We start from the raw sequence: 131,242 nt of genomic DNA on the forward strand, positions 1-131,242 counted from the left end.
AAGAACACAGGCAAGTATGTCATGCATCCGGATACAAAAGCAGTAGCAGATGCACTTGTAAGCAACCTAAGCTACTTTTGCTATTATTACACCCTTATTATTAAATATTTTCATATAAACTACTTCTTACTTGGAATTTGTAACTTCTTGTTTTGTTACAGCTTGATCATATATCGGAAGTAATTGATGGCAAGCTGACTCCAAGCATCGAGAATGATCCTTTTACCTTGGCTTTGGGAAAACCATACCACCCTGGGCGAGTTATTGGTTCAGGAGGGAAACAACTAGGGTGGGAAAAGGTGATGGGTTCAGAATACACTAGATCGGGAAGAAGTAGATCAAGTGTTAATTCACCATATCATTTGGATGACAAGGAAAAGGAATCACTTAAGGCGGAGATACGCGCGGAGATGCAAGAACAAATGCAAAGTCAATTCAATGCCATTTTGAAGCACATGAACTTGCCAAACTTGCCGTTACCCTCGATTACCCCGGTGGACTCATGTAGTACTCACCCAGACCACGTCGTGGACGATCTAGTTGTTGAGAGCGAGGTAATTTCATTACAATCAAAATTTAAAATATGAACTTAATTGGTCTCTTTAAGAACTTGGTGTAACTATTACCATTGCAGATTCATAGTCCTCCGCATGCAGAGTTAATGAAGATTGCAAATCCAACACCAGAACCTTTCCCTGATCTTAAGGTAAACTTCAGTAGCTAATCATATGTGCTTCTATTAAACTTTCGTCGGTTAGTTCATAACTAATGTCCTTATCAACTGTGTAGGAAGAGACGCCTTGTGAGCTTCTTCACCCCGGGGAAAACAAGGATGGAGAGTTGCCTTTGGTGGGGTATGGTAGCGCACAACCGTTTGACAAGGTCCATTTCAAGTCTAATACTAGTACCCACTATATCTCGGTCGGGATCAATTCTATAGTAGTCGGGTTTGAGGACTTACCACTACCGGTGCCTAGAGAGGAATATGATTTCATTAACCTGATTGATGCGAAAGGTAGCTTTGTGCAATGGCCACGTGATCGGGTGAGGTTGTTAGGAGTAGTAAGTATACACTACTTGTTTTTAATTAAATCATGTCTACATAAACAATAACTTCTAATATGACCATGTGTTTTTATGTTACTAGGTTACAAAGGAAAATCAGCCCGCTAAAAGGAAGAAGGTGGAGAAGCCAAAATCCAAGGATGTCCAACCTCCAAAGATCATGGAACAAGGACAAGGGTCAAAGGGTGAACACTTGTCGAATAAGAGTTCGAGAGCTCCTTCGACTCCACTCGTAGAAGCCGATGTCCTTAAGTCGTTCTCAAAAGCTTGTTATTTTCTTCACAACCGTGTTAGTGAATTACCCATGGACAAACAAATTCAAGTGTTTTTACCTAAGGCATTGTTCCACTATGATGAGGATGCGATCGCATTTATTTCAAGAGTCGATGTGAAGGAATTTCTCACCGGTTCAGAGCTTAACATTTCCATTATTCAAGCGTTCATGAGGTAATGCAATGCTACCATTCCTAATGATATTGTTTTCTTGATATTTCTGAATGAAAAAAATGCAAATACTAATAATTTTCCCACATTACTCTTATGAAGGTCACTACAGGTGCTCATTCTTAGTAAACCCAATTCTCAGGCTGCAGTTGGGTGGTTATGCCCCGAGCAGACCTCCGAAACCAGATGCTTACATAACCCTCGTGAGGTGGTAGATTACCTTGCGCGGAGTTTGAAAGAATCAACGCATGCGGGAGACAAGTTCATATTAGCCCCATGCTTTGAGGAGTACGTTTAAATATGTCATACTTTAGTTCTTTGTTAAGTATATATGTTGACGTCTAACACTGATGGATTGTTATTTGGTGAAAATATATATGCAGTCATCATTGGAGCCTTATGGTGGTATGTGTTGCTAATAACACAATCTACTACTTTGATTCAGCTAGTACTTGGCCACCACGGAAGTTGCTAGTGCAGAGCCTACTGAATGGGTAAATATTGATTCCTGTTGTTGAATATCCTCACCTAAGTTATTGAGTATTTATGTTTCTTACTTTGAACTTATTTTCCTAAAGTGTGATGAAGAAGCTAAATTGTCGTTCTGTTGCCGGTCCAACGTGGAAATATGCAAAGGTAATGCTTTGAACAGTGCTTTGTTTAGTAAACTTGGCTTTGATTATGGCTATGCATGACTAGAATACCTTTAATTTGTGTCATGTAAGTGTGCGCAACAAGACAACGGAGTTGATTGTGCCCTATACGTGATGAGGTTTATGTTTGCCATAGTCAATTGTTGCACGGAAGTTCAACACGTTGAGGAGGTATGTGTTTTTTTTTTTTTTTTTTTATTCTCCAGATCAATAATTGCTTCTCATGGCAGCTGCAGCAGCCACGGTAGCAGCAGCAGCAGCCCAGGCAGCTGCTGCAGCCACGGCAGCAGCAGACCAGGCAGCTGCAGCAGCCACGGTAGCAGCAGCAGCAGCCCAGGCAGGTGCCCAGGCAGCTGCAGCAGCCACGGCAGCAGCCCAGGCAGGTGCCCAGGCCGCTGCAGCAGCCACGCCGGCAGCCCAGGCAGCTGCAGCAGCCACGGCAGCAGCCCAGCTAGCTGCAGCAGCCACGGCAGCAGCCCAGATAGCTGCAGCAGCCACGGCAGCAGCCCAGCTAGCTGCAGCAGCCATATGGCAGCAGCGTTGGTAGCAGCCCGGGGAATGTGGTAGTATTTTATGAACTTGGTGCGTAAATGAAAGTGAATTTGGCCATTGTGGTAAAATTTTTTGAACTTGTTGCATAATTGATAGTGAATTTGGTAATGAAGTCATACATTTCATATTTGGGCCATTTTGGGTAAATTGCGTCCTAAAACTAAGTAAATTGTTATTTTGATGTGATTTCAAACCTTATACACCTAAGACTAGGTAATAGTGACATGTTATGAGAAAGAAATAGTCCATTTGATAAAAAATGTAGAAATTGGGCAAAGTAGTAGTCACATATGCCTTATTTGGGCCATTTTGGATGAAATCCGTCCTAAAACTTGGTAAAATGCATTTTGATGGGATTTCAAGCCTTAAACTCCTAAGACTAGGACATATTGACATGTTATGAGAAAGAATTAATTCATTTTATAAGAAATGTAGAAAATGGGCAAAGTGGAAGTCATATAGGCCTTATTTGGGGCATCCATGTATAAAATGTGTCCTAAAACTTAGTAAAATGTTTTTTTGATGTGATTTCAAGTCTTAGACACCAAATCCTAGGTAATATTGACATGTTATGATAAAGAATTAGTGAATTTGATAAAAAATGTAGAAAATGGACAAAGTATAAGTCATATGGTCCTTTTTTGGGGCATCTTGTATAAATTGCGTCCTAAAACTTAGTAAAATGTTCTTTTGATGTGATTTCAAGCCTTAGACACCTAAGACTAGGTAATATTGACTTGTTTTGATAGAGAATTAGTGCATTTGACTAGAATAGTAGAAAATGGGCAAAGTAGAAGTACAATAGGCCTTATTTGGGGCATCCTTGGATAAAATAGGCCCTAAAACTTAGTAAAATGTTTTTTTGATGTGATTTCAAGTCTTAGACACCAAATCCTAGGTAATATTGACATGTTATGATAAAGAATTAGTGCATTTGATAAAAAATGTAGAAAATGGACAAAGTATAAGTCATATAGACCTTTTTTGGGGCATCTTGTATAAATTGCGTCCTAAAACTTAGTAAAATTTTCTTTTGATGTGATTTGAAGCCTTAGACACCTAAGATTAGGGAATATTGACTTGTTTTGATAGAGAATTAGTGCATATGATATGAAATGTAGAAAATGGGAAAAGTACAAGTCATATAGGACTTATAATGGGGCATCAATGGGTAAAATGCGTAATGCTCTTTTGATGTGATTTGTAAATGGCATAATGCTCTTTTGATGTGATTTGTAAATGGCATCAATTAGTCCTAGCTAGCTAATTATTTTAATTTTTTTATAATAGTCAAGTGTTATATATATAATAATGTTTGTTTTTTTTTTCCTAAAGGTTTGCGCGATTCAAAGGGAAGGCCCGTTAACAAGCAAAGAAATCGATGAAATTCGCGACATGTGGGCTTATTTCGTGACATTTGATGGCATCTATTAGTATTGTCGTAGTGGGTGCACACACACCAACTTAATTAGTGAGCTTGAGTTTATTAGTTATTAGTATGATGAACATTATTTTAGTTAGTATATGTTTTTTTTTATATTAACATTCATTATGATTAGTACGTAGCTATTGATGGTGTTATATATCTTTACACATTTTGTTGTACTTACATATTATTGTTAATTCAATATTACAATGATGTTACTTTTGATATGATATATATATATATATATGTAATTTTTATTTCATGTTATATATTATATTGTATTATTATTATTAATAATATTAATATTAATAATAATAATAATATTATTATTATTAATAATATTAATATTATTGTGACAGGTCCCTATTATAATTAAGACATGACTATTTATATTAAAACAGGTCAATAATTATATTATATATTTACAAATTAATAATAATTTAGGAAAAAATTAAAAAAAAAAAGAGAATGGCAAGCGGTTTAGGTAAAGAACCGCTTCCCATTTGAAGAAAATGGCAAGCGGTTTGGCGCCAAAACCGCTTGCCATTACAATTGACATAAGAATATGTCATGTGTAATGGCAAGCGGTTTTGGCGCCAAACCGCTTGCCATTCTCATCAAAAGGCAAGCGGTTCTGAACCGCTTGCCATTTAAATGGTCATTGGCAAGCCCCCCATTAGGGAGCGGTTCAAAACCGCTTGCCATTGGGGGGTTTGAACCGCTTCCCAATTAGTTTTTTCTACTAGTGAAAAGATGATTCAAAAGAGGATGTGAAAGATGATAAGAAAAAGGTTCTAAATTATTTGTTGATGTTCTAAATTATATGCTAATGTTATAAATTGCATGTTTATATTCTATATTCATACTTATGTTCTAAAGTAAATAATATGTAACTTTATTTTTGTAAGTTACATTCTTTCATTTCCAAGTTTATGTTTTAAAGTATATACATGTGTTCTAAACAATCAACTTATGTTCTAAAGTTCATTTTCTAATTTAAATTTTTTTTCTCCTAATTTGAATTATGTTCTAAACTATGTGATTATGTTCTAAAGTATATGCTTTTAACAAGTACTTGTATTCTAAATTATATGCTAATGTTCTATACTTTATGCTAATGTTCTAAAGTTCATGTTTTTATTATGTTAAAATTCTTTCTAATGTTCTACTTTATTCAGGTGGTTCAGAAAAAAAATGTGAAAAGAAAGATTGAAAAAGAAAATGATGGTGAGGATGTCAAAGTAATCAAAGAGGAAAAAAATAAGCAAACAGCTTATCAAAGAGTTACAACTAAGGAATTGATGAAACAAGTGTTGGTAAATCTTTCTAAAAAGCATAAGCAAGCAATTAAGAACATTGGATTTGGAGCTTTTTTGAAATTGAATGCACCACATCATGCCGATTCTTGGTAAGCACTAGCACTAAGTTTTATTTTTATGATTTTAAGATCGACTCTTATGTTCTAAAATTAAATTATATTGTTTATTTTTATTTTTATTTCTATTCTAATTTATATGTATTTTGTATTCTAAACCTTTAATTTGAATCTAGGTTGACAAAACAACTTCTTACGAATTTTGATCCCAAAAGATGTTGCTTGATGCTACCGGGGAGAGAAGAAGAAATATTCTTTGATGAAATTGATGTTCACATGACATATGGATTGCCAATGGGAGATATTCCAATTGTTGATACCTTGGAAAATAAGGAGAATGTGGAATGTGCAAATTTTATGCAAAAATGGAGAAAAAACTTTGACCTTAAAGTGGTATGAATATTTTTATTTGTGCTTGTATCCTAAACTTGTATGTTCTAAATTATATTTATGTTCTAAATTACTTGTGTATGTTCTAAAGTAATTCCGAATATGTTCTAAAAGTAATTATTATTATGTTTTAAGTTCTAAAGTATTTCTAATGATGTTCTAATGTATATATTTATGTTCTAAATTACATGTCAATGTTCTAAAGTATTTCTAATCATGTTCTAAAGTATATAAGTTCATGTTCTAAAGTATTTCTGATTATGTTCTAAAGTATATAAGTTCATGTTCTAAAGTACTTGTCCATGTTCTAAATTACTTGTCCATGTTCTAAATTACTTACAGGGTGCTCCAACAAATGGACAATTGATTAGTAGGATCGAAAAGGTGAAAGCGATAGATAAAGAAAGAGATCAAGTTTCTGATGAATTCATTTACAACTTCATTGTTTGTGTAGTTAATAGTTGTATTCGTTCAACGAATAGCAACCAACTATACGTAAAGTATTTGTATAGTTGCAAGGATATAAAGAATATAGAGAAGTTGGATTGGTGTAAATTTGTGAAGGAGCACTTGATGGAAACTTGTAAAAAATGGCAAGATGGAGAATCATATTTCGTGGGGCCTTTAATCTTTCTTATGGTAATTTTTAATTTTTTTAACATTCATTATATATGTTACTAAAATTTTAATTATGTTGTAATGTACATATCTATGTTCTAAATTACTTGTCTATGTTCTAAAGTAATTCTGATTATGTTCTAAGTTACATGTCTATGTTCTAAAGTATTTCTAATGATGTTCTAAATTATATATCTATGTTCTAATTTATATATCAATGTTCTAAAGTACTTCTAATGATGTTCTTGAAGGTATCCTATTTTGATCGGGTACAAAGAAAGGGGTTAGAGATACCACGTGGTGTTCCACTACTTTCATTCTGGAACCAAGAAAGGTTTTATACAAGATTGAAGTTTGAGAAAGACCTAGGATTTGGAAAGGGAAAAATACTAGAAAGAATGAAATTGAATGTGGTATGATTTTTGTATATACTTATGTTTTAAAGTTTGTACTATATGTTCTAAACTTTATAATATATGTTCTAAAGTTTATTGTACATGTGTTTTTAAGAGTATTATGCATGTTTATTTTATGTTCTAAAGTTTATTATAGATGTTCTAAAGTTTATTACAGATGTTCTAAAGTTTGTAATCTATTCATATTATGATTTGTAGGGTCGAATCAAGAAGAAACAATCAGAGGATAAGGAAAAGAAAGAAAGTGAAGGTCCATCAATGGTAATTACCGTTTTATATTTATCTATCATTATGTTTATGCATGTATTCTAAAATTTGCAAGTTATATTTAAAAAGGAATTGGAAAAAAGGCAAGGGAAAGACAAAGGCAAGAAGAAAGTGCAACCCTTGACAATTGAAGAAAAGCAAGGGAAAGACAAAGGCGACAAGAAAGAGCAACCCTTGACAATTAGAGAAAATCAAGGGGAGAAGAAAGTAATGAACAAAAAACTCATGCCATTGTCAAAGAAGCAAGGAAAAGACAAAGGAAAGGAGAAAGTTATGGAAAAACACTCCATGTCTTGTAATTCTATCACATCTCCAAATGACATGATGGTATAATGTTTTAATATTTTTTTCATATTTATTTAATTACTTATTTCTATAATGTTTTAAATACTCATTACTTAATGTTTTAAATTGTTAGGGCTTTTTAAGCAAATTTGGAGATTTGGCAAAGAGTCTTGCATCGAATGTGAAAGAGATGTATAGCATGTTGGACCAAGCAAAAGATTTCTTTGTTGAGGAAGAAACAAGTGGGAAAATGCATCATCTTATAGACAACATTTGGGGCAAGTATACCACAAAGGTATTATAATCATGTTCTAAATTACTTATGATCTAAATTACTTATGTTCTAAACTATTTTCAGCCTATGTTCTAAAGTGTAATTTTTATATATAAATGCCATATTGGACTCTAACTTATGTATTCTTATATATATAGCCATTGGAAAATCAAGAAGAAAAAAACCAACTGAAGAAAAGTCCTTCTATACTTAGTCAAGATCAACATTTCTTCGATGAGCCGGCATTCATAGAAGAATTGGATATGTTGATGAACATAGCATGGAAGAAATTCAATGATGAAAAGACATTGAGACATGGTAATTATATGCTTAATTTCTAAATTATACGTATGTTCTAAATGATGCTCTTAAATCAAGTGTTTATGTTCCAAATCAAATCTATATTATGTAGTTATGTTCTAAAATTGTGTCTTATAATTATAATGAAGATTTGACATCAAATGAAGGAGAAATAGAAAAGAACAACAATGAAAGGAAAAACAATGACAAGAAAGATGATAGTATCTCCTCACCTATTGTTGGTAATTTCACATTATTTTCAAGCTCATTTCTTATTAATGTTCTTTGAATATATTGATTTGGATAAGAAAAAGTACTAAAAAGAATGAAATAGAATATTCGTATATGATTATGTTCTAAAGTTTAAGCTATATGTTCTAAAGTTTACGTTATATGTTCTAAAGTTTATGCTATATGTTCTAAAGTTTATACTATATGTTCTAAAGTTTATGTTTATATTCCAAATTAAATCCTTATGATATTATCATGTTCTAATATTGTGTTTTATAATTATTTTGAAGACTTAACATCAAATGAAGAAGAAAAAGAAGAGAACAACAAAGAAGAAAAAAGCAAGGAGAATGAAGAGAATAGCTTGCTGCCCTCTCCACAAATTGGTAACTTGTCATTTATTTAAATTACATGTCTTAGTTATAAAGTATTTTATACTTATTTTTCAAAGTTCTTATGTTCCATGTATTTCTTATATTCTTTTTCATTCACAGTTGCTCTAGATGATCAAATGGTTGAAGATGTTCTTAATTGTGATTTTCTAAACCCTGAAAGTGATCACAAAGAGAAGCAACAAGAAGAGAAGGAGAAAAACCAAGAAGAACAAGAAGAGAAGAAAGAAGAAGAAAAAGAAGAGAAGAAAGAAGAAGAAAAAGAAGAGAAGAAAGAAGAAGAAAAAGAAGAGAAGAAAGAAGAAGAACAAGATGAGAAGCAAGATGAACCCAAAGAAAAAGAAAAGGAGGAAAAAATGATGAACAAGAAAGTTGAAGCAAAAGAAGGGTAATCAATGTAACTTAGTAATAGGAATATTTAAACAATGGTTTTGGTTTAGAACATATGTTGGATAATTTAGTAAAACTTTAATATAGAATTAATGGTTTGTGTGTTCTAGTTATTTATATTTGTTTGTTTGGTGTGGTTTGATGTGTTTTTTACAACTTTGGTTAAGAACTAGGAATAGAATAACAAATACATAATTATTTGGTTATGAAGGTTTTGATGTTTGACTTAGATTAATTATTTTTTTTTATAATGTTTTAAAATATTTTTGATTATGTTCTAAACTATTTAAGCTTATGTTCTAAAGTATTTCTGATTATGTTCTAAATTACTTGTCCATGTTCTAAAGTAATTTTGATTATGTTTAGACAAAAGAAGAAAGAGAAAAGGAATGAGGACACACCAAAGACACCAATTCCTCCAAAAAAGACATGCAAAGATATTTCTCCTCCAAGCTTCAATTTGTTGTCGCCCTCACCAATAGTTGGTAATTTCAACTTATTTAAATTTTATTTTTCTTATATATATATTGGATATTTATAATATTTAATTTGTATATTTGTAATTTTTTATAATGTCAAAAATTGTTTTAATGTTCTAAATTTTTTTTTTGTTATGTTCTAAATTAAATATGTGAATTTGTTAATTGTGATGTTTTTTTGAATTAAGCTCTTCCACCTACATTGAATGAAGAAAAAGAGGACAAAACAACCAAAAAAGAAAAGAAGAAGCATGATGAAGAAAAGAACAACAAAGAAAATAAGCAACTGTAATCATTATGAAAACATTAGAAATTAGGTTTAAACTATGACGGCTGTTTGATTATTATTTGATTATAGTTGTTGATTGTTTTTTTTTTTGTTGTTTTTTTTTTAAATTCAATTATATAGGAAGCAAGAAGAAAAACAAGAAGAAGAAGAAGAAGAAGAAGACGAAGCAAGAAAAAAAAGAGGAAAGGATAAGCTACCAGTGTTCTTGCGTTCACCTTTTATGGTTAATCATGAAAAACTTTTCAACAATGTAGATCATAAAATGATAGCTGAGTATGCTTTTGCTCAAGGAGATAACGCGTAAGATTTCATCAATTTATATTTATATGCTTATAATAATTATATACACTTATGTTCTAAACATTGTACTTATATTATAAGGTAGATGCTTATGTTCTAAAGTACATGTTTCTCTAAATTTAAATGCGGTTTTGATTTAATATATTTTTTGTTCTCATTTTAGGGAGCTTTTGTATGCTGACAAAGCGGCAATTGTGATTAGGAGAGATGAGATGGATAGTCTTTCAGCATGTAGTCACATGTTCAACAACATTGCAGATGCTTTTGTTTCCATATTAAATTGTGAAAACAAAAGGCGGGGTGTAGACAAGAAGAGTAGATTTTTTTTCTCAACTGAATGCTATGTATGTTCTAATTATGTCTATTTTCTAAAGTAATTCTGATTATGTTCTAATTTTCATATCAATGTTCTAAAGTATTTCTAATAATGTTCTAAAGTAGTTCTAATTGAGTTCTAAATTACATGTCAATGTTCTAAAGTATTTTTAATTATGTTCTAAATTAAATGCCTATGTTCTAAATCTAATTATGTTCTAATTACATGTCAAAGTTTTAAAGTATTTTTAATTTTTTTTTTCAGCTCATTCTTTGCACTGAAAAATACATCAAAAATACAGAAAGTTTGGAAGATAGAAAGAAAGCTTTGTTTCATCAAATGAGAAAAGAAATGACAAATGTCGAAGTAACAACATTTAACAACTTCCAATTGGTAACAAATTTTTTTTTAATTTTTATTGTATTCTATTTATTTTTATTTATGTTCTAAAGTATCTAATTATGTTTTAACACATGTTTGATTATGTTATAAACATATGTTTGTTTATGTTCTAAAGTATCTGATTATGTTCTAAACACATGTTTGTTTATGTTCTAAAGTATCTGATTATGTTCTAAACGTAGGTTTTCTTTCCGGCTGTTTTACCGGATCACTATTATTTGTTGTGCTTCAACTTTTTGGAAGGAACTCTCGATGTCATTGATAATAGATTTCTTCCACCGAATGTTTCTATCGAGGATAAATATGGAGATGATTTTACAAAGATGGTAAGGTCTAGAGTTTTGACTTGGTTAATTATTATTTTCTTATTATGCTATATAAAAATTTTGGAACATTAACGCGTTTTGGAACATTAACCTAATTTAAGTTATTCTGATTATGTTCTAATGTACATATCTATGTTCTAAATTACTTGTATATGTTCTAAAGTAAATTCTGATTATATTCTAAAGTACATATCATTAATTTTGAAGTTGAAGGCATTTGGTGAATTTTATGAAGAAATTGATAACAAGAGTGCCGTTTTCTCCACTTTCGAAACAAGAAATATCGAGATGAAATGGAAGAGCAATGCAAACAATCATGATTGTGGAGTATTTTTGTTGAAGCACATGGAAACCTATGAAGGACATTGTCAAAAACAATGGAATTCAGGGCTAGAGAAGGATAATGTAAGTGTCAAGACAGATGATTAGGTTCTAATTACATCTCCATATTCTGATTATGTTCTAAAGTAATTCTGATTATGTTCTAAGCTAAATGTCTATATTCCAAAGTTAATCTGATTATGTTCTAAAGTGTTCTAAGCTAAATGTCTATGTTCCAAAGTTAATCTGATTATGTTCTAAAGTAATTCTGATTATGTTCTAAGTTTAATGTCTATGTTCTAAATTACTTGATTATGTTCTAAAGTAATTCTGATTATGTTCTAAAGTAATTCTGATTATGTTCTAAGTTAGATGTCTATGTTCTAAAGTTAATCTGATAATGTTCTAAAGTAATTATAATTATGTTCTAAGTAAGATAGATTATGTTCTAAAGTAAATCTGATTATGTTCTAAAGTAATTGTGATTATGTTCTAAGTTTAATGTCTATGTTCTAAAGATTACTTGATAATGTTCTATAGTAATTCTGATTATGTTCTAAGTTAGATAGATTATGTTCTAAAGTAAATCTGATTATGTTCTAAAGTAATTATAATTATGTTCTAAGTTTAATGTCTATGTTCTAAATTACTTGATTATGTTCTAAAGTAATTCTGATTATGTTATAAGTTAGATGTCTATGTTCTAAACTTAATCTGATTATGTTCTAAATTACATGGAAATGTTCTAAAGTATTTTTTATTATGTTCTGAATTACATGTGTATTTTAAGTTTAATGCCTTTGTATTTTTTTTGTTTGCAGTTTGAGCAAATGAAAAGGTTACGAGTGGAGTATTGTGGGAAGATTATAACATCAGAAGTAAATGAAGAACGGAAAAGAGTGATGAAGATGGCTAGAAAGTGGTCAAAGTTGAACAAAAATTGATATATGATTGTGTAAATCTTAAGTTTATATCTTTAGACATATATTTAAAACAATATATAGTACATTTTTTGTACAAATATGGAGATGACTATTTTGAACATGGGTATCATTTGGAATATTAATCTCATTTGAAACATTAACCTAATTTGAAACATTATTTTTATAATGTTCTAAAGTATTTCTAATTTGGAATAAGTTGAAGTTTTTCTTTTGTACAATGAAGAAGGAAAAGAAAGAAATGAGGTCACACTAAAGACACAAACTCCTCCAAAAACGACACAAAGATATTTCCATTCTAAGCTTCAATTAGTTGTCGCTCTCACCATCTTTTTTTTGATATATATATATATATATATATATATATATATATATATATATATATATATATATATATATATATATATATATAAATACATTATACTACCTCCGGTCCACTTTAGTTGCAACTATTTCTTTTTTGGGCTGGTCCACATTACTTGCAACTTTCCCATTTCTTTCCTTTTTTAGTAACTTTTTAGTGATAAAATTACCATTTTAACCTTACTTTTTTTTTAAACACCCTAATTACAAAACTGATGGGTTTCAAATCGGTGGGTTTCGGGGTTGGTGTTTCAGTTTTGGTGGTTCCGGTGTGTTGGGTTGGTGGTTTTGGTGTTGGTGGTTTCGAGGTTAATTGGGTTTCTAGGGTCATTGGGTTCGAGGGTCGGTGGGTTTCTGGTGGTCGTGGCTGGTGGAATCAGTGGGTTGGGGGTCGTTGGGTTTCTGGGGTCGGTGGTTTGGTGGTCGTTACTGGGTTGGTGGTGGTGGGTTGGTAGTCATGGCTGGATTGGTGGTGGTTGATTAATTGGGTTGAATTTGTTTTTTTTTTATTCCTTGATTAATACTTAATTTTATACCCTTATCTTTCATTAATTGGGTTGAATGTTAATTCGTCATGATTTTAGGTTGTAGCCTCGTAGGTGATATGTTCACATCGCGGGGTTCGTCAATGGTAGGTTGGTGGGTTGAAATCGGTGGGTTCAAATTGGTGGTTTGTGGATCAATCTATGGGTTGCATACAATTTTTAAAGAATAATTGGACAAAAAAATAATATGATATTATGTTAATAAATTGAAAAGAATACAAAATAAATATATAAAAAAATTACACAAAATTTTTTTCATGTGCAAGTAAATGTGATTATTTCTATATATAAAATGTCTGAGGTGGTTGTACTTATAGCATATCCATCAACCTGTAAAAAAATTTTTAAAAAAATTAGAACATAAACACATTAAAATATATGAAAAATGTTAGAACATATTTGATGAATTTTAGAACGTATAATAATTTTAATTTATCACTAATTAGAACATAAGAAAATTAAAAAATGTTTACTTACATATCACTTGACTTTCCCTGGACAATTACGACTATCATATGACCAAGCTCTCTACATGCTCTACATAATCTTTTCTTCTTTTGACTTTGTTCAACAGCTTTTTCTCTGTCACTCTTCATTCTCTTGTCACTATTTGGAACATGGGTATCATTTGGAACATGGGTATCATTTGGAACATTGGTATCATTTGGAACATGGGTATCATTTGGAACATTGGTATCATTTGGAACATGGGTATCATTTGGAACATTGATATCATTTGGAACATTAACTTGATTTGGAACATGAACCCCCGTACCTTTGTTTTTTGAAATTTTAGGAGGTTTGATCAAAACTTCAGAAGGTAAACTAGCTCCAATAAGCATTTCAATGTCTTTAACTTTGCTAGAAAGATTGTTGCTTCCATTTGTTGTTTTCTTATGTTCCAAATCTATTCTCATGGCTCGAAGTTTTTTGACAAGATCACTTAGTTCATCTTCATTGTTTTGCACTAAACTCACACAAGCATGAATTTCAGTCCACAAGACATTCCTCCAACACATTACCCTCTAAATCAAAAATGGACTTCTTATAAGCCATTGTACACCATCTATTTAGAACATAGGTCTTGGGAATTTTCTCTAACATCCTTGTCTTCCACACCCAAATCATATGCCTACAAGGAACACCATCACGTTCAAATTTTTTACAAAAACACTTGGTATCTAAGGTAGTTGGATCAAAAACAACATCAAAAGTCCTCCTCCTAGATCCTTCCCTTAATTTGAAAATGTAAATCTCATTGTCCTTCTTCATCTCCTCAACACCACAATTAAAACATCCAATTTCAAGCTCATATTGAAAATCATAGAAAATTGTTGTTGTAAACAACTCGGAAGCATCTTTTTCTAAAGGAATTGGCGTCTTACACTCTGGACGCTTATTCTTCGAATCATTATCCATTTTATTTTGAGTGTGCCTTTGAGCATCCAATGCACATTCAAACCTATAAGAAAATATAAATTAACTTTAGAACATAGAAGATAACTTTAGAACATAAAGTGAATTACATTAGAACATATTAAAATAATACACATAAATAATTATTATGATCTAAATACTATTAGAAAAACTTTTGAACATAAAGATTAACTTTAGAACATATTTAGACATTTACATATTACCTCATGTAGAACTCAATCAAAGTGAGATGGGGATTTGTGAACATAGTGAAAAAATTATTTTTACTTTCTGATCTAGATGTGGTCCTCATGATGCCACCTAAAAATAAATCTCTGAAATACGCTGGAATCCACATATCTCGTATGTCGTACATGTTTGCCAACCATCCATGATTGTTCAAATTGAATTCTGAAATAACTTTGTTCCACTTTTCTTCAAATTCTGCCGGCTCAATCTCTAAATGCCAAACACATGCACAAAGTTTTTTCAAAAAATCAGTTTCTTGGGTAATTGCCCGACCTACTTTTTCAGGCACCTTTTTCATAATATGCCACATACAAAACCTATGTTCTGTAGTTTGAAAAACATTACGAACAGCAACTTTCATTGCAGGATCTTGATCGGTAATCAAACACACAGGCTCATTATTTCCCATTGCTTTAAGAAAAGTTTTGAAAACCCATTCAAAAGATGATATATCTTCATGAGCTACAAAAGAAGCCGCAAAAGTAACACATTTCTTATGATGATCAACTCCAGTAAATGGACCAAAGATCATATTATATCTGTTACATACACAAATTATATATGCAGAAAATATTAGAACATAAGGGTAAATTTTAGAACATAAAGGTAAATTGTGGAACATTAAGGTATACTTTAGAACATTAAAAAATAAACATAGAGCACAGTAATTTATTTTAATTATTAGACTTGTCAATATTATACTTGTTTAAAAACATAATGAATTATCTAAAACTTAAACAATAAACTATAGACATAATGTTTAGAACATTAGAACATGATGGATATTAGTTTAGAAAACAAGGCATAAAGTGTAAAACACAAAAGCATAATGTTTATTACATAAAAACATGATATATATATATTGTAGAACATAAGGCATATATGTTCAGAACATCAATATATTTAGAACATAAGGCATATATATATATGTTCAGAACATCAGTATATTTAGAACATAAGGAATATATGTTTAGAACATCAAAACATGATAGATAGTAATATAAGAACATAAAAAAATTCTACATTTAGAACATCACTTGTTTGTTTGGAATGTGGTATCAAAGGAAACCATATCCCCAAAAAGTGCATAATTTTTTCGACAAATAGGATCAGCCCATAAAGCTCTACAAAGTCTATCTTCTTCATCAACGTCATAGTAAAAAAAAAATGCACTCCAAAGCAATTTCTTATTTTGAAAGTTATCCACAAACATTTGGGCATCTGATCCAGCAATATAAGCCTTCAAATCACTATAAAAGTTTTTAAAATCTTGTTTAGATGCACCAACATTATCATGTGATCCAGCTAATTCTTTCATCATAGTATAAGACCTTACGGGACCAACATTTACCTGTGTACAAAAAAAAAAAAAAAAAAAAAAAATTACTATGATTAAGGATCAACTTTAGAACATAATAAATCATAACAATTAAAACAATATTTGACACATAAAAATAAATTACCTTTGAATTATCAACAATCAATTTTTTATGCATAATATGCATATTCCTATTATCCTTTTGAAATTTTGCACAACTTGGAGTATATAAACAATGATTATGTTCTTCTTTGAAATGACTAACAACATACTTTCCAGCATCATATCTCATACATATGTGAGCATTGCATCCTACACGAGTGACTAAACGTTTTCTAGTAATACGAACTTTTCCTTCCTCATCAACGGTTTGTTGAGCAATAGATTTTTTTGTTGCCCTGAAACCTTCCTTATTGCAAACTCCATATTGAAAAGCAATTTTATCTTTGTTATTCTTCTTCCTTGTAGTCGTAGATTTCCTAGAAGTAAACCCAGCGGCATTTGCATATGCTTTGTAAAAACTAAGACCTTCTTCAGGATCTTTGAATATCATCCCCAAACGAGGTTTTAACTCCTCGGGAACACTTGGAATCCATTCCTTAGTGGTACCACCAGGGCTAAATGATCCAACAACCTCAGGAGTACGATAAATAACACCAACTGCAATAGAACATAAAAGATAAAATTTAAAACTAGAAGGTAAACTTTAGAACATAAAATAAAAGTCATACAATATGAAGAAAATATTATAACATAATAATAAACTTTAAAACATAAAGAGAAAGATACGTAGAAAACTTTAGAACATACAAAATAATTTAGAACATTAAGGATAAACTTTAGAACATAGTAAATTACTTTATAACATACATAATAAAATTTAGAACATAATAAAGTGAAAAAATTTAGAACATAATGAATTAGTTTAGAACATAACCAGGAAAAATTTAGAACATTAAAACAACTTTTGAACATAATCAACATATTCACAAAATGACTTTAGAACATGTAAGCAAGTAAAGTTTAGAACATGTAAGAAAAGTTTAGGACATGTACGTAAATTGAAATTAAAGCATTAAAACAATTAAACTTAGCTGAATACTTTAGAACATAACAAATCACAGACATAGAGTGGAAAAATTTGGAACATAATAGATTACTTTAGAACATAACCAGAAATAATTTAGAACATTAAAACAACTTTTGAACATAATCAATAAATTCGCAAAATTACTTTAGAACATGCAAGTAAGAAAAATTTAGAACATATAAGTAAATTAAAATTAAAGTATTAAAACAATTAAAATTACCTGAATGAGTAACAGAGGAGGGAGAATTATGTTGAACATCATCAAAATCCATGAATATGCAAAAACCTAATCATCAAAAACACAAATTGAAGCAAAAAAAACACAATCTGAAATTAAAATCCAATAAAATTCAAGCAAATAGAACAACTCAAGCAAAAAAAAATCGAAAAATAAAAAAATTGAAAATAAAAACAATAATAAAAAAAAAAAACTGGAAAAAGATGATTAGGAAAAATAAATAAATAAAAAAAAAACTGGAAATAATCTGGAAAAATAAAAAAATCGAAAAATCGAAAAACTGGAAAAATCGAAAAATAAAAAAACTGGAAAAATCGAAAAATAAAAAAACTGGAAAAATCGGAAAATAAAATCGAAAAACAAAAAAACTGGAAAAAATCGAAAAATCGAAAAATAAAAAAACTGGAAAAATGAAAAATAAAAAACTGGAAAAATCGAAAAACAAAAAAACTGGAAAAAATCGAAAAAAAAAATCGAAAAATCGAAAAATAAAAAAACTGGAAAAATCGAAAAATAAAAAACTGAAAAATCGAAAAACAAAAAAACTGGAAAAAATCGAAAAAAAAAATCGAAAAAATAAAAAACAAATCTAAAAACTCAAAATAAAAAAAAAATCTAAAAACACGAAAAATAAAATCGAAAAAAAAATCGAAAAAAAAATTTGGAAATCGAAAAGAAAAACAGAAAAAAATCGAAAAAAATTTTGGAAAAAAAAAAGAAAATTTAAACAAACAAATGTAAACAAACAAAATCACAAAAAAAAACAATGAAATCGGTAAAAAAAAAAATCTTTAACAAGTAATAAACTTACCCAATTTTGAGAGAGAAAGTGCTGAGGAGAGAGAAAGTGCTGAGGAGTGAGAGAGAAAGTGCTGAGGAGAGAGAAAGTGCTATGTTAAGGAGAGAGAAAATGAAAAGAATAACCTTAAGATTTAGGGTATTTTCTTAAAAGTGTAAAAAGAGAAAAGGTAAAGAATTACATAAATGCCATTACTAAAGGAGTGTTTTAGATGGTTAGATCAAATCTAATGAATGGCTAGGATGGGTTCTTATATAAGATTGAGTTCTTATATAGAGGAGGGTTCTTACATGAGCCTTCCTATATATATATATATATATATATATATATATATATATATATATATATATATATATATTTCACAAACAATAACAATAACCCTTTTATTGCAAATAATAAGAAACAAAATTAGTAAAAACTTTCATTAAATCTAATACCACATAAACCCCAGAACAATCAAATATCATCAACCTTATCAAATAATACACCATAAAAACTGATCAACCAAAAAATTGCAGCAGCTCGGCATTATAATCGAACACACAGTAATTTTTTAAGTCCGTCAACACTCACGAGGATAGTGGTTGTTGTGGATTTTTCGTCATACAAACAAGGGGAGAGCTAGAGAAAATTAGAGGAAACAAGTTGGGGTTTCTTTCATTCATACGCCAAACAAATTGAGGAAGGTGGAGGTTTCGTGATGATATATATATATATATATATATATATATATATATATATATATATATATATATATATATATATATATATATATATATATATATATATATATATATATATATATATATATATATATTCTCAGTGCGAACTGACTAGTTTAGAACGTCGGTCAAGAAGTCCACCGACGTGGTTACGGTGGAGCAATTGTCTAAGAATGAGAAAGAAATAATTCTGATTAAGGAACCATCATTTATGCATGACAATGAATTAATTATGATATGCACTTCGTAATGCATAAAGAATTGATATAAAGAATTTGGTAAGGACCTAAGTTTATATATATATATATATATATATATATATATATATATATATATATATATATATATATATATATATATATATATATATATATATATATAATTAAAGAATTTAGTAAGGACTTAAGTTTTTATTTATTTATTTTTATTAAATATTTTGCTCTGATGAGTTAAAGTTGAGTTAAGTTGCCGAAAAGTTAACCACAAGTTCTCAAAGGTGAAAAAAAAATGGGAGGTCCTTAAAGGTGAAAAAATCAAAAAGTGAAGTCCTCTCTTATGCTTAACTCTGGAATAGGTGGAAGAATAAAAAACGATAAAAGCAAAAGTTGTAGAGAAAATTAGAGGAGAGATAATATGAAATTAATAAAATATGATCATGGTGGGTCAACTAGGTGAGAGAAATTAATTAAATATTGTAAAAGCTTTCCAAATAAAAAAATAAAACAAGTATTTAAAAATTGCCGAAAATGAAAAGTTGAGCAAGTATTTATAAAAAGAGGGAGTTACATTACTTCTAATCATCCTCCTCGCATGGGTTATTCAATCAATTTCTTCGCTGCTGTCAACCTTTTGTGATTACTTATTAGTGATTCCCAGTTAATCACCTTTGTTCCCCCTTAATTATTTATTTTCTTACTTGTATAAACCATTTTTTATTTTTTTCTGTTAGTTTAGTTTCCTTAAACTTTTTTAATTTTAAAAATAAAATTCTTTTTAATTTTTGACACACGCTTTTGCTTAACCCATGTGAGCTGCCTCTTTTTGGACTCAAATATTTCCCAAACTTCTGTCCTAAACCATTCTCTCTCTCCTAAATTTAAAAAGTTGAATTTTACTCCAAACATGCACTGTTTTTGTAGGCTTTTAAGGTAAGAAAAGATTTTTACTCCTCTTAAACAAAATTCCCATATTATTCCAAAATTCCCAAATTCTTTATTTCCTTAAACCAAAAATACCTTCTCGCTGCTCACCCGCCTACAATAAGCAATGGGAATCTTTCATTAGCTGAAAGGAAAAGCTCTTCTCTTTTTTTTTTTTTTTTTTTTTTTTTTTTTTTTTTCTTTTTTTTTTCATAGAGGCATTTCATCGAACAGTTGGTGAATATGACAATCTGAAAGATATAGGCTTTCGGTTCACTTTTTTTTCCTGGGAAAGAAATTAAAAGCTTGATTCTTTGTACTAAAGATGTGATCTTTACACAAAAACAAAGAAAACCCAGTTGCCAATTCAATCAATTCTTCCATATTTCTAAGGTGGTGTTGATTTTTTGGAGAGAGAAACACAAAGATGACAATTTTGAGTGGTTTAGGGATAGTGTTAAGTATAGTATTTGGTTGTTTATTATTAGCACTTGTTGCAGAGCTTTACTATCTACTATGGTGGAAGAAACAGAGAATTACGAGCAACACAAACAACAACAGCAGCAACAACAGAATTCAGCAGGATTACAGTAATCATGCAAAAGAGATGTTCTACCTCTTTTGTTGGGATAAACCCACAACAATCAACAACACAGTTGTAAACCCAAATTCAAGCAACAACAACGTTGCTGGAAACACTGAAGGAGACATTGAAATGGGTTTAGAAACCCGAAAAGATCTCCTACTAAAGGCTCTAGGAGAAGAAGGTGTGGACTCAGACATCGTTCGGTTAGCAGGGCATCCAAGATTCTTGTTCACAATTAAGGAAGAAACAAAGGAAGATTTAGAATCTGAAGATGGGAAATCAAAGGCTAGTAGAAAAGGATCAAGAACAAGAAGTTTAGTGATTTAATCATGGCCATTGAAACTCATACACCTTATAATAATCTAAGTCCAATGTCATCTTCTTCTCCAAAATCGAAGTTGCTGTTGTCAACCAATAATAATAACTACAACAACCCGTTGTTTGAAACTTCAGCAACTGTTGTTGAAGCTGAAATTAATAGTTTGAGATCTTCTCCACCTCCTAAGTTTAAGTTTTTGAGAGATGCTGAGGAGAAATTGTATAGAAGGTTGGTTGAAGAAGCTCAAAAAAGTGGGATTTTTCAGGAGGTTATTTTGGAGAATTCACTTCCTTCAAATTACCACTCAGATGAAGAAGAAGAGAAGGAGATTCATTGCACTTCTCAGGTACTTCAAAAATAACATTCTGTTTGAATTATTAGATCTTGTTAAGAAGAAATTAGTGATAGTGTGAATTACTTAATTAATTAATTAAGCCTTTTTTTTTTTTTTTTTTTGGAAATTCTGTTTCTTAATTTATTAGGAGAAAAAAAAAAAAGGATTCCTGTAAGATAACCTCCTTGTTATCCAATCAATATGGAAGAGTTTGGGATTTCCTGAAACAGAGATATCTGATACTACTGCTATTTCAGTGTGTTTTTGTGCAAAAAGTTGACACAATGTTTTATTTTCCTGCATGTTAATTGGGAAAATTGTTCTGTTATAGCAAAATTGGTTGTATTAGATGTACAATTTCTTGTGTAAATAAGTAAATACGAAGTACTATATATATGCTTTTAATTTATATTCTTGACACTGCTTTAATTGTCCATGGTTCGAGATTTTCTGTAATGTTCCATCCTTTAATTTGTCAAACTCTTGTACAATCCCAAGTGCAACTAGAACCAGAATGCACGGAGTTGTAATGACATTATCTATGAGAGTAAGTACTTCTAACATCGAGGTATGATCGACAACTCTTCAAAATCAGTTTATAGTTAATATACAAGTCTATAGTGGCAAAAATTTTGGTATTTGGGCGTTTGAAAGAGATATGTTGGTGTTTTCTTGGCTAATAGGAGACAATTTTTGAAATCAAATGAGTTCACGAAAAGAATGGGCAAGATTTACTCGGAGTTGTACAATGTTAAACTAGATATGTTTTCATTTTCGACCCCTCTTTGATATTGGTCTGGCAAATTTTTGGATATTTGGGCGTTATCCAAGAAAATTTTGGTGCTTTCATAACGAAATAGGAGGCAAGTTTGAAATCAAAAGATTAATGGAAGAGTGGGCAAAATTTTTCGGAGTTGTACAATGTTTTGAAGTTTTATAAGCAAGAGTTTGATCATAATTGATATGATTGTCATAATGTTTGAATTTAAAATTTGTTAAGAAGCTTCTTCCTAATGACACTAACTATAATATGCTTAGATTTATACTCTAATTCTTGATACTAGTGATTGATTAGTGTTGGTAGATGTAGCCAAATTGTGTATAGTGTAATATATTGGTATGAATGAAACAGTCCAAACAAAGCATGTGCATAATGATCGATTTGACACGCAATTATTGTAGGAAAATACACCAAGAATTGTTCTCTTGATGTACAATTTCCTCTTGTTAAAGCAGCTGTTTTTGTATAAAATTTAGGGCAAACAAAAAAGTAATAAGATAGAAATATTCTGAATAAAACCCTTCTTCTACAAGTTTGTAAGGTATAGATTAAACCTTATAAAAACAGAAAAAGAAAGCTTTTGTACAAAATATCCGCCTTTTTAGCACCCACGTTTAAATTGTTCATTGTTGGGAAGAATCTTTGTTTTAGGTCAACTGAAAAGCTGCCATACATTCTATCTTTGTAGATAAGAAGATTTTTGGCAGTAGATATATGCTGTTGTCATAGTTTCGAAGTTGTTTACCTTATTTCTAGAGTTGTTGAAATCATACTTAACTTATGCTCATTTTCTCGTTAAATAGCTGTGGATACACTAGCTTAGTAGTCTAGTACTGGTACACAAGAAAAGTTGGCTTAGTAGTCTAGTACTGGTACAAAATAGTGTGTATCTCTATGGTTTTGTTTAGATAATGCGGCAACTAATCAAAAGAATTTTATGTATTGCCATGTCCTTTATGGATTATAGATATGTTTCTTGTGAGACACTTATATGTGTTAAGCCATGTAGCACACATATATTTTGAACTTAATTACTTGACGAGTTAATGGATGAGTGATTTTTTTTGTTGTTTTTGAAAGAAGTCATCATCTTGATGTTGGAGCCTAATAAGTATGAACTGTTTACTTAAATTATTTGTAGTTTTTTTTTTTTTTTTTTGTTTTAAATTGTCTTGAAAGTGAATTTGTAATAATGCTTGGGTCAAAAGTTGTAGAACAATGTGGGAGTGAATTTAGAACTAAGTTAACTATTGGTAAGAACGGTCACTACTTTAAAAAGATAAAAGAGAGTTTAAGAAGTGGCGCTGAATATTTATTTTTGATTTTATGGGTAATGAAAAATAAATTTATAATTAAATAAAAGTTGGCGTCTTTGTCACCTTAATTAAGATTGAAAAGAAATAAAAAATGACAAAGTAGGAAGTTGATTGTTAGAGCTTTTGCAGCGGAAATGTGACTTCTATTAGATAATATGAAACCAATACCTCACAAAGATAAATAATATTTTGGGATAGACAAATAACCACTATGAAGAAAATAATAATTGTAAAAAAATAAAGTTTTCTTAACTTTTGATGTGAATTAACAATGAATGAATTACTTAATAACTGCATTACAACCTAAACAATTTATAAGGTCTTACATGCTCTAAATAGATTCTATTACTAAAGAAAATAATGAAACATTTGCTTTCATCCTACCATTCTGCATGCCATCATTTTCTCTCCTCTTAAATTAATCCTTCTTAAATTAGCCATAATTAATTTAGGAATTAATTATGTCCACATATATTCCCACAATTCTCCACCTCGTTCATAATTTGAAAAACATTCAAATTTTGGACGAACAAATTGCGTAATATGTATCCGGTTGCACCATTTTTACGATGACTGCCTACGTACCCTTAACCGGGATCAAACCAATCGTAGTTCCATTTATTTCTCCATGTAATGTCTAACATGGGACAATGTTAAGCAATTCCAAACAGTATTGGAACTTGCTTCCTGACACAACTTTGGTTAACATGTCTGCAGGGTTCTCATTTGTATGCACCTTCATAAGAGAAATACTACCTTCCTCTATGATACCCCGTACAAAATGATACCTGACATCTATATGTTTGGTACGAGCATGATGAACCTGGTTCTTGGCCAAGTGAATAGCACTTTGGCTGTCACAATTTAGATTCACATTATCTAGCTTTAACCCCAAATCATCTAGAAGTCCCCGCAACCACAATGCTTCCTTAACTCCTTCTGCCATAGCCATATACTCGGCTTCTGTCGTAGATAGAGCCACCGTAGCTTGTAACATTGATCGCCAACTAACTGGAGCACCATGTATTTTAAACACATAACCAGTAGTAGATCGTCTTCTATCTAGATCACCAGCATAATCTGAGTCAACAAAGCCACTTATTTGACATGTATCTCCACCAAAGCATAAACCTGTGTCAATGGTACCTTTTAAATACCGTAATATCCATTTCACTGCTTCCCAATGTGCTTTACCTGGGTTCGCCATGAACCTACTAACAACACTGACTGCTTGTGAAATATCTGGACGTGTACACACCATGGCGTACATCAAACTACCAACTGCACTAGCATAAGGTACATTATCCATGTATGCCTTATCTTCCGCTGTAGTAGGAGATTGTTTAACAGAGAGCCTAAAATATGGAGCCAATGGAGTCACCACTGACTTAGCACCTTTCATTCCAAACCTTTCTATAACCCGCTCAATGTAGCCTTTTTGGCTCAAGAACAATTTCCGGCTTGATCTCTCTCTTCTAATCTCCATACCCAGTATTTTATTTGCAGCGCCCAAGTCTTTAGTCTCGAACTCTTCACCGAGTTGAGTTTTTAACCTATCTATCTCCACCTTGCTTTTTGAAGCAATAAGCATGTCGTCTACATACAATAGGAGATAAATATAATCACCTCCATTAAGTTTGCGAATGTATACACAACAATCGTAAATACTTCTAGAAAATCCTTGTTTTAACATAAAAGAATCGAATCGCTTGTACCATTGTCGAGGAGATTGCTTTAATCCATAAAGTGATTTCCTCAAGCGACATACCTGATTCTCTTTACCCTCAACCTTAAATCCCTCAGGTTGATACATATAAATTTCCTCATCCAAGTCACCGTGTAAGAAGGTTGTCTTCACATCGAGTTGTTCCAGCTCAAGATCTCCATGAGCTACAAGACTCAGTAGCACCCGAATAGAAGTATGCTTTACCACTGGAGAAAATATCTCATTGTAATCAACACCTTCTTTCTGTGCAAATCCCTTAGCCACTAACCTAGCCTTATACCTTATTCTATCTAACTTGGAAGGATCCTCTTTTCTTTTATACACCCACTTACAACCTATAGCAGTCTTTCCCACGGGCAATGGGACTACTTCCCATGTCTTGTTTTTATGAAGAGATTGCATCTCTTCTTCCATAGCAACCAACCAACTATCGCTATCCTTGTCTTTGACAGTTTTTTTGAAGGTGACCGGCTCATCATCCTCCACTGAGAGTGCATATTCTACCAAGTTTACCTGCCCGTAATGTCTCAGAGGTTCGTCTGACCCAAACTTCTGAACTAATTTATAATTTCTCTTTGGCTTAGTGGATGCCAAAGAATCCTGCTGCTGCTGTTGTAGTACATGTGCATTTTCCTGCTGAATCTCCTTATGATCCAGATCATCCTCCTCGTCATCTTGAGAAACACCAGGATGCTCCACCTGAACATGACTAGAATCTTGTTGGTTTCTAGATTCTATCTCCACCACTTGAGTATTTGTATTCATACCAACATCACCATCATTAGACACCATAGCTTTCGATAAAGCTACCATAGATCTTTCATCAAAGGTCACATCCCTGCTAATTACAAATTTAGAATCTTCTACACTCCAAAGACGATAGCCTTGAACCCCTTTTGGATACCCCAAAAAGATTGCTTTCTTGGCTCTTTCATCAAGCTTATTATTCTTAACATGATAATAAGCCGTGCACCCAAAGACTCTAAGTCTCGTGTAATCTGCATTTTCCCCTGACCACACCCTATAAGGCGTGTCACCATCTAAATAAGAATGTGGGGATCGATTTACTATATAACAAGCTGTAGCAACCGACTCCGCCCACCATTCTTTGCCTAATCCAGAATTAGAGCGCATACACCTTGCCTTCTCAAGTAGTGTACGATTCAGTCTTTCCGCGACTCCGTTCTGTTGTGGTGTGTCTCTGACCGTCCAGTGTCTCACAATGCCTTCCTGATCACAAAACTCCTTGAAAGCTCCTTCTGTGTATTCGGTACCATTATCAGACCGTACAGTTTTTAGCTTTCGACCTGTTCTGTTCTCAACCATTGCTCTCCATCGCTTGAAAATGTCGAATACCTCATTCTTATGCTTAAGAAAATAAATCCAAGAATATCTAGAATGATCATCAACAAATGTAACAAAATACTTGGAACCACCTTTGGAAGCAACTTTAGCCGGACCCCAAATATCCGTATGCACATAGTCTAACAATCCTCTGCTCTTGTGCTTGCTTGTAGAGAACTTCACCCTGTGTGCTTTTCCATACACACAATGCTCACAAAATTCCATTTGTGGCTTCTTCATGTTCTTCAACAAACCTTGTCCACTAAGCAATGATAGACCCTTTTCCGACATATGCCCAAGGCGCATGTGCCATATCCTCGTGCATTCTGTTTGGTCTTTACTTCCACTAATTCCAACGGCTAAATCACCTGTTACAGTTGTCCCCAAAAGAGGATAGAGATTACCGTGACGAATTCCCTTCATCACTACCAAGGAACCACGAACAACTTTTAAAACTCCACTCTCCAAGACTATTTTGCAACCATTTTTCTCTAATAACCCAAGAGAAATAAGGTTCTTCCGCAAATCTGGGATATGTCTCACATCCTTCAAGGTTATTATTGTTCCATCATGCATCTTGACTCGTATAGTACCTAACCCAATAGTCTTACAAGCATGATCGTTTCCCATCAAAACAGTACCACCATCCAAACTCTGGTAAGTTGTAAACCACTTCCTGTTTGGGCACATATGGTGTGATGCACCTGAATCAAGCATCCATTTACCGGATATCTCATTGCATTGTTCTGAAACTGAGTAACAATAATCATCCTCGTCATTTGAGACAAAACTAGCTTCTTGTTTTTCATGTTGTTTTCCTTTGGAGTTGTCGTTGTTGTTCTTCTTGAATATTACCTTCTTATTTGGGCAATTAGCTTTAAAATGACCAAGCTCACCACATTTGAAACATGGCCTTTCCGCAAGAGGTCTAGATTTTGATCTAAACTTTCCTCCCTTGCCTCGCCCTCTTTCATTAGTCCTTCCTCTGTTTGCAAACAATCCCTGAGTTTGTTCGTTGTGTTCTCTTCCATTACTAGACATCATTCCGCTTGTAGCAACCTTTCGAAGGTCATCTGCCAAAAGCGATGTTCTAGTCTCATCCATGGTTAGAGTATCCCCCACAAGCATCAATGTTTGAACCAGATTTTCATAGGATTTCGGTAATGAAAGCAATAACATGAGTGCTTGGTCTTCCTCATCTACCTTCACATCAATATCCTTCAAGTCTGATATAATCCTATCAAACTTATTAATATACTCCCGGATTGAGGTGCCTTCTTCCATCTTGCATGTATACAATTTGGATTTTAAGTAGATCCTATTTGTTAGAGTTTTCGTCATGAAATTAGTCTCTAACTTTGTCCATACGCCAGCAGCTGTTGCTTCTTCATTTACCAAGAACGCAACGTCCCTCTCAAGGCATAAGATTATAGCCGCTCGTGCTTCAAGATCTAATTCTTCCCAATCCTCATCCTTCATGTTCTCGGGTTTTTGTTCTTTTCCCGCCAATGCCTTATGCAACTTTTGTGATACAAGCAAATTTTTCATTTGCATCCTCCAATAGGAAAAATCATTTTTACCATTGAATTTTTCAATTTCATATTTTCCAACTTTAACCGTTCCACTAGTAGATGCCATTATAATTAATTTCAAAATAAAAAATTGTACCACTTAAGATTTTGACGGCGGCTCTGATACCAATTGTTAGAGCTTTTGCAGCGGAAATGTGACTTCTACTAGATAATATGAAACCGATACCTCAAAAGATAAATAATATTTTGGGATAGACAAATAACCACTATGAAGAGAATAATAATTGTAAGAAAATAAACTTTTCTAAACTTTTAATGTGAATTACAATGAATGAATTACTTAATAACTGCATTACAACCTAAACAATTTATAAGGTTTTACATGCTCTAAATAGATTCTATTACTAAAGAAAACAACGAAACATTTGCTTTCATCCTACCATTTGGCATGCCATCATTTTCTCTTCTCTTAAATTAATCTTTCTTAAATTAGCCATAATTAATTTAGGAATTAATTATGTCCACACATATTCCCACAATGTTTATGGGTGGCAAATAAAATTAGAGGGATTTCACCTAAATCCGAAGACATGTCACTGGTTTCACGCGACTTTTGAAGTTATCTTCCCCAATTTAAAGGGTTTTGCCCCACCTTCAACTTCAACCATCCTCTTCTGCCTTTTCTTGTTTATTTTCAAATTTAAATGACTTTGGACCATTCACAATAAACTGTATCATACATTCATTCATTCATATGCTGTCCTTTTATGCATACTCCTTAGAGAAGTAAAATGAAGAGCGGGTCTAGGACTTTACAAACTTTATCCATTGTTGGTACTCTATGTCTTATGAAAGACCTTCCCTACGCGTCTTTACTACGACGAAACAATATAACGTCTTTACCACGAAAGTTATTTCTCATATTTCAGATAAAACAACACATCAATACAAATTACGTTGTTATGTGCAACACATGAGTCGTGAAGTAAACAAAATGTTGTGTTACGACCATTAGAATTATTATCTTCAAATGACAGGATCGTTAATTAATGCATACTAGCATTAGATATATCTACAAATTACGTTGTTATGTGCAACACATGAGTCGTGAAGTAAACGAAATGTTGTGTTACGACCATGAGAATTATTATCTTCAAATAGCAGGATCGTTAATTAATGCATACTATGTATAGTGCATTAGATATATCTATACCTTACATATATGCATATATAAATTAAGCAAGTATTAAAAACATAATAATATGATTAGGGGACTAATGTAAGTATGGGTAGGGTGAGAACATGAGTGCATGTGAGTGTGGAAGACAGAGAATAGAACAAAGAGAGTTACAGAGTGGTCCAACACTTTACACTTGGGAAGTAATGTAGGGTCAATCTATTTTGTGTTCTATTCTTATAAAATTTAACTACCTAAGTACCTAGAGTAGATAACCCTTTGTTTGGCTAACTGTATGTAGGGACTATATTGTTTTAGGGGTACTTTCTCTTAATTATTTTTATCACCTTTTTTTTTTAATGCAATTTCAAACAAAACTAAAATTTAATTTAAATCAGCCAATTTCATTTTGTCCTTTTGGTTGGAAATACTTGCTATTTTCTGCTATTAAAATTCAAATTAAATGTATGTGGGGGGGGGGGGGGGGGGGGGGGGGGAACTTTATTTTGTGGCCTACAACGAATAACGAAAACTTTAAAATGGCTGCATGCACTTTGCTGCAATACAATTTATTCAAGAGGTTCTGAGTTTATTGGGAATGGGTTGAACCATGGAATTCACAAATTATTCATCCAAATTAATTGTGCTCATAAATCATTCAATCACTTTCAATTATTATACACCTTTGTGTAAATAGGGGAGTAGGGATAATTAGAGCTGACAATAATTTCTGATACGACGATCAAAACCGGCAGATACGAACACAAAGTTACTAAGAGAAAACACAAAGTTGACACAAAATCAACACAAACTTGAGCCATTTTGATAAAGTGGTTAAATTATGCTATTATCTTATATTTTACATAGTTTTTAATAAATTTTAAGAACGATACAAAATTGACACGAAATCAAACACGAACACAACACTACACGACTTTTTGCCAGCTCTAAGGATAATGAGTTCCAACACTTTCAACTTTATGAAAGAGATGACACATAATTAAATATTTAGAATTTAAGTTCGAACCGGGAGCTAAAGTTGGTGTACAACTCAAAATAACTTAAATTCAATCCTTTGTTTTCTTTATTTAGGCAATGACTTGAGGACCTAGAATTTTGCATAAGTTTAACTAAGTTTAGTGATAGGAACAATACGTGTTGTAGATGTATTTGAGTCTCAAGTTACTTGCACAGTTTGTATGCATCTAAGAGACAAATTAAAGGAGGTTTGAACAAATAATACCTAATAAGAATTGTCTTAATTATCGCAACCTTCTGTAGATCAACCTAGCTAGAATAAAAGCAAGGTTAGGTGCTTTGAAAGTGGAGGCGTGGGAGGGGGGAGGAAGAGGATAGCAGGGTAAGTGGATCCCTATCCTCAAAGTCTGTCTAGTTGGGATATTGTCAATTTTAAAGTTCTTACCACTAGGCCAACATTTGATTAGTTAATTTAATCTTTTCCTAATATAGTTCTAAATTTAAACTTATGCATTGTATACTTGGATATAAAGCTATTAGTGTCTCTTTATCTTTGCATGAATTATGAATTATGATTTGTGAGTTGTGATTGTTGTGAGTATCCTCAAAATTATACAGACAATCCTATTTGAGGGGACATATAAAATTAATGTTATTATAGTTTGCGTACAGATTTATATAGCTACATGAACTAAAAACATTATCGTTGAGATATTGATTGTTTTACTGATAATAAAATTTCTTATTTTCTTTTCCTAGATAATTTAGGACATAGGAATTTAGTAAATGAGATTGCCGAAATAGGATGAACTCAATCCTTATAGAGTCTTGTACTTATATATTATTATTTGTACTCTATGTAATGTTAGAGCTAGTAAAGCTCTTCTAAGTAGCATAGCGAACTTATTCCATTGTTTGTAATCCTTACCTTTGATTATTAAGCTTATGTCAAAAAAATTAAGCAAAAAAAAAAATAAATAAAATAAAAAAATCATCCTTAAAGAGTCATAGTTTAGAAGTGGCATGTTGTCAGTTTGATAATGCTTGTTTGTATATTTGTAATGCTAAATACTAGAGGTTTTGGATTATTAGAGTCAAATACGAATATACAATTATATTAAACATGCTAACATAACCAAGTTTGTCAAGTGTTACACTGTCAATCCCAATCTCAAATTAGTAGTGTAGTAGGTAGAAGAAAATCATAAATTAATATTACTGATTACAAGTCAACATCAATTCATGACTGGGTGACAGCCGAACTAACTAGGATTAGCAATATGAAATGTCGAATTGTCCAAAGGTGGATTATACAAAGTACGAAGTAGTTAATTAACTGCTTAAATTTGTCAGGTAATTAAGGGGAGGCATATATATGTACTATAGATTGAGGTATCCACCAATTAGAGAATTATACTTACAAATCGTACTTTGTACATTGACTTAATTAAGACTGGTACAACTAACTACTGTATTCGACAAAAATGATTTACTATGAAGCATAGCATGGTATTAATAGAGTATGAAGTAATATCATTCGTAAGCTAGACTTGATAAATTCTCACCTAAATTTTAGATGTGACTATGATTTGCCCGTAAATCTGTAAGCCTTATTATATTTTTATTTTAAAATTACTAGTACATTGATATGCATATTATCTTGTATCTAATGAAATAATTATTACTCTGCAACATTCATACATAATATTTTCCAAATATATTGGATGAATTACAATAGGATATTATAGTAGTTGACTAATATTACAGTTTTTAACTACAAGAGGCCAAAGGTCGAATCTTACAATACTCACTTTGACGGGATATATCCACTTCATTCTCCAATCCTCCTATTAAGTTGGTAACACTAAGTCACTAATAACAGTTATAACACTAGTTGAGTGAGAAAATTTTTCTCCATAATGTTGAACAAACTAATCAATTTACTAATTGCTAAAGTCTTACCCCCAAAATGTGTTTAAGGCCAGCTGGGTTGGGTGGAAATATGGTACTTTTGGTAGGAATTTTCGCATGCAATGCTGGCCCTCTAATTATGAAGCAAAAAGTTTTTTCGAAAATTTAGCTAAACACATGATTTAAGTCATCAATCTCTTATTGATGTACAATATTCTCTGCATTGAGTGTATGATGTGCACTTTGGTTGATATATCGGTGACTACTAAGTTACAACTAACAATACGGAATCACGGAGCAGTAGCTGTCCAATATATCTAATAATAATATTGACTACTTCGTACTCAATTACTCATACGCATTGTCTATACCAAGCAAGACTTGATGTACTTGATTGAAGACATCTAATTCGCGTCTACACTCGACGAATAAAGATGAAATTTAACTATACTAGACTGGCTAATTACTGATTAAGGGATTAGTTCAAAGTTCTATGATCTGCCCATGATTACTAAGCTTAAACTCAATAAAGATAATGTTACAGAACAAAATCAACATTGGGCTGTTCGCAATCAATTACCAAGGTGGACCCAAATCAAAAAAGTATGGCAGGCTGTTAAATTAATGATGATCAATAATTTCTGTACAAAAAATACTTCATTACGCCGTTAATCGCGCTAATCTTATTGGGCCCAACGGTATCAAACTGCTCAGCCCAATAACAATAAGGCCCATTTTTTCAGGTAAACAAAAGCCCAAAACAACTCAATTTGAGCCCAAAGACTTTTCCCCTTTCTTCTAACATTCTTCTATTTTCCAGAAAATTGCAGACGAAGCTCCGCCCAACTGTGTGCCGCTACCACCTCGCTTCACTATCGCCGGGAATCAGGTTTTTTTTTTCTCTCCTCTTTCTTTACTTTCATTTTTTGATGTAGTAAATCGAGAAAAAATGATGCTTGTTTTATTTTCTTTCATGATTTATGATCTAAGAATTTAAAGGTACAAGATTTATAGGGTTTATGAATTTCTGAGTCAATTATAACAGATTTCTGCGCAGAAATGTTTTAATTTTTATTTCTGGGAATTGAATGTATTTTTTTGGTTCCATTTTGTGAAATTATTGAAATGCGTAGAAATTGATTCAGTTGATCTTCTGATGTGTTTGGATTTTCTAGTTGTTTTATTATTTTTGAAGCTGTATTTTAGTTTGAATCATTTCGTTTGTTGATTGTATGTTTTCGTGGGCATCAGTAGTGAACCTAGTGAGGAATGCACGCCATGTGTTTGATAAAAGTACTCCGATGAAGGGTGTAATTTCTTCATGGTTTTAAATTTTGGGAGATAGTTTTGGTTTATTTTGTGGAAATTGGAAGTATTTTTGTATGATGTTAATATGATGTTCGAATCGTGTTAGCTTCTTGAGCTGGGATGAATCATGAATGTGATAATATTGGAGGGAAGCAGGATGTTCTTAAGGAGAGATTCACTGGATTAACATTGTAACAGTCTTTTACTCCCATATCTTATTAAGGGAGAGATTCATAGTCCATTGTTCTTGATTTGGGATGAATCATGAATGTGATAACATTGGAGAGAAGCAGAAAGTTGTGTTTTTGTTGAGTTATGAAATTCATGGATGGATGCTCTTAAGGAGCCTAGTTAGGTTTAGTTATTATTCTTATTAATTTTGCTGGGCTTCATTAAGCTACTTACTTGAGGAGCCTAGTTAGGTGTAAGGTTAACATTGCAACAGTATATTTCTTAGAGGGTGAGATTCATGGAAGACTTTTCAATGGCTACAATAAAAATGTAGTCATTGTAACTGTTTTCAATCTTGACCCTTTAAATTTAATGAATCAATCTAGTCCGTTCATATAGTTGTTTTTGACATAAAATATAACTGAAAAAAAAAAAAAAAAGAAAAAAAAAAGAACTAAACTGTTTGTCTTTCATACTAAAAATAAATTGGGTTGTCACCATTTATGATTTCTCAACCTACAAATTAAAGGACATCTTCATCAAATATACATATAAGCTGATAGACATAATGTAAACACAGATGATTATACAATTAAGATTTAATAACTTGGATTGTTTCCCACCCAAATTAAACATTCATCATCATCATCATGTATGCCTTTAAAAAAATTAAAATCATCCAACTCCCATCATCCCATGTACTACGTATGAGGAATTGTAATCTATTTTCATTATAAAAATAAAAAAAAAAAATAAAAAAAAAAGTAATTGCAAATATAAATCCTTGATCAATAAGGTGGGATTGCTAAGGAGAACGGAGCAAAACAAAGTACAGAGTATGATTGAAGGATAAAAACTGTAAATAAAAACGTGTAGTTTGCTTTTTTTTTTTTTTTTTTTTATTTTGTAAAAAAGTCATCCCAATTAAAGGTTTAGATTAGTCAAATTTTAATTAATGGTTGAGATTTAATCTAGTATAATGACTACAATTTTATTGTAGCCATTTGAAAACTATCCGAGATTCATAGTCTGTTGTTCTTGTTCATGTTGTGTGCTTGCTAATTTGTTGTTAGCTCTGATGCATTCCCTCTCAAACTATTCACAATTTAGTGATAATGCTGTAGGTATATAGTATTCGATCAATTAATTTGTGTTCAAATTTGATCAACTACTAGCACATTGTTGGTGGTTGATTTTGGGGCGGTGGGAGGAGGGGGGGGGGGGGTGTGGTAATCTCTGTATTCATTTTGTATGTATTGTGCTGGCTTTGAAATGGCATGTTGCATTTGTCGGTCAGTGTGGTTATGTACTTAAACAGAAGGGGTTTTTAACTTAAACTTATACTCGCTTCAAAGGAAATTATAGTCATGTCTCCTAAACAGTGGCGGATCCAGAAATTTGAAAATGGGGGTCCAAAATTTTTTAAAGTTATGTAACCAAAAAAATTGGAGATGTTGATATTATTAATGTTTCAATATTGTGTCAAAAAAAAAAATGTTTCAATATTGTATAATATTTTTACTTTCTAATTTATATTTAGCCTATAAGTTTACATACATCCTTCGTTCCTTTAACATTGCAACATGGAGTAATCACTCTTTTCAATACACAATTTAAACCTTTAAAAAACTTTAATTATGTAACAGTTTCAATAACAATAACCCTAAGTGATTATTTTTCCTTACGTATAAGCCATATTAGAATTAGTGTCAAAAACGCAAACGATGCAATATTTAAAACCCGAAGATAATATATTATTTGCAATTTTATATGGAGAAATGTAAATTTATCTTATAAGAAATCAACTTTTTAGAATAGGAGAGCAAAAACTAAAATATAAAATAGATTTTTTTAACAAACCTTAAATTTCATAATTCTAATGCAAAAATAAAGGGGATGCAAGTGCTCCCCTTGGTGGCCATATAGATCCGCCAATGCTCCTAAATTAGCAGTTGATGTTATGAATGGTTTTTACACGATAATTTAATGTGACCCTGTTGAATTCCTAATTATAAAATTATGATGAGTTTGGACACGGTTATTATTTTCATTGCCATTTCATTTAATAGCTACTCTACTTTTTGGTTCCTTTTGTGATGAATTCACCTTTTTTTTTTTTTTTTTTTTTTAAATTTTTTTTTCCAAGTTTTGATTAGCTTTTCCTTCAATTCTTTCGATGTGATACTAGACTGTCAAGTATTTTGACTAATTTAGCTGTTTATTACCTGCAGTACAAGCTAGGAAAGCAGAATGGGGAGAAAGGTTGGTATATTACGCATCAATCCAAAGAAATTTGGCTCTCTGCAGAAACCTTGCATGAAGGAAATGATATCATTACTTAATTGCTTAGGTCTCTGCCACAACAACGATGAAAAATGTGTTCGTCAAAAGCAACTTCTGGGCACGTGCATGGAAGCTCAGGTTATTGTGAAACCTTTGCTTTGATATAATTTTTTTCAAGCTTTTTCTAGTTTTGTGTTGCTACAATCATGTTTATGCTGATGTATGATGACAAATATGCTTCATATTACAGGCGGGTAAGAATAAAAAGCCTTGGGGAAGCATCAATTATCACTTGCAGAGGCTTAATAGGGGAAGGAAGTAGTATTATTTTGGCAGAATGGATTTATTTCCCTGTAATTCCGGATGGATCACACTATACTGATGCAGCTTTACATCAGCACGTTGTGGAAGATGAACCAATATGCATTATGTAAGCTTTATTGCAGAAAGATTGTCCAAATTCTCCGGCATGCTATCATTTTTGTTTGACATTCATCAATCCAGATGATTTCTGGACTAATCAGACCGCCTTTATTATTTTAGAGTGTACAAGATAGCATATATTATGTAGAATGATAATATGCCAATTTCACCAGCTGATCCTTATTATTGGAAATAAATGCTTCAACTCATGTATCATCCATCTTCCCAAATGCAATATTGCAATACTCTAGTTCTTGCATAATCCCATTGTTGACTCTAATAGGCTAACAGACCAGGGGATAGTGAGTTTGTGGCGAGGTGATAATTTATCGCTGGTCTTCGTAGAGATGACATTGTGTCTACTGTAATTGAGATAAGTCTGGAAAAAAGATTACGAGGTCAAAGTACTTTGGAGTATAACTTAGGAGCCTTACTATATAGGCAGGAGCAAAGTCGAAACAGGGTACATCACATTGTGGATAATCTTTTGAAGGACCTTCATGGTAACTGGGGCTTAGGACTTCTTCATGCATGACATATACTCGTTACCGAGGAAGTGTGGTAATGTAATTTCAGTCTTGTGGTAGTGTTTACCGAGTTAACATGATACAAGTAGGTCCTATTAATTTGAGCTGTTGTGGTATGCTCTGCTTTGCAGAGTATTAATAATCTGCTTTGCCCGACATCTTCTCTACTCTGTTGAAATCTACTCTGCTCAAAAGCTCAGAAAAATAGGGCCATAGTACATATCTGACACTACTGTAAATTCAATAGCCATATGTTACCACTTACCATTTGAGTAATAGGGAGTCCAAGAATTTAAATTCTTCATTATAGTACGAAATACCTCGGGACAGGAATTATGTTCAGCGAGGAGAATTTGACACCTCGAATGGTTTAATAACAATTTACAGTTGTAGGCTCTGACTACAATTAGCATTCTAGCAGTGCTTAATGGGCTAACTTTAGGCCCTATTTTATGGTTAAGGTTGAAGAACTTAGAACTAGTTAAGAAGGGTTCATTTAGACAAACAAGGCCCTAAAATCTGTCTAAAGTTCCAATATTCTCAAAAGCATTCATATATACTTGGCTATTTACGAATTACATTATCCTCCTGCAATTAGATCAATAATTTCATAATTATTTTTTCCAGCCAATACTCAAGTTAAATGATATGGTTATAACAATAATAAGATGTTATCATAGTCCATTAGTCTCACTATGAAAATCGAGGCTTCACTTCGGGATTTTCATACCCTTCTCAACACTTGCTTCAATAGAAACAACGAGAAGTTAATAGTCTAATTAGGTAGTTAATGTACCAAACAAGACTTGATCTTGTCAAATGGTTTACACCACATAATTAAGAGGTTGTGGAATCAAATCCCACTAAAAACACTTTTATATTATTTTCTTATTACCTTTTTACTCGCTTCAAACATATTTCATCATAGTGATATAAATTTTGAAACTTTATGTAAGTACGCAGTAGGGCTTCGAATTAAATGAAGCTAGCAAAGAGATCATTTTCTTACTTTAAACATAGTGACATAGGATCCCATCAAAAAGTTGCTTGGCAAGGCTAACTGCTCAAATTACATCAGTTGAAACTTGAAATATGCTCTAACTTCAATGTGGTCCATGGTCCTAACACCATAAAAATTTGAGTAGATTTCATATTATGTGAAAGTAATTTATTGAGGTATTATATAGAATTAATAGTTGCCTATTTTTGTCATTCTTAAAATCATTTCGTGATAAATCAAACTATGTGCTACACCTTATATATTGCATATTGTGGCATTATTTGTAGTGGTAAAACTATCTACAGCATTTTTGAGTCAAAACTTACAAATTTATAGCTTTAAATTCTTGATCTCTATTTCCACTATATATTTTTATACTTCTTACATAGTAGTAATCAATTAATTAATTAGTGTTACTATCCCTATTGCAATATATAGCCCATCATGACACATTATGCACCTTTATGTGGCTACCTTAAAGATGCACCTGATCTGGAACCACAAAGCCTAGTGTTCCTAAGGCATCATATGAATATTGAGCAAATTGCTTGTATGTACACGAGCGGATGAAGGAATGTGCACCTCACATTACACGACTCTTTCAGCAAAAATGTGTTGCGCGTGTGTCTATATATGGATCTAAGAGCAACATGATTAATTTAGTGTTTTTGGGTGCAAGGTATAACCGCATGTATAATTATTGCTTCTAGATATTTGATAAATATAATTTCTTACTACCACATCATTCACGATTTCAAGATTTTCAACCAACTACATAACATTAACGTAAATCATGAAGCAAAAAAGTTGACATGATGCATTGATTCCAATCAGTAAAGAGGAGAGACCCTACTTCTACAAGGAAGGATTCCCTTTTGTAGGAAAACCAAGCTACCTTTCACATTACCAAATACCAATCAAGGGGTTCATGCACAATTACACTAGCTAGCAAGAAAAACCAGATGCATGAATTGTACGTGTACACGCGATATCTTGATCATAAGCTGACATTAAAATAGGAACTCTTGATGAATATTCATAAGCACAATTTTCTACATGTACATGCAATATCCTGAACACATTTTGAATTAAGCCTTTATAGCCTAATTGCATCTTTCTCATTAACAAACTCCTATGTATTTATCTCATTGAACTAGGTAATAATCCAATAATCACGCATCAATCTTATACTAAATAAGCTACACATACATTAATTAACTACATTGTAAAATTGACTGTGGTAAAACCATGACCTAATTGTTGAAAAGACTAATCTAGAAAAATCTAGGAGTAATAGAAATATCTTGTAATAAATTTCTAATAAGAAAAATCTAGAAAGAAGAAGAAAGAAGGAGGAACAAATTGAAGGAGCAAAGTCGGTGGACGTGACCGACATTAGTTAGTATAAATAGGAGCTTGCATGTACTCACTTCACTCAACTCATGCAAAAAAAATACATCATCATTATTGACTTCAATTCATTTCCCACAACATAAATTCATCATACAATTTCACTACAACCCACTACGTACTACTCTTCCCATTTCTAACATTTGGTATCTAGAGCCACTTAATCCAAAGCCTCCATTTTACATTCATCATCCAAATTCAAATATAACAACTCCACATAAATTCAAATGGCCTCCCCTATTTCAAATCCAAACACAAACTTAAACACAAACACAAACAATTTTAATTCCCAAGTTAATTGGGTACCTACATTTAAGGGGGAGAAATTTGATCAATGGAGTATGCAAATGAAATCAATCTTCATCACCCAAGACATTTGGGAAATTATTGAAGATGGCTATGAGAAACCCAAAGATGCCAATGAAGAGGCTTCTTGGGATGCCTCCAAGAGAGGCCAATACAAACAAAACATAAGAAGGGATCATTATGCCCTTTTCATAATTTATCGTGGGGTAGATGAAACAATACTACCTACGATCATGGCCGCTACAACGGCAAAGGAGGCGTGGAGTATCCTGGAGACAAAATATAGAAGCTCGGAAAAGGTAATACTCTTTAAACTTCAATCTTTGTGGGGTCAATTTGATAGTCTACAAATGGCCGATAATGAATCAATTCAATCTTATGTTGATCGAGTCTCAAATATTGTTAACCAAATTCGATCTAACGGAGACACAATTGAAGATGTTAAAATAATCCGGAAAATACTACGCATTCTCACCAAAAAATTTGATCACATAGTGGCTGCTATAGAAGAGTCCAATAAAGATTTAAAATTGCTCAGCATGACTGAGCTAATGGGCTCTCTACTGGCTCATGAAGAAAGAATGCTTAGATTTGATGAGCAACCAATAGAACAAGCCTTTCAGACCAAATTAAAATTTTCTAATGGAGAAAATAAAAATGGCCATGAAATTAATTTTCAACCAAAAAAGAAAAATTTTAATAATCGAGGTCGGGGAAGAGGAAATTATAAAAATCAAGGGAGTCAAGATAATAACTCTTTTTGCATATTATGCAAGAAAAATGGCCATAACACAAGAGATTGTCGGTACAAATGCAAAAGATGTACACGACACTCTCATTTTGAAAAAGATTGTTATTTCCGGCAAAAAGAAGAGGCCAACTTCACTGAAAATAATGATCAACTATTTTATACCTGTCTAAATGCTCAAGAAGAGCAACACGACATATGGTATATAGATAGTGGTTGTTCCAACCACATGACCGGAAATAAAAATTTCTTTGTAACTCTTGATGAAAATATAAAATCACAAATTACTCTTGGTGATGGGAGTAATCAAGAAGTTTCCGGAAAAGGAACAATTGTTGTTAAAAAAAAATGGCTCCTCTAAATTCATCCCCGACGTCTTTTATGTTCCTGGGCTGGCACAAAATCTACTAAGTGTGGGCCAATTAGTCCAAAAGGGCTATATGGTGAAATTTGATAATAATCAATGCCACATATATGACAAGAAAAAGGGGCAATTAATCACCACCACTAAAATGGCTCCAAATAAAATATTTCCACTTAAGATGCAATTGGAGTCAAACATTGCCCTAAGCACAACATTGGATGAGTCCACCTTGTGGCATTTGAGATTCGGGCATTTAAATTTTGACAGTTTAAAACTGTTAAAAAACAGAGAAATGGTGATTGGGCTACCACCAATCACTAATGAAAAGAAAATTTGTGAGGGTTGTATCTATGGCAAAATGCATGGATCACCATTTCCAACTTCATCTTGGAGGGCTAGAGCTCCATTAGAACTTGTCCATGCTGATATATGGGGTCCTACCAAGAATCTGTCTCTTGGCGGAAAAAGGTACTTTCTGTTGATTGTTGATGATTTTTCACGCATGATGTGGGTATATTTCTTGGAGAAAAAATCGGAAGCATTATCCCACTTCATGCAATTTAAACCCCTCACAGAAAAACAAAGTGGGCATTTAATAAAGGTTCTAAGAACCGATCGTGGGGGAGAATTCACAAGCAATGAATTCAACAAATTCTGTAAAGAGCACGACATCAAAAAGGAGCTTATAGTCAGACGCACACCACAACAAAATGGTGTTGTAGAAAGAAGAAACAGGACAATTACTGAAATGGCTCGGAGTATGATGCAAGGAAAAAATCTGCCTAAGCATTTTTGGGCAGAAGCTGTCCGCACAGCTATTTACATCCTGAACAGGTCTCCCACGAAAGCAATAAGAAGCATGACGCCGTACGAAGCTTGGCACAAACGAAAGCCAAGAGTTGAGCACCTCAAAGTTTTCGGGTGCATTGCATATGCCCACGTCCCGAAGGAGAATCAGGATAAGTTAGATGGAAAAGGAGAAAAATGTATCTTCATTGGATACAGTGACGAGTCAAAAGGATATCGTCTCTATCAGCCCGAATCCAAGGAGTTGATCATCTCCAGAGATGTTATATTCAACGAAGGAGCACAATGGCAGTGGAACGAGAGCAATTTAGAAGTTTACGATCTAGAAGTTCAAGCAGCAGTCATTCCACCTTCAAGTCCAGACCAAGACGAAGGCCCAAGCAGCCCAAGATCAACACCAAGCAGCCCAAGATCACCACAGAGCAGCCCAAGGTCACCATCAAGCTCATGTTCAACACCAGAATCAAGTCCAACACAAGAAGTTCGACGATCACAACGACCAAGGCGTCGTCCAGCCTACTTGGATAAATATCAATGTAATCATGCTATCATGGCCCTCATTGCCAGCGAACCACAAGGCTTCCAAGAGGCGGCGCAAGAAGAAAAATGGATTGATGCCATGAATGAAGAAATCAAGATGATCGAGAAGAATCGCACATGGGAACTTGTTGACAAGCCACAAGACAAAGAAATCATAGGCCTGAAATGGGTCTACAAAATCAAGTACAATGAAGATGGCTCCATTCAAAAATACAAGGCTCGCCTAGTTGCAAAAGGCTATTCACAACAACCCGGAGTTGATTTCAACGAGACATATGCTCCAGTTGTTCGAATGGAGACGATCAGTTCAGTCCTTGCACTCGCAGCTCAACTTAAATTACAAGTTTTTCAATTAGATGTCAAGTCTGCTTTTCTTAATGGCGAGCTAAAAGAAGAAGTATATGTTGAGCAACCGTAAGGATATGTAATCGAAGGCAAAGAGGAAAAGGTGTATCGCCTTCGAAAGGCCCTATATGGGATCAAGCAAGCTCCTCGTGCATGGAATAGCAATATTGATGGCTATCTTATTCAAAATGGGTTTACAAAAAGCCCAAGTGAGCCATCACTCTACATCAAGACCCAAGGGTCACAAAATGATCGAAGATTTCAAGAAGGCTATGATGTCGGAATATGAGATGACCGACCTTGGAGCTATGAAATACTTCCTTGGCATGCAAGTCAAGCAAAGTCCAGGAAGAATTTTTCTCTCACAAGAGAAATATGTTGAAGACATGCTCAAAAATTTCAACATGAGCGATTGCAAGCCAATGGCGACACCAATGGCTACGAATGAGAAACTCTCCAAGTATGACGGAAAGGAGAAAGTAGATGCATCGCTCTATCGTAGCATGGTCGGATCTCTCATCTATCTCACAAACACAAGGCCCGACATAGTACATGCAGTCAGCATTGTCTCTAGGTTCATGAGTGAACCTAGAAAGACACACCTTGCAGCAGTAAAGAGGATTCTCAGGTACATCAAAGGGACGAAGAGCCATGGAATAATGTACAAGACCGAGAACGATTACAAGCTCACAGGCTACACAGACAACAACTGGGCTGGAAGCATCGATGATCGAAAAAGTACGAGTGGATACGTGTTCCAGATAGGATCAAATTCCATTTCCTGGTCATCAAAGAAACAGGCAACGGTGGCACTATCATCATCAGAAGCAGAATACATATCGGCCACAAGCGCAGCATGTGAAGCAGTCTGGCTAAGGAGAATTCTTCAAAATCTACGACAAGACACTGAAGATCCAACAACCATCCATTGTGACAATATGTCAGCCATTGCCATGACAAGGAATCCAGTCTTTCACAGTCGCACGAAGCACATCGAAATACGACATCACTTCATTCGAGAACTAGTTGAGAAACAGGAAATCAAGCTACAATTCTGCAAGACGGGAGAGCAGCTTGCAGATATATTCACCAAGGCATTACCGACATATAAATTCCTCCATTTCCGAAGGCAACTCGGTGTTCAAGATTTTTCAGATTAAGGGGGAGTGTTGAAAAGACTAATCTAGAAAAATCTAGGAGTAATAGAAATATCTTGTAATAAATATCTAATAAGAAAAATCTAGAAAGAAGAAGAAAGAAGGAGAAACAAATTGAAGGAGCAAAGTCGGTGGACGTGACCGACATTAGTTAGTATAAATAGGAGCTTGCATGTACTCACTTCACTCAACTCATGCAAAAAAAATACATCATCATCATTGACTTCAATTCATTTCCCACAACATAAATTCATCATACAATTTCACTACAACCCACTATGTACTACTCTTCCCATTTCTAACACTAATTAAGAGTATGGCCCTAATTGAAATGCATACATCGATCACCTTCGATCTTGATCTTTTCCACAACATTTCCACCCTCACCCCAATACCCCATGAAAATTAAACATTAAACATAATAAAACAATCAGCTTTCTATATCTACTTTACATTATTTATAGGAAAAGTAACGAACCTCGTGTAATGTTAATTCTTGATAAAAATCCTGAATTAGTCAGCAAAACTAATTAAGAAAGGTGGAGTATAGATGAAGTATTCCAGATTCCTGTCTATGAAACACGCACTTGCATTGTCGTACAAAAACAATATCCAATTTTTAAGTATTCCGTAGCATGGCCGAAATCCCAGAAGTTTCTGCATGGCATAAATTTAGCTGTCCGATCTCACAGGATAACAATCTATTTTTATTAAATTCGTCGCGCAATGAAAAAAGAAGATGCTTTCGTATTTAATTATACATATAATTTATGCTTAAGGACAAAATGAGGCATATATACTATGTTAATTTGATTAAATACATTATTGTAAGGTGTAATTAATTAGTGTATATTGAAGGTAGCATCAAATTCACTTTTTAGCTGAGTTTTATAAAATAAATTTGGGATGATAGCTTTATATATTTTGAGACAGCACATTTTTAGATGATGATGATCTTCAAGCAGGTACCAAGTTCCCGTGTTTCAGCCACTTATACAGTGTAAAGGTTATCCTTTTTTTTTAGAGCAAATTATGGGAAGCTGAATATACGCGTTTATGCAATTTTGATTGTGTATAACTTCTGAAAGGGAAAACATTTTGTCATTCAAAAAGTGTTGTGTTTATGTCAAGAATATATTTAGGGAGAAGAAAAAAAAAATTGATAAAATTTAGTTTGGTTTTTGATGTGATAGTACAAGAGTAGTATGAAATCAAATTTCCTTGTTTAAATATGAAATCAAACACATTTAAATTATATATACATGGTCTTATTTTTAAAACCCTAATCACATTTGACATCTTTTCCAGTTCCTTATTTTCTCATTATTCTCTTTGTGGAATTGTATTTGTTGAACATGAATACTATGATTGTCAAACTATATTAGCGTTTATAGTGGAAAACCGATTATCAATATAACAGTTAATTACCAAGCATAGCCTTGGTCTAGTGGTCAAGTTTGCATCTCGTGGGATCAAACCCCCAAAATGTCTAACCTGCTAACCCGAGTCGGGAGGACATGTGACTCTGTGAGAGGTTCCGGCGCTTAAAAATAGAACATGTGATTAGTCCAATCAAATGTTTTACAAGATCACCTTACAAGTTAATTTTGATTGCATTGATTCTGATCTCTTGTTTTGATGTGGTGTTCATATATCAAATTATGAACCAGACTTAGCAGAAAATTATGTTAAAACAAATTAAATCGATCAGATTAAAGTGAGGGTATATATATATATATATATATATATATATATATATATATATATATATATATATATATATATATATATATATATATATATATATATATATATGTCTATTGAGTAATCTGTAGGAATATGTAGGTGGTTGAATATACATACATTTACATGTCGATTGAGCGTGGATTCATCAAAATAAAAAAAAAAGTCAGAAAAACATGTGGAGTTGAATATATTGGTAAAAAAACAGTGAATCTTCTTTATTTAGGATCAGAAAATAATGCGCAGTCTCTCAGTAATAGTGTACAAGAGCCCATATCAGTCAGACAAAGGTACCTTCTATTGCCAGTTTGTGGGAACCCGGCCTGCTACTACAACAAATGAACAAACACATCTATCTCTTATCTCTTCTCTCCAAACTAGCTAGTTACTCCCTTCGTCTCTAAAAGTTATTCTTACTTTAACTCTCAGAGTATAAATACCACTTAAAGGCGGAGTATATTGAGATAATTGAATCGAGATTTAATTAAGATAATTGCTTGTATTTATAATATGATAAATGATATTGCACTGTTATTGTTGTAAATAGGGTGACACACATACGATCAAATTAAACTGTTTCTCATGTAACTAATTTGACCTGTTAATTGATTTGTTTTTTCATTTACTAATTGTATAAAGTAACATAGGTTCATCATTCTACTCATCTTATCTTTGGCAAAAATAAATTTCAGTGTAAACAGAATAACCTAACATGACTAAAATTCAGCAATATACTTAATTAATTATTGACCTGAAATAATACTATAACAATACATAAAAGATGTCAAAGCATACAATCAAATTAATTGCATGTTAGTAATTGATAGATTAATAAAAAAAATTAAGAATGAAAAAGGGTATGCAATAAAATGGACCCATATTAGATGTGGAGGGGTCAAGGGAAATGAGTTAAAGCTGCAGTAAGCTCTACTTTCCAACTAAAAATATTTAGAGAGGACTGCTTTTTTAATTTTTGCATGAAAATTTGCAAAAGAACATCATGGCTCCATCTGTCAGGGAATTAGATTCCTACGCCACTCAACCAATCCCTTCATTCCTCTTCTTAACTTATTATGTCTTTGTTACTATTTTTGTTTTCCAACAACCATTATATTAGGATGACTATTATATAATATGTGTACGTTGATTGCATGATGGATCCATCATCAACACGTGAACGCGATTTATTATGTATTAATTTAATTAATTAATGATGCGATAACTAAATCTGAACTAATATACATGAATTGAAAGAGTAGTAACACATGACATGACAATGATTTGATCATTTAGCATTTTAACGATTGTATGAGTATACCTCTTTTTTTTTTCTTTTTTTTTTTTTTTTTTTTTTTGATTGTACAAGTATACCTTTTAGTTCATATTCCCTAGCTGCTGCATTATCACCTTGGAACATTAATTAAGCATTTTTGTTAATTCTTCTTCTTTTTCTAGTGTATGTAGGTGCTTTGAAAATTTTTAAACTTTGTTCCTTTTTCACGTGCTCAATGCTGAATGAGATCAATAATAATGCATTATGCATGTTATATCTCTTAAGGAGAATATTTATTTGGATTCTTTATGATGAGAATTTCTGTTTTTTTACATATTTTTTTTTTAGATTTTCCTCTTTAAGCAAAACCAAATGTAAAAGTCTGATGGATGATGTCTTGCAAGTTTTGATTAATAAGTTTGTTGTAAGATCTCACACCATATTATGTATTTCTTCTTTTGGTATGAATGGTGAAATTTTCAAAATTAAAGGAAAAACTATGATACATTAAAATTTGGGACTGGCCAATTCTATATCTTTCCCACTGCACATTTTTTACATATACTCTAGATACTACTACATACTTGTACTTCTAAATTAGAATACTTGTTGATGTAAATATGTAATTAGCAAATTAAGTATAATTTTAATAATAAAATTTTAGTTCATTATAGTATTGTTCAAAACTTCTTTTTCGGCCATAATCAAAATTGAAGTGGGTTCCAATTTTAATCTAGACTTAAATTATCCAAAGTCTTATTGAAAATTTGAAGTACAAATAAGTTAAATCAAATTCTTATGTATTTGGACTGAACTAAACATAAAAATATCTATAAAGTATTGTATAGAATGAACTAAATGACTGACTCATATTCAGATCCAAGACGAATAAATCATTTGGCAGCATCAAAATATAGCCAAACTTAAACAACCAATTGCAAGGAAAATTCATTTTCTATTAAGCAATTTCAAGTCAGTCTAAAGAGATCATTTCACATATATAGATAATAAAGACCTTGTTGGAGTAACTTGATCAAGAACTAAGCAATTTGATTAGTACTGCACTTTTTTACTTTTTTTTTTTTTTTTTGGGGGATCTTAGTGAGGATAAGAGCAAAATTATTATGCAGTCTGTTTGTAAAAATTAAATACCATCATATATTATCAATGACTTCTTACATACTTTCCACTATATAGGATTAGGGTTACCAATTAAAGAAACATTTTGAAATATAATTGTGATATTTGGTGTGTTAGTTCCAAAATTTGAGTCTCCTTTTTCATAAAGTAGTATTTGTCTTAGTTTTTATGGTTCCAAATAAACCAAAAAGGAAATATAAAGAGTAGAAGAATTAGCTTGAAGCTGAATTATAAATTGCTCACTCTTTACTTCTTTCAGAAGACTTGAACTCTAGCTCTCTAGCTATAGTAGTAAAAAGACATTTTTTTTTCTTATAGAGAGAGAGGCAACATATAGAGTAGGGAGTCAAAATTCAAAAGATAATGAATTGAATGATTAGACATAATCGACTTTTCTTTTCACGTGTAGGGTATTACTATACATTTTAAAGTTTTTTATCAACTAAGCCAATTAACATTCACTAAAAAAAAAAAAAACTATATACTCAATTTAGCCCAAAGTAGCATTCTTAGTCGCATATATTTTAAATTAGTATGCATGTAATGGAGAAGTTGACACTGCTTTCTGATCAATTATGTTAATGACTTATGGCTAAATATCTCAATATGTCAATAATTAGTTGATTGAAGAGAGTAAGAAAGAAAAGAAATGATCAATTATTAAAAAATATTTATCTTTTTTAAAATTTTTGTCATATTATTATTGTTTTAAGTATGTGATGATGACTTGAGACAACGTGACACCCTAATTTTAAAATAAATAGAGTAGAAACTCGATGGTGTGATGGAATTGAGATAGCCATGGCTAAGTAAAGGGTTTCTTTGATAATAAGTAGTCGTACTCGATAGTATGATGAAAATAGAGTAATGAATGAAAAGGTGGGGCCAAAAACCAGACGCAGCGGGTATATCTTGTTAAGGTTGGCACCATGATTTAGCCGACCGTTAGCATCTCATGATTTGGATTGATGCGACTTTCACTTGCTCTCCTCTTAAAAAGTGAATCTAATGCGTTTTTAGCGTTCCTAATTTTCCTTACTCTCCTCTAATTCCTCTTTATCCCATGTCGTGACGGAATGACAAATAAACAAATTATTTGTATTATTATTAAGGACCAATTTTACTACTTAGGCAGATGTCAACCTTGGTTGTACGCCTCTATACATTATCCAATCCTTATTACCATTTTCCGTCTATAAATAATCTTCTAATTTAAATTTTATAGTAAACTTTTTGTAGATTTATAAGTAAATATATTTTGAAAATACACATTGAAACAATTTCAGTAATGTAATATAACAACTATTTATTATATGATTCAATTAGTAGATTAGATCAAATAATTTGGTCAAAGTAAAACGTGTAATTGGAGAAACTAGGAAAAAAAAAAAGATTGTCGCTTTATTTTTATAATCTAAATAACTTGAACAAATGCCCTAAATTATTGTATTGTGCATTTGGACCGGAGAGACAATTTTATAAATTGTAAAGTTTTTAACTCGATGGTTACATAATTTTATTTAGCTTTTCTCTATTTTTTTTCTTTTCATTATTAGAGTAGCTAACACGCGCGATGCATGCGCATAGCTAGCCATCTTCGGAAATCTTTTTTAGTTTGCTTTTATATCACAACATTAATAGTTGGTGTTATCAATGAGAGAAAATATGTAAACAAAAAATTTTAGGGTACAAATTTTCACACACACTATTCTTAAGAATTCAATAAAAGAATCAACTAACATTATTAGGCAAATAAGTAGATAAACATTTTAGAGGGTATAATTATTCAAATAGTATTTATGGGAATTACCTCAAATTTTTCAAAAGATATGGAATCACACAGTTTTATAATAAAAAAGCTCTATAAATTGGGTACTTTTATCTTTCAAGCCTTTAAATAGTATTAAAAAAACCAATTACTCCTACGATACATACATGGGATAAATAACAACACAAAAGATATTTAAAAAGTTAAAATAGAATTGTTGTCTTCATCATATGATAAATTAATGGTAAATTCACTAAAATTTTAAAGTTATAGCCAATTATTTAATCTATAAATAATTTATATGCCCAACATTTCCTAATTTATCAATTAGTATTACACACAATCACACCTCTTACAATTGCTTAATTAACGAGAAAATGTGGTAATGATAAAAAAGATATACATGTACTAAAATTTGAGATTATTGAAAATATAATTGGTTCCAGTGTTCCACCATGCATGTGCATTGAATAATTCAGGTAAATTAATAAGCAAAAGTAGATTAATCTAAGATACGGCTGTTGCATGATATATTATAATATTAACAATAGTGATGGCTAAGACAACGATATTTTTGTCCGTCGTAACCTCCTTAGTGGAAAGATCTACAATTCTATTGTAGGATACTTTATTTTTGTATTGTTTCGTTCGATTTGATGACCAATATCTAATAGCTTTGTTGAAAACCCTAAGTCATTCTCTATAACTTTATTTAATTTACTCATTCAAGAACCAATATCCACCGTCCACTCATTAAGAGGTAAAACTTTCAACGAAAAGGATCTGTCTTAATAACTGATTAAGCAACATTAGCCTAATTAGTGTAAAAAAAAAAACATTTAATTAGTACTCTGTATAAAATTCTTTATAATTTATCTTTAAGAGTAATACAATTATTATTAAAAGGTCTCTTATTAATTGAAACTCCAGGCTAAGTGATCATCACTAATTAGTTCATGAACTCATAGGAGGGCGAAACATATATAGTTTGTCTTATCATTAAAAAGAACGCATGTATGCTACATTATAATCAATAATTTTATCAATATATATTAGAGCGATAATCAAAGGTATCTGAAATTAAAAATAAAAAATAAAAAAAAGTTTAGGTTTTTTATTATCTATACTAAAGCATGACATATTTAAAGTGCATTTCATTATTTCATGTATCCAAGACCAAGAGTACAACACTAGCAACATACAGTCATACATGCATGGTTAGGCTCTGATGTGTTCTATTAGACTTATTCAGTTCAGCTTAGCTCATTATTTTATTTCAATCCAACTCATTTATGTTCAATTCAGCTTAGCTCAACTCATTATGCATGCTACTTCATTCCAGGTTCGATTCAGTTCAATTCAGCTCAACTCAAAAGAATGAATAGGACCTAGTGTGAAAATGATGGAGGGAGAGCATTATTATGAACACTCCTAGGTGTAACATACATTAGTTGGCCATTTTAAGCTTCAACTTGATCCGTATCGGACTTATCAACGAAACAATAATGCAAAAGGGGCGGTAGCATCACCACGGTTATTGTAAAATTCACATAATGTTGATGGATGGATGGATGGATGAATGAGGGATTCGTATCTATCTTTGCAATGATAAGTAATAAGAAAAGCTGATGTGCATGCATGTAATGTAATATAAGTGATATATGAATATATCTTGAAGCAGCTTCTTTCAACCTGTGTTTTGAACGTCATTAACTCATTTTCATGTAGTGGTCCTTATTTGTGGCCGTACCCCGTCTCAGATGGCAACATCAGGTCCATCTTCTCCACAAACCCTTTTTTTTCTCTTCTTTTTTCTCTCATTTGTCCATTCGAGGGTTACATAAGGCAATTAACCATGCATCCAAAAATTAACATTTTACGTGCATGCGAAATTTATGAAACTCCCCAAAAAGCGTACCTAAATTCTTACTCAATGATAACTCAATCATGTATATTTAGTCCACTTGTGACATGTTGTATTAGCATGCAAATTTAAACATCGCATACATGCGGAAGATTTTCTATACAACGGTTGTGAGCAACCTATATACAATGGGATTTATTGGTATTAGGGTACAAAAAAATTAATTAGTTGTATTTTTTTTTTATATTGTGTGAGCCAGATATACAACGATTTAAGTTAAATTTTTTATTCGGTCATAAGATGATAAGATGAAACTATTTTTCGTTCTCTTCCATTCTCAATATTATGAATTAATTAAGACAATTTAGAAATTAAATTATCAATCCCCATGCATCATATATATCATATATGTATTTGATTCCTTTTTTTTTTTTTTTTTTTTTCTCTCTCTTTCAGTTCCTTCTTAAACAAATATACACCGGATACCATAAATTTAACACTGAAATAGACTAGCTAAGGTACATGTAATATAATTTTGGGGTACATGTAATGTTTATAGACTTTGTTGATTAAAGTTTATGTAGTCAATTCCATTAGTTTATCCTTTGCATCATCATCAACTGTAAGCCGAAAAAAGAAAAGGGAAGAAAAGTATGTAGCATCAAAAGTGCAGATTAAAAGAAGCGATTATATGAAAGCAAACATTTTCTACATACCTAAAGAACATTCTCCATCATCGGCCCAATCCTCTCCCTAGTAAGGACAACCAGAGATAACGCCACACGTTCGTTGGTGCTAATTACTTTATTTAAGTTCTGATTAATCTTAATTTTCTTTGAGATGAAGATACATGCTGGTAAGAACTAGGGCATGATAGCCGCCATATGCATGATTATGTCTTCATTTATTTACAAGAAGTTTAATTAAATGTTTTTACTTGATACACTTAATCACTTTTCCCCCTAAAAGAAATGTTCTTTATTCCTTTAAAAAAAAACGAGAAGAAAATTTATGAGAGTTTAAATATACTTAGTAAATATTTGGAGTTCAAAACTTTTTTTGTAAAATCACTATCCTAGCTTAGGAGGTACGGAATATGCAACTACTTTTGCATATAGTCCCTTCATTATTAAAAAGTAGTTTTCATTTTCTATAGCCAATTTTTTTGTAAAAAAACAAAATAGTTAACTGATTATTACAAGTTAAAAAAAATGTTGGTCTTTTAATCATTTTATATACAACCTGTTAATTCATAAATAAAAAATTGAATATATTTTTGATAACATACGGACCTTTTGGAAAAAGTTTAATGGCCGGACTATTTATTGATATTGAAAGGCAAAATAAAAATTAGTGCATAGATTTCATCGATCATAAAGATGAAGTATTATGTATTTCAAATATGAAAATTCAATAAAGTTCAAAGACTATGTATTGTAAAAAAAACCAAGATAGTTGCAAATTCTTGGCAGAAAAAAAAGTTGGAAATATTCTATGAAAACATGCATGCTAATTTGATCGATCTTCAAAATTTTACAAAAATGAAGTAAATTCATGCTTAGCCAGCAGAATTCTGAGCTAGCTTAGCTAACTAGTGCATATATAGGACTAAATCTTTGTCCTTTGATATTCTCTCAGCTCCTAATTAGCTTTTTTGGAGAAGAAAAAATGCTGATTCTTAAAGTTCATTCAAAACTTTGAGCGAAAAAAAATAAATTTAAGGGTTATTTTTGTTTTTATTCAACTTCCCTTATTGTTCATTCTTCATTCTACTTTTCACTTTGCAAAATTTTTTGTAATTCCTTGCTTTAATTTGAAGACCCTTACTTGTTTGCATTGCTTTAATTTTATAAAAGCTAATTTGTGTCCTGAGTAATGTGGGGTATGTGGTCACAAAATGCATGAGACTTTGCAGCATAAAAATATATTCCTAGTCAGTAAAGAGCAATTAGTATTATACTATATAATATAATCTTGGTAAGTTAATTATATCAATTTTATTACTAACCAATAACCATAATTGTCTTAGCTTATAAAAAGTTGAAAAGAAAAAAGGTAATCCACATTATAATATTTACAGATTACACCACTGTTAAATTTTTTGATATTATAACAAATAATTTTGTAAGGTGTTTTTTGATTACGTGAGATGATCCCACTAATAATAGCCAATGGGGGACACATCAAGACATTCATTATCATCTTAATAATCTCTCTCTTCATTTTTCACTTTCTCTCTCTTCCTTGCATGCATGAGGAGGCAAACCAGCCCCTCTTCCCCTTTCTCTCTCATCATTTCACCTTTTTTTTTTCTTAAGCTCATTACCAAGCACACGTACTACTAGTCTAACTATCTATCACAACCATTATTCGGTTCATCTGATAAGAAAGTTGTTCCAACTTAATCAGATATGTAAGATATAAATCTTAAAAACGAATGCAATAATACTTGTTAAGAAAACTTCCTATATTATTTTTCAAATTAAGATATATATGAAGTGTCTGATGGGATCTAAACCAAATTAGTCGGAGTTTAACGGGCATTGAACCATCAAGTGATGAGATACCCTAAAAACTAAAAATTAACAAAAAAAAAAAAAAAAGCACTAGTAGGAGCGCCACTAGCTAAAACTACTACTACAACATAATACTGTAGTACATGTTGACAGTTCAAAGCAACACTAATAAGCTTCGGGGTTAAGGAAGTAAACAATAATAATAAAATAAAAAAGGGGAAAAAAAAACCCTAATATAAAAAAATGTATAGTATTATTTATAATAAAAACAAAAAGAGGGAGAATAAAAAGGGGAAAACACACACTCAAAAAACCCTTGTGAAGCTAGCAAAAAAGCTTTACTCTTGCTCCTCTCCCTTTCTATCTTAGCTTTCCTTTGAAATTGTTATCTGATTATATCTCCTCTTTCATCATATACTTTGATTCTCCACCATATCCCCAAAGAACCCACCTTCCTCTTCTTCCATCAAACTTTTATAAAAGAAAGAACCTAAAAAAAAAAAAAAAAAAAAAAGATAGAAAGAATTAAAGATAAATATCAAAAAAATACCTTAATAAAAGAGAGACTATGGTTTTCTCTTCGGCTCCATTCTATTTAGATCCTCCCAATTGGCAACAGGTAATTTATTCATGGTTTTATTTTTCGACTTTGTTAGTTCGTCTTTTTTACATCTTCCTACTTAATTTTAATTCAGCTTCTATTTCAAGGAAGAACAAAAAATAAAAGTTGATGAGAGATTATTATTCCCTATTCCCTATTCCATCTTCTTATGATAAATAACTTTCATTCATTTCTGAATATACCAAAAACCATTTAAAGTTGGGTGATTCTTTATTTTTTTTATTTTTCTAGCTTTAATTAAATTGTTAGTTTGTACTAATATATGGTACTACTTGTTTTTTCATCATTTCATTGCGGCACCCTAATCATCAACAACTTCTCCAGGGTAATAATAATGGTTCTGGTGGTAATCAACACGATCACCAAAATCATCAACAACACCTTCTTTCACCACCACCAATGCCCGGCCAACAGCCGGGCCAGCCCCAGATGGGGATGGGTGGTGGTGGCGGAGGACCGGGGGCTCAGCCTATGCGCCCTAACTCGATGGCGGAGAGAGCCCGTCAAGCGAAGATCCCCCCACCGGAAGCTCCACTAAAGTGCCCCAGGTGTGATTCTTCAAACACCAAGTTTTGTTACTTCAACAACTATAGCCTATCACAGCCCCGCCACTTTTGTAAGGCTTGTAGACGGTATTGGACACGTGGCGGGGCCCTTAGGAATGTTCCGGTAGGTGGAGGATGTCGGAGGAACAAAAGGTCCTCCAGTAAGTCCTCTGGAGGAGGAGGAGGTGGTGGTGGTGGTGGTGGTTCGTCGTCTTCTAAGTCCTCTCTCTCCGGAGGGGAGAGATTACCTCTACATATGGATTTAGTGAGTACAAGTGGTCTCGGCCCTAGTTTCCCCGGCATGCCCTCTGCCGGGGGTGGGACCGGGATGTCGTCCTTCATGGCCTCCTTACAAAACATAGCTCAATTAGGGATGGGAAATTTAGGTCTCAACTTTGGTGGGGGCCTCAACACACCTCCTCCTCACCCTCTAGGAGGGTTAGGAGGGCTGTCTGGTAGTGAACATCCTCCTCCTCATCATCAAATGGATTATCCTCATCAACTTAACCCGAATCCGAGTAATAATCAACAACATCAAGTACATCATCATCAATTCCCTAACTTCTTAGGGGGTTTCGAAATCCCTGGTGGCTCTTCAGCTGGTGCTGGGTTATACACATCATCTTTTCAAAATGATCATCAAGGAATCGACGGTGGTGGTAGTGATGATCAACATCATCATGACCAAGATGACGATCAAGTCAATAGTAGTCTTCTCAAGAGCTGCTCATCAACTATGACATCACAGCTCGCGCCAGTAAAGATGGAAGGTGATGGTCAAAGACTTAATCTAGCCAAGCAATTCATGGGAATTTCATCTTCCCATCACAATAATAATAATAACAATAACAATGCAACGGGTCATCAATTTTGGGGTGGTAATAACATTGGTAACAACTCGGCTACTCCTACTAGCATGTGGACTGATCTCTCCGGGCTTAATTCATCTTCTACTAGCCATCTTTTATGAATTATTTCGTAACTTATTGGTTCGTCGGTAGTAGCTAGCTAGCTATATATGTATATTTTAGCTAAGCTAGCTCTCCAACACAACTTGTTTGTCTAGCTAATCTGTTCATCTGACTAAATATTGGGCTTCTTGGGAAGAATTGTAGATGATTAAGTGTATCAAATTAAAGTCATTGTTCCATCCAAGAATTTCGAGATGACCGACGTGTAGGTGATCAATGATCGTCACCAATCTTTCATCATGACTACTGCAGCTAGGGTTGAGATGTGTATCGCGATCTTCCTCAGTCTCTCAATGCCATGATGATGAGATAATACTACTACTAGAAGTTAGTGATCTATATACTCTAAGCTCTTTTAATGTTCTTATTACTTTGTTTTTTTTTCTTTATCCTTCCTTCAATTTCTTGTTGGATGTATGGTACTTGTATTTTGATTGTGAGGTGTGTAAGAGTTTTGAATCAAACCTTTAAACTTAGCTTTTGATTATAATTATTAATTTATTACATTAATTTCTTCTTTGTAAAACTAACTAGTCCTACTTCGATCTCCATATATTGTATTCTGTTCACCCGAAATTAGCTAGTTGTCTGGTTGATAGTGTAATATGACAGTTATTAGTGGACTTCTAAGGCAGTATTTCTCGTGTTTTCCCTAAGAAGTAAGAACTGCAATAATAATATGATCATTAGTACATTACTAAGATGTAAGAGATAATATAACAGTATGTATTACGTTGGTAAATTGCATGTTCAACTCATACTATAATGAATAAAGATACTCATTCAACAAAGTCATGGCTTTGAAGTACAAAATTGGAGTTTTTTTTTTTATATAAAAAAAAGAACGGGATTTCATCACGTTTGCTTTATACAGAAATTCCGAAACCCGAGAAAACAGATAGTTACACACAGTTCAAGGGGAATTTTCACAGAGATAGAGTAGCAAAGAGAAGAGAGTATGGTTAAGACGACGACGTAGAGATGATTCCAATGCAAGATAATAAGATCGAAATCATGTTGTACGGAAGACTGTAAGGACAGTAGGTAAGTAGTTATTGCAACTAACTAGAGAAGCAAAATTGGCAGAAGTGTCATAATTTCGTTATAATAAGGAAGATTTGATGATAGTTATTTTAAGGTCAAGTACTTTGTTTGTTGTTTGTTGTTGAGTGTGAAAGCCAAATATTTGAACAAGATTATGTGAAAAACGCCAAATTTCCACTCAAAACCATGCAACATAAAATCTTTCTTCTTTCTCTTTCTTAACTGTCTAGTATGCAGTGAGTAATAATCAGTAGTGTTGACTGTTGAGAGACTTCTACTCCAACTATTATTTCAAAGTAATAATAAATTAATGTCATGAAATGTTCAATGATTTAGTGGCTTTGATAGAGGAGGATGATGGAAGGGTAAAAATTAAAAGTTAAATTGTATTACTTGGAGTTTGTAATTCTGGTATGAGACGGGTGTATGACTGTATGATGATTAATTAACGGTCTTATTTACCTGGACTAGTCATTCATGAATGACCACATGTTACTTTAGGATGTTCAACTCGTTAATTATGAGAATAAAGTATCGTTGTCTCCATTTGAATAATTTGACTGTCGTAATTGCGTTTCAAATTACAGTGCTTAAAAGTGATATGAACTTAATTAGGACAGGTTAATGTAAAAACACGAGACATATATATCGTTACTTAGAGTAGTAAGCAATGGTGACGAGTTGACAGGGAGAATCCTATAAATTTATTTCTCGTCAAAAAAGGGCATATACTTCATTATTAAGTTTTCTCTTATGGTTGCTACTGGGACCTAAAGCTTCAAAATTGCTCATTGCAATCCTACTCTATTATTATTTTCTATTTTTAAAAAAATCTCACTTGATCTCTATTCTCTAATGGGCTAATTATTGCAATGTTTCCCACATTGCTGTTCAAACTTGACTCAATCTTTTTCAAACTTTGGGAAAGTTAGTTTCTAGGGGTAAAACATAAAAAGATATGCATCCAATTAATACATTTTTAATTATTTGTTTATTATTTTTATTTTTGTTAATATTTAAAGACACCCTCTTCATTGAAATAGTATTAAAAAAGTTGATAATTACACAATTATTATTATTTTTTAAAAAAAAAATATGGGTGGCTATGTCTATTATATGGTCTAAAAAGGGAGAGAAGAGGAATCTTGAATTTTGCTTTGCTTTTACGAGGACCAAGACAGTAGTATGTACCATCTCTCTCTCTTCCTCTCTTTTGTGATGAATGAATTGAATAGGGTGAAACTTAACTGTTAAAAATAATATGGGATGCTAAATTTGGAGAAAGACGTAATTGGTCTATAAAAAGGGATAGTGAAAGAAGAGAAGAATATGAGGTAACTAAAGAAAATAAAGTGAACGTACATGTCGTTGTTGATTCATATTACTCTATTATTATGGTTGCTATATATGTTGAATGAGTGTGGAGGGTACTGATGAGGAGAGAGCAAAATCAATGGGGTGCGGAAATCTATGTTATGTACGTTATGCTAATGTTACACTCGGTACTTTTATGTTGGTTTAAGTTATCACGTACTACTTGTATGTAACAAGTTCAATAGCCTTAAATCATATAGAAGTTGGTACTTTTAGATTTTTTACGGAGTTTATAGTAACTGATAATTAACCTTACTATAAACAGCGTGAATATACTTGTTTTATACAGCTTTTTTAGTCAGGTAGATTGTCTTGTTGCTTAGTTTAATGTTGATGGCAGAGATATACACATCAACACATGGCCATAGGTAGGCGTGAAAATGTTCTTCATTCTGAGATCGTGTGTACGCATCATAGTCAGGGGCGGATACAGGTTGGGTTCAAGTGGGTTCATTGAACCCACTGAATTTTTGAAAAAAAATTAAAAGTTTTTTTTTTTAAAAAAAAAAAACGAAAAAAGGTTAAATACAATATCTTTACACTAAATATCAACAAAACAATGTGCAGCCTAGTGGTGTTTTGCCTTGCGCGCCTTTACTTCCCCTCTTATTAAGAAGGCACGGGTTCGAACCCTGCCATAACCCTTTTTTTTTTTTATTCTGTAATTTTTTTTTATTCAGCAGTTCAGTCATTCACTGATTCACTCCCAAATTATTTCCCCCAAATTCGAAAACCCTAACTCACCTCTCTGCCTCTCCAGCTCTCCTCGTCTCCTCACCTCCACGGCTCCACCACTCCTCTCCAGCACGCCGACACCACTTACGGCTCCTCCTCCTCCACCCACGGCTCCACCACCTTCCCAACAGGCGGCAAGTCGGCAACAGCCCAGCGAGGCAGCGACTCCAGCGACGGCAGCGAGGCAACTGAGTAAGGTATTCTACATTTCTACAATTCTACTTTTTTTTAGGTATTCTACAAGTACAATTCTATATAGTTCAATACTTAAATGTTAATTCATTTAATTAGATTGTAAATTTGTGGTGTTTATAAATTATAATTGATTTATTGATTGAAATATTGAATACTTAGATTGTTGGGGTTTATAATTGATAAATTGATGATTGTTTGATAAATATAATTTGTGGGGTTTATAATTGATAAATTGATGATTGTTTGATAAATATAATTTGTGGGGTACTGGGGTTTATAATTGATAAATTGATGATTGTTTGATAAATATAATTTGTGGGGTTTATAATTGATAAATTGATGATTGTTTGATGTAGTTAATTTATTGTATGATTGTTGTTTGATTTCAGTTTGCAAATGAGTTTAGAGTCTTTTTGGAAACGTGTGGGGAAGTCACAAAAATCATCTGCTTGTTCTTCACCTAGTTCAAGGGATCCTCTTATAGAAGAAGATGATATTGAGTCTCCGAACGATGATGCAATTCCTGTGGCTGCTTCCATTCCAACCCCTGAGACTCCTGAGAGCACACCTCAAACTTGTCAAAGGGAGAACAATCCAAATGCTAATGTTGAAACTGATGATACTCGCATTTATGATGTTGATCTTCTTCCACATGACCCTGGGAAGAGAATTCCAATTTTGGAGTATCCTCTTAATGATCAAGATGCTGTGAGGAGAGGTTATATTACAATGAAACGTTGTGCTCCACGAACACATAATTTCCCTCGAAGACAAATAGGAGGTATGCGCCGCTTTAATGTTGCTTGGTTTGATAAATATGATTGGCTTGAATATAGTGTTGAGAAGGATGCAGCTTTCTGTTTTGTGTGCTATCTATTCAGGGATAAAGATACTCATATGGCTGTTAATGATAACTTTGTTAAAGGGGGGTTTAGAGGATGGAATAAGATTGGTAGATTTGATGTTCATGTAGGTGGTATTGGTAGTTTACATAATGAAGCTAATGAGAAATATAAAAATTTCACTAACCCAAAGACATCTGTTGCTGAATCTTTTTGCACTTACTCCTCGGAAGCTAAACTTCAATACAAATCTCGATTGACTTATTCTTTGAAATGCATTAAGTTTCTTTTAAGTCAAGGTTTAGCTTGTCGTGGGCATGATGAAAGTGAAGAATCTTGGAATAGGGGTAATTTTCTTGCACTCTTAACATGGCTTGCAGAAAATAATAGTGATGTTGCAAAGGTTGTTCTTAGTAATGCTCCTGGAAATAATCAAATGACTTCTCCTTTAATTCAAAAGGACCTCATTAACTCTTGTGCCAAAGAAACCACTAAACTTCTCATTGATGATATTGGGGATGATTATTTTGGGATACTAGCTGATGAATCTAGTGATATATCTCAAAAGGAACAAATGGCCCTTTGTTTACGTTATGTCAATAAAAAAGGGAAGATAACTGAGAGGTTTCTTGGAATTGTACATGTAAAGGATACCACTGCTTTGTCACTAAAGAGTGCAATTGAGTCTTTGCTTATGGAGCATTCTTTGAGTTTGTCTAGAGTTCGTGGACAAGGTTATGACGGTGCTAGTAATATGAGGGGTGAGATAAATGGCCTCAAGACTTTGATCATGAATGAAACAAAACAAGCTTATTATATTCATTGCTTTGCTCACCAACTTCAATTAACCCTTGTTGCTGTTGCTAAGGATAATGATGATTGCATTTGGTTATTTGATCAACTTGCTATTTTGTTGAATATTATTGGTGTTTCTTGTAAGAGAAAGGAAATGATAAGAGAAATTCAATCTCAACATGTTCTGGAAGCATTAGATCTAGGAGAAATTGAAAGTGGGCAAGGTTTAAACCAAGAACTTGGTTTAGGTAGGCCTGGTGATACTAGGTGGGGGTCACATTATAAAACTGTTTCAAATGTTACCTCATTGTATTCTACTATTGTTAAAGTTCTTGAGAAGGTTGGATCAAATAAGATTTATAAGGATGATCGTGTGAAGGCTATCACTATTATGTCTACATTTGAATCATTTGAATTTGTTTTCATGATACATTTGATGTCTGAAATATTTGGCCAAACTGATAAACTGTGCCAAGCTTTGCAAAGAGGGGACCAAGATATTGTTAATGCCATGGCATTTGTAACATTAACTAAGGAGCGATTGCAAAATATGAGGGACCATGGGTGGGAAGACTTTTTACATCTTGTAATTTCTTTTTGTGATAAGTATAATGTGGAAGTACCTGCTATGGATGATATGTATGTTCCTCGTGGAAGATCGAAACGCTTCTTTGCCAAAGTTTCTAATCTCCACCGATTTCGGGTAGAAATGTTTATAAGTGTCATTGATTTACAACTCCAAGAGCTCAATAATAGATTTGATGAGGAAAATATGGAGTTGCTTATTTGTATATCATGCTTAAATCCGGTCAATTCATTTGCGGCATTTGATAAGCAAAAGTTGATGAGACTTGCTGAGCTATATCCCAATGAATTTCCAACTAATGATATGACAATGACTGCACTTCGTCATGAACTTGGATTTTTTATTGATGATATGCGCAAAGATGCAAGGTTTGGAGACTTGAAGGATATTAATGAGCTTTCTATGGTGCTTGTTGAAACAAATAAGCATAATTCTTACAAATTGGTTTGCTTGCTTATACGACTAGCATTGATCCTTCCGGTGGCGACTGCAAGTGTGGAACGAGTGTTTTCATCAATGACTTATGTAAAAAATAAGTTGCGGAATAGTATGGGCGATCAATTATTGAATGATAGTTTAGTCACTTTTCTTGAGAGAGACTTATTTGCTAGAGTTAGTGATGATGATGTATTGATACGCTTCCAAAGTATGAAAACTCGAAGAATGCTTTTGTAGGTTTTTTTTTTTAATTTATTATTTTTTTTTTCATTTTTCTAAGTGTAATCCATTTGTAATCCGAAATTTGAACTAATGTACTGAATATTTAATTAATGTATTCGCGTTCCTTTTTTTTTCTGATTCCGAACCCACTATTTGGAAATCCTGGATACGCCACTGATCATAGTCCTAAGTATGCAGCTTTCGCTTTTTGTTATTTGTATGTAAAAGGAGCATGTGTTTGGGTGACTCAGATTTAATTTGGTATAGTATAGTATAGTACGAGTAGCGATTTATACACTTACATAGTTATAGTATTAAATTAGATTAATAAGGTCAGTATAATTAAGTACATTTGACATTTCAATCCAGATGTTTTACGATGTCTGGCAGTGGAGTCACTGGATTGTGCAGTTTGAACATTTTTGAGAAGCTTTGGCAGATCTCTATAGGCGTTTCAAGAACTTTAAATTCATGACTCTGCATGTAGAGTTTTCAAAAAAAAAAAAAAAAAAAATGCATGTAGAGAGTGCTTTATAAAAAAAAAACACTCTAAAAAATAATGTCCCTTAAGCTTAAAGTCCGACCCTATCCACTCTTAAAGAAAGTGAATGACTAGTATCATTCTTGCATATTTTTATTTTTATTTTTTTTTATTTTTTTTTTTTTTTTTTTTGCTTGTAAGGAAAAAGACCCTACTGAGTCAGAACCTCTTACAGGTCCTTTCGGTCCAACTTAGCGTGCTAGGCACTTTGAGAGTGGGGGGAAAGGTAAGGGAATTCCCACCCGAAAGTGTAACTAGTAGGGTTTGATCCCACAAGCTTAAAGTTGGGAGATGCAAACCTTACAACTAAATTAAGCTTTGCTTGGTGTATCCTTCTTGCAATTGATCCACATGTATTATGTATATGTGAAGGTCGGAGTACATATATGGAATATATTATTTTGTATACGTTTTATGTTAGGGAATAGTTTCATCGTAATTGAATTTAATTTTATCATGTGATTGATTTATAGTTTTGGCACTACACATGTCTTTAATGCAAATAATGAACAAATATAAAAATGTCTATTCTATTCTATTTCATGTTATCCCGTCTACTTTTTTTTATCACTTCTAATGACAATAATGCTTAATGCACTACTACTACTTGTTATCTCAAATGATAATGTGATTACTATGTATACATGCCAATTCTTAATCCGTGTCCGTAACTTTAAAAGTCACTAATCAATCTTATGCGATTATATATTTCCCTATTTACCTTATGATAAACATCAAAAGCCTGCCCTAAGTATACAGTTTCTCAGCCACTTCTTCACTAACTAATACGAGTAAGGTTCAATATGGTATTATGGTGCATACAGGGCTACAAGTTAAACAAACTTTCATGCACTTGATAATCCCTCAAACCACATTATATACGAATTGAAGAATTGATATATTTCCAGCTTTAAGCACAACCTTCTGGTATTATTACTTTAAACTATATATCATTTAATTTTAGATCATGAAATTATAAAACTTGTTAGCATATATATATATACAGAGTTATATAATTTTAAAGTCGCCTTAGTTATCAATCGATTTTTCTAGTCATTCATGTTGCTTCATGAACATCTTATTAGAATCTATATCGTTTCCTTGTCCTCCGTTATACGTAATATTATTATTTGTTTCACTGTATCTATAATTGAATACTAAGGGCATGTTCTCTTCGGCTTATTTTCAGTTCAGTTCAGTTCAACTCCAATAAGTTCAGTTCAGTTCAGTTTAACTCCAATAAGTTCAGTTTAATTTAGTTCAATTCAGTTTTTATCTTAATTTCCTTCTCTTATAAAATATTCAGTTCAGTTCAGTTCAGTTCAGTTCAATACAGTTCAGCTCCAATAAGGTCAGGTCAATTCAATTCAATTCAGTTCAGTTCAGTTCAACTCAATTCAGTCAATCAGAACAGGCCCTTAACTTATATATATCCTCATAGAATTACAAATATAATTTTATTTTCTTATTTTTTTATTTTTTTTTGAAACAACAAATATAAAAAGATTTGTTTACAAAATAAAACAATTTATATTAAATTTTTTAAATTTCTGAATTTTGCCAATTAGAATTTGCCGACAAAAACGTGCATAGAGCATAGTGAGCCCTAACTAGAAAAGAATTAGGGGTTCGATAGTGAAATACATGAGGATGAGGACGTGTTATGTTAGTGACATGTAGCACCAACATAATTTGACCACATGTAAATTACTATTGGATAGTAATTGATGCCTACCTATGTTTAAGCTTTATAAGCTAAGGCTGATTACACCCCTAAATTATGCATACATATCCTTTAATCCATGAATGTAGTCTAAATAATTGATTGGTAGATCATATTTAACTTTAAAACCTTCGGTCTTTTTCTTTGATCATAACATGTCTCATAAGTAGATAAGAGAAGATAAATGGACAATTTAATTTAAACACTGATAACCTTGGGGGGGGGGGGGGGGGGGGGTTTCCTTACATCTCCGGCCATATATGGAGCCCAGAGGATATTCCAAACCAAAACGGGTCACCCCAACAGTGACAACAGTCCAACAAGAACCGTACCATCAAATATGAATAATGGGCCCAATTAGGAAGTAAATGGGTCAATAAGTGGGCCTGACTTTGAAACGGCTATGCCCAATGGAAACATCAGCTTTAAAGGATAAATGTTCTACAGCATCAAGTGTCAACGCTCCCTTAACGCAATTTTGGTAGAGTCCCTTCAAAGTACAAATTATGTCTACTTCATAATGCAATTTAAATTTGAGGATAAATAAATTTTCATATAAACCCCAAAATCTAATATTAAAAAAATATGCGTTTCTCTAACGAATATCTAATTATCAATTATGGAGTGGTGATTGAGGTCCTACAAAATCCAATGCACATGTAAAATCTAAGTGACAGTTGTGTGTGGGATTGTAAACCCCCAACCTACTTACAAGAAAATTGATTTGGAGACTTGTTTTTGAATTATTATGCCTTATGATTCATAATTGGCTTCTTACTATTTGAAGGAGACTTAAAATTATATACTCAGAAAATATAAGTGCATAATAAGTATACATCACGCCCTTAAATATCTAATAAAAATGCCATCACACCCTTAAATATATCTATTAAAAATATCAAGTCTATTCATGTTTGGATTAGGTAATATTCGAGTGAAGATACTTTCACTTGGGTATAAGGATTAAGGAATGGGTCGAGTTGGGGTCAATTTTTGGTCTTACCATCTAGCTAATTATGGCCTATGGAAAACTAACCAGTATATAAGCAATTTTGATTTTGTTCCATTCACTTTAGGGTATTGTTCAGACTCAACTCAAGTAATTCAGATCAAGATAATTCGAATGGGATCAGTTTTGTCAAGATACTTCTATAGTTCTATGTAACCTGCTCCTGATCAAACTGATGGCCAATGGTTAGCAGTAAAAGTCATGCCTTTAAAATAAAGGCGTAGTCGTAAATTTGGCCATCGTAAAAACTATTCCTAATTTTGGCAAGAAAGATGAGCAAACTACTAAAAACCAAAGATAAGAAAGCCAGTGTATGGTAAGTAACAAGTTCTCTTAATGGCTGAAAAAGTCCCTAGGTTGTAGATAATTAAAATGTGATGGTTTCAAGTTCTCAATTTCTCATATGGCTTTTCAGTTCCCGTACTTAGAGAAACAAACTACTTTGAATCCACAAGTAACGCATAGGAGGATCGAAGTACAGAAGAATGTATCCTTCAGTAAAAATTGAGGATAATTAGCGTTGATACAAATTTTACAAAGTTACATTTCGATAAACATGACTAATGAAACGCCAATTTCTTCTTTTCTTGTATGCCTTTCGTGCCTGTGAGAATAATAAGATCTATCCTCAGTCCCATTTTCAAAAAAACTCACCCAAATGCCAAAAACAACGAATTTCACCCGTAGGAATATGACCTTCCACCTCCGGCCTCCCTGTGAATCAACAGAAGGCCCTCTCCCACCCTCCTTCCCTTTAATTAAAATAAGAAATAAATTATATATATTTAAAAATATAGGATTGGAAAATCAAGAAAACAAAGATCCTATCAGCCCTCATCGACATTCGGAGGTGCAAGTACTTGAGCCTCGGCTTGTGCCTGGGCCTGCTTTTGCTGCTCAAGCAACCGATTCATTCTATCCAATAATTGCTGGGCCTTTCTCTTCCCTCTCTCGGTGCCATTTTGTACCATCTCAAGCAATGGGCTCATAATTCCAATCTCCTGTGCTGCTGCTAGGTAGTTTGGATCCCCTGAACAAAGATGTACTAAAACTGCAGCTGCATTTTCTTTATTCCTGGGTGATCCATTTGCAATAACGTCTACCAAAAAAGGTAATGCATCTGCAGATCCAATGGCTGCTTTACCTTCGGGATGGCTAGCTAGTATAGCCAGAATAGCCAGTGCCTCATCCAACATGCCAGCTCCAGGCTCTGTCAATAGCTTCATTAATGTGGGCACGATACCAGCTCTAACTGCCTTGCCTTTATTACCTTGGAATATGCAAAGGTTGAAAAGTGCGGTAGCAGCGTCTTTCTTCCCTCTTTGAGTACCCTCACTCAGCAACATAACAAGAGGAGGTATAGCACCTGACGCACCAATTGTTACCTTATTTTCATCCACTACTGAGAGACTAAAAAGGGTAGCAGCTGCATTTTCCCTTGCTTCCATGCTACCTTTCTTCAGCACGTGAACTATGCCAGGCACCGCCCCAGAGTTTATGATGCTTCCTTTGTTATCATCACATATAGAGAGGTTAAGAAGAGCGGTCACAGCATGCTCTTGAGTACGTAAATCCGTCGTTAATAGCAGGTCCACGAGAAGTGGGATAGCCCCCGCTTCAGCAATGGCTACACGATTATCAGCATTACGCTTTGCGAGAAGCCGGATTTCACCGGCAGCAGATCGCTGATCGTCAGGGTAGCCTGAATGAAGCTTGCGGAGGAGTTCATCAATCTTAGAATGTTCTGCAGATGAACAAGCAGACGCTGTTTTGGTGGGGTTGGAAGTGCCTGGTCGCTTGGGAAGTTCCACTCCATTTGCTTCACACCACTGGGCTATAAGGCTTCGCAAAACATAGTTGGGGGTGAGAGAGGAATTTTGGAGCGACTGCTGTGTCTTTGGGCATGTATTATGACCTGCTCCTATCCATTTCTCAATGCATGAACGTTCATAGGTCTGTAAGAGAGATAATTTCGGTTAGTTAAGAAGTGAAAGTAGAATAATATTAGAAAAGAATATACTGTATATTAGATGATGATGATGTGAAAAGAAAAAACAAAAAGAGAGAGCTCTTTATATCAGCAGCAGCTGAGTATGACAAAACTGCTGCTTATCTGGAAAAAAGTATGATTCAAAGCAAGAGCTAAAACAACCCAAAAAATGAATATATCCAGTAAGTTGGATTCTAATAAACTATAAACCCAAGTCTAAAGAGCATGTCATTAGGAAGTAGCCAATGTGCTATTCCCCTCCCCCTCCTCTCCCCAACCCTCAGTACACACCAAGAAGAATTCTGCCATTTGAGAAGTTCCAACAAACTGTACATGAAATCTACACCTTAAGTGTAAGGTATGTATTATGACCTTAAGCTGGATGGAAAGGAGCTGCAGAAAACAGGTTACTACAACATAATTTACTTGGTAATACCTGCCCAGTTGAGACAATAACCGGATCTTTCATCAACTCTAATGAGATTGGGCAGCGAAAATCATCTGGTATAACAACAGACTTGGGGCTCCCATCAGTAGAAGTTTGCGCACTACAACTTGATGACAAATTTTTCTCTCCTGCAGAAGTTCCCAAATCAGGGTTTTCCGTTTGAACAAAATCCTTAATTTTCTTAAGTAGATTGCACATCTTCTCTATTCTCTCATCAGGATCTCCATCAGTTGCAGAAACCATCTCAGTGAGAACCACAGACTCTTGTGTCAGATCATCAATTCTCATCAGCTGCAACTTTTCAGCAACTCTCTTCATTACGTCAGGGTCCATAGCTGTATCACTGCTGATGCTGTATAGAGATAAAAGATCTTCATAGAGCTCTGCATCAGGTGCATCAACTCTTTCCTTGGCTCTTCTAAACTGAGAAGCAACAAGCTCAACCTGAAAGAATAAAGTTTGCATCATTAACTTAAACTTGGCCGTTCTTCTTTTACTTACCTTGTTTCACTAGAGAGTGGGGAGGGGGAAGTTAAGGGCATGGTGCAATACTGCAATATATACTACTTCCCTCTGATTTTTTTAATGATGTACCTAATCTTAGTTGAGGTGTTATTATTTATACTTCTATGTTATTCTATTATTGGCAAACATATTTTACTATTCCCTTGCGGCTTTACCCCAAAATAGTTACACCTTTCCCCTCTTTCTCTCTTACTTCATCCAAGTATTTATTAAACCCATCCACTTTTTCACTAAATTTCTCTTCCTATATCCACATTAAACGCACTAAACTCTCCTGGAAACAACAGTCTACGGTAAATGGGTACATCAAATGGAAACAGAGGCCAGGAGGAGTATAGCATAGCAAATACAAAATCTCTCCAGTAAGTTACATTTTCATAAAAACTCACTCAGTTAGTCAAACGATCATCATGGGCATGCAACACAATTCTACCTGTTCCTTTACTTCGTCAGAGATGTCAAGTTTCTCAAAGGAAATTCCATCCAGGGCTTGCTCCAAATTAGATGTCACTTCATAAAACTTCATCATAATCTGATCTCTCTCAAGGGCCTGCCATCACCATGACAAATGTGAACAATGCAACATCAGCAAGGGATTATCAAACATCAAACGGTTAGATAATTTATTTTGTCATAGGAAAATTTGGAAGAGTAATCATCGCACTTGACTGACATGCATAACAAAAGTACAATACAAAAGGAATACCCAAGAAACAAATGCTATTAGTAAACAATTTTGTTGTCCCCCCAACATAATAGTTTAAAGCCTCGATCAAATATTACTTTATCAGTTTTTCAGTTTGTGAGCCATACTATGGTCTATCAACCAACATAGCCAAAGCAGGCTATACAGCTCACAAATTATACATTTACAATCAATAAGAATACATACATAACGTGCCATGTCAATTACAGCCATTAACAGGACACCTCCAAAAAGAGCTATTCCATGATGTCCAACCATTATTTTGATCAGGATAAGATTGTAATTTTTCTCCTAGGCCCTGCTCCTCCATTGCAAACACCAGATGATCTGATCAGGACCAGTGATTCTTTTACAGACAAGATCGACATGGTCAAGATCGAAATGGTCATGCATCCAACCTAATACAACAATTATGTGTTCATATCATTCAATTTAACATCCGTAACGTGTTTGCCTACAGGCTATGATGCCATTGGCTGTCAAAAACTAAAATCTTGATCCATATCTAACTTGCTTATCCTTCAAGCCATAACCTCAAGTAAAGTTCAACTCTCAACATCCCCAATAGCCACTTCATTTCTTCCTCTAGCAGCACACAAGCATTATTCCGATTCTAAATTAAACATGACAAGCATCGCTTAATCGAGCTTAACATACACTTATAATTACACATAATAACAACCCAAAAAGATAAGCCTAAAGGTGGGAATTTGAGCATAAATCATCAGTGCTTAAAATATAAAAGCCTTTCACTTAATTCCTCATATTCCATCAACAATCCCCTGCAATCCTGAAATTTCCCTAAAATCTCAATTTCAAATTCTGAAAACTACCGTAATACAGTCAATTTATACAAACCCTACAATAATCAAACTAAAACTTCAACCCTACAAATTCTGAAATTAATACTCTTAGCAAAATTTCCTCAAACCCTACAATTTCAACAGACAACCTCAAATCAACCAAATTTGGGAAAATTTACTCAGAACTCAATAATCAAACTAAAACTTCAAATTTATAAGCAAAGTTAACATGAAATCCTTTTGAATAAAGAGTAACAGTATATAATGAGCAGATCCAAACCAGATAAATTTTGCTGCCAAGAGAACCAAATCGGAGCAAATCAAGAGCTTGAACAAGCGAATCGAGAAAAGCAACGAGATTAATAACAACATCGTTATCTAACGGCAATTGACTCTCCTTCAATTCCTCGAACATTGGGGTCAAAAGCTTCAACCTACGAGCTAAATTACAGTACTGTTTCTTAACAGGAGGACGATAATCTGAAATAGAAGCAATTTCATTGATTCTATCAATTAAATTGTTGAGCAACTGAGCTTCGTTTTCATCCTCCATTGAAGAAGAAAAAATAGGGAACAAAAATGGCGAAAAAAATCAGCGCAGACTTTAGGAGAAGTTGAGGAGAGAGAAAATGGAAGTAGAAATTTAGGTGAGAGTGATTGGGAGAAGAAAAGAAGAGGAAGTAGAGAAGGTAGGCTCCATGAAAGAGAGAGAAAGCAGAAAATGAACAAGAAGAAGAAAGATGGAAATTAAGACATACGCGCTCAATTTTTTATTACATTTTTTTTTTCGGGTTTAACTATGGTTAAGGATAACCACTTGACATTGGTTGTGAAGTTGGTGAGTTTGAGTTGGGAGATTTTGGAGCCTTGAAGTTGATTTTACAAAGGAGCCTCAATTTATCTTTCTGATAAATATAAGATGTTTTCAAAAAATAAAAAATAAAAAATATTTATCTAGTGACATTTCTGTAAATAAATCAATATAAAATTAATAAGTCAATATTAGTGAGATTTTATTTAATAAATACTAGATTAGGCTCGTGTGATGCATGATTTAAATATTATTTTACAATTTTAACAATATTATTTAGCTTATTTGTGTGTAATATGTACGTAGTACAAATAATTTAATCAACATCTAATAAATTGAGAAGTTAATAAATAGTGGAAGCCCCAATTTATATAATCTGTATAAAATATACAGAGTAGGAGAAAAAGATAATGTTTATAAGAAAATAAAATAGTCTGACCTTCCTTTAATTTTTCCAATCAAAATTGCATAATTAGTCAATTTAAATATTAAATCTGTTTGGAAAATGTATAATTAATTTATCATTTTCAAATTTTTATTTATGTTGAAAAAAAAATAATGATGTCATTATTAGTTTTGGCGGGAAATTTTTTTATAAGAGGTTGACACGTGAAAAGTAATGACATCAGCGGTACTTTAGTTATATTTATAGATTTGGTGGTTTATTTACAAAAATGTCATTATATAAACGTTTTTGTTTATCATGAAGATAAACTTGTATTTTCTTTGATTTAACTAATCTCTATCTCAAGTGGTTAGAGCTTCCTTCGGTCCTTTCCGACTCCGTAAGGTCTTAACATAGAGCCTCAGCCCTGTCCTTGTGGCTCTCTAAACACCAAAAAAACTAATCTCTCTTTTTTTGTAAGTGTTATGGTAACTTTTTTCACTATGTATATAATAATTTTTGACTTATCTATTTTACTACGAGTAATACATAAACGCTACAATATACTCATAATATGTTAGATGATTTCATCATAGTGTATAACTTTCATAATATAATTTTTTATACTACTATCTCCGTCCCATAATTACAGGCAAATAACTCTAAAAAGTACGGTTTTTAAAGAGGATGGAAAAAGTAGAGGAATATTGTATGAAAAAAATAAAAAGTTAAGAATGTTGTATGGGGATAATAAAAAGTAGAGAATATTGTATGAAAAAGTTAAAAAGTAAGTAATGATTTTTTGGGTATGTGTGTATTTTGTATGAAAAAGAGAAAAAGTAAGTAATGATTTTTTAGGTATGTGTGTAATTTGTATGAAAAAAGCTAAAAAGTAAGTAATGATTAGGTGTTATTTTTAGTAATAGGAGGAACATTTTGGGACACCCAAAATAGTATATTTGCGTGTAATTATGGGACGAAGGAAGTAGATGTTATTTGCATATAATTATAGAAACTAATGATCAAAGTTATGTCTCAAGATATGCATCATATCTAACCAAAACTTTAAAAAATAATACTCTGGTATTTGGAGTAAACAATTGCAAATTACAAGCAGTTTTAAGACATTTTAAATTTTTTAATCATTATTTTATCCAATATCATTCATAAGAATCCTACCACGACATTGCTTGGTAATTTTTTGATTGAGCACTACTACCCATGATTTCATGAGAGTTATGAGACCACGCAATTTTTAGCTCAATAGCAAACATTAGCATGAAATGATTAAAATGAACTTTTTTATATATGAAAAACATTTTTAAAAAGGAAAACACAATTTAAAATTATTTGTCCTTGGCTGGTTCCTTGTGAGAAAACAAAAAGTAAATAAAAATTAATTGAATTTGAAAGGATCGGAAATAGTGGATAGAAGGTGAGAAAATGATATTTATCTTTCTTCCATGAAAAAAAAATGGTCTGCCTCTAGTAATATATATTCTTCTTCATTGAAAAAATAGTTTTGTACCTTTACATAACCAAAAATTAATTTTGATACTTCAAATATTAATTTAAGCTTTTAGCCTTTTATAATTTTATTACTAGGAGTTTGCGCAAGTGGAACAATAAATTAATTAAATAATCTGGTCCAATAGAAATTGAATTGAAATAGGTAAAAAGAAAAGGGATCAGATTCATTTAAGATCATTGCAAAAAAAATAAAAAACAATCATTACCTTAATAAGATTATTCTTTCTTTTATTAAAATAGGTAATTAAGGTAAACAATCGTACGATTCTACTTTTGTAAAGCAAAAGACAGATAATGAACTGTATGTAGTGCATCTCAAATTAGTCAGTCAACCTTACAGCCTTTTTCTATTGTGCATTATAAACTTCCTTCCTCTTTTGGTAATTGTATTTTTTAATAGCAAATTACTTAGTATAATAAGAATTTTTATTTTTTTATTTTTTATTTTTTTTTAGTGTTTAGAGAGCTACAAAGGCGGGGATGAGAATTAATTTCAAGATCTCTTGAAATCGAGAAAAAACTCTAACCACTTGAGCTATCCCTCACTCTCATAAGAAAATTAAAATAATATATATATATATATATATATATATATATATATATATATATATATATATATATATATATATATATATATAACGCGCATAAATGTTGCACTCCTACCAGAAAATAGCGGTTATCAAACATCTATCTGCGCGTTATTACAAATTTACATTATTATTTATTCTACAAGTATATTTTATGAATTGTATTGCATCCCCAACTACTTAACCTTACAGACTTTTCTATCGTGGATAATCAACCCACCATATAATAGTATGTGTTATGTTAATCTAGTATAACTTCAAGGATCTGTCTACAGCAATTGTATGTACGAGTATGTTCTAGACTTCTAGCTGTAGTACCACTAGTACAAGACTACAAGCTGTACATTTATCTTTCAGTTAGGATGGTGTGCGAAACTTACACAATTTTTCTTCCGTTATTGATTATTGTTTGATTTATTAGTTTCAAGTTATCGCATTTGTTATTTAATGTTTGCGATTTGTAAGTTAAATCATGTGTAAATTATATTGTCTAACCATTTTAAACGCATAAGTTTAAATGGCTAAACACATAATGCGTAGTATGTCAAATTTCATTTATTTTACATGGTGTTTATCATATCATATTATTTTCAAAAAAGAAAAAAGAGTAATTCATGCATGGTCCATAACCCAACACGCACAGTAGGGCTTGTTCTGATTGACTAAATTGAGCTGAACTGAACTGAACTGAATATTTTATGAGAGTAGGAAATTAAGGGCCTGTTCTGATTGACTGAACTGAATATTTTATGAGAGAATGAAATTAAGAACTGAAATGAACTGAAAATAATCTGGAAAAAACAGACCCTAAGAACTGAACTGAACTGAACTAAAGTGAAGTGAACTAAAAATAATGTGAAGAGAACGGGTCTTTAATAGTCATTGGGCCTAAATAAGCTCAATGTTACTTTTACACTTATCATAAAATTATCAAAGAGAAATTTACATTGGCAACGATGCATAGGATTATGATCATTATCGTAACTTTCTCTACTACGAGTCCAACTTATAGTGGATTATCTTTACAAGACATGTGAACCCACAACAAGGTTTAACAATGTTTAAACGTACTTGATATTTCACAAGAATAAAGTATGGTAAGTTCAAAAGCCCTTTTCAATAGACACATTTAGCATGTCTCACTAAATGACATTGTATTACGTAAATTGTAATGATTAATTCAAACTTAATTATAATAAAATACGTGTAAAATGTAAATTAAGCAAGCAAAACATCAAGGAGTGATTAGAGTTGATTTTATACAGGTAGTGCATGTTAATTTGAGTACAGCTAATTAGCAACTATAATCTGTTAAAAAGCCTTTTTATACTATGGGCTAAATATTATGCACCAGGCAAATTATAAGATGCACCATGGTACATCTGGTTCTATGTGAACCACCAATAAAAATATACTGTCTTTTCTCTTTCCTTCTCTACTTTCCTAGTTTCTTATTTCTTTCTCTTTTATTTTCTCTCTTCTCTATTTTTCTCTCTATTTTATTTTTCTCTCTCTTGAATTCATTAATCATCCTTTTAATTAAATTCATTCATCACCATTGTTGATCACCATAGATTGAATTCCTTTATTACTATAGATTAAATTCAAATTTTATTTTCTTCAACCTTCAATTTGAAGCTTTGTTAATGGATGGAGTTTTTACAATGAAGTAGTGAAGCTAAAAATGGCGTCGTCGTCGAGGAGAAGGTCGTTAAGACGACGGAGATGATTATTTTCCGATGAGATTTTATTATCTAAATCATCATGGCTAGGTTTGAGTTTCGGAATATGTAGCTTTCATATTCTTTTGATTTTTTTTTAGTGATAGTTGTGTATTTTGTTATGAACAGTTCTGTATTTGGTTATATTTTAGTATTTTGAACAATTTAAGTTAAAAATATGAATGTATGATACGTTTCCTGTAAATACATATGTTTATCGACATGTATTTTTGGAATTATAAACATCTTTATTATAATTTTGAACATGAGATACATAACTTATCAACTTTTTTTTTTTTTAGATCTATGTATTTTTAATTTTATTAAAAAATTTGGCATTCTCTACTTTATAATTTATATATCTGAACATTTGGCATTTTGAGCAGTGTCTTCAAGTACAGAAGTTTTTGAAGGGCGTTCAATGGTTTATGGTTAGGGTTCAGAAGTTTTTGTAGAGGGTTTAGAGGTTTTTGTAGGTTGTTCAGTGGTTTGTGGTTGGGGTTTAGAAGTTTTTATAGGGAGTTTAGAGATTTTTTAAGGGTATTCAGTGGTTTGTGGTTGGGGTTCAAAGGTTTTTGAAGGGTGTTCAGGGGTTTGTGGTTGGGGTTTAGAGGTTTTTAAAGGGTGTTCAGTGGTTTGTGGTTGGGATTAAGAAGTTTTTGTAGAAGGTTCACTGGTATGTGGTTGGGGTTCAAAAGTTTTTGTAGGGGGTTCGTTTTTAAACTCCCAGTAAGCGAGTAGTAGGCTAGTCGCAGGTGGTTTTTGTAGGGTGTTCACTGGTTTGTGGTTGGGGTTCACAAGTTTTTGTAGGAGTTCAGAGGTTTTTGTAGGGTGTTCAGTGGTTTGTGGTTGGGGTTCACAAGTTTTTGTAGGGTGTTCAGTGGTTTGTGGATGGGGTTCAAAAGTTTTTAAGAATTGGTTTTTTTTAGATACATCATCTAATTTCTTCTTTTTAGTGTTCTGACGTTGAATATTTGACTAATTGTACTATTCAAAAAATTTAGGGTTCAATTTAGTATTCAATTCTAAAAATTAACAATTTAAGATCAAATTGCGAATTTGAACAATAAACTACTTACAAATTCTAAAAAAAAAATTACTTCAGGAGTAGATAATTTTGATTTTCTACAAAAAAAAAAAAAAAATAAAATAAAAAATTGAAAGAAAAAATCAAAAAGACAATTATATAGTAGAACATAGTTTCAATTTTACAATTTGTTGAATTATATTAGCAAATTTAACATAAATTTAGGAAAATCAAAGAAGTTTAAGATAGGTTCATATCTTTGAAGGTGTTTTCGTGTGTTCTTTGTCTTTTGCCATGATAGATTGCAATTTTTAGAGAGAGAAAAATGGTGAGAGGAGAGAGAAAATACAAAAGAATTAATTCAGAAAGGTTTTTAATATATGAGAGGAGAGAGAAAATTCTTAAAATGAAATAAAAAAATCGATATGATAGTTGGAGAGAGGAGGAACTATTATTTTATTTTTTTTAAAAAAAAAAACTTGAACTCCATGGATTTTTTTTTCGTCTAGGCTTCCTCTGTTGGGCGCGAATTGGGCTAGGTATACCTATTTCTAGGTGCACCATGGTGCACATAATAGTAATTGTATACACCAAATCAAGATTTTTATATTGTTTAGGTAATTTAAACAAGGATTAAGAATATCCTTGAACGTGGACTTTCATCGTAAGCATACACGTGGCCCACATGGAAATGAGTTTTCTTTTTCCTAATTTGAGGTGGGCCCATCACATATTCGTGATAATTGGCTTAATTTAGCTAAAGCCATCCCATGGTTTTTGACTTTGGATGGGCCACATACCTTGATTATGGATTAATCAGGGCCCAGCTGAATTGCCAAATTACCCCCTTTTTTATTTTTATTTTATTTTATTATTTTTTTTTTTTTGGGTTGTTGTCGTCGTCTTGGGCAGTGGCGTATCCAGACATTTCAAAGAGTGGGTTCAGAGTCGTTAAAAAATGAGTGAAAAATTTATTAATTAAGATTCGATACATAAGTTTAAATTTCGTCCTACGAATGGAATACACTTAGAAAAATGGAAGAAAACACAAAATCGTTATTTGAGTTTTCATACTTTATTAGCATGTCAATACACATCATCATCACTAACTCTAGAAATAAGTCTCTCTCGCGACAAGTAACTAAAGTATTATTCAAGCAGGTTTTCGGCACGTTAGTTTCATGCAAAACTCTGAACTCATGGTGAAAACAAAAAAATCCACAGTCTACATTAATATGGAAAATCCATATAATTGTTAATTTATCCATAAGCAAGGATTGAATTCTAACATTCTAGTTTTTAATATAGTACATCAATAATACAACAAAATCAAACAAGTATCAAACTAATTTAAAATCTCTAATTAATCTAACATTCTAAGTTCAAACTCTAAAAACTCAATATAACACCAAAAAAAAAAAAAAAAAAAAAAAAAAAAAAAAAAACCTACGTAGTATATAAATTACAAGTATATATCAATTATCAATAAATTACAATAACCCAACAAGATTCTAACTCCACAATCAATCATATCATCCAATTATATACTATACTGTACTTATCAAATTAGCAATTCGCAAGTAGTATCAATTTAAAAACAGTGAACTTATGTACTGGGTTGATGGAAGGGTTTGGGAATTTGGGGGAAAATGGGGAGTAAGAGAGAGAAAGTTTGAGGGTAGGCCCAGTAGCCCACATGGTATTGACTAAATGTTCCAACAAAAATAAAAGTGAGGTTTTGTGGAATACCGGACTCGAACCGTTGATCTCTTACAATCTAATAGTTAGGATGCAATGTAAAAAAAAACCACAGGGCTGCGCTTGGAAATCTTTAAAGCGTATCAACAATTATTACTTTTAAACTTTTTATCAGAAGATTAGTGGGTTCAATGAACCCATTTGAACCCATCATGTATCCGCCCCTGGTCTTGGGTACCAAATTTGAATATCTACTTCCAAAAAAATTAGTACAGGACTAAACAAAATAAAGCTACGGAGTATTTAATATTGTTAATAAATTTCTTTAAAATAATTATTAATATGTCCGTAGCCAAAAGTCTAGCAATTCTTGTGAAAAAATGCAAGTTCATGTGAACTAATGTAGAATGAGATTAAGAATTGTTTTTCTTTAACATTTTCCCAAACTATGTACATACTTTAAAATTAACATTTGAAGTTTGAAATTGCACATATTATGATTATAATACATGTATACTATAGAGTTAAAACTTTAATAGTTGAAGTTTAACCGTAAAATTGTAAGAATATACATACTAAATGTTCAAATAGTGTAATGGTTGTAACTTAGCTTGTATTATCCGTCATTGAATATTCATTGAATGATATTTTTTAAGAATCCTCCTTAAAATCTAAAATAAGGATAATCCAAAATAAATAAAAAGATTAGGATTGTTGAGGTGGAAATGTGGAATCCGTTGAAGAAAAAGATGTAGTGAGCCCTAGTGACGTATATGACAACTCATTAGTCATTGGGATTGTGTTTTGATATTGCTCTATTTGACACCCAACTTGGGAGCTTAATGGATTATACGAATAGATTTCCTTTAGCCCATCCTTGAATTGGCTTCTTGCCTTTATTCAATCCAAAAAATCCTATAACCTTAATAATTGAATTTGTCATCAAAAATAAAATTGCCAAAATACAATAATGATAATGTATAAGGTGGGACATTCGCATTAAGACAAAGAGAGCCAAAGAAATTATGTGAAGTCTCTATTGTTTTTTGGCATTGATCCATAACAATAGTAATATAACATGCAAAGTTTCAAATTTCCAATTCTTATACTTCGTATTAGAATAGTAGCTAATGAAAAAAAAAAATTGTCATTGAACTACTTTACGATATTCAAAAGAGGGAAAAGAGATCCATCTGATTGGCTCTAGAAGACAATGTTGAAAATTCATCTTTTATAATAAAGCCTCGTTTCTGGATAGATAACTTTATTATTTTAATTTGTTTAATATGAAGTATTGATTTAGCAAACAATTAAATATTGAACACAAAGTCTTATATGTGGCTGGGCACACGGTGCAACCATCCATCGTAAGGGTTACTTCGTTAGTGTATTAGGGATCACTCATTCAATTTTACACTCGTTCAATTTACAGGGGTTACTTCATCAGTGTTATAAGGGTTACCTGGTCAGTATTACAGGGGTTACCAGATCAGTGTTATAGAGGTTACTTGTTCTTTTACAAGTGGTCACGTGGTGTGGTTAATCGCACACAAGACAGTATTGAAAAATTACAACTACATTGGTATTGAATATTGAATGTCAATAGTGATGTTTTGATTCAGGCCATTTGAAAACACAAACGTAATCACAAGTGGACTTTTATTTAACTTTGAAAAGAGAGTTTATTTTTCACCATCTATTTAAATGTGGCAACAAGACCATGCGATATATGTAAAAATTATTTCGAGTTTAAATTAGGTAACTCTCAATTATTTCGTTACATAGTGTACTGTCATGGTTGATTGAGCACTTTTAAGTGCTTTAACAAGATTGCTTTGGGTATAGTCAGTTTTGAATTGAGGCTTTAAATTAGTTTTGATGTAACCATTATGGTTACATATCAAATAAATCGTGTTGGGTTTGTTTTGCCAAACCTACATCTATCAATCCAATGATTCAAATGTTATTTTATTTGTTTTTTTTTTACTAATATTGAAATACAAAGTACTTCCTTTGTTTTTTATTGCAAAGTTTGTACTCGTATTTTCATACTTGTATGTGCACATTTTATAGTGTTAGGAAATTTAATTATATTTAGTTTAATTTTAATATTTTACGTAAGATTTTAATATGTTGAGGCGAATCAAGTAAGATTTTACGTAACTATTAATTCTACCATGGAATAAATGTTTTTTTTTATGTTACATTTAAAGAAGACGGATAAAACATTTTTTAAAAAATTGTACTTTGTTTGGGTCGAACAATTGCTGACTTTTGGGCCGCATACAGACCTTTATTTTCTCCCAGCCTTTGGGCCGTCACATTAATTTCTGAAATTACCTCATTCGAAGAATTCTCGTTGAATCGGCGACCAAAATGGCGGGTTTAAACGACGAAAATAGCTGCCGGAAAAAGTCGCCGGATCTAATATTCCGGTGTATTGTTTCCTGTATTTCCGGCATCATCACTCAATTTACCCTACTTTTCATACCTTATTTCTTCCCACAATTCTGTCTCCTACTTCAATTCCTCCTCTCAGGTAATTTAGCCCTACTTCCATAAATAAGAAGCTCAATCAATTTCTAGGGTTTTTATAATTTTTTTGATTATTTATAGTTAATCATTAATTGCAGCTGTAGTTCTTGCAATTGCTATTGGATTATGCCAGTTTATCAAGCGGTTGCTGAGAGTTCATGCTTCAGCCCCGGCTTTTGTATTTTTTCATATGATCTTCTTTTGGATTGTTTATATTAGCGTGATTAGTCATGGTAATTTTGATTTATCGTACTTTGAATGTGTGATTTTCTTTTGCTTTAGGCATGTTAATAATTAATTGGGAAGATTATTGTTGTTGATGATTATTTTTTAATATGATTTGCATAATTGGGTGAAATTTTACTAGTCTTTCTGCTTGATTATCAGTTTTAAGTTTAGTTTGTTCACGCGTTGTAATGTTTCTTGTACATATGCTGAAAAGTTGACAAATGATTTATTGCATGATCAGTTTAGTAATTTAAGAGGTAATTATAGAGTAGGAAAATTTTGTTTTGTTAATTGGATTGATTATGCAATCGAGAGAGTAAATTATTATGCTGAAACCTCAAATTCCTGGTTTGGTACGTTTTGTGTTCGATGCTAGGTAGTATTCTATTGTTGCTTACCATTGGAACTTGTTTTGATGCCTGCTTTATCACATTGTTCAGAAATAGGCATTGCATGTTCATTTGAAAAATAATCATTGGTGCAAATGTAAATGTGTTAAGTTTATTAAGGTTTGTCTTCTTTTGATCATCACTCGACTTTTGGTTTGCTTGGTTTGCAGCTGTTTCAATTCCGTCAAATGTTGTATTCAATGCAGAGCTAGCAATTCTTCTTATTGGGTTTTTGAGGTAAAGTTATTTATCACTCTTTTACTTTTGAAGCACCACTGTTGTGTTCCTCACAGTAGCAAATACTTGCTTGGCTTCAGGATCTTATCAAGTGATCCTGGTTTTGTTCGCCATGACTCTCCCAGTTCAGTTGAGGGTTCAAATTCAGAAGATGGGCATCATCAGGAGGTTGTGAATTAGAAACAACGCTTATTGTTCTGATTATAATGTGCTTAATGAGCTTGATGTCGAATGTTTACAGGAAGTATCATCTACCACAAGAAGCATAAGCTTGCATAACTCAAGTGATATGTTTAATTTACATATGCCATATTCTGTTTGAGGGCTATTATGCCTCGTGTTAATACTTTCTGTTACTTATATAGTTATATATGCTATCCTAGTGTCTTCGACCCATTTCTTTTGCTCATTAAGAATGTAAAATTCAGTCCTTTTTACATCTTCTCTGGATTCCAATTGCAATTTAAGATCAACCTTGACTTTAAGTCTTAAACTATCATGTAAGAAGATGGTTCATGTTTCCTTTTCCCCTTTTTAGACTTCGTTATCTTCAAGAAGGATGCGCTATTGTAGAATTTGCAAAGCCTATGTTATTGGATTTGATCACCACTGCCCTGCTTTTGGAAACTGCATAGGTAACAACAGAGCATGAGTTTAAAAATTAGACCTTAAACATGCTGCTCAAAATTTAATGACGTTTTGCACTACACTAGATTTTGAATTTTTAGAATATGGTGTATGTATCATTTTTTTTCTACTCATTTTTGCTTCAGCTTCAGAAATCAGAATATTTATGTCTGATCGTGTACTTGTCTGCAGGCCAGAGGAATCATAGGCTTTTCATGTCACTTTTAATTATATTCATAATGATTGAGGCCTCCTATACAATGCTTTCTTATCAGTGTAAGCTTTATTTTCCTTTTGAATGATTTTCATAATCTGTTGCATAATCTCTTTCTCTCTTTCAATAGAATTAACATGTGAGTGTTATAGTACTTAGAGGAATTAGCGCTGAATTCCATAATTCCATTTGGTTTTTTGAATACCCCCCCTCCCCTTCCAATACTAAGTACTGAGCATCAAGTTTGCCTGGATTCCAGGGATCAACAGAAATCTGATCTTGACAGAGAGGGGCTCCAAGGTAAATCTTTCATTGTTTCACACCGTTTAGAGAATCTTATATACTACCTCCGTTACATATTAGTTGCAACTTTGAATAATACTCAAAGTTGCAACTAATATGTAACGGAGGTAGTACTTAAATCATCTATGTATAAGTGGACCTTCAGGGCAGGTATTTTCCCTGACATATTATTCAAATGTTCATCTAATGTAGCTTTGCTGGTGGAATTTTCTTTTGTTGCAGATTCAATACAGCTTGGTCATGAGCACGATGAACTTTTCTTTGCTTCTAGTGCTTTGGCAGGTTTGTGCAGTTCATGGAGAATAGTGGATTCAGTGATGGGAAAAGAATTGAATTACTAGTTGACTTTACTCATGATTAACTCTGATTATTATACAGGTGGCTTTTTTTGCATGGCATGTATATTGTGTTTGCTTCAATATAAGAACTGAAGAATGGGTAAGTTTTGTATGTAACATCTGGATCAATAAGTAGACATCTTATCATAAGCACAACAGCACAACTTAAAAGCCAAAAATTGTTGTATTTGTGATAAAAAGATTAAAATTCGAAAGATTTGCTTGGAATTTTAGCAGAGAGCTGACACTTTACATGCAAGAGATTTGGTAAATGAACTGGCTAGCAATTTTTGTAATTTGCTAACATTGTCTATAATTTGCATGCTTATGTGTATGTAGATAAATTGGAGAAGATACCCGGAGTTCCATGTCATTGTTCAGCCTACGCCAGGTAATTTAAAAAAGTCTATGATTCTTGTTCTGTTCTGTGAGTTCTGCCTCCTGCTTCCATTTGATGATGTAATTCTTGTCTTCATACATATATGATATATCATATCTGCCTAATGTAATTATTATGCTATTAAATAGATCAATCTTTGTCAGATACGAGGTTCAAGAATCCGTATAATAAAGGACTTTTCTGCAACTTGAAGGAGTTCTTGCTGAGTTGAGACCAATGGTTCACTACTCACAGAGTCTCTTAGGTAAGTTACATCCTGTTCTGGTTTAGTGGCCTGACAATGGTTTTGATTGTGATTGTGGATATATCAGACCTTAAGTCTTGAATTTGAATTCTGTCTAGTTACTTGCATGTGTTGAGGTTGTCTGAGGTCCCTATAACTCTGCTGTCAATGAGTTTTCATGTATATATTATTGTTAATTTTTCAACAATTGTAAACTTGTGGATATGACACCTAAATTCTACATTTATTTAGTAAGCCATCTTTCCGGATCCTGGTATTTCTGTATTCGTAGCTAGTGCCTTTTATGGTTCTTTCGGCTATATTCATTATGAGCTCAGATGTGAATTTGCAGCATTGCAGGATGCCTTTTCAATTTACTTCTCTTTTAGGGGCTGCCTGGAATGGGTGTAATGGGAGGGGAAAAAATACATGAGTAATAATTCTGGATTTTTTTAAAGTTTGGATCTAGGGTAATTAATCAGTGGGGTAATCTATTTCCCTAAAAATGGGGTTAATAATTACCCACCTCCCCCCTAGCATAACAATTTCCTCCGTAAAAAAAAAAAAAGCACTTTCCTCTTCTATACTGCATCTTCTTCTCCCCTGCTATGTACTATCTCCTTCACCTTCATATCCCTCCGCCCAATTGAAGCTGTTGCCGCCATTATAGCCACCTGGTGGAAGCTGCTAGCCGCCATAGCTCATCAATTCCGGCGAATTATGAACAAGTATCTTGAATCGGACCCACTGATTGAAGAGATAGTTGAACAAATGGTTAGGGCTTTTGATCCTTCAAGTGAGGCGATGCTCGTGGTGGTCTCAAATTTATCAACGACATGGTGGTTGCCGCCGATTGCCATGAATTGGTGGTCTTTACCCTAGGATTGTTGCCAAACCTTAGAAAATGAATTATTACTCTCTAAATCAATGCTCAAGTAGAATCTACCCGGTTAGATATTACCCCCCCTTCATTATTTCTGGAATTCCAGGCATGCCCTTAGAGTAGTTATTTAATGCATTATGTCCATGACAATATTGCATGTATTGCATTTTCATAAATGTTTAGATATATGTCATAGATTGAATTCTCTATCTATTCTGAGTTTGTGGAGTACTGGAGCAACTGCTATCTGCCCTAACTACATCCCTTTGTGTTTACCATGTGACATAATCCGTATCCATTTTTTGTGATACTCTATTATGATTATTGAATCTTTTCATGTATCTGGACTGTTCTACTTGGTAAGTTTTGTTCTAAGATTCTCAAGACAAGAAAATATGCTTGGCCTATCGCCTTGGATCTATGGCTATTTGTTGCGAGTAGTATATCCTAATATGCTTCCAACTAATAATGGTTTGCAAGAATGCAAGTATACAGCTGCAATTAATAAACACAGAATTTAATTGCACAAAAACACCATCTTACATCAGTTACATGTACTCATTTCATCACAGGGATTCACTTCCAAACAAGCAAATTACCTAGACACAACAACAAACTTATTCAATCGAAATGATGGTAATTAACATTGAGCACACTCCTGACAGATATTGGGACCTTTTTAAGCAGAAGAGATGTCGATGCTCTTGACCTCAGGTTTCTTCTCTTCCACCTTTGGAATAGTCACAGTAAGCACTCCATTTTCCAAGTTAGCCTTAACTTCATCCATCTTTGTGTTTTCAGGTAGCCTGAAGCGGCGAAGGAACTTCCCACTGCTCCTCTCAACACGGTGCCACTTGTCGTTCTTCTCTTCTTGCTCCTTGCTTCTTTCTCCACTTATCTGCAGGATCCTGCCTTCTTCGACCTCGACCTTCACTTCTTCTTTCTTCAGGCCTTCAGCCCAGGAAGATCAACTTTGAAAACATGTGCCTCTGGTGTTTCCTTCCAATCAACCCTTGTGCTTGCGAATTGAGACGTTTCACGAGCTGAGCTGGGTACATTGGCAAGGGCTGAAGTGAGAATGCCATCAAATGGATCCCAAGTGTCTAGGGAAAATGGATCAAAGACATTGGTTTTTCGGTTACCAAAGAAGCTTGGAATAAGCGACATTTTTGGAGGATTGTTTGAGCTGTGCACAGGTGATTAAGAGTTTACTGAATTGAGATTGGGATTGAACTTCTTAAGTGTGTTTTCTATGTTGATGATAGAACTGAAAGTGCATTGCATATATATTTATACATGATTGTAATGAGATATCTCGGAGTTTCTGGGCATTTCCTCCAATAGTTTAATACTATGATGTTTTTGTTAAATCAATTTTGAGGGACCCAGATAGTGATAGTGTAGCTCTTTTTTCTACAATCTTCTGAAAGCTTCTTTATCCTAATTTTCCATCAATGCCTAGTTCATTATGATGATTGTTTCCTCTATCCTGTTCTACAACATTCTACGACCTTACAGACTCGGAAAAAAAAAAAAAAAAAAAATACAAACTAATTCACTAGCTTAATGATGCATAAAAGAAATTCATACAGTAGATGTTTTAAGTCTGGAATGGACCAAAACTTTATCTAAGGTATAAGTTTCCTTTGTAAAAACAAAATTTAAAATGATGTCTCATGTTTTTCTATATACACGCTGTAGTCTGTAATATTAAGATTTACACATGCTAATGCACAAGATATCAATTACATTACATTATACTAAGGGCGAAATTTAGAGAATATTTGGTAAAATATTATAAAAAGTTTGCCCTCCAAAACCACTTTCTAAACAAACTTATTGTAATTAAATTATGACTTTTAGTTTGTATAAAATCTAAAATAAATGTCCTTAAATATCAAATTGCCCATTATAACTATTATATGTTTAATTAATTTCTTTCACAATATTTCATATTTTTTACTACTAAGTCTATTTATAATATTTATATCCATTATTTTTGGTAAAATTTATTGTCATTAGAATTATTTAACAACCGTGCATTGCACGGGGTTTAATCTAGTATAATACTATTAGAATAGATACTAGAGAGTACGTATTAAAGGGTAAGTTTGCATGTGTCTTTAACGGTGTGATTAATTAATCTATGGTTTCCAATCTTCATTTCCTTGAATTAAAAAATTAATCGTCAATTTTCTAATTTTACTTGTTATTATGCTGATAAATGTTTCTATATTTCTAATTTCTTAGTCGCTTTTTTTAGTTTTTGTTTTGTTAGAGTAGTCTAGAGGTGAAAATTGGAGATTTGGATGCGTCTCGTTCATCCTACTTTTTTTTTTTTTTTTTTTCCTTCGCTTCTTAATAATAAGATTCCGTATCTAACAATGTTATATATGATACCGCATTAAGGATCCATAGTTTATTGATGTTTAAACATTACTCCCGTTGTAAAAATTACTTGTACCCATGAACAGAAAGATATTCCATATTAGCATACTTTGTACAAAGTATCCATAATTCCATATTAGCATACTTTGTACAAAGTATCCATATGACACAATACGAAAGAGAAAGGCCTAATACCAATTGGTTGTAAATACGAAAGAGAAAGGCCTAATGCCAATTGGTTGTTGGTGTATTGGTAATTGAGACTACACTTGTTGGGAGGATTCGTGTTCAATCCCCCGCAACAACAATTGGGATGGGACTGGAACCTAACCACCCAAAACTGATCTCCGAATCTGGATTAGCCTAAAGGGTGAAGTGGGTGGAACACCAAAAAAAAAAAAAAGAGAAAGGCCTAATGTTTTTTTTAAGGTAATGTTCACAAATGGCTTTGTAAATCGAATTTAACAACCCAAAACTCTATTTCATTTACTTGATCTTGTGAAAGACATTTTTTTTTTTTGAAGAAGAATTTCCTTAGCTTAGTCATTATTCAAGGCACCATCAATCTAAATCAATCCTTAATTATTATAAATCCTAAGGTTGGATGGATTAGAGTATATTCTCTAGTGTTTTTTTTTTTTTTTAGGTGTACAAATATCATGAAGAAGGAAACTGGAGATTCTCTCGTGTATTCCAACTAGCTCAACGCTGTAGCAATGGAGGAACTTAGGTGTAAATTTGAAAAATCTTTTCATTATATTTTTGTATTGGTCCATTATAAACTCTATCTATACAATTATTTTTACATACATATATATATGGAAATAAAGATAGAGTATCAATTAAAATCATTTTTATAATTATAATATTGGCTGTTAGAATCATGTTTACCTTAGTCAATAAAAGAAAAAAAATCAATTGTCCTAATTCCTTGGTTGCATAATTGATGACTCATTTGCCTATATAAATTATGTATTTAGCTGTATTAGTATACAAATATAATCCTAAGTATTCTTTAAATTCTTTTTAAATATTTTCTTTGCACACCCAATCTATCTCTAAACTCCTTGTCTAATAGCCGGAGCACCATTAGAGCAGTGCAAGTAACTAAGAAGACATATTGATTCGATCAAACACCCAATTCAATTTTTAGGTAAATGTCATATTCTACTATATCTTTGGAATATTATTTTACTTTTTGATGAATTATACTTCGTAATGCACATTTGTACGTATGTGGAGTTATATATGAAAGGTGTTTAATATACTTTAATTTCATTGTGCTTTATATTAATGATAATGCTTCAATCTATTCAAATTATACATCCATGTTCATGAATAAATCGTTACATGCACCAATGCACATAATATTTGATATGTTCTAAAGTACGGAGTGTGTTATAGTTATATAATGTTGACAAGGTTTGTAATGAGGATGCCCCACTTTCTAATGGTGAGAAACAAATTTTGTTTCTCACATAGCATTTTCGTAAATATATCAACAACTTTATTCAACTGTGGAGCCCACAATAATGAAAAAGTTGTTTAATTTATTCACGAAAATGCCCCAATGAGAAACAAAATTCGTTTCTCACCATGAGAAACAAGGAATTTCTCGTTTGTAATTTCGCGCCAATTCTAGTGTTTTATCAATTTTACTAGGTAATATATTATTGATTGGGCTTTGTCTTGTAATATTATATATGTGATTATGCTAGTTGAGTTAATTAGCGGAATCGCTTTTACATGCCCAATTCAAACCGGCAAAACTGAAAAATTTACTCAACTCTGGCACAGATTTTGGCTAACGTACCACCCACCCCTATACCGGTTCAAGCTCGATTGTACCCTGGGTCGTCTCACCCATGCGCTAGACTTTAATTCTAATACATTCATGTGTGCAATTAGACACTAATTCCACTCGTGCAAATTGTACTAGCATTGTAATAACATACATTAATGACTTTTTATTAAGTAAGATTTAAGATTGTGAATATTGAAGAAGCATTCAAGTAACGTATATCACCTCGCCAAGAAGTAAAAGTAACATATATTTTGATGTTAACAATACAAAAAATAAACTCAGTATTTTCATTGTCAATTTCATAGATGTGCCTACATTTTTTATTTATTCAACATTGTTTTTCAAAATTACAGGTCACCTAGACCGACCTCTCAATCAAAGGCTACAACAACAACAACAAATTAGAGAAAAATGCATCAATTCATGTCGAATTTCTTGTTGATCTGCACGCTAATTTGGTACTGCTATGGTTGTCTCGAAAACTACACAACAACGAGCTTCGATGAAGGGTTAAAGAAGCTCTATGGAGAAGAAAACATAGTCATTGAAGATGATGGAAACACCGTCTACTTATCCATTTTTAATAACACAGGAGGGTCCGGGTTTATCTCTCAAAACGTTTACCAAAGCGGGTTATTTAGTGCTTCTATCAAGCTGCCATCACCAAACTACGCTGCTGGTGTTGTTGTGGCATTCTACTTGTCCAACAATGATAAATTTGAGGAACATCACGACGAGATTGATTTCGAGTTCTTGGGTCATGCTAACGGCCAGGATTGGGTCTTGCAGACTAATATTTATGGTAATGGTAGCACAAGCAGAGGAAGGGAAGAGAGGTACACGTTATGGTTTGATCCGAGTGAAAAGGCTCATAAGTATAGTGTTTTTTGGGGCGAAAACCGGGTTATTTTTTATGTGGATGATGTCCCAATTAGAGAGAATTACAAGGTGAATGGTTTGGGTGGGGATTACCCGTCTAAGCCCATGTCATTGATTGCTACTATATGGGATGGATCGGGTTGGGCTACGAATGGAGGCCGGTTTAAGATCAACCATGAATTTGACCCGTTTGTGGCTAGGTTCTCGGACCTTTTAATCCGTGGGTGTGCATCTGACCCGAATCAGAAGCCTTCTAACTGTGATGATGTGAATGTTTGTGGGAAAATAACACTGCAAAACTTAAGGGAATATGAGGAGTTTAGGAAGCAACATCTTACATACTCCTATTGCCAGAGGAAGCCCCAGTTTCTCACCGTGAGAAACGAATTCGTTTCTCATAGGGGCATTTTTGTGAATAAATCAACAACATTTTCAACTTTATTTAACTGTGGAGCCCACAATATTGAAAAAGTTGTTGATTTATTCACGAAAATGCCATCATGAGAAACAAATTTTGTTTCTCACCATGAGAAACAGGGAATTTCCCCTATTGCCATGATAACAACAGGTATAACCCCCCTTTGCCTGATTGTGTGGTTGGTCCAACTGGTGGAAGGCCTAGTTGAAACATTAATTAGTATTCACATTTGGAAGATGATTTTATTGATTATTCATATTCTTTTCGAATGATTATCCCCAATGATGTTTTTTAGTCATTGCTATGTTTCATTAATTCTTTTTGAATAAAAAATTCATATTTGGTAGATGGTAATTCATACTAGTATTTGTTTATGTTATTGCATATGATTGATAAAGAATTGGAATTGTCGCGAGTACTTATATCTAACAGTTTAATTTATTCTTATAAACAGGATTAGTTATTTTAACTTTAAAGGGGAGTGTGAAGTGATCTTCTGCTCAAACCCCCTAACTTGAAATACCCAAAACTATATAGCATGAAGATGGATAAAAATACGAGTATGTTTACAATATTACACACAAAACAGCGATGTTGACTTTAAAGGATTCAAACCCAGAATTTTTATGAAAGTACTTCAGATAGCATATGTTACACGATCAGTTGGATAGATAAAATTAATTGGTCTCACCCTCATTTTTACTGGTAGAAGTCATGCTTCGATCGTTGCTCATGAAAACGTCTGTGAGGACCGTACTGGAATAAAATGCTGTTCTCACCAGCTCTAAGGCCTGTCAAACACTCAAAATTAATTTTCATGTAAATATCACATTTTCTAGAATAATTGTGACATATTCTTAAAAATGAAGTCCGGGAAATGTGACTAGTAATTAACTTAGGATGGAAACGAAAAATATGACTAGAAGGGAAAGAGAAAGACCTTTGTACCATCGACAGTCTTCTCAAGGAGGTAGCTGATATCTTTGACGCCATGTATGTTGAAGAGATTAATGCTCGAGATGGTTGAGGAAGGTGTTATCGAGAGATCATCCTTCACCATGTAGTTAGCAGCACCCTTAACATACCCATCTATCTCATCGCGGCTAGATTGGGAGGAAGAGTAACTACTTTTGCTGAGTACAAAATCACAAAATAGAGGATTGGAGCTCATTTAAATTTAACAAAGTATCTCAAGATAAATGGTGAAGCAAATGCTAAGGTAAACACTTAGTAATAATACCTATCTAACATATATACGTGTCTGTGCTAGATAAAGTCACAAGTCTGTGGAATTAAGCACACCTAACTTGGGCCTTTAGCTTGAAGAGATATACACCTAGTTCTTATATTGTGCACTGAGAGCATTCAAAAGCTTATACAACGGCGTGCACATGTATAGCTTATTGAACAATTGGGAATACGAGCTCTACTCGTATGATGCCCTATGTGGCTGTGTGTGTGTAACACCACATGTATGGTATGAACCAATTATACAAAATCACTACTAGAAAAAGGGTCATTTCCGACGGAAAAATTCCGTCGAAACCACCCAAAAATCCGTCGGAAAACACCTTTCCGACGGAATTCCGTCGTAATCGGTTGTCGGAAAAGCCTTCGTAGGAAATTTGTCTTTTTCCGACGAAAATTCCGTCGGAAACACTTTTCCGACAGAATTTCCGACGGAATTTTCCGTCGAAAAAGATTTTTCAGCACCAGGAAAATCCGTCGGAAATTTCCGACGGAATTTATAATTTGGTCGGAAATTTCCGACGGAAATTCCGTCGGAAATGCTTTTTAAGAAATTAAAAAAAAACGCCGCGCCACCACGGCACGGCGTATCAACCACCACCAACCACCAAATACACCGTTACCCAAACATCGAACCGCCGCCGCTACCACCCACATCAAACAATCGCCACTACACCAGCCCTAACTCCCAACCACCAGCCTACACCACAAACCCCCTAACCCATATCCTTAGCCCCCCTAACTCGTCCTGTTCCACCACCCACACCACCAAAACCCCTATCCACCTAACCCTAACCCACACAAACGAGCCAGATCTACCACCCCACCTAAGAAACCACCCCACCACGCACCTAAAACCACCACCACCACCAAAACAAAGTATCACAACCCAAAAATTAAAAAAAAAAAAAAAAAAAGAAAAAAAGTCAAAATCCCAACCCAACACCCAGAAACCCGAAAAAAAGCCCAACCCACCTCACCCTAAAATACGACCCACCCTCCTAACCGACCCAGATCTGACCAAACCACCATGGCACCAAGCCACCACAACCACACCGAAAAGCCAACAACCGAAAGTATTAAAAAAACCAAAAAAAAAAAATTCAAGACTCGAATAACATACCTTATTAGCTGAAATTTGCTTTGAATTCTTGAATTTGGTTTAAATAGGCCAAATTCGACCATGAAAAGTGTAGATCTACACTTTTTATGGTCGAATTTGACCATAAAACCATTAGTTTCGGCCATGGAAAACACCAATTAAGAGAATAGAAATGAGGAAATAGATGAAAGAAGGAGAAGATGGTGGAGAAAGAGATGGAGGATGAGAGAGGAGCAAAAGAGAAAGAGAAACTGGAGAAGAGAAGGGGCGGAGGAAGAGAGAGAAGGGGCGGAGGAAGAGAGAGAAAGACAGGGGCGGAAGAGAGAGAGGATGGAAATGAAATGAAGGAGGAGTTTAGGCCTTTAGGGTTTTAAAAAAGGGCTGAAATTTTTTATATATATATAATTTTATTCCAACGGAAAATTCCGTCGGAAATTTCCACGGATTTTAATTCCGTCGGAAATTTAACTTTCCAACGGAAAATTCCGTCGGAAATTTCCGACGGATTTTAATTCCGTCGGAAATTTAACTTTCCAACGGAAAATTCCGTCGGAAATTTAACTTTCCGACACGGAATTTTCCGTCGGAAAGCATATTTTTTCCGACGGATTTATTTTCCGTTGTAAATTTACGACGGAATAAAAATCCGTCGGAAATTCTGATGTTTCCGACGGAATTTCATGTCCGTCGGAAGCATTCCGTCGAAAATGACCCTTTTTCTAGTAGTGAATGAAGCAAACCAAACAGACTACTTTCAAGTACTACTTGTGCAAAAAATTAATCTCATAATATTTGTTAAAAAGCCAATTATCATATCATGGACCCGATGAGCATGACCACCTACCAAACAGGCCATACGAGAACCAAAAAAAAAAAAGAAAAGGTGAACGATTAGAAGGAAGGACTCACAGAGGTACCAAGTCACGAAGCACAGCAGTCTGCTTAACCATAGAATTGGAGGTATGCTTAGGGTTTAGGATAGATTCACGGACTTCATGTTTCTGGAGATAGGAACCCTCAATAGACTTAGCACTCTCTTAAATTTTGCCAAGTGATAAGGACTCAGTTTGGTCATTACTACTCAGAATCCTAAGGATTGAACCAAGTGGAAGATCCATTAAACCCAGTAAAAAATCCACGAACTCCTTGCCTGCCTCTGCATAAACCACTTTCTTTGATTCTTTGTTCACTAGCAGTTTCAGCGTTATTCCCATTTTCAAACTATTTTTTCAAAATAAAAATGAAAATGTCAGGGTTTTTTTTTTTTTTTTTTATTTAAATAAATTCAGCAGGCAGAGAATGTATTTATATTGTGATTTATCTAGCCCTAAATAATAGCCTACATTGCCGACGGCTCAAACAAAATTTGAAATTTCAAAGCTATCTTTTTAACTTTTTTTTTTTTTTTTTCAAGGCAAATTATCCTTAAATCAAGTACTTTTCGGTGAAATGATCTCATGCTAGTTATAGTTTGGGAAGTACTCTACAATAAGTTGCTAATACTACTCGTAGTAAATTGGTTGGTAAGATGTACAAATTTTGCACCTTAAACCATTTTGCTTTTGTGTCTTACAAGATAATACTATAGTAGTCTTAGAGGTGATCAATATTGGCCCAGTCCGAAAATAGTGTGAGTTTGGGCAAAGTATAAAAACACATTTTTAGTTAAACGGTCCGAATCTGGCCTGAAAAATCCCGCTTTGGCTCGACAAGCCCGCTACTTTTTTATGGCTTTGGGCACAAGGAATTGTGTTAAGGTTCGGCCCGACCCGATTTTTATCACCTCTAAGTAGTCCCCTGTATACTAAGTACTCCGTTAAGTCCGTAATACAGTCTCAGTAGTTTCATATGAAAACTGAATTTGAACAAAGATGTCTTATTACTCGTGTGTTTATAAATCCAAATACTAGAATAAAATTATTGATTTCTTATTCGAAATATGATTAAACAGTACAAATCCATAATATAGTTGTACATATATAAACACAGAGATGATAGGAAATATCTTAAAGCAACTTCAATACTTGATTCACACATAGTGACATACATATAAAGAGTTTCATTCGGCAGAGACCTGAATGGCCTTGACCTCAGGCTTCTTCTCTTCCTCCTTGGGGACAGTGACAGTGAGCACACCATTCTCCATGCTAGCCTTCACCTGATCCATCTTAGCATTCTCCGGCAACCTAAACCGACGTACAAATTTTCCACTGCTCCTCTCCACACGATGCCACCTATCATTCTGCTCCTCTTTCTCTTTACTTCTTTCTCCACTAATCTGAAGGACTCTCCCTTCTTCCACCTCCACCTTTACCTCTTCCTTCTTCAGCCCTGGAAGATCTGCCTTGAAGACGTGAGCCTCGGGTGTCTCTTTCCAATCGACCCTCGTGCTCACAATAGCAGATGGTACATTGGCAACGGTTGAGAAAAAACCATCCAAAGGGTCGAAAACATCTGACAAGGGATCCAAGACATTGCTTCTTTGGCCAAAGAAGCTTGGAATGATTGACATTTTCGGGTTTTCAGGCTGTGAATTGTGATAAACAACAATGCAAATGCTTAAGCTCTGTTTATTGTTGATGTGTTAATTTCTCAATTACAACATCAATCTATATATAGCCAACAACGCGAGTTTTCGAGTGCCAAAGTATCAATGACAAGGATAATAAAATATAGTAAGAAAGTAAGGGAGAGCTCTAGTTTCTTTACTAAAGGGACTCTTTTAGGCCTTCTCGCAGCTTCATAACTTCACCAGTATTCATCTCAAATGTTCAATTCAATGATGATGGACCAATTACTCTATAAATTAATGCCACATCCTATTTCCTCAACTTTCCACAAACTTCTCCCAACAATAAAGTAAATAGGACGAAAAAGAAAAGCACCACGTCATCACCTTCGGAACATTGTGGACAATACCTCGTACATAAAAAGTCCTGCACAAAACCACCCTGCAATCCACCTGTTAACTCGCAATTCCGAGTAACAATTTACAAACAGGTAGATAGATGGTACTATTATGGCCCAAACCTAAAAGTAGCAATTTTTTAACAGTATGTTTTTGGATTTGGAAGATGGAAAATGATATAGTGCGATTAGAATCCCCTACTCTCGAAGGTTAAAATAAATAAATAATAAGTAGCAAAATTAAATTGAAGTTATTGGTTAGTTTCACTTGAACATTGTTTTCACAAATCTAATAATGCAGTTAGTGCTGTCAAATTTCAAACCGAAACCGTTTAACTGCCCGAAACCGACCGACCCAAATGAGAACCGAACCGATTAAAAACCGATTTTTTTGAAACCGGAAACCGACCCGAACCGTATTTTAGTAAACCCGAAACCGAATCGACCCGAATAATGTTAAACCGTATAAGAACCGAACCCGTTAACAAACCGAACCAAATATAAACCGAACTGAAAGAAAACCGAACCGAACCGTATTCAACCCGAAACCGAACCCGAAACCGTTTAAACTGGCAAAAAAACCGCTTACACCGAACCGTTAGCAAACTGCTACCCGTTTGCACCGAACCATTTAAAAACCGAACTATTTGTAAACCGAACCGTTTATGAACCAAACCGCTTCTAAATCGAACCGTTTACAAACTTTTTTATATAATTAAATGGATTTTTTTTTACAGGAATATAATTAAATGGATTAAATATTCGAAATCTTAGAATATTTTTTTTAAAATAGCAAGACAAATCATTCATTAAGGATAATCAGTGTTCACAAACAAGAGCAAAACAAGCAGGCTCAGGCCCTGCCTCAAACTATTAGCAACACTACTGCCTCTAGTCATGTATATAAATGATTAAATAAGAAGCATATAATAACCTAATTGTAAACACAGTAATACATTAATACACTAACTCTTATAATCTACTTCGTAATAAACTAGTAAGATCAGTATGACTAAACTTGAAACAGAACATAATATGTATTTATAAAATCAATGAGAATTTGTTTATAATATGATGCCTAAATAGTAAATATGAAATGATTCACGACTTTATATAAAACTTGTGAATGCAAAAGGTTAGCAAGTACTATCAAATTTCAAACCAAAACCATTTAACTGCCCGAATCCAAACAACTCGATAAACAATTTATTTTTTGAAACCGAAAACCGACCCGAATCGTAATTTAGTAAACTTGAAATGGAACCGATATGAATAACGTTAAAGTGGTTAACCATCGAAGAACCGAACCAGTTATAAACTGAACCGAAAAAGAACCGAACCAGTTAAAAGCTGAACCGAAAAAGAACCGAACCAGTTATAAACTGAACCAAAAAAGAACCGAACTGTTTCTAACCCGAAACCGTTTCCAACCGAAACTGTTTGAACCGGGATAAAAACCGTTTACACCGCACCGTTAACAAACCGCAACCCGTCTGCACCGAACCATTTACTACCCGGACTGTTTACAACCCGAACCGAATTAAAACCGCTTAAGAATAAACCGAAACCGAATCGAACCGATAACTATTTAAACCGAACCAAAAGCGACCCGTGAGACAATTAAACCGATTCCAAACCAACCCGATTGAATACCGAACCGAAACCGAACTGTCAAACCGTTTTGACAGTGCTAAATGCAGTGGATTAATTGACAAACGCGGTATAGATCCCTCGCTGTCGTGGACTCGTGGTTTTTTTTTTTTTTTTTTGGCATTGTGACTTGCTATTCAGGCTACTTAGTTTTGTGTTGATTTAACTATCCTATCGAGTTGTTTAGATATATAATATATAGTACTTCAAAATTTTCTACGTTTAAGTTTGGACAAAAGTATTTAAGAAAAGAGGGAGTACTACTCCGATGGTTGAGACCGTTGACATGTAAATGAGGTTGATCGGATGGTGATGCCAGATGCGTGCTTCTATGAGCTGCATTCCTATGGAAATTAGCAATTTGTAGGCAACAAATCAACAATTGTTGGTGCAACCAAAATGATAAAACCCAAAGAATTAAATCACTTCATCTGTGTGACATGATCCAATCTTCTGGGCCAGGCGGGACTGGGCCTAGTTCTGCAACAGATTGTAAAACAAGGCTTGCTAGTTTGATACATTAAAGTCCATGACAACTTGCTGAGATTGCAAGATTGGCAACAAATTCATTTTTTATATTTACTAGAGCATTCGTCTCAAAATTTAGTAGAGCAAAAAGAAGTTAAGAACTTGCACTTGGTCAGTTTATCACTTTATCACGGGCTGTTTCCCAAACAACTGATAAATCAATGGGCCTCAACCCTCAAGTAGTAGATCTGGGTTGGGTCATGTTGGCCCTCATCTGGTAAGCAAATGAATGTCTTGGAAGTTGGAATCTAACGAGTACATGTTCTTTTCAACTTGTTTCAGGTTCTCCTTCCGTGTGTTTAATAAGTGTTATACTTTGGCCGGTATATAATTTTAGACAATTTAACTGACTTAAATAAAATAAGAGATAAGTGGGGTAGTTGGAGTATTAGAAAATTGTAAAAAAAAAAAAAAAAAAAATAGTGGGGTTAATAGTTTATTGAAAGTAATGAATGTGAGAAAAGATAAATAATTAAAAAAAAAGTAGTAGTGAGTTTAGGTGGGGGCCATGAGTGGAGAGAGATATAATCTTAAAATGTAGCTTTTTTCCAAAAAAATAAGTGTAACACTTATTTAAACACAATCGCATTTGGTAAGTGTAACATTGATTAAAACACGGAGGGAGAACTTAATACTTAATAAATTCAGATCAGACCAAATCATAACTTTTAAATATCATTTACTTATTGTTAAATATCGTTAATTGCGTAGTACAAAATATTATGAAAATTACATATTTAAAAAGTTCATAATGAGACGAATTTAACAAGATCCATTTTGATGATGTTTTTCTTTATAAATTAGTATTAAAATGCAATTAAAGTTTAGTCAAATTATTAAATCAGATCAAATAATAAAGATTCAGATTAGAACAGATCATACCTTATTAAAATCAGACCATATCTCCTTATTTCAGGTAAAGAGAACAAGTCCTAAAGTAACATGCTTTAAAAAATAATACCTAACCCTATACTCTATCAAGTATCAACTTCTTTGATAATGGGCTAAAATGACAATAAATTTGTATGTAAATTTGGGGAAAAAATTAACCTCATAATTGTCTGTATTTATTCACAAAATTTCATTCCCACCTAATGGTAGTGGGTGGTAATAATAAAAAAAAAAATAAAAAAAAAATGACATTTCAAAGTTGAAAATATATATATCTTATGATTAAAGTGACTATTAGTATGGTTTTGTATGCTTATTCATCAAGACGAAAATCCAAAATTACTAAAACTCTTATGTCATTACTATTCTAATCAAATCATTGATATAAATACGACAAATTTGATTATTTGAAGGAAATAAACCTCTCTTGCTTCTAAAGCTAAGGTATTTAACTAGTTACGTGCAAAGTTGTTGTATCAATTGAGCTAAATCATACACAAAAATCTGATATAAGAAACATGACTCACGACGCTTTCGTTAAACTAACAAGCTTATTCAAGAAAATTCAAAACTTTAGAAGCAACAAACTTTACTTTTGTTAGCGTAAAACAATGTTATATAATTACCTTATTATGACTTATTGTTGCATAATTTTAAACAACTACTATACATTATCCAACCGTATGCACTTGCTTCTTAAATCACCCAAAGTATCCACCTAAAACTTAATTAACCCTACAGTTAATACTAATCTTATACGGAGTAAATTAAAGTGTATTAACTTTTGCAAATTGCATTGCTCAACAGTTTAAGAATCTACATAAATTAGGTATCATGTTGATTAAGACTCATAAGATCCGATCCCTTTCGTAAGCCTGTAATAAATACTATCAAACCTATTAATAGTTAATTGTTTATGCACGTAATTACTTAAGAAAATATCTGAATCTTTCGTCAAATGCACTCATCTTTTTTGTTTTCTAATTGAAGGAAGTCGCTATAAGTTAAAAGAACATAAAAAGCATGAGTAATTAGAGGCTAAGCATCAAATTAATTAGACGTGTTTAATAGTATGATTAAATTAATGAAGAAAAGCAGCATAATCAATAAAGCTAAGTCCGACAAAATGAAATTGTCCTTTGGTCGACATCACTTTATTTTTCCTTAAACATCTCCTGTTCTTTTGCTAGAGTGGAATGTTTGACTTATTTGAGCAAAATTTGATTACATTTCCCTCGACTGCATATTTTTCTTGGTCATCTTAGACTATCTTATGGATATTCTCTTCAAATATGTCGCCATGCCTTGAGGATGGATGGAGCACAAACAAAGTTTCGCGATAAAAAGTGCATAAGATGGAACATATTACTCCGTATATATTTCATATATATTATTCGTTTGAGTCAGAGTAACAATTATTGTACGTAGTACAAAATTACAAATTGTTTGTTTTACTGTAAGTTTGATCGATTCATATGAAAATGAGCAATAATAATACAATTGCATAGACATTCTTAGTAAAGAGTATTTTATATTTTCTTTAAAATCATAATATTCCCCTAATTTGGTGAGCAAGCAATGAGGAGTAGATTGGAATGATAATCGAATACATTGTGTTGATAAAAACGTACAATCGTAATAGTTTTTTATGTAGAATGAGTAGTAATAAATAAATAAAAAGGAGGAACAATTTAGAGGTGATCAACATCGATCCGGCCGGTCCGCTAGTCCGGCTTGATCCAGCCCGAAAATAGGACGGTTCAGACAAGCTTAAAAATGCAATTTTAGTTTTAAAAAAGCCCGAATTCAATCCGAAAAGCCTGCTACTTTTTTGCGGGTTTGGGCATGAGAAATTATGATAAGGCCCGACCCAACCCGATTTTTTTATCACCTCTAGAACAATTAAAGCAGAGAGCAAAAATCAACAATGCATCAATTCAAGTTTTGTAAAGATTTTTTGTATTTTTTTGGTTATATGATCCTCTTTGATTGCTACTTGGTAGCCCATGAAACTGCCAACTTGGCAAGAAGAGTAGGCTTGTTATTTTGTAGGTTTTGTGTGTTTGATCTTGTTGTCTAATAAAATATAAAATCAGTTTATATTATACGAGTACATGATTTACGTATATATGCTCAAACTAAAGGCATCCACTAATTTATTGGTCATTGTATTTAACGATTCTTAATGTAAGCATCTACGTCTTTGTAGAGTGTAAAGCATAATTAAAGCTTAATTAACCAATAAAACACAAATACTTTGAATTGTTATATTTAGGAAATTAGGATATTCTTCCACTAGGAAAGCCAATGCCGCAAGGCAACATCTCTCTAATATAATATATAAAAATTATTATAATCATGGTAATTAGTTTCTCTCATGCAATTAGCGCCTAACATAAACGTATTAAAGTTCCCACATAGCTCCAAAAAACAATCCAACATCATCTTTATTACCAAGCTATGACGAGCTTAGCTGCCTTTTATTCTTACATTTATGATTAACAATTAAGCTATTAATCTACTGCTCTAATAATTAGAGTGTATTACTTCGTAATAAGTTCGTATATGTACGTGATATTTATTTGAGAATAACAATAATTTTTGAGCACTTAGTCGTCAATTTAGCTAAATATATGAGCAAGGTGCAGTGGTCCCTCTTTCATTATATATCCTCCTTTATTTGGAAGAAAATACTATATATTGGTAGGTGATATTTTGAACAAAATTAAGAAAAAAAATTAATTACTAGTAATTATTTAGTGTGAAATATTGTAAGTTCATTGTCTACAAAAAAAATTGTGCAGATAATTCGTCAAATTTTAAATGGGTTAAGTCAAATCCAAAAAGCGAGTTTCAACTCTTACTAATAAGCTTGTTTAAATTACTATAGAAATAATCGTGACTACTGTAATATATGAAATTGACATTACTCTTCTTCTAAAGACTCCATTAAAAAAACACACACACACTCGATAATTAAAAGAATTACTTATCAACGAACCTTGAAATTTATTGTTTATATACCCTTGATCGTGTATGAGTAAAGTACGGAGTATACAATCTTGTTATCTTGGAGTAAAGACCAAATACGATCCCTAAACTTTGGTATAAGTTTGATTTAGGTCCCTCAACTTTCAAAAGTCTGATTTTGATCCCTCCACCACCACTAAACACTTATTCCGGCGAAAAAATTGATGACTAGGCAAAGTTTAGGGACTAAATTGCTGAGTTGTCAAATGAAGGGGAAAGTTTAGGAACTTTACTCATATGACATGTCATTTTATATTAAGAATGGTGAAAGTTTAGGGACCTTGGCATTAGATAAATTTTAAGGGGAAAGTTTAGAGACTCAGTAAGACATGTGGCGTAATGAAACACCACAAAAATAAAAACGATGCGCTTTGGTCTTCACTTTGCCCCATAAATAAAACCACAATAGTAACCTCCACCACCACATCCACCGCCACTACATAAACCACCACCATCACCATCATTACACCACAACTGTCTTAAAACTAATAAAAAAAACCAAAATTTCCAACAAATCTAGAAAAGTCAGTCAAATTGAAAAGGAAAAAAAAATCAAATCGAAAACAATTAGTTTGAATATAAGAAAAAAAAAATAAAGGATTAACCCATGTCAAGTTCACGAGACGACCACCACTTTGAAGTTTGAATAATATAATATATACTTATAATTTTATAGGTTATAGATCTAGATGCATTGGTAAGTTAGAGGCTTGAAGATCTAAAGGTGGTGCGTAGTTTTCGGTGAGAGTGGTGGCGGTGTAGGTGGTTTTTGCTGAGTGGTGGGGGTATTGGTCAATCTCAATGCGAGTGGTGATGGTTTTGGTGAGAGTGATAGAGGTTTTGGTGGTTTTCGGTTGGGGTGTTGATGGTTTTGGTGTTTCGTTTTTTATGGCAGGCAGCAATGTTGGTGGTTCGTTGATGGTGTTTGGGGGGGGGGGGTTTGGTGGTTTTCATAGGGAGTGGCTGGGTTTTGGGTGATTTTAGTGGGAGTAGTACAATGGGGAATTTGGTGGTTTTGGTGGGGGTTTAGGTTCTTTTCGGTGGGAGAAGGTGGTGCTGGTGGAAGTGGGTTGGATATGTAAGGTGGTGGAGCTTTAAAAATGGAGAAGGTAAGAAGTTGAGGAGAGAGAAACATAAAGTTATGAAAGTGAATGTGGGAAGTTAAATAAATTCAATATTAGATAGTGAAATAAAATAATAGTACTCGTATTAGATTTTTTTTGAAGGGAAATAATAGTATTAGATTAATTAAGGGTTATATGGTTAATTAACATATTTAGTAGCAATTGAAAAAAAAAAAAAAAAAGGCAAACTCCCTAAACTTTGGTCCAGTCAGCATTAGAAGTCCTTAAACTACGGTCCAGTCAGCAATAAAATAAGACAAGGTCCTAAACTTTGCTGACTCATTGTACTAGCCACCATAATTGATGAGTCATTGGTGGTTAAGAGACCAAAATCAGACTTTTAAAAGTATAGAAACCAAAATCAAACTTTTGACAAAGTTTAGGGACTGTATTTTATGTATATTCTGTTATTTTGCTCAAGTATAAAGGGGTCCTTTTAGGAAGATATGAGTTTATATGCTCTAAAATTTATGCACTTTGCTAATCTAAATTTCTCCTTGAGAATGAAAAAAAAAATGTGTGAACTTGGATAAGATCATGTAGGGGCGACGAGGGGTAGGGCAAATTACCGTCGTTTTAGGCAATTATTTATCACCAATCGATATTATTGTTGGACTGACGTACTTCACCTGACCAATTGGAAAATTCAGGGCCCAATTTTTGCGTTTTTAGCAAATCTTTTTTGGTGAAAATACACCAATTAATTAACTTAATCACCGACAAATTGTCCTTATAAATAATGTTATGTTTTGAAAGTTGTGTACATGCTAAACAAAATTAGGGATGTCAAATCTCATCTACCATAACCCATAAGATGTTTAAATATCATATCTTATTAAAGAAATAATCTCCTGAATTAAGTCGACAAGGAGGGATTTCTAATTATTAAAACCAAAAATATAAAGTACGATTAGTATTATATTAATCTGCTCTTATGAATAATTGACTGGCATGATTCGCTCCATTATTATTTGCCATTGTACATGTCGTATATAAATCCATTAGTTTTGGAAAAAAAAGAAAAAAAATATATTTTTTGTGAAAGTATATATTATCAAGGTGAAAACTGAAAGTAGGAAAAATATGGTAAAAGAGGAATAATATAGGAATATCCCCAAAAAATAGAAAAACTTTGGGAAATATATGTGGGGATCTCCCATTTTTCCCATCCCAATGGGCTTGTTTTTGGAGTTATGAATGAGAATAGGGCAAAGTGATAGTGAGATGTAAGGGTGGCATGGATTATTGTACATGTTTTGGTGATGATGGATTGTTGTTTGCATGCTTGTGTATAAGATATCTATTAATTTATAAAATTTGTGTATATAAGATTTCTATTAATTTATTATAAAACATTCTTTGTTTACGTTTACAACTTATGTAATCTCTTGGGTTTTCAGGCTAAAACCATGTTCGTTAGAGGTTTCGAGATCATTTAGGCCTAAAAGAATCTAATTTGAGGTTAAAATTGACAAAAAAAAAATCTCGTTTTGCTTACCAAAACATATCTGGTTTGCGTAATGCACGCAAAGCGAAGAATTTTTTAGAATGCTTTGTCAAATTTGACCTCAAATCGAAGTTTTTTAGATCACAATGACCCCCAAAACTTTAATAGAGCAAGTTTCATCACTTAATAAATTGATGATTTTAAAAAAAAATATGGAACTTAACAGTTCTAACAGAAAATGTTAAGTGGTTGTGAATTTTTTTTTTTCCCCTTCTTTTTATAGGCATTTTTCTTTTCTTTTTTTTTTTTGAATAACATTTTTCTTTTCTTATCTTTTCTTCTTTTTTTTTTCTTTTTTTTTTATTTTTATTTTTGACATCTTTTAGTGATATTTTCACATAAAAATTAAATTGAATAATTTTTTTTTGAAAATAATTTTTTTTTGAAACAAAACAATTCATTAATTAAAAGTCACCCGACATCTACAAATGAAATCTAAATTAACAAATACATAAAATTGAATCAAATTAGGGTTTCTTTCATCAGAGCTACGATTGTTGAAAAGATCTTGCACTGTGGTACATCTCTCGCACACATTGCTGGAATATACAACCTTTTTAGAGAGACAGTCTAACGATTTGTTCGTTGTAGCCGTAAGGATGATTCTCATTTGATTCGCCTGAACGCATTTGAAAATTTGACAACCGTTGCGATCCCGAACAAATCTTTACCAAAGAACTGACAATAGGGCAAAAGATGATTACTTTTTCGATGAACCCTAACACACAAACAAAGCCTAAACATAAACAAACAACTAAATTAACAAAAACTAACGACTTTACCATAGGGAGACACTCCACCAAAGGGAGACAGACGAATATCTACACTACTTGTGTAGATTTATTGAAACCTAAATTATAAAACTAAATAAAATTAAGGAAAAAGGGTCGGAAATAATCTAATTAAATTGAATAGTTAGTTCAAAATATGTATGGTGTTTTGAGGAGGGGTAAATTACAAAATTCTCTAATTTGTACAAATTTACCACTACTAGTCAATGGGTTGAACTCGAAAGGAATAGCATCATTTGTAGCAAGTAGCAACCAACATACTAAACAATTGTATAGTAGATTTGTAGACCACGTGTAAACCCAAACCAGAAGATAAATTAGAATAATCTGAGATAGAACATTTGTCAAAAGTTGTATCTTCATTTAAATCATTTCCAATAATATTCAAATTAAAGTCATAAATAATTGAGCTAGCAAAAATGCAAATAATGGAATTTAGATTTAATTAGTTCTCTTATAAAAAAATGCAGAGAAATTTGGTCAAAAAAAACTTTAACTGTTATGTATATATAAATAATATAATAATGTACACATAACTACGAGTATAATACTTCAATTAGCATTATCGTAGAACAAATCCCACTTTCTAAGAAGATTGGTTCGTTCATACGATCAGTCGATCACATGTTTCCGGTGGCTAATTATACTAAACCACACGTTAACGGTGACTAATTAAACCAAATTACACGTACATAACATTAGAAAATTCTAATTAACTAAACTTCCATATGCCTCAAATAATCTTATTAAACTATACTAATTCGTACACGTTAACTGTGATATATTTGTCTCATGAGATTTTTTGTTGCCACTTCAATTTGTTATAAAGTTAATTGTTTTGCAAATTGCTAGTAGCTTTTTTGCTTCACCAATCACTACATACATACCGTGTTAGATATACAATGTCACCCACTTAACTTTTAAAAATTATGACTTATGAATTGAGGTTGATAAAAGAAATTAATTAAACAAACAGACACCAACATTTGTAAATTTAATCAAGTCGTTTAAATTAAAAAATTATATGATTTATTTCCATAAGCATAATGATATTGTTATATTGTATTTTGTATAACATAGAATTGAATTGTTCTTTGTAAGTGTTTTAAATATACCTTAACTGAAATAGGGTTAAAATAAAGTTTAGAATAAAACGACTAGTTATTTCGAATGAAGAGCACATCGTTGTTTACAAGGTGAAACAAAATTAGCAAATACAATAAGTAAAAGTCTCTTCATAAAATTCAATTCAATATGAGTGATGAGCTTGATTTTTACAACAATGAAAAAATAAAGCATAAGAATAAAAATATTGGTACGATTACAACTACATAGATAAAATTTAAATAATATTCCTTACTACATACTAAAGTATATTTTGAGCTTGCATGTACTTGTCATTGACACTCAATAGTCATTATGAGAAACAAATGTTTTGCACATCTGTAGAAATTAATCTAATGAATTGAAAATGGTGGTTTATAAATAAATAAATAATTAACAATATACATATGTACGATAAAGATCGAGTAAGGAATCAAATGCAGGTTATACCAAAATTAATTCATAAAGCTAAATGATTCCATCACTGCTAGGTATATGTAACAGGGGAAAAATTAAAGGATGTGGACATTAGAGTGTCTTGCCTTGTACTTAAGAATTTTACCATTTATTACAAGCATGGATACATTGCCAACATAAACTACAAAAGCTGAGGCAAAGCTTCTTAATTTGGGTACTAGCTTGCTTGCAATTTATATGTTATTATAGCCAATGAAATCATGGAAATATCAGATTCGAGGCTTTTATCTAAAAGCATATGAAGTTAAGAATTCATTCACATAGTCACATGGGGTTATTACTATATCTATATGTGCTCATGTTTTTGCTAAAGGCTTTGTTAACCCACCAAATATTTCATCATTCTACATTTACAAATTAGGAGGTTATTGAATGCCAACAACCTTATGCGTGCGTAGCTATTCTATTATTTGTGATAGAGTATTAAACATATTCTTAGGCCTCAACCATCAAGTTGAGCTTTTAGTTGAGTTTGTCCTTTACCATGATAAGAGACCAAACTCAACCAAAAGCTTAAGTTGATGGTTAAGGCCCATGAATATGTTTTATACTCTATTAGTCTATTACTTCGGTCTATTATTGTTTTCCCATTTGAGCTTTTGATAATACACTTTGTAGAATTTGAATCTAGGCCCTGCTTACTTCACCTTAAAAAAAAATATTTAGTAAAAATAATTTCCGTTCTGTAAAAATAATTATAGTTCAGTAAAAATAAGTTCAATTCAGCAAATATAATTTCATTTCAGTAAAATTAATTTCAGTTTAGTAAAACTAATTTCATTTCAGTAAAAATCAGTAAACTTAAAGAAGAAATATAATAGAAAATCAGTAAAAATAATTTCAGTTCATCAAAAATAATTTCAGTTCACTAAAAATAATTTAAGTTCAGCAAAAATAATTTCAATTCAATAAAAATAATTTCAGTTCAGCAAAAATAAGGTGAAGTGAACGGGACCTTGAGAATTTATTCACTCGCAAAACAATTTTATATTGATACATTCATATTATATGTTCCACTTTAATGATATTTGTTAATACTTATTAAGAAAAAAAATAATACGGAGTATCATTCAAACCTTTTAAATGAAGTCTTGTTTTTTTTTTTTTTTTTTTTTTTTTTTTTTTTTTTTTTTTTTTTTTTTGAATGAACAAGTAAAAGTTAGACAATTACAATTATTTTTTATATAAGTGCAACTTTTTATAAAGAGTAATAAAAAGCAACTTAACATTTCTAAGGAGTACGTTTTTATAGGAGCAGTTGCCGATTGGTCAATGAGTCAATTTATATAGAACTAAATAATTCATCATAACAAAAATTTCTCAAGAAAATTGGCAGCTATTGACTATTATTATTGAGCTTTTATTCAAACACCCATCTTATCCTTTGAACAAGTAATAAAGAGAGTATTCATTACAATTCAAACACCATATTCTTTTAACCTTTCAAGCCCATTAAACTAGCTAAACCCCTCGTTGCCCTAAAGTGAAAAAATGAAAACCAAAACATGTACCTACGTACTCATGAGTCATGAATTCATGATACTCACAAACTCACATTATTATTATTTATCTATGAACCTTTACGTATTATGAAATACATACTATAATGAATTATTACGAAATTATATTATCATATACCTGAGTATCTAGTATTAGAATCTCTTTATTTTATGAAATTTAAATTACTTTTGGTTTTGAGCTTTTTCATAGCTTGGTTAATTTTTCCTTCATATTTTGTGAATATCCTTTATTGTTTCACCCCTCATACCATATACCTTTTCACTTACTCTAGTACGAGTATCAATTAGTTTTATCCATCTTTGTATTCACATCACTTACATGTTTTTTCTTTAATTTTACCTGTATTTTTCTTATATATATACTCACTTGCCTTTCCCAGATTTTCTAAACCCTAGCAGTGTATTGCGTACATAATATATACTCGCCTTTATAAATATTAAATGAGTCGAACTTTCTAAAACGATACAATAATAAATGAATTTATTTAATTACATCGTACTATTTCTGATATGAGGCCGTGAGGAAAGGGAAAGAGAGGGGACAAACTTGACACATGAGTCTTTGATTAGGCCCATAAAATTTGTAAGAATCATTAATTAACATCCTTACTTAAATACAATCAATGAAAATGATTCAAGGAATCTAATCACCCACTCAAAATTACATTACAAAAAGATAAATAAAAAAGAGCAAATTGCCCGGAAATATCTGACTATCTGCCCGTCGTCAGTCCATAGTTCTGACTACCCCACACGGTCAGCCTTTTCTCTCTCTAGATCAACGGGCAGTCCCAAACTCCCACACTGCCCGTGCCCCGATTTTCTCTCTCCTCTATCAATTTTAGTCCAACTAGTATTAGTATACATACTAAACTAAAGGCCTACTTTAAAACCACCCTTCTCACTTTCCCTTTCATCAATCCTACGCCAACCACCACCGTGCACGGTGGTTCTGGTGCACGGCCTGGTGGTTTATCTTATTTAATAAAAAATGGGTCAAGGGATGAGTTGTGCGTCTCCTAATAACCATGAAAATGGGATTTTTAAAGCAGCTCAAATGGGTGATTTAGATGTTTTAAAATCAGAATTAGAAGATGACCCTTCTCTTTTACATGAATTTTCTCTCTATGATCGTAACTCTTTGCTTCATGTTGCTGCTTCTAATGGTCAGATCGAGGTGGGTTTATGAGAAATTGATTTCTGGGTTTTTTTAAAGTTTTGATTTTGGAATGTGGGTTTGTTTAAACATGGAATTTTGGACATTTTTTAGGTTGTTTCTTGGCTTTTGGAACGATCTGTTAATCTTGATGCCTTAAATCGTCATAAACAGGTGAGCTTAATTTATTTTTTCGGGGTTTTTTGTTTGTTGTAATAATAAAAAAAATTAAAATTAACGGGTTGACTCATTTGTTGATTAATGGTTGAATGATTCAACAGACACCTCTTATGATGGCTGCTATACAAGGGGAAATCTCGTGTGTGGAGAAGCTCCTTCATGCAGGAGCCAATGTAAGTCAATTTTCATTTTATCCATAACTTTCTCATTTTTAGCTATTTTTTGGGAAAATGGGAAAAATCTGTTTGAAAATTGAAAAAAAAGAGAGAGCAATTTATGAGTAATTTTCATGTAATTTCTAGCTTATATATGTGAACTTTGATGATACTCCAGCGAAAAGATATGAACTTTGATGATATTTCGGGTTGAATTTGATTTGGGTTTTAAAAGTTTTGGTAGTTGAGAAGTTAAATTAGTGTGATACTAATATGATAATTTGTGGGATGTTTTCAGATTTTAATGTTTGATTCTTTGCGAGGAAGAACTTGCTTACATTATGCTGCCTATTATGGGCATTCAGATTGTCTAAAACTCATTATTTCTACCGCCCGTACATCGCATGTTGCCATTTCTTGGTATGTCTCTTATAAACACCTACCTAATTTAATAATCTGAGTATCTTGTTGAAATTAGATTGTATTATTGGATGAAATGGGGGTAATAATTGAGGTGGATTTTCAGGGGATTTGCTCGATTTGTGAATATTAGAGATGGAAAAGGCGCTACCCCATTACACTTGGCAGCCCGTCAAAGACGGCCTGAGTGTGTTCATATTTTGCTTGATTGTGGGGCTTTAGTTTGTGCTTCTACTGGAGGATATGGGTGAGTAATGGATGGTTGTAAAGATGTACCAAATTTGTTGAATTTGGCACTATTGAGATTTCATTTGTCTAAAGTGGTTTGTAATTTTTTTGTGTAGCTATCCTGGGAGCACTCCACTACATTTGGCTGCGCGGGGCGGATCCCTTGATTGCATCCGTGAATTGCTTGCATGGGGTGCGGACCGGCTGCAAAGAGATGAATCTGGGTATGGATCTTTTTCCATACTTCTCTTCATTGATTGTTGTTGTTATTTAAAAATTCTGTGTTGAATGATTCTCTAGAGGTCAAAATCCCGTGTATTTGGTAATACTCCCTCCGTTTCATATTGCTCTTCCTACTCTGACCAAATCTTTCTCACAAAAAGATTATAAGTAGAACAATATGAAATGGAGGGAGTATCATGTTGTATAAGAAACTTGTTATTCATTTTCAGAATTGATGTTCTGTTTAAGTAATCTATGGTTTAAAGCTAGACGTTCCAATGTTGGCATTTCCCGTTTACTATGCTTAATCATAGCTCCTTTATTGAAATCGCAGGTGAAAAAAAATCTGAAATAAAGAAGAAATTATCTCAAAGCTGAAATCTTAATAGATCCTTGTATCATATTTTTGAGTTAAGTTAATTGCTTATGCTGACTGTTGTTGGACCTGTTTTTACAGGAGAATACCATACCTAGTGGCTTTAAAGCATAAGCACGGGGCATGTGCCGCCTTGTTAAATCCATCATCAGCAGAGCCTCTTGTTTGGCCTTCACCATTAAAGTTCATTAGTGATCTTAATCCAGAGGCCAAAGTTTTACTTGAAAGGGCTCTCATGGAGGCCAATCGGGAGAGGGAGAAGACCATGTTAAAAGGAACTGATTACTCAGTTTCTTCTCCATCACATTCAGATAGTGGGGAAATTGATGATAGTTTGTCAGAGGTATACATACTGCTTCTTAAACATCTTTTTGAACTTGGTAACAATGTGATGAGGAAACAAATTATAGGAAGGTGGTGTTATCAGTCTAATTACATTATATGTCAGAATGATAGCTTCTCCTGCTAGTTTTGCATACTGATAGTCTGATGCTATGAACATGCCATATAAGAAGAGAATGGTGGTTATTCTAAATGCACAAACAAAAAGGGATGTTTGTTAATTTAAAGCATGTGAAGATTTTTCGTGTCGCTTTTATCTAGTATCAAAACTGAAGTTTACAATAGTGACTTTCCCATAATCAGTGGGTCAAATGATCATCTCCACAATGACTGATGCTAATGATGCTTGAAATTGCTGTTTTTAATGCTTTTTGTTATTTTAAAAATGTTTGTTAGCATGGTTAGGACTTTGGAATTGATGAAATTAATTGTGATAATTGCAGACTAGTGAATGGGAACTATGTTGCATATGCTTTGACCAAGTCTGTACAATTGAAGTCCAAGACTGCGGGCATCGAATGTGTGCTCATTGCACCTTAGCTCTTTGCTGCCATAACAAACCAAACCCAACAACAGCAAGCGTAAATCCACCTGTTTGCCCGTTTTGTCGGAGCAACATTGCTCGTTTAGTTGTCGCTAAGTTAAGCATAGAAACCGATGATATCGATTTGTGCTCCTCAAAGTCAAGAAAATCAAGGAGATCATGGAACTTAAGTGAGGGAAGTAGCAGCTTCAAGGGCCTCTCGGCCTTTGGGAAGATGAGTGCTCGAGGTTCAGGGAGAATCAGTGCAGATGAGTTGATTGATAAGCCAAATGAATAGAGAATTTTTGGCATTTAAAGGTCCGAGCTTTTGAACAGGCGCTAAAAAGGTCAGTCGTGGTCGGTCCAAGAACCTGTTTTGGGTGACATTATAATTTTATAAATATCTATACATAGAAACTGCATCTGCCAAAAAAAATGTGATGTGGGAAATGAGGGCAGATAGGAAGAATGAAGGAAGAGGATTGCGAGGGGGAACTTTGGTTCGGTAAGTTTGTTCTTTCGGGTCATTATTTTGTTGTTCTTTGCTTAAAATTCAAATGAAGTGCGAGCCATAAATTTTTTTTTGGGGAGTCAGTAGAAACTGTTACTAATCCCTTAGATAGCATGAATTCTTTTTTTACCTTCTAGAGAAAATCTTTATTCATCAATGGCTGCTCGATTTGATAACGTCATTGGTTAGACCCTTTGTACGAGTCAAAAAAACATGGTGGGTTCATCACCTACCTTTCATCCTTCTCTCCTCGCCCTCATTTCCCCTCTTGATGTAGGAGTAAAAGAGGGATCATGGGCAAACCATGTACTGCTTTACTTGATTTTCTATGATGTAAAAGCCACAATACAATGTATATTATATCAAGGCTGAACTTCTGGTTTGCAATAAAATAAGATCTTACAAATTAAATAAGATGTACGGAGATCTGTTGTTGAAGATATGCTTATTGAGTTATTGGTTCAGGCTTTACCTCATTAAAGATGCTTACAATGTTAGTGGATGTACGTACTTATTCGGTGGGAAAGTCTATTTTATGTTGACATTCTCATACAGATAAAAAAAGGAACTTATCCGAGGTTACAATTTACCTATTTTTTTAGCGGTAACTTTCAATGCGGAGTAATAAATTAGGATGAGATAGTCTCAACAAAGAGTTGTATATATTGCGCTCATATGTTGGTATGTCATGAGTTGACGTGGGTGGTTCGTGGTTGAGATAATGATAATTATAATTATTGACAACTTGATTAATTTATGGTAGCTATTTCTTCATCCTTAAACCTAGATCTCATCTACTTTAGGTGAACTAGTTTAATCCAATAAGTGGCGGATAATAATGAACAAGATATACAAGAAGTTTGAGAAGAAAATTACAAGAATGGACGAACCAATCCATAAATCATAATAGAGGTGAAGAGATCATGTGAACGTGTACAAATAGGGTCAAATAATTTGATGATATCCTCCAAATTAAAAACTATCTTATGAATGTGAAATGTCTTTAAAAAATCAATCAGTAAATGAAATACAATTGTCAAAAGTACACGTAGTTTTGTACCAATCAAAATTGTTGTCCTTTTACTTTCATCATCAACAATATATGGGGCACTTTTGCTTTGCTATTTTGCCACCGTTGCCCACGCCTGAAAATGACTCTTGGATAATTTGTTCTAATTTTAAAAACTCTAAGATATTTAATTATTGACTAGATAACGACTTGTAGATTATATTTGACCTATGAATGAACTAGTGATACATATTTATTCACTTCACATAATTAAATTGTATATAGTAGTTTAATTTATGTTCCATGGATTGTTGTGGATGACCATAAGAGATAGACTTCTATTTTTGCAGTTGAATAGTCGATCACATCTCTTTGGATATAAGACTAAGGGCCTATTCTCTTCAACTTAATTTTAATTTAGTTCAGTACAGTTCAACTCCAATCAGTTCAGTTCAGTTTCTAATTTCTTTATCTCATAAACAATTCAGTTCATCTCAATTCAATTCATTTCAGTTAAGCTCAATTCAGTAAATCATAACAAACCCTAAGACTTTTGGCTTTGTTAGATTTGTATGCTTAGTTCCGTGTTCGAAAAAAAAGTATCAAGCTTAAACTTAATTTCAAGAAGAACACTTTTTAATTTTCAAATTACGGGCTAACATTTTATGAGGGAATCCCTTATTAATCATTTCCCATATTCTTATAATGTCTAATTTGCTAATTCGAACCGTTTATAAATTAAAACACGAATTTTTATATGTGGTTGGCCACACCGTGTGACCGGGGTTACTTGAGTTACTTGATTAGGGGTTATTTGAGTTACTTGGTCAAGGGTTACTCGAGGGATTCAATCAAGGGTTACTCGATCAAGACTTATTCGATCAAGAGTTACTTGAAGAAATACTTGATTAGAAATAACTCAAATAACTCCGACCATACAATACAACTAGACACAAAAAAATCCTCCAAATTATAAAGGTCATTGGATCCAACGTCACTATCTGGAGTCCCTAATCTCTCTCCTACGTTGATGGGGAGTGCCAAGTCGGACCATGGGTGAGATGCATGGGTGAGAGACAATAGGGCCAAAGGAGGGCCAAAACTGACAATGTACACGTTAACAAGCTGCTTTAAGTAAAGAATATGTCCTGGGCCAGTGGGCCCTCTGATTTGTTTTAAGGACAGATCACCGTACAGTGTTCAATGCTCAGTTTTCTTTTCATTATCTCATACTCCCTCTGATTTTAAATATTTATTTCATTTCTGCATATGTGGAGTTTTAAGAAATTTGACGAAAATAATAAAATTTGAAAGTAGTAGGGTAAGTGAAACAATAAAAAAAAAAAATTATAAAAAGCAAAACTAGTGGAGAGAATTAGAGGAAAGAGAATATCAAATTAATAGAATATGATTCATGGTGGATTCACTAGGTGAGAGAAATTAATTAAATATTATAAAAGGTTTTCAAATAAGGAAATGGAATAAGTATTTAAAAACAGTCGAAAAAAGAAAGTAAAGCAAGTATTTAAAAACGGAAGGAGTATTCTCTAGTCTCTATCTTTCAATTTAAGTCATCTATAAAACTACTTACAACCTTTTCTATTCCTTGTTTGTTAGATCAGGGTTAATTGATTTGGACTCTGAAGGATTATGATGGGTTAAGCTTACAGAAGTATTAAGAGGTTTATTTGCTAAGTACTTTCTATTTATTTTAGACGAGTGCAATTCCTTTTGATTCTCTTTGATATACAAAGTACCTAGCCAAGTACAGTCTCAACACCATTTCTAGCAACAACTCAGTGCACTAATCGGTATAATTAGGAATTGCTTGCTCTGAAAACGAACACACAAGTTACTGTGGTAGAAAGTTTCCATAATATTTCAGAGGTATTATTTCAAGTAATTTTTTGCCGTTTTCTACCCCTGATGCGAAATGATGTATTTAAAAAATTTGGAACAAATCATTTTTATGTATACTTAAAGATATCATCGGTAGTAATTTGGAATGAATAATTTTAAAAAGTTGTTCCATCACTGTGGCATAATGTTGTTAGCACCCTGATAATAGAGGTGATCAAAATTCGGGTCGGGCCTTAACACAATTTCTCGTGCCTAAACCCGTAAAAAAGTAGCAGGCTTGTCGGGTCAAAGCGGGCTTCGGGCTTTTTCGAGCCGGATTCGAGCTTTTTAACTAAAAATGCGTTTTTAACCTTGTCCAAACCCGTCCTATTTTCGGGCCGGATCGGGCCAACCCAATGTTGATCACCTCTACCTGATAATCATTGAAATAAGAAGGAAAAAGAAAAAAAAGAAGATCCATTGATTTTTAAAAGTTTGACCTTTATTTGCGCTAAAAACAAACATTTAGTGGCATTCCAATATAAGTGAGATAAGCTGATAATGTAAGAAGTGGATCATTCTTAGCTTTTTTGTTAGTTGGTTCAAAGTTGGTGACTTTAACTAGGCAAGTTAAGGCCTCTTATCTTTCTTGAGCCCAGCTAGCCAGCTAGGACTAGGTTGGATCACACGGAGTACCAAGTACTTTTGTACGAGGATGACTAACATATAATCGTAAATTTGATGATATCATTTGGCGTTAGATTTGGATCGTAAATAACAGATATATAAAATTTATATTGCTAGTGTGAAAACCACCTATACCTCGTATTATTCCCGCCGGAACAATGTAACAGAATGTTAATTTGTCTTACACGCAATGAAAGATGTAATAATTGACTTTATTACGTCAGTAATCCAAGTCCAGTTGAATTTTTCACTTGAAAATGTCAAGGTTTGATTTTTCTAAGTTGTCGAAAGGAGAATCACCAAGTGTAAACTGAGCAACATTAATAAATTGTTTAGAACTACAGTCTATAAAAAATTAATTTTGAAGGCAGATGATATTAATTTTTACACAAATTAAAGTCAACTCAATGACATCTATGAAAAGGAGGGATGAGTTGAATTGAATAGATATTAGAGATTTTTATTTATAAAGCCTCCTTAAATATCTGGTGGTGGTTGCACACTTGTACTAGTTGCCTAGCTGCTTATGATGACATCAAATCTTTGTCCTTTAAAAATTGCTCCAATTTATTCTTTACTTAATTCTGCATTGAATTGTGAATTTGTTCTTAGAGAAGAGTTGTGAAGAGACTAAACTACAGACCATGCTAATTAGAACGAAAATAGAATACACGCACATTTTTCTAAAACGGTCGAAAAACAAAAGTTGGGTATTCTCTAAAAAAGAAACAACTTTATTTACATTGTTAATGGTTAATTTTTAATTTTGGGGTAAGTTAGCATAAGAAAACCAATCATTGAGAAGTTAAGTGATGAGTTTTGGTAGAGGGATTTGGTTAGCCCATATTTTAATGCGAAACTCCTAGCTCACATAAAATGTATATTTGCATATATTTGGACCCCTCATGTCCCATTATCAGCAAGATCCAAATTGAGGCCAATAAGATAGCCAATCAATATTAAGGGAAGTGATCTAATTTGGTAGAGTTAGTTAGCCCTTCTCTTAGATATTATGAAACTCCCATTTCACATCTATAATTTATAAAGGTATAAGAATATATCACATTAAGTTAATCGAGTCTTGCCTTTATATTAAATAAAAATGAATAGTCCGAAGTTTAAAATACAAAAATACAAGAGTGGTGTTTCATGCATGTTGGCAAGATCTCTAGACTTTTGTATTTGGCCTTAATAACACAAACTTGTCTGGTAGTTTGTGTAGTTTATATGTCCAAATTCATATATCGAATATTGACACATCTATATAAACACACACATTTCATACTATCACATTCGTGTAACCGTGTTTGTATGTCTTTAATGTAAACTATTCCGTAGTTTCGAGCCATGTATTCTTAATTCACTTTCGATAATAGAAACCGGAAATTTTAGTCTCTATCACATTCGTGTAACCGTGTTTGTATGTCTTTAATGTAAACTACACCGTAGTTTCGAGCCATGTATTCTTAATTCACATTCGATAATAGAAACCGGAAATTTTAGTCTCTTACTGAAGAAATAGGCGCGTATGCAAAAGAAGGGGACCATAAAAATGGAGTCAATGTCATAATTTCCCCCTTCAATTACTGGCATTCATTCATAATCTTTGATTGCCCCAACTCTTATTTTGCTTTCATCCTTCTTCAAGTTGGAGATCTGTTGTAGTAATGAATGGACCAGTCAATTAAGTTTAAGAGTTTGTTTCTTTGTTAATATTGACAAGTGATTAATACTACTGTACTAGGTCATCTTTCAAATTAGGACCACAATATTGTCACTCGCACCAAGAAAATCTAGCATATCCTCCGTATGAAAATAAATATTGATGGAGTTAGTTTAAGAAAAACACATTTTATGTTACAAATTGAATGAAATAATATAGGCCCAAAAGTTGAACTCACCTGAAGGAGCATGACTGCATGAGAGAGTATATTATATAAGTTGAGAACAATATTGATGAATTAAGAATTATTCAATCTATGTTAACATAGGTTGGGTCATTCCAGTCTATTGGAAAACTATTCTTATGAAAATAAAAAATAAAAATCCGGTCCACTTTCAAATTGGGTCGAAGTATATTTGGGTCCAATCAATCATCTAATTTCGGGTGAAGTATGATGAGTATTTTTTTTTTTAGCGAAGAATGAAACAGAGTGTATATAAATGCAAGAGATTGAGGCTGGGTATTACTGCTAATCTGCTATCGTGCATTAACTGAATCACTCATGCATGAAGTTAGCACTATATAGGTGGAGAAAAGAACAATTCTCATACACAACATTCACTCTTTAATGACAGGCAAAATGAACAAAAGACAAGGAAACTGCTGCATATAGGAATAACAAATGTACCTAACTCTACAACATACATGCCCATCTTCCTAAAGACAACTTATCCATGGACCCTGCTATGAAATTTTATCAACGTAACATTGCGAACACACAAATATGGTTAACAACCAATAGAAAGATGAAGTATGCTAAATCAGTGAGTATCCTGCCCACACATGCATGAAAATAACACAGGAACTCCATGCCCATGATGGTTCCCATGATCGATTCCTCCACTGTTACCGCCCTCACCTTCTGAACCAGATTGGGGGCTTGATTGAGGAGGAGCAACTCGACCATCTACAAATAACGAATTGGGCTGGGGAATGGGCTGGGCCATAGAAATTTCATCTGGCACTTCTATATTGTGGCTCTGGTTTCTCCTGTGTTCATTATTAGCCGCCCTCCTCTCCACTGCAAGAAACTGGCCAAGGGATGGGGTGTTAGTGGTAGTACTCTTGACGTCTATACTGTCTCTCGAGCAAAGCGAGAATATCCAAGGTTTAGCCTTGCAAGGTTTCTTGACTTTGAGTGGCTCTGGTCTTCTTCCCCTTATTGATCTTCTAGAAAGTTCTAGAATGCTAGAAACTCCGATAAGGCTTCCAAGTGTGATGCTTCTGTCATGGAAGAAGGACCCTGTAGACTGCAAGGAAATTTAAAGCATGAACGATTCAGAAATGCTTGCTGAGATAAGCCATTAATATAACATATCAACTACCATGTGATACATGGGTATATATTTACTGCAAGGCTGAACAACATCGAATACACTTAGAACTCAGGGCTGAATATTTCCTCAAGCCTAGACAACCTCAGCATGAAGGCAAGTTAAAGTAGAATCCAAAATGGTGTATCATGATTGATGTGCAGAGAAAGTTACTCATCTCAGGCATGCGCCATAAAAACTAAATCTTTGGCCAACAAATTAATTAACAAAGCAGAAAATGAAAGAAATACACAGTATAATTTCTTAAATATCAGATTATCAGGATCATAAGATTTAAATACATAAAATTAAAATTTATCATTACTCATCATGTGCTTAACTAAAGAAAAATTAACAACTACTAGAGGAGAAAGAATTCACTCATCTCTGAGAGTGAGTCAGACTCATGGATCCACTCTCACTGCCTTTTCTCCTTAAAAGTATCTCCCTATATTTTCAGGGCATCTTAAATTAATATTGTATCTACCACAAACTACCAAAAAATGCCCTTGAATATCCACTCTCGGAAATGTGTGCATTAGCCTTCCTGGCTGATATAACACTCTACCAGGCTAACAGCAGTGAAATAGTAACAGTAGGAGGTGGCAAATATGAATTAGAAGCTTTAAGACTTCTAAACATCACAATATAAGCAAAACCATATACTAAATCATCTAATTCATTACATTTGCAAGACAAAATCATATCTGATGTTAATCAAAATGTCTACTTTAAGAAACACAAGGGGAAAATGTTTATGACTAATAAGGATTATATGAAAGAAGTCATGCCGTCATTGTGTGACAAACTATAGCCTACAGGATTGAGATTAAGAGATTTTACACACAAAATTAATCATTTCATCAATTTCTAATTTTACAATTGGATTTAGTGTAATCAAGGAATTCCAATTCTTGTTTTCAACAAAAATGCAACAAACAAAATTTAAACCTGAATATTGTTTGTCTTGTAGTTGAAACTGAATGTTTTCTGAACTGACACATTCTGAACAAACTAGTAGCAAGAGGGCAAAACTCTCTTCTACATAAAAACTCACCATTATCATAATCCCTCAATCCTAACTTAATTGCCCCCATATTCCCTTTTGGATTGTTACAATTATTTGTCCCATTTCCATAATGTTTAGCTTTTATTTTCTCTACTTTTTCTCCATTGGGGTCTCACATTTGTTCACCCATTTCTCCTCTACTTTTTCAAAAAGCGTGCTAATAGGCTGATTATCATCTGGTCAAGTAATTTGAGATAAAGAGAGCATCACATTGCATAATTACTTAATTAGTAAATAATGAGAGCAACAACTGTGAATATATACCACCAATCACCAAAATTTGTACTTTCAGCCTACTGATTATGAATTATAGCAATTATATCAAACATGGAGTATAACAATGCAAAAAGAAGACAAGCTGCAAGAAACAAAAAATTGAGAAGCATGAAAAATCACATCAATCAAACATCAAAACTTAATAATTCCTCTAACTTCAATCTTAGCACGTGAAAAAGAAAGCAGAATATACAGTTTATCAGTGATTTAACTGTCATTTCAACACATTCTGCAACATTAGTTTATTTTTACCTCAGTGTCTAAATCAGATGAAGAATCTGTAGAAGTTGGTGAACCAGTAAGCATTGTAGTATTGAATGACATTGACCCAAAATAATCTCGAGCTCTTCCTAATCCAATTCTCACATTCAATGGCTGCAAACCCAGAGGCCAACCCTCTTCCTGCACTCAACAAAAACAAAACTTTCACTAATTTAGTGTCGGCAGAAGTCAAATTTCACCCGGAAAAAAACCCAGAAAGTAGAGAGAAATTCAACAATTTCACAATTAATTTGTAAAAAGGTGAAGAAAATAAAGATACCCATTTCATTAAAATGAAAAACCCATTTAGAAAATGAGATCTTTTTTAAAATAATTAGGGAAAAAAAGAAGACGATTTAACAAATACCTGGTGTGTAGTCATAGCTGCAAAACAAGAGAGTGATTGAAATGAAGTATTATAGTAGAAAATGCATGGGAATGGTCACCTCAATCAACAAGAAGAGGAGAAGATCTCTGTCATTTTTCCTTTTTTGGCTTTTCTTGTTCAACAAATTAAAGGAAGGTGGTGAAGTGTTACAGATTTTAGCAACTTTCAGGAGCAGGGAACAGAGAGTAGTGTGAGAAATGAGAGTGATAAAATTAAAAATTAAAAGTTAAAAAAATTGAAAAAAAAAATTAAAAGAAAGAAAGAAGGGAAGAGAGTCAAAAAAAGAGGAACCAATTAGCATATGGATATATCATTTGTTGACTGAAAAGAGGAAACAGAATAATTTGGTAACACAGACAATTTATAATTATAATAAAGGGTAAAGGGTAAAAAGTTAAAGGGTTATTCAGCTAATTTTGCATATGCTGTTAAAAATTAAAATGACAATGCTGTTTAGTTCTTTTTTTTAGCATTTTGTGCTTTATTTTAATGTACTACTAGTGAAACTTTTTACAAGGCTAGATGCCTATGGAAGTGTAGTAAAATTGTTCTTTCTTTTTTTGCCAAAATGTAACACTCAATTGAGAATTTTATATTCTACATATTGACAACTTAATTAGGTCTAAATTTACTAACTAATCATGAAAATCAGAAAAGGATGTGATAAATCATGGGACAATCAAGACGGATCAACACAAGTCCAAAAGAAGATTGAGAGTTTGATGATGGTCAAATAAGAAATAATAGATCAAACTAAAATTTAAAGATTTGAGATTTTATCCATAATATGCTCCTAATTTTTAAATGCATACTATTGAGATTAAATTAAAATAAGGAAGATGATTAAGTCAAAAACTCGTAAAATAGGAAGGGTGTCAAGTATGAGGATCTTGATAGCATAATTAAATATCTACAACTCCTAATTTCGTAGTAAAATATTATTAATTCTTTAAAGAATCATGACACATTCTAATTTTTTTTTTTTTTTACTTGACATTCTATACTCTTTAGCTATCAATATTCTCTATACTTTGTCAATCCATGTAAAGATTATTATTGTTAATACAAAGAAATTTTGAACTTTGATATCAAAATGTAAAAATAAAGGAATTAATTGTTCTTTGATGAATATGGTTTTAAAAGGTTTGTGACAATAATAATATGGCAAGAATAATGATCAATTGATTAGGGAATGTGCATGCATGGAGCACATCAACTCATCTCAATAATTTAGTCCATAATTGCTTCGATCATTCCACTTATCTTGAAGGGGAATGCAAGATGATCTCTTTATTATAAGATTTTTTATAGCATTGCTTATTATAATTTTATTACGTACCTAATTTTAAAAAATAAATTATTGTGGATTTCTCAAACTATATATAGATATATAAATAATCTCCGTAAAGCCCTAGAATTAAATATCTCTTAAAAAAAATATACCTCAATTTGAAAGATTAAGAAAATGAGGATGGTAGGACGGTGTTCACCATTATTAACAATAATATATAAGTAAAAATGTTAAATCGTGTTTGTTTCAAATTTCGAGTGGGGATGTAAGCACAGGAAAATATGCTAAAAACTGCCTAGATCTTGATTTAAAAATGTCATCTGTTCCCTTATGTTTATTTCTGTACAATTTAACTGGATTGAAGTACACTTGTTTATATGACAATGTAACTATGTAGAAGATTCTACTGTCAAAACTCAAAATGTAAAATAGGGAGTCAAAATTGGTTGGTTATACTTTACACTACTAGTTAAATTGAATAAGTGGGACATGCAATATTCGTGATAGGGAAGACATTTACGATGGATCCAATGATAAATTGCATGCAACAGTAAAGATTAAATGTAGGTCCAAAATTGAATTACCCCATGCTTGTTTACAACACATTCAGTTCTCTTCTTAGTCACATGAATCAACCAGATGCATTAAACCCAGGTGAGAAGAAATTAGAAGACTTGTATCTTAAACAAATTGTAATCATTGAAATTTTTTGTTCATGTAATTGTGATAGTACACTTCTCATCGCCTACATATAGGTTGATGTATGGTATTAACAACACAAATCACTGGATCATTTCTCTTCTTTGCAAGTCATTTGAGTCCAATTAAGTGAGATTGCAATGTCTTCCCCTTTGAGGAGGAAGTATTAGAGAAACGATTTTGTCATGAACTGCAAATGTTAGGGAACAGACCTTTAGATCTCAAGGACGTCATAAGGTGAAACCCCTACCAACTATTGCTCAGGGAATTGTTTAGATACAATACTAATAACGAAAGCAAATTATACAAGATCGAGGGACCCAAAGACCATAACCCTGTTGAAGTGGGTGACATATCATATCATGATTAGGTTAAGGAATAAGAAGGATTTCATAAAGCCATAGATTGAGTAGAAAGGACCTACCAAGAGAAAAGATGCGAAAAAGGTGAGGTTAATTGAGCCATTGAGGTCCACTTTTGCTGTTGCTGGATAGCATCATAGCAATGATACCTGAACAGTCTCTCTCTAGTTTTATTTTTATTATTTTTTTCCATGCTAAAAGTAATTTTATTTGGGCAAAAAATAGATATAAGTCATTAGCTAATAGTGTACTGAAAGACTTTTGATTATGGTCCACCCAAATACTACCTATGATAACCACACCACCAAATGGTGGTCCTGTGGTAAGGCAGGTAACTAAATCTTTATAGCTTTACTTACTTTAGGCCATTAATTGAATTATACTTCTTCCATTATAATTACAATGTGTAAATCACTTTAACAAAGATATATCATTCGAGTAACATAAAACTTCAACCAATAAACTCTAGTTGCATGTTATAAGGATTTTGATCATGATTATTCTAAGAAAAAATTACAACTGAAATTAGGTTCTTTAATGACAAAATTATGACTAGGGTTCTCAACACAAACACGTTATCAGACACTGTGCCAAGAAATCGCATCTTATTGATTTGTATTACCATGTGTATAATCCTTCAATCCTAGCCTGTGTGAGGAGGGTCTCTTAGTGTTTTCGCCAAATTTTAATTATTACTGAAAAAAAAAGGGTAAGCATTGATTCAACGGGCATACAGACAACAATTAAGATCATTAATTTTGTATTTTCTAATATGAATTACTAACAAATTTTCCAAATATGAAAGACCAAAAAAAGAAGAGAAAAGGTTAAGATTAGACAGTTCTCAATGAGTTAGCTCCCAAGTCTCACATTATGGTCCAGTCATACTGCTATTGATTGAAAATTTTGCAACCACTGACCATCATCTGCATGGCATATGGCGTTGCCTTAAAATTCAACATGCAAAAGATTGATCCAACTTACAGGTTAGTTGTTTGGTTCATTAAAGTCAACTTTTTACAAAAGTTGTAAATCTATAGAAAATATAATAATTATGTTTCGGAAAAAATTGACTACACAATTAGTAATTGTAAATGTACATATTAACCACATATAGTAACAATTTTTTTTTTTTTTTATTTAGGATGGAACTTTAACTTACAGTTTGCATAGAAGTTCTTTAAAATTTGAAAAAATCAACCAACCAAAGTTATAAAACTTCATTTAACTATTCATAGTTCATGTATACTAGTATACTGCTTGATAATGCCCAGTAATTTACTTGGCAATGTATGAGAAACATGGCCAAGAATCTAACGGCAATTCGGCCAGTCATGAAACCATTCCATACAGTCACAATCACACTAATAACACATAGTTACAGCACCCAAAAGATTCAGCAATGGAATGACATAAGAATTCCCAATCAATAGACAACAGTAATGTATAAGACCACCTACAATAAATCAGCTTTGAAACCAATTAGCTTTCTATCAAACATTAATGAATTCAAAAACATATCAGTCAATACCACACACAATTCAGTACAAAAAGTTAATTTGCATAAGACCTATTATCGGGGAATTAAAAGGAGCCTTTCGAGCTTGATTACCTTCAAAGTGACAAATCCAGTTATCCAATCATTCGACAAATAACACCGAGATCTAAAGCTTCTCCTTCAAGAGCTTCTATGTCAAGCTTCTCCTTTATATGAAAATTCTTTTTTCGGGTTTCCTGAACTTCAGCATTTCCTCAGTAGAATAGCAATCTGAGATTCATGAGAGGACCCTGAAAACTTCTGGGGAACTGATAAGTGAATAAAGAGAGGTAAGTTACATATACGAGAAAGGTTCAGACTTTACATGGACCCGGTTCTTAGAGACAATTAAGTTTGACTGGATAATTCTTCTCTGCTTCACCAGTTAATCGCCCAGTAGGCACCTAAGAAAATCCCCTGGAAGATTATGACCCCAAAGGAAGCAAAGTTAACAAGCTACAACACCACGACACAAATCACACAATAGACCAAACTGAACACGGCTATTTCGTATAGCTTACTTATCACTGGCACAATTTCAATGATTAGAATAAGATAACAGCATTAGATTCTCAGCAGGACCATCATATTGTAGAAGCCTCTTATCTACCTCAAGCTCGTCATTCTAGAGAATCAAATCAGTAAGTCATCAAACTACACAGGGAAAATTCATTCATCAAAACAAGGCTTAATAACATGTCCTATAAATTAAAATAGCACTGCACATTGTCATCTGCTGGAATCCAACTGCAATTTTTATTTATCAACACTAGTAAATAGACACAACCCTCTAAGTTAAAATTCAGACTTAATTGTGACATGCCAACATGGCAACATATTCAGCCTTATGCCAAAGAGGAGAGAAAGTGCCTATGCTTGAAAGAGAAAAGGATTTTCACTCTCTTGCCACACCGCATTTCAAGTCCCAGCCCCATGGATATTCACTTGGACCTAATAATAATGGACTGTAAGTTGTGGAATAAGCTTTACCCACACTATTAATAACAGTAGGATGTTTTAGCTGTTTAGATCAACATACAGAAAACTGAAATTTTTTCAATTTTGAAACTAGGAATGCAGCCAAAAACTTCTGGTATATCAACGTGTCACGACAGCTGAAGTTCTGTGATTACGAGGCAACTAAATTAAAAAAAAATAAATGACAATCTTTTACATGAACCAATGGTGCCAATGGTGGCTTTTCCAAAACTCACCTGTCGACAAATATTCCAGAACTTCTCTTTGCTGCTCTGTAAGCTTCACTCCTCCGCTTGCACTCCCCAATTTCCACATTTTCAATCATATCAGCATCTCATACCAACAATGATTAATTAATTCTCTTTTTTTGCTCCCTTTTTCTTTTTATGTTCATCTCAATCATCATCTTTCCTTCTATGCTTATCCCCGATTCCCTGTCATTATCCTTCTCCCTACCTTTCTCCACCCCCAAAACCCTCTCTTATTCTTCGTTTCTTTCACACTTGAGCCAAACCGGTCAGCATCCATTAAAAAAAACCAATATTTAACCTAAATTAAGAATAAAATAAGAGCTAGCCATAAGCCCAAATGCTTCTTCCTCTTCCAGAAAAAAGGCTTAACAGGAAAAAAATGTAAACAGAACAACAAAGACATGCAATAGTTTCTAGATCTTGCCTGAATAAACATCAATCCAGCATTGATGTACTTGTATTACTAAATCAATCAAGCAGCGCATGCACCGATTTAGATAGACAACAAAGACATGCTCTTGATGCATGCTGAAATTTTGAAACAAAGACAGTTCCTAAGCATGTTCAAATAGTGTTCAACGGCTTCAACCAAAATACAAAAATTACCCCTCGCCATTTCACTGTAGTCTGTAGCTAAAAGATACTGAGGAATAAGGAACAGAGCTTTTGCTTCTGATTCAACAAATTAGTAAAAAGGTGAATTAAAATTAAATCTGAAGTTACTACACACACACACACACACACACAAGGTCAGAAAAATCATACAAACTAACCAAAATATGGTACATCCTACATTTGGGTCTTTCGATATAAACACTTGCTAAATTGGTCAGCATTATAGTCATAAGAACATCCATTCATAGACTACAATGTCACAGCCCTGTCATTATTTAATCCTAATTTTAAGAAACCACAAACTGGCTGTTTGGTAACTGGTTATAAATGATTGTAATGAGGATGAGTTTGTATGTAAATTTGTAAGTAAATTCAAGGATCATTCCCATGGCAATGCTAATTTGCCCCAAATTGTGCATACTTCTTTATAAATTTTCATTCCCACCCAATACCTGCTCTTAATGTCTTAAGTGGTAATGGATGGTAATTGAAGAACATGGAGAAAATAGAAGCTAGAGGATGAAATTACCTTAACATGGGATTACAATGTTAAACTCTTCCGTAATTTACAATTAACAATTCATTTCTATAACCACCAGTTATAACCAACTACCAAATGGGCTATAAAATACACTTCGTACTATACAGAAAGCTTCGTCTCAGTATATATCCCTAAACCCAAAAATTTCCAAATAACAATTAAAGAACACTAATTGGAATTTGCAAGAGGAAATGATTAGTATGTGCCAACCCATATTAAATCAAAGAAATGATTTTGCATCAATCAAAATCAATATATGTATGTATTGATAATCCTCTCTTAGGCATGCTACTCGCCACCAAGACTACTCATATTGGAGAGGCTAATATCAATAAAAATACCAGGATTGACATGTAATTTGTTTTATTAACATTAACAATTTTATTTTCGGAGTAAATACAACAATAACTTGTTGATGGTTCACGATATCAAGAATGTCCGCCCTTTGTCTTTATAACCGAATATTAATCAGAATAATTGCAGACAATAGTATTTATCAAAATTAATACAATAAATGTCTGCATTCTAATCCAATTCAATCACAAGATAAACAACGTAATTCCCAATTAATTCAATCCTACAAAGCAAAGGAGAGAAGAAAAATAGTTGAACAAACAACTAAAAAACCCTAAATTATAATCTTCAAATTAAAATTAAATAACAGGACAAAAGATGAGAGAGAATTTACCTAAACAATGACGCAGAAGGTAATGCCGGGGATGTCAAGTAGATCAGAAATCAAACACCGACTATTTGACTGAAAACTTTCTTTTTGGGTTCGTAGGATATGAAATCGTATCAACATTTTAAAAGCCCAATTCACTAAAAGTCTCCCACAAAACATAAATTAAACATAAGGTCCAGTCCTTGTAAACTTTTACTTTTTTTTTTTTTTTTTTTTTTTTTTTTTTTTTTTTTTTTTTGGGCTCCTAGAGTAGAAATTTACGCCGAACTTGAACATTAGAACGTACTTAATTCCTGGTCCAAGAGTTTAACTTACATCGAACTTGAATACTACTATCTTCAAAAGAAATCGATCTTGTTCAATTTTCTAGTCAACCGTAATTATTTGTCTCGCTATCAAAAGAATGGCAGATCTTTACAGCCAATCTACTCGTTGTTGTGCTAGTTGTTGGATACTTGTCAAGTTAGTTGTTTAGAATGGTCTATACCACAATGAATCGTAAACCAAATTATTCTTTTTATGGCATGGTTTGATTATGTTCGAGTTGGTTTGGGCCAAATTTTTTTTGGAACAAAGCCTTGTAAAACCACAATTATCCACGTCATATGGAACCAATTAGCCTTTTTTTTTTTTCTTCTTTTATAGCTCATTATAAATATATTTAGAGCAACTCTAATGGCAAATTAATTGTCAAATTAGTTTTGCATACCACATAAACTTTAAAGCTATTTGTCATTTTAGCTACTATGAGTTCCAATGAGTTAGCTATTAGCACTACATAAATAAACCCCACCTCCTAAAATAACTTATTTTTATTTTATTTTATTTATTTTTCCAAGCAAAGCTAATTGTATTTTCTAGCTTCAATGATCAAGCTAACAGCTAGGAATTACTTAATGTTGAAAGGAAGGTTCTAGCTCCAATCATTAGAGCTGCTCTTATAACTAAATACCCAACTACTTGCAAAAATTATGTAGCATTACAAAAACACTTTTCTTAATATGGTTTGGGATGCTAGTTTGACTGGTTTCTCTTATTGAAAATTCAAAGTGGCGGGCAAATTAACAAGACCCAAGTTTGGGCCGATGAGCACCAAATACCAACGGTGACAGCATTGGATTGTTTGGAAGTAGTAAGGGCTTGTCAAAGCTATAAATATCTTGAGTGGCTTAGTTTATCAAGTAGCTAGCTCGCCTAGCTAAGCAAGAATTATTCCCCCCACCCCCCCCCCCCCCCCCCCAACAACAAAAAAAAAAAAAAAAAAAAAAAAAAAAAAACCTAAGAAGAACACACACCTTGAGAAGAGGGGAAAATAACTTTAGCACATCAAAAAGTGAGAGTACAATTTTCTATACTTATCTCACATAGAAGTGTGCCAACATAGATAATAGGTGTGCTAAAATTCGTTTCATGAGAAAAGGAGAAGAAGCTAGGAAAATCCTCTCAAAGTAGATTTAATAAGAATTGAATCTAAAACTCTCACCTTGAAATTAAGGGATTGAACAGTGATCCAACAACCCTCACTTCCCAAACTTTTACAACATTACAAGTGTATATTTGAAGAATGAAAAATGATAAGTTACATTCTAGAGGAGATTGTTTTCCCTTGTAGTTTAGTTCTTAGGAATAGTAAAATACATTTTGGTTGAACATAGAAAGTTCTATTTTATTTTATTTATTTACTATTATTTTTTTGTTTAGAGAGCCACAAGGGCAGGGGTGAGAATCAATCCCATAATCTCCTGAAATCGGAAGGGAAGTTCTAACCACTTGAGGTATTCCTCACTCTCTTCCATGAAAAATTAATAGTAGCTAATTTTCTCAATTTAGTAGGAAATACAACTATTCATGCTTTTGTCCGCCATTTTATACGACTAACCGCTATAGTTTAACATTTTATACGACTAACAGCTATAGTATAACATTTAATACTATCACTATCCATTTTTTATGCAAATCAAACAAGTACTAATTTTTACTCATTCGAATTGTATTAATCAATAATCATTATAGTTTAATTTTTAACATTATTCATATATCAACTTTCACTATTTTTCTGTTGATACCTAAATAAATACTTCATATTATCATGTTAAAAGTTGATGCTGGGTTTGTGGTAATCTACGTCTTTATAAGATCAATTTTTTACAGTAATAATACATATTTTATGATACATAATTATACTTAGTGTCACACCTCACACTTGTACATGAAGTCATTTGTGCCGAGTCAATCATACGGATTGATGCTACATTTGTACTAATTTACTTGCATAAATATCTTATTTAAGGTGTCCTAATTTACTTGCTTCACTTCCTTTCAAAGATATATATATATATATATATAAATTGAGACGAAGAGAGTACGGAGTACAAAACAGACAAGTGGAGTAGGATACACTGATTTGGATATTCGAGGATACTCATGCGGCTGATGTCCAATTGCGCAAATACATGAACGCATGGTTGAATCACTGAATGTGGCCCTAGAAAAATGTGCACAAAAAAGGACGTACCTTTTGTAGAGGATGAAAATGATGCGGCGATGTTGATTAACATCTTTTATAGTGGTCGTCCTCTTTGCTTTAGTCACCAATTTGTCAGGCATAATTTTTATCAAACTTAAAAATATAAATGTCAGGCATACCTCAAAACCTTTTATTTTTTTCCATGTGATGAGTATGTAACCAAGTACTACTTGTTGTTTATTTTTCCAATATTTTGTGATCTTCCAAATCTGATTTTGATATAAATGTATTTGCTTATGATTTGCCCTTGCGTTGTCTGCAATAGTTCTATGCAAAAACTATAAACAATATAGACATGTATGTACATGGAATATTCTAGTACTACTATTATTAGCATTTAGCAATCATATTTTCTGCACAATGCTAATGCAATATTCCTCTGTGCTCCAAATCTGTGACTAGAATGTTGAACAGTTTAACATGAAAAATATGGAGTATGTGTTTATTCAAATTATTTATAATCCCCTTGTTTTATAGTGAAATATAAATTTATACATACCCCATAAAGTAAAATAATCAATAAAAAAACAAGTTGTTCATCTCATTTAATACTTTTGTAAAAATAGTTTGTATGTTAGGTCTTGCATTATTTATACATACAATATTACTAGCTTTCACAAGCTTCTTATAATAAAAAGTTGGTTGCCATTATCTCTTCCAAAAGAGCTTGAGGTGGGGTGGAGTATGTAGTTATGTACTATGTAGTGTTATCGTTTCCAACCTCATATTATGAGCTAGAGTCAAACTTTGTGAGACTTTTGAAGAAATAATTCTATCTCTACTCTCAAGTGGTTCCTCTTTGTCAATATTGTTTTTGTTAAATTTCAAAATTTATTACATATTGGATTCTTTTGGGGGTTAGGAACTTAGGTCCGGAAATTATTCATTCATTGGGTGTTTATCCTATGTACATTCAAGTGTAAAATTGCACTCTCTTATAAGTATTCAAATAGTGAATTAAGGAAACTAAACTTTATTAACATTTGGCTTAAATTTAAAATAGATCGGAGTATCAAATTGAGATTTTTTTTTTCACTCGTACTATTCTTTTTTCCACGTGGATAATTGAATGAGAGCAAATTATTGAAATAGATAAGAGCTGGGCCCTAGTATGTAGAAAAATAGGGCTGCAACAAACTTAAATCAGGCAAACAATAGACAAAGATGCAAAAACTGTGAATAGCAATAAATGTGTGTTCTCAAGTGAATATGAAAGTTAGTTTAATTTGTTAATTAGAAGGCCACACACTTACTACTCTTAGACTCCTAATCCAAAACATTCATAATTTACCATTCATGTCTCAATCTTTTAATCTATAAATATTACTAAAGTAATAACCGTTGACATCATTACTTTTTTTAAATTGTACACGTGTCAGCTTCTCATTCATTTATTTCCCGCCTAAACTTTTTTTTTTCGTTTTAGGTTTTT

General features: G+C 32.9%; 11 protein-coding genes, 1 long non-coding RNA gene and 2 pseudogenes across 20 annotated transcripts; 8 read left to right on the forward strand and 6 right to left on the reverse strand.

Annotated features, from left to right (window-relative positions):
* Positions 1 to 13,685: 13,685 nt before the first annotated feature.
* Positions 13,686 to 17,705, reverse strand: LOC145572774 (protein FAR1-RELATED SEQUENCE 5-like). Its single transcript, XM_081631742.1, has 7 exons — positions 17,654 to 17,705; positions 16,489 to 17,003; positions 16,237 to 16,376; positions 15,001 to 15,564; positions 14,383 to 14,822; positions 14,136 to 14,327; positions 13,686 to 13,690 (listed from the first exon to the last, which is right to left on the reverse strand). Exons 1-7 carry the CDS (start codon positions 17,703 to 17,705, stop codon positions 13,686 to 13,688), a joined length of 1,908 nt encoding a protein of 635 aa, XP_081487868.1.
* Positions 17,706 to 20,758: 3,053 nt separating this feature from the next.
* Positions 20,759 to 21,244, forward strand: LOC145572775 (uncharacterized). Its single transcript, XM_081631743.1, has one exon. It carries the CDS (start codon positions 20,759 to 20,761, stop codon positions 21,242 to 21,244), a length of 486 nt encoding a protein of 161 aa, XP_081487869.1.
* Positions 21,245 to 21,246: 2 nt separating this feature from the next.
* LOC145572776 (uncharacterized) lies at positions 21,247 to 21,850 on the forward strand. Its single transcript, XM_081631744.1, has 2 exons — positions 21,247 to 21,582; positions 21,779 to 21,850. Exons 1-2 carry the CDS (start codon positions 21,247 to 21,249, stop codon positions 21,848 to 21,850), a joined length of 408 nt encoding a protein of 135 aa, XP_081487870.1.
* Positions 21,851 to 33,126: 11,276 nt separating this feature from the next.
* On the forward strand, positions 33,127 to 36,736 carry LOC145571581 (uncharacterized). Its single transcript, XM_081630613.1, has 3 exons — positions 33,127 to 33,224; positions 36,046 to 36,235; positions 36,348 to 36,736. Exons 2-3 carry the CDS (start codon positions 36,065 to 36,067, stop codon positions 36,417 to 36,419), a joined length of 243 nt encoding a protein of 80 aa, XP_081486739.1. The 5' UTR covers positions 33,127 to 33,224; positions 36,046 to 36,064; the 3' UTR covers positions 36,420 to 36,736.
* A 17,646-nt stretch (positions 36,737 to 54,382) lies between these two features.
* Positions 54,383 to 56,692, forward strand: LOC145570008 (uncharacterized). Of its 2 annotated transcripts, none has more exons than XM_081628991.1 (2): positions 54,383 to 54,650; positions 54,951 to 56,692. In XM_081628991.1, the coding sequence occupies exons 1-2, from the start codon at positions 54,597 to 54,599 to the stop codon at positions 56,163 to 56,165; spliced, it is 1,269 nt and encodes a 422-aa protein (XP_081485117.1). In that variant the 5' UTR covers positions 54,383 to 54,596; the 3' UTR covers positions 56,166 to 56,692. The 2 variants fall into 2 exon arrangements, with proteins under 2 accessions (XP_081485117.1, XP_081485116.1); XM_081628990.1 differs by having other exon boundaries at positions 54,383 to 54,647; positions 54,975 to 56,692.
* On the forward strand, positions 56,364 to 62,528 carry LOC145570007 (uncharacterized). 2 transcript variants are annotated; one of them, XM_081628988.1, is made up of 4 exons: positions 56,381 to 56,493; positions 57,041 to 57,210; positions 59,345 to 59,516; positions 59,904 to 62,528. In XM_081628988.1, the coding sequence occupies exon 4, from the start codon at positions 59,911 to 59,913 to the stop codon at positions 62,410 to 62,412; it is 2,502 nt and encodes an 833-aa protein (XP_081485114.1). In that variant the 5' UTR covers positions 56,381 to 56,493; positions 57,041 to 57,210; positions 59,345 to 59,516; positions 59,904 to 59,910; the 3' UTR covers positions 62,413 to 62,528. The 2 variants fall into 2 exon arrangements, with proteins under 2 accessions (XP_081485115.1, XP_081485114.1); XM_081628989.1 differs by lacking the exon at positions 57,041 to 57,210 and having other exon boundaries at positions 56,364 to 56,493.
* Positions 62,529 to 66,174: 3,646 nt separating this feature from the next.
* On the reverse strand, positions 66,175 to 70,869 carry LOC145570009 (U-box domain-containing protein 13-like). The gene is made up of 4 exons (XM_081628992.1): positions 70,423 to 70,869; positions 69,067 to 69,183; positions 68,097 to 68,552; positions 66,175 to 67,625 (listed from the first exon to the last, which is right to left on the reverse strand). Exons 1-4 carry the CDS (start codon positions 70,693 to 70,695, stop codon positions 66,498 to 66,500), a joined length of 1,974 nt encoding a protein of 657 aa, XP_081485118.1. The 5' UTR covers positions 70,696 to 70,869; the 3' UTR covers positions 66,175 to 66,497.
* A 9,344-nt stretch (positions 70,870 to 80,213) lies between these two features.
* On the forward strand, positions 80,214 to 83,940 carry LOC145571582 (uncharacterized). 2 transcript variants are annotated; one of them, XM_081630614.1, is made up of 11 exons: positions 80,214 to 80,440; positions 80,535 to 80,669; positions 81,224 to 81,290; positions 81,371 to 81,458; positions 81,829 to 81,925; positions 82,110 to 82,193; positions 82,391 to 82,431; positions 82,657 to 82,716; positions 82,813 to 82,872; positions 83,112 to 83,163; positions 83,301 to 83,940. In XM_081630614.1, exons 1-11 carry the CDS (start codon positions 80,278 to 80,280, stop codon positions 83,381 to 83,383), a joined length of 930 nt encoding a protein of 309 aa, XP_081486740.1. In that variant the 5' UTR covers positions 80,214 to 80,277; the 3' UTR covers positions 83,384 to 83,940. The 2 variants fall into 2 exon arrangements, with proteins under 2 accessions (XP_081486740.1, XP_081486741.1); XM_081630615.1 differs by having other exon boundaries at positions 83,316 to 83,940.
* An 839-nt stretch (positions 83,941 to 84,779) lies between these two features.
* LOC145571583 (17.4 kDa class I heat shock protein-like) lies at positions 84,780 to 85,445 on the reverse strand (annotated as a pseudogene).
* Positions 85,446 to 88,893: 3,448 nt separating this feature from the next.
* Positions 88,894 to 90,227, forward strand: LOC145572777 (putative xyloglucan endotransglucosylase/hydrolase protein 28 pseudogene; annotated as a pseudogene).
* Positions 90,228 to 94,176: 3,949 nt separating this feature from the next.
* On the reverse strand, positions 94,177 to 94,629 carry LOC145572778 (18.1 kDa class I heat shock protein-like). Its single transcript, XM_081631745.1, has one exon. It carries the CDS (start codon positions 94,627 to 94,629, stop codon positions 94,177 to 94,179), a length of 453 nt encoding a protein of 150 aa, XP_081487871.1.
* A 13,897-nt stretch (positions 94,630 to 108,526) lies between these two features.
* LOC145570011 (putative E3 ubiquitin-protein ligase XBAT31) lies at positions 108,527 to 112,199 on the forward strand. Its single transcript, XM_081628993.1, has 8 exons — positions 108,527 to 108,823; positions 108,917 to 108,976; positions 109,084 to 109,155; positions 109,436 to 109,557; positions 109,664 to 109,804; positions 109,902 to 110,009; positions 110,465 to 110,726; positions 111,169 to 112,199. The coding sequence occupies exons 1-8, from the start codon at positions 108,638 to 108,640 to the stop codon at positions 111,544 to 111,546; spliced, it is 1,329 nt and encodes a 442-aa protein (XP_081485119.1). The 5' UTR covers positions 108,527 to 108,637; the 3' UTR covers positions 111,547 to 112,199.
* Positions 112,200 to 117,598: 5,399 nt separating this feature from the next.
* LOC145571584 (uncharacterized protein At3g17950-like) lies at positions 117,599 to 120,638 on the reverse strand. 2 transcript variants are annotated; one of them, XM_081630617.1, is made up of 3 exons: positions 120,383 to 120,638; positions 119,928 to 120,077; positions 117,599 to 118,267 (listed from the first exon to the last, which is right to left on the reverse strand). In XM_081630617.1, the coding sequence occupies exons 2-3, from the start codon at positions 119,997 to 119,999 to the stop codon at positions 117,779 to 117,781; spliced, it is 561 nt and encodes a 186-aa protein (XP_081486743.1). In that variant the 5' UTR covers positions 120,000 to 120,077; positions 120,383 to 120,638; the 3' UTR covers positions 117,599 to 117,778. The 2 variants fall into 2 exon arrangements, with proteins under 2 accessions (XP_081486743.1, XP_081486742.1); XM_081630616.1 differs by having other exon boundaries at positions 120,304 to 120,638.
* Positions 120,639 to 123,967: 3,329 nt separating this feature from the next.
* LOC145571585 (uncharacterized) lies at positions 123,968 to 127,442 on the reverse strand. Of its 5 annotated transcripts, none has more exons than XR_014096599.1 (5): positions 127,287 to 127,442; positions 125,428 to 125,740; positions 124,735 to 124,867; positions 124,539 to 124,630; positions 123,968 to 124,464 (listed from the first exon to the last, which is right to left on the reverse strand). It is a non-coding gene; the product is annotated as an uncharacterized LOC145571585 (long non-coding RNA). The 5 variants fall into 5 exon arrangements; XR_014096601.1 differs by having other exon boundaries at positions 123,968 to 124,132; positions 124,289 to 124,464; positions 125,428 to 127,442; XR_014096600.1 differs by having other exon boundaries at positions 124,735 to 124,838; positions 125,428 to 127,442.
* Between the last annotated feature and the right edge of the window lie 3,800 nt (positions 127,443 to 131,242).

This window comes from Chenopodium album, chromosome 12 (assembly GCF_948465745.1).
Source record: "Chenopodium album chromosome 12, dcCheAlbu1.1, whole genome shotgun sequence".
NCBI classification, from domain to species: domain Eukaryota; kingdom Viridiplantae; phylum Streptophyta; class Magnoliopsida; order Caryophyllales; family Amaranthaceae; genus Chenopodium; species Chenopodium album.

Coding starts and splice junctions, on each gene's coding strand:
- LOC145572774 (XM_081631742.1), bottom strand. CDS start 17,705: ATGGATTTTGATGATGTTCAACATAATTCTCCCTCCTCTGTTACTCAT. Junction 17,004..17,653: donor CTCCTCTGTTACTCATTCAG/GTAATTTTAATT, acceptor GTTCTATTGCAG/TTGGTGTTATTTATCGTACT. Junction 16,377..16,488: donor TGATTGTTGATAATTCAAAG/GTAATTTATTTT, acceptor TTTTGTACACAG/GTAAATGTTGGTCCCGTAAG.
- LOC145572775 (XM_081631743.1), top strand. CDS start 20,759: ATGACAATTTTGAGTGGTTTAGGGATAGTGTTAAGTATAGTATTTGGT.
- LOC145572776 (XM_081631744.1), top strand. CDS start 21,247: ATGGCCATTGAAACTCATACACCTTATAATAATCTAAGTCCAATGTCA. Junction 21,583..21,778: donor AGATTCATTGCACTTCTCAG/GTACTTCAAAAA, acceptor TCAATATGGAAG/AGTTTGGGATTTCCTGAAAC.
- LOC145571581 (XM_081630613.1), top strand. CDS start 36,065: ATGGGGAGAAAGGTTGGTATATTACGCATCAATCCAAAGAAATTTGGC. Junction 36,236..36,347: donor GCACGTGCATGGAAGCTCAG/GTTATTGTGAAA, acceptor TTCATATTACAG/GCGGGTAAGAATAAAAAGCC.
- LOC145570008 (XM_081628991.1), top strand. CDS start 54,597: ATGGTTTTCTCTTCGGCTCCATTCTATTTAGATCCTCCCAATTGGCAA. Junction 54,651..54,950: donor CTCCCAATTGGCAACAGGTA/ATTTATTCATGG, acceptor TCATTGCGGCAC/CCTAATCATCAACAACTTCT.
- LOC145570007 (XM_081628989.1), top strand. CDS start 59,911: ATGAGTTTAGAGTCTTTTTGGAAACGTGTGGGGAAGTCACAAAAATCA.
- LOC145570009 (XM_081628992.1), bottom strand. CDS start 70,695: ATGGAGGATGAAAACGAAGCTCAGTTGCTCAACAATTTAATTGATAGA. Junction 68,553..69,066: donor CTGACGAAGTAAAGGAACAG/GTAGAATTGTGT, acceptor TTATTCTTTCAG/GTTGAGCTTGTTGCTTCTCA. Junction 67,626..68,096: donor TTATTGTCTCAACTGGGCAG/GTATTACCAAGT, acceptor TCTCTCTTACAG/ACCTATGAACGTTCATGCAT.
- LOC145571582 (XM_081630614.1), top strand. CDS start 80,278: ATGGCGGGTTTAAACGACGAAAATAGCTGCCGGAAAAAGTCGCCGGAT. Junction 80,441..80,534: donor ACTTCAATTCCTCCTCTCAG/GTAATTTAGCCC, acceptor CATTAATTGCAG/CTGTAGTTCTTGCAATTGCT. Junction 83,164..83,300: donor CATTGTTCAGCCTACGCCAG/GTAATTTAAAAA, acceptor GCTATTAAATAG/ATCAATCTTTGTCAGATACG.
- LOC145572778 (XM_081631745.1), bottom strand. CDS start 94,629: ATGTCAATCATTCCAAGCTTCTTTGGCCAAAGAAGCAATGTCTTGGAT.
- LOC145570011 (XM_081628993.1), top strand. CDS start 108,638: ATGGGTCAAGGGATGAGTTGTGCGTCTCCTAATAACCATGAAAATGGG. Junction 108,824..108,916: donor CTTCTAATGGTCAGATCGAG/GTGGGTTTATGA, acceptor GACATTTTTTAG/GTTGTTTCTTGGCTTTTGGA. Junction 108,977..109,083: donor CCTTAAATCGTCATAAACAG/GTGAGCTTAATT, acceptor ATGATTCAACAG/ACACCTCTTATGATGGCTGC.
- LOC145571584 (XM_081630616.1), bottom strand. Junction 118,268..119,927: donor CATCTGATTTAGACACTGAG/GTAAAAATAAAC, acceptor ATTTCCTTGCAG/TCTACAGGGTCCTTCTTCCA.